Source organism: Salmo salar, chromosome 18, assembly GCF_965601325.2.
Source record: "Salmo salar chromosome 18, fSalSal1, whole genome shotgun sequence".
NCBI classification, from domain to species: Eukaryota; Metazoa; Chordata; class Actinopteri; order Salmoniformes; family Salmonidae; genus Salmo; species Salmo salar.
The window spans coordinates 11,760,458-11,868,842 of record NC_138308.1 but is presented as its reverse complement, the minus strand read 5'-3'; the positions used below and the strand labels follow the sequence as shown (position 1 = coordinate 11,868,842).

At 41.5% G+C, this 108,385-nt stretch overlaps 3 protein-coding genes, 1 long non-coding RNA gene, 1 other non-coding gene and 1 pseudogene across 7 annotated transcripts; 1 reads left to right on the top strand and 5 right to left on the bottom strand.

Moving 5' to 3' along the window:
* Positions 1 to 32,921: 32,921 nt before the first annotated feature.
* Positions 32,922 to 52,069, bottom strand: LOC106576768 (rho-related GTP-binding protein RhoQ). The gene is made up of 5 exons (XM_014154146.3): positions 51,639 to 52,069; positions 51,168 to 51,226; positions 39,681 to 39,845; positions 33,565 to 33,660; positions 32,922 to 33,299 (listed from the first exon to the last, which is right to left on the bottom strand). Exons 1-5 carry the CDS (start codon positions 51,778 to 51,780, stop codon positions 33,138 to 33,140), a joined length of 624 nt encoding a protein of 207 aa, XP_014009621.1. The 5' UTR covers positions 51,781 to 52,069; the 3' UTR covers positions 32,922 to 33,137.
* A 4,034-nt stretch (positions 52,070 to 56,103) lies between these two features.
* Positions 56,104 to 80,602, bottom strand: LOC106576767 (uncharacterized). Its single transcript, XM_082964715.1, has 4 exons — positions 74,986 to 80,602; positions 71,483 to 71,608; positions 58,968 to 59,152; positions 56,104 to 58,394 (listed from the first exon to the last, which is right to left on the bottom strand). The coding sequence occupies exon 4, from the start codon at positions 58,362 to 58,364 to the stop codon at positions 57,627 to 57,629; it is 738 nt and encodes a 245-aa protein (XP_082820841.1). The 5' UTR covers positions 58,365 to 58,394; positions 58,968 to 59,152; positions 71,483 to 71,608; positions 74,986 to 80,602; the 3' UTR covers positions 56,104 to 57,626.
* LOC106576902 (transmembrane protein 254-like) lies at positions 62,714 to 71,486 on the top strand (annotated as a pseudogene). Its single transcript, XR_014381532.1, has 3 exons — positions 62,714 to 62,878; positions 63,823 to 63,961; positions 69,947 to 71,486. The product of XR_014381532.1 is annotated as a transmembrane protein 254-like (transcript).
* A 3,218-nt stretch (positions 80,603 to 83,820) lies between the features above and the next one.
* LOC123728696 (uncharacterized) lies at positions 83,821 to 91,086 on the bottom strand. 2 transcript variants are annotated; one of them, XR_014381355.1, is made up of 2 exons: positions 90,859 to 91,086; positions 83,821 to 83,905 (listed from the first exon to the last, which is right to left on the bottom strand). It is a non-coding gene; the product is annotated as an uncharacterized LOC123728696 (long non-coding RNA). The 2 variants fall into 2 exon arrangements; XR_006760317.2 differs by lacking the exon at positions 90,859 to 91,086 and adding an exon at positions 89,649 to 90,846.
* On the bottom strand, positions 90,682 to 90,755 carry trnastop-uca (transfer RNA opal suppressor (anticodon UCA)). The gene has a single exon. It is a non-coding gene; the product is annotated as a tRNA-Sec (tRNA).
* A 103-nt stretch (positions 91,087 to 91,189) lies between the features above and the next one.
* Positions 91,190 to 105,863, bottom strand: LOC106576769 (L-threonine ammonia-lyase-like). Its single transcript, XM_014154147.3, has 11 exons — positions 105,603 to 105,863; positions 103,374 to 103,731; positions 102,965 to 103,081; positions 102,375 to 102,616; positions 102,025 to 102,190; positions 101,798 to 101,900; positions 101,580 to 101,655; positions 100,180 to 100,305; positions 99,800 to 99,967; positions 99,234 to 99,291; positions 91,190 to 93,332 (listed from the first exon to the last, which is right to left on the bottom strand). The coding sequence occupies exons 1-11, from the start codon at positions 105,701 to 105,703 to the stop codon at positions 93,234 to 93,236; spliced, it is 1,614 nt and encodes a 537-aa protein (XP_014009622.1). The 5' UTR covers positions 105,704 to 105,863; the 3' UTR covers positions 91,190 to 93,233.
* Positions 105,864 to 108,385: the final 2,522 nt, after the last annotated feature.

Sequence of the window (108,385 nt, the reverse complement as noted above, 5' to 3'; positions counted from 1 at the left end):
AAATTCTATATTCTTACATCCTATATTACTGGTGACTTTAGTTGACTGATTCAGGGCTCCAGTCTGCGACCATAGCCTAGTCGCATTTTCCGACCCTTTTCACTTGGCTGTGCAATTGTGCGATCTGTACATTATACCTACTCACCTCAATCAAATCCTATTTTGGCGGCAGATAAAACCATGATTTGTTCAAACAGTAAAGTGCATTATCCTCATGATTCCTGTAATGAGTGTCTGCCCAGCCGCTGTGCATGTTTTACAATCAATATAATTTTGGTCATGTAGTGTATGTGGACACCTGCTCATCAAACATCTCTTTCCAAAATCATGGGCATTAATATGGAGTTGGACCCCCCCTTTGCTGCTATAACAGCCTCTACTCTTCTGGAATGGCTTTCCACTAGATGTTGGAACATTGTTGCAGGGACTTGATTCCATTCAGCCACGAGCATTTGGGAGGTCAGGCACTGATGTTGGCCGATTAGGCCTGGCTTGCAGTCGGTGTTCCAATTCGTTCTAAAGGTGTTTGATGGAGTTGAGGTCAGGGCTCTGTGCAGGCCATCAAGTTCTTACACACCGATCTCGAGAAACCATTTCTGTATGGACCTTGCTTTGTGCACAGGGAACATTGTCATGCTGAAACAGGAAAGGGCCTTCCCCAAACAGTTGCCATAAAGTTGGAAGCACAGAATCGTCTAGAATGTCATTGTATGTTGTAGCATTAAGATTTCCCTTCACTGGAACTAAGGGGCCTAGCCCGAACCATGAAAAACAGCCCCAGACCTAATTCCTCCTCCACCAAACTTTATAGTTGGCACTATACATTGGGGCAGGTAGCGTTCTCCTGGCATCCGCCAAACCCAGATTCGTCTGTCGTACTGCCAGATGGTGAAGCATGATTCATCACTCCAGACAGCGCGTTTTCACTGCTCCAGAGTACAATGGCAGCGAGCTTTACACCACTCCAAACGACGCTTGGCATTGCGCATGGTGATCTTAGGCGTGTGTGGCTGCTCGGCCATGGAAACCCATTTCATGAAGCTTCCGATGATAGCCGAATCCACTAATACTTTTGTATATACTGTATAGTGTATCTGATATGGCTTTGAAGCTGCACATCGGCTACTGCGAGTGTGCTAGGCCTCATTGGGTAGTAGTAGCCTATTAAACTTCATAGGAAATCAATTAAATGTATTGAACTCATTAGAAAATGTATTCATTTGCCCAAATTCATAATAAGACATGAACAGAATGCGTCAGTGATTCGTATTTCCTGCAAGTTTCTGAAGAGGCAATGACACTGCAATGCCCGTTTTGTGTGTGTGTGTGTCACTGTAGCCATTAGCGATGCTAATGATAACGGTCTTCTGGTAAATGGAGAAAGGCTTTCCCAAAAACCTTCTCATTAATTAGAAAGTAGCGTATACCTTATGGAGGACCAAATCTGCCGTAATTAGAAATAAATGAATAAATAAATCCACATAAATAGATGAATACATGAATAAATAAATGCATGTACATATAGATAAATAAATGCACACATAAATAGATAAATAATTAGTCCCACCTTCTTTCATTTTATTCATTTATATATTTACATATGTATTTCTTCCTCCAACATGATAATGAAGGGGTGTCAAGCAAACGTATGCGAGGTATATAACGCAACATTGGATGACTGTTGCCCCGGCACGATGCTCGATTGCATTTGCCTGGGCTGCGTTCAGGATGACACAATGGTGTTTAAGGCCATGTTTCACATTAGCACTCCCCCAAAACAATAGTGATTAGCGCATATAGCTATGTATCAATATGATATGTAACCTTTTTGGGGGGGGGGGGGGGGGGGGGGGGTGGAGATAAAATCTATTTATATGCTGCTGTGCCACACACACACAATTAAACAGACAAAAATAACAAATGGAACATTGTCCTTGCTTGACGTAGAAACGGGTGAACAGTTTTGGAACACAAACATTAACTGCCTGGCTCTGTTATGAGTGGGTTCCTTTTGACAATATGACACCAGACTACAGCCATATATAGTAGATTTGAATTTATAAATCGACCTGGATTGCCCAGAAAATCACGGTATGCTAAAGTTATTGACTGAGTATCAAGCAGGCTAGCTTGGCTACAACTGATAAAGTCAAGTTGGCTAGCTACAGTAGCTAGCTAGCTAGCCACGTTTTACAGCCAGACCTTGACCCTTACAAAAATGAATTTGTTATCACAAATTTCCCACAAGTTTATGGCAAAATAGCTGCAAACTAAATAGTGTGCCACAAAATGTTTCCAGAACTTTGCAAATGTTAGCCACTAGTAGTGAATCTGTGGCAACAATATTTATTGCCACTAGTGGCAAACAGTTTACCAGAAGCCGTTTCTGGTGAATACATGAGTTCCAAGACCAGCAACCGTTGACGACCAATCAGGGGGATTAGAAAAATCTGTTGGAAAATGGAAACCAAGCTATCTAGCTTGCTACCTACCAAAGTTGTCAGGTGTCTAATTTATAAATTACATGTCCTAATAAACTAAAAAATGGTGTTTGCTAATTGATGCCTAGTTAGCAATGTCACGTTTTATGGGATAGAGTGAAAGATATTTTGTTGATACCAGTTTCAAATCGGTCAATTCCACTAACTGGCTAGCGCTATCATATATTTGCACAATTAATGTGATAGCTATCTATCTAGCTAATGATTTGCCTAAACACTTTCTATTTTTTAGGTGAATACGTTGATGTCTTTTAATATGCTAGTGTCACTGTTCAGTAGCATGTTAGCTAGCACAACCACTAAGGTAGAAAATATACTGCTCAAAAAAATAAAGGGAACACTTAAACAACACAATGTAACTCCAAGTCAATCACACTTCTGTGAAATCAAACTGTTCACTTAGGAAGCAACACTGATTGACAATACATTTCACATGCTGTTGTGCAAATGGAATAGACAACAGGTGGACATTATAGGCAATAAGCAAGACACTCCCAATAAAGGAGTGGTTCTGCAGGTGGAGACCACAGACCACTTCTCAGTTGTTATGCTTCCTGGCTGATGTTTTGGTCACTTTTGAATGCTGGCGGTGCTTTCACTCTAGTGGTAGCATGAGACGGAGTCTACAACCCACACAAGTGGCTCAGGTAGTGCAGCTCATCCAGCATGGCACATCAATGCGAGCTGTGGCAAGAAGGTTTGCTGTGTCTGTCAGCGTAGTGTCCAGAGCATGGAGGCGCTACCAGGAGACAGGCCAGTACATCAGGAGACGTGGAGGAGGCCGTAGGAGGGCAACAACCCAGCAGCAGGACCGCTACCTCCGCCTTTGTGCAAGGAGGAGCAGGAGGAGCACTGCCAGAGCCCTGCAAAATGACCTCCAGCAGGCCACAAATGTGCATGTGTCTGCTCAAACGGTCAGAAACAGACTCCATGAGGGTGGTATGAGGGCCCGACGTCCACAGGTGGGGGTTGTGCTTACAGCCCAACACTGTGCAGGATGTTTGGCATTTGCCAGAGAACACCAAGATTGGCAAATTCGCCACTGGCGCCCTGTGCTCTTCACAGATGAAAGCAGGTTCACACTGAGTACATGTGACAGACGTGACAGAGTCTGGAGACGCCATGGAGAACGTTCTGCTGCCTGCAACATCCTCCAGCATGACCGGTTTGGCGGTGGGTCAGTCATGGTGTGGGGTGGCATTTCTTTGGGGGGCCGCACAGCCCTCCATGTGCTCGCCAGAGGTAGCCTGACTGCCATTAGGTACCGAGATGAGATCCTCAGACCCCTTGTGTGACCATATGCTGGTGCGGTTGGCCCTGGGTTCCTCCTAATGCAAGACAATGTTAAACCTCATGTGGCTGGAGTGTGTCAGCAGTTCCTGCAAGAGGAAGGCATTGATGCTATGGACTGGCCCGCCCGTTCCCCAGACCTGAATCCAATTGAGCACATCTGGGACATCATGTCTCGCTCCATCCACCAACGCCACGTTGCACCACAGACTGTCCAGGAGTTGGCGGATGCTTTAGTCCAGGTCTGGGAGGAGATCCCTCAGGAGACCATCCGCCACCTCATCAGGAGCATGCCCAGGCGTTGTAAGGAGGTCATACAGGCACGTGGAGGCCACACACACTACTGAGCCTCATTTTGACTTGTTTTAAGGACATTACATCAAAGTTGGATCAGCCTGTAGTGTGGTTTTCCACTTTAATTTTGAGTGTGACTCCAAATCCAGACCTCCATGGGTTGATAAATTGGATTTCCATTGATTATTTTTGTGTGATTTTGTTGTCAGCACATTCAACTATGTAAAGAAAAAAGTATTTAATAAGATTATTTCTTTCATTCAGATCTAGGATGTGTTGTTTAAGTGTTCCCTTTATTTTTTTGAGCAGTGTATATGAGCTGACTTGACATCAAAGCCAAGCTTCACTTTTGCAGTTGGATACCCTTACCCTACCCGTGGCGTTGGAAGAGGCTGTATTGGGGGAGGATGCAAAAACACCATAGAAAGATGTTTGTGGTGCAATCAGTCATCATTTTTTTTGAGTGATAAATGAGTGTATCATCTTCAAGCTTGATAAGGTAAGCAAATACATGTGTTATTCTCATATATGTAGCCCATACATTCATTGTTTATAAAAAATGACACTAAACAAAAATATAAGCGCAAGGAGTTCTTAATGTTTTGTACACTGTATATTATGGCATCACGTCTCATCTCACTAACAATTGCTAAGGTGACAAGCAAATTCCGCTATTGTGGCTGGCTTCACATATTTACATTATTTAACGTAAAGTGTTAGTTTCATGAGCTGAAATAAAAGATCCCAGAAATGTTCTATACACACAAAAAGCTTATTTCTCTGCAATTTTGTGCACACATTTGTTTACATTTCTCCTTTGCCAAGATAATCCATCCACCTCACAGGTGTGGCATATCAAGAAGCTGATTTAACAGCATGACCATTACACAGGTGCACCTTGTGCTGGGGACAATAAAAGGCCACTCTAAAGCGTGCAATTGGCATGTTGATTGGAGGGATGTCTACCAGAGCTGTTGCCAGAGAATTTAATGTTAATTTCTCTACCATAAGCCGTCATTTCAGAGATAGCTTCCGTCCTCCTCTTGGTACATTGACTTCAATACAGAACCTATGAGGCTCATGGTTCTCACCCCCGTCATAGACTTACACAGTAATTATGACAACTTCCAGAGGACGTCCTCCAGCCTATCAGAGCTCTTGCAGCATGAACTGACATTTTGTCTACCCAATCAAAGGATCAGATAATGAATCTAGTACTGAAAGCATAAACTACAGCTAGCTAGCACGGCAGTGTATACAATGTGGTGAGTAGTTGACTTCGAGAAAGAGACAATATTTGAACAGTTTCAAACAAATTCATTTCTTCCAAAATGAAGGAGAAGCAAGAGAGAAATAGAGAGTGTCATTTTTTTCAGTTTCACTGTAATGCAGCTTTCTAGTTTAGCCTACTGAAACACCCGGCTCAGAGGGATGTTATGTTAGCTAGCTGGCTATGACTTTCCAGCACAACATGGAAGTCTTCCAAGTCAAGGAAAGCTTTAAGTAATACTAATTTATTGCCACCGGGACACACTGGTGTAACTGCTACTGACTTTACACTAACATTACTGCATGATTGTAGCGGGTTTACTAACGCGTTAGTTATATTAGCTATGCTGACTGACGTTACTTTAGCTAATATCGTGACAATGATGTAGGCGGATTGTAGCGGCACCTGCACACAGCCATTGAAGAGGAGTGGGACAACATTCCACAGGCCACAATCAACAGCCTGATCATCTCTACGTGAAGGAGATGTGTTGCGCTGCATGAGGCAAATGGTGGTCACATGGCTTTGAGATGTAAGTTAAAACCTGTCTGGACAAGGTGGGACGTTTGCGTCCCACCCTGGTCAACAGCCAGTGGAATCGCGTCGCGCGAAATACAAATACCTCATAAATGCTATAACTTCAATTTCTCAAACATATGACTATTTTACACCATTTTATAGATACACCTCTCCTGAATCAAACCACGTTGTCCAATTTCAAAAAGGCTTTACAGCAAAAGCAAAACATTCGATTATGTTAGGAGAGTACCCTGCCAAAAAAAATCACACTGCCATTTTCAAAGCAACTAGATGCATCACAAATACCCAAAACACAGCTAAATGCAGCACTAACCTTTGACAATCTTCATCAGATGACACTCCTAGGACATCATGTTACACAATACATGCATTTTTTGTTCGATAAAGTTCATATTTATATATAAAAACAGCATTTTACATCGGCGCGTGACGTTCAGAAAATATTTTCCCTCAAATGCTTCCGGTGAATCAGCGCTACAAATTTACAAAATTACTATTCGAAAACATTGTTCAAATGTAATATTGTCATTCAAAGAATTATAGATTAACATCTCGTGAATGCAACCGCATTGCCAGATTTAAAAATAACTTTACTGGGAAATCACACTTTGCAATAAACGACGTGGTATGCTCAGAAAAATAGGCTAGGCGATACATGTTAGCGCCATCTTGGAACCATCTAAAATCAAAAATACTATTGTAAATATTCCCTTACCTTTGATTATCTTCATCAGAAGGCACTTCCAGGGATCCCAAGGCCACAACAAATGTAGTTTTGTTCGAAAAAGTTAATTAATTTATGTCCCAATAGTTCCTTCTTGTTAGCGCGTTCCGAAGGCTACTCATAATGTACTGAAGCACGCGGGAGTTGTCGTCACGAATGTGCAAAAAAAATATATTTACGTTCGTTCAAACATGTCAAACGTTGTATAACATAAATCTTTAGGGCCTTTTTCAACCAGAGCTTCAATAATATTCAAGGCGGACGATTGCATTGTCTTACTAAATGTTTCGGAACAAAAGGTTTCCCATGGGCGCCCGCGTCATAGTAGTAATAGCCCTCCCCCTGTGACCAACTTCCCAAGCCTCTCTTTGGGTCAGTTTCTACCATAGAAGACTCAAACCACTTTGTAAAGACTGTCGACATCTAGTGGAAGCCTTAGGAAGTGCTAAATGATTAATAAGTCCCTGTGTGTTTCAATGGCAAAGGTTTGAAGTGATTCCACACATCAGATTTCCATTTCCTGTTAGGACTTGTCTCAGGGTTTTGACTGCCATATGAGTTCTGTTATACTCACAGACACCATTCAAACAGTTTTAGAAACTTTAGAGTGTTTTCTATCCAAATCTACTAATTATATGCATATTCTAGTTTCTGGGCAGGAGTAGTAACCAGATTAAATCGGGTACGTTTTTTATCCGGCCGTGCAAATACTGCCCCCTATCCCCAACAGGTTAACAATAATTAATTTTGGAAAAATTCATTGCCATATTAGGCATAACTCAATATTATTGTAATGAAACAGGCAGGGAGTAGGTCTCGAACCCACGACCTTCTAGCCCGAAGTCTAGCACGCTATCGACTGAGCCACAAAATGATTCTCGTGCGGCAGAGTTGATAACCGCGCTTATAAACCCAGAGTCGTTACATTATGTTGTTTTTCTTCCACCCACGCTGTATACACCTGAGTTAGGAAGAAGAGACAACTAGTATACAACTGTCTCTTAATGATAATGATGAAGTCCCAAGTCTAGATTGAATGTCATAATTAGTTTGAGTCAATTGTGTTGAGGCTAGGCTGTGGCTCGCAAGGAACGGTTGGCCACACATTTAAAAGTAGATTTAGTAGGCCTAAGTCCCAGTTTATGCTAGCTACATCATTTGTTTATATTGCATTAATTCAAGGCATAAACATTGTCTTCTTGCTGAATAATATATAAAATGGTAGTTTCAGTGAGAAGCATAGCAACATTAAGGAAACTCAAACAGCTGATCCAATTTTTCCAAAGCCAAACCCGTTAGCCACTGAGTTTACCGTTTTAAAATGGCAAAATATAAAATATTTTCAGTATCCAAATTTTGTTTTTGTTTTGTGTTTTCTGATTGTTTCAGTGCATGCATTCTACAAGCTTTGGACGAAGAACTTCCACTGGGCCGCCATCTCCAAAGTTCACTCAAAAATACAATAGTTCTGAACTTTGTTTGCTTTTGTTTTAATTATTTACATATAGTTAATTATCTTAAACTTCCATTGGTTGAAATCTATTGCTCAGTTATCACTTGGCTCATGTAAACTATGTTTTTGCCCCATTAAACATCCAAAGGCCAACATTCCCATAGTGTTCACATTTCTCTCATGTAAATGTTGTATATACATACATTTTTTTATAAACAATTTGGGAAATATCCAGTCCTTGCTCTTTTCTTCATTAGCATGCCGATGATTTTTAAGTTGAATTGGATTTATTTGTATCTGTTAAGACATTGAATAATTTTCACTGTGAGAAGAAAGTTCATTTAAAGTTATGTGATTTGGTTTATATAGATATATTTCAATGTTGTTAAAACACAGTAACCAAAAACCAGATCTAATTTTCAGCAAAAAGTAGAATGTTCGCTTCAAGTTCCCAGAATTGTTTGCCAGAAGTTCACACGTTGCCGCAACAGTTTGCCACATAACTAATTTGCATGTGAAAATATGAGCTTGCAGCAAATTGGCCAAAGGTTTGTCACAACTGTTTGCCAGAAGCCTGTTTTTGCGGAAAGGGCAGTTTTACACGTACAGTAGCTAGCAAGATAATTAACCATTATCTAGCTTGCTACAGTAGCTAAATATCTGTCAGATGTAAAACAAGAAGAACCGTGTCATGTGTCAGAAGAAATGCATGTTAGCTATCTTATGTTAGCTGGATAACTTATTAAGCAATAGAGTGGATACTTAATGAATAGGATTGACAATAAACTAATTCTGAACATCATCCATCTTTGAAGCAGTTTGTTGAGACCTTATTTTGCAACCAATCACAGGCATCTAAGCTAGCAGCTAGCTAACGACAGTCAAAAAGGAGGAGCATGATGTCATGATTGAATAAATCACCTATGTGAAGCTAGCCACAATACAGATTAGCCACAATAGTGGAATTTTCTTTTCACCTTAACAATTGTTAGTGAGATGAGACGCGGTGCCATAATATACAGTGTACAAAACATTAACACCTTGCTAATATTAAGTTGTGCACCCCTTTGGGGATGGCCAAATGCAATAAAGTTTTGTATAAACTCATTTTCATTTAGTTAATTACAAAAAAATTACTTTCATAGCATGTTTCACATGGGTCTTCACACTAAATTTTACAGTAACTAAAATATATCCTAGACAAAATTGAAGAATGGGACAAGTAGACAAATTTAATATAAGTCAGTGATTGTAGCAGTTTGTATGAATTTGAATGGTTACATACAAGACATGTTGACAGAATTGCTGCGAGAGAGAGAGAGAGACTTGCTCTATTCCCAGGTAAGGCCCTTGCTTCCAGTACCACTGAAAGCCACAGTATTCAGTCAGGAAACTTGAAGATGAGATGACAATGTATTATGTACCACTAAAGCCATGATAACATTTACTGCACATGTTGCTGAACAATTCAACTCTTTTTTTTTGTTAGTGTCATCGATATATGGAAATTCATAAACAATATCCAGTTCATAAGCATTGACTAATACCTCTAGGGCAGGGGTAGGCAACCCTGGTCTCTGAGTGCCCAGGCACTACATGTTTTTGATTTAACCGACCTGGAAGACCAGGTGTGTTAAATTTAGGCATTGGTCAGGGCTGTGTTCAGTACATAAAAATGTGATAGAACGTTAAATTGAACGGAAGTGGTGCTGTACTAAACAACCAGTTGAAAAACAGGTAAGGGTTAGGTCGTGGGTTTAAAATGCACCTCTGCCCTTTAAATACGCCACTTGTTGCTTCAAGCCACACCCCGGCACACCCACTGAATGGAGCAAACACATCTGTCTGTTCAAAAACGTTTTGGGAAAACATGTCGTTCAGTACAAACCCGTTCTGCAACGTAGCAAACGTTCAAGCGAACTGAAAACACCCCCTGGGTTTAGAGCCTAGTTGGAACAAAATCCTGCGGGACTCCAGGAACAGGGTGGTCAGGACCTTAGAACTGGGGTAAAGCGACTGCTGTGCGATGTATGGGGCAACAGTTTTCTTCCAGGGCCCATATTTACAAAGCGTCTCAGAGTAAGGATAGTGATCTAGGATAACCTCCCCCTTGTCAATGCAATTGTACTCCGTGTGAAAGACACAGTATTACTTGTTACTTTTATTTCTTATTTGTACTGCACTGTCGGTTAGGGGCTCGTAAGTAAGCATTTCACTAAGGTCTACACCTGTTGTATTCTGCGCAGTGACTAATACAATTTGATTTGATTTTGAAGGCATAACTTATCCTTAAATCAGTACTCCTCTGAGATTCTTTGTGAATATGAGCCCTGGCCTGTCAGCATTCTGGCTTGTCAATAATGCCACTCCACCTGAAATGCAATAAAAACATGAAGAATTAGCTAACATGTCAGTCATGTTAGCTAACTAGCTAATGGAACATGTAAATGTGCACAAGCCTAATTAATGAGCCAAATTATATGAAAACAGCCTATTTGCAGTGAAATTAGGAGGGACATTTTTCTTGCCAACTTTCAGTCACCAATACATCAAACAGGCAGGTGAACAAAGTAGTTTGACAAAAACTGTTGAAAGGTCAGTAACTAGCTAATATTTTTTTTAAATATAGCTAGTTCTTTTCTACAGTCCATTTAGCCAGCTAAAGTGAACTCTGATGGTGGGAGCTTTACCCCAACATTTTCAAGATAGCTGGCAAGTCAATGGCATTTTCTTTATCAATCAGATGAATAGCTAGCAAATATATTAATTCACCTATATATGTGCCCCTTGTAGCAGCAAGCTAACCCAAGTTTTCGATGCATGCCTCCACACGGGAAACCGGGTAATCTGGAGAGCCGTTGTTCCCAGCCGCGGCCAGCAATGCCAGAGTAACCTATGTGAAAGCTAGCCACAATAACGTTGAGCCACAATAGTGGAATTTGCGGTTCGACTTCAAAATAAAAGTTCTTCATTAAAACTGATGCAAACGGATACAAATAGTGTAATCATGGTCTATTTCGATTAGATAATGCTTAACCTGTTTGGAATGTTTTTATATAAATTCAACAAAAGACAATAATTTGTTAATTTGTCAAAAAATTACAAATCAGTTGAAATCGCACTGTGGATGTATTTGGTATATTATTTGGATTCCCATTAGCTGTTGCAAAAGCAGCAGCTACTCTTCCTGGGGTCCACACAAAACATGAAACATGATAAAATACAGAACATCAATAGACAAGAACAGCTCAAGGACAGAACTACATTAAAAAAAATTAAAGGCACACATAGCCTACATATCAATGCATACACACAAAATATCTAGGTCAAATAGGGGAGAGGCGTTGTGCCGCGAGGTGTTGCTTTATCTGTTTTTTGAAACCAGGTTAGCTGTTTGTTTGAGCAATATGAGATGGAAGGAAGTTCCATGCAATTAGGGCTCTATATAATACTGTACACTTTCTTGAATTTGTTCTGGATTTGGTGACTGTGAAAAGACCCCTGGTGGCATGCCTGGTGGGGTAAGTCTGTGTGTCAGAGCTGTGTGTAAGTTGACTATGCAAACAATTTGGGATTTCCAACACAATGTTTCTTATAAAAAGAAGAAGTGATGCAGTCAGTCTCTCCTCAACTTGTAGCCAAGAGAGACTGGCATGCATAGTATTTATCAGCCCTCTGATTACAATGAGGAGCAAAACATGCCACTCTGTTCTGGGCCAGCTGCATCTTAACTAGGTATTTCCTTGCAGCACTGGACCACATGACTGGACACTAATCACGATTAGACAAAACTAGAGCCTGCAGAACTTGCTTTTTGGAGTGTGGTGTCAAAAAGCAGAGCATATTACGGACAGACCTCTCCCCATCTTTACAACCATTGAATCTATATGTTTTGACCATGACAGTTTACAAGGTAAGGTAACGGCAAGTAATTTAGTTTTATCAACTTGTTCAAAAGCCACACCATTCATTACCAGATTCAGCTGAGGTCTAGAACTTAAGGAATGATTTGTACCAAATACAATGCTCTTAGTTTTAGAGATGTTCAGGACCAGTTTATTACTGGCCACCCATTCCAAAACAGACTGCTACTCTTTGTTAAGGGTTTCAGTGACTTCATTAGCTGTGGTTGCTGATGCGTATATGGTTGAATCATCAGCATACATGGACACACATGCTTTGTTTAATGCCAGTGGCAGGTCATTGGTAAAAACAGAAAAGAGTAGAGGGCCTAGAGAGCTGCCCTGCGGTACACAACACTTTACATGTTTGAAATTAGAGAAGCTTCCATTAAAGAAAACCCTTTGAGTTATATTAGATAGATAGCTCTGAATCCACGATATGGTAGAGGTTGACAAGCCATAGTACATTCATTTTTTTCAACAACAGGTTATGGTCAATAATGTCAAAGGCTGCACTGAAATCTAACAGTACCGCTCCCACAACCAATCATCAGTCATTTGTGTCCGTGCAGTACATGTTGAGTGCCCTTCTCTATAAGCATGCTGAAAGTCTGTTGTTCATTTGTTTACACAGAAATAGGATTGTATTTGGTAAAACACAATATTTTTCCAACAGTTTGCTAAGAGCTGGCAGCAAGCTTATAGCTCTGCTGTTAGAACCAGTAAAAGCCGCTTTACCACTCTTGGGTAGCGGAATTACTTTTGCTTCCCTTCAGGCTTGAGGACAAAGACTTTCCTCTTAGCTCAGATTCAAAATATGACAGATAGGAGTGGCTATAGAGTCAGCTACCATCCTCAGTAGCTTTCCATCTAAGTTGTCAATGCCAATGTCATTATTGATCAATAACAATAATTTCCCACCTCTCCCAAAATAACTTTACAAAATTCAAACTTGCAATGTTTTTCTTTCATTATTAGTTTTTTTTTATGCATGAATACAATTGCTCACTGTTTGTTGGCATTGCCTGCCATAGTTTGCCCACTTTGCCAATGAAGTAATCATTAAAATAATTGGCAACATCAAATGGTTTTGTGATGTATAAGTCATCTGATTTGATGAAAGATGGAGTTGAATTTGTCTTTCTGCACATAATTTAATTTAAAGTAGTACAACGTTTTTTTCCATCCTTGATCTTTGCTTCATAATACAGTTTCTTATTTTTGTTGAGTTTAGTAATATAATTTCTCAATTTGCAGTAAGTAAGCCAGTCAGATGTGCAGCCAGACTTATTAGCCACTCCGTTTGCCCCATCTCTTTCAACCATACAGTTTTTCAATTCCTCATCAATCCATGAAGCCTTAACAATCTTAACAGGTGCATGTTTATCAATAATTTGAAGAAGCAATTTCATAAATTCATCAAGTGCAGCATCTGGATGCTCCTCATTAATCACATCAGACCAACAAATATTTTTTTACATCAGCCACATAAGAGTCACAGCAAAATCTTTTGTTTGATCTCCAATACAATATTTTAGCCCCAGCTGTTGGAACTTTGGCTTTCCTGGATATAGCCACTATATTGTGATCACTGCATCCAATGGGTACCGATACATCCAATGGGTACATTTATGCAGCATTGAAGGTCCAGAAATCCAAGATGGTAGCCAATCAGTCTGTCCGTTTGAATGTGTGATCCTTGAGATCAGAGTTTTAATTGTTTTAATGACCCTGATCCTGTTTACAGAAGCACATATTTTATGTGAAGGTGGATGCTGTATATAACAACTATTATTTTTAGATCTCAGTCTCTATTTTACTTGTACAAAGATTTCGGATTGAGAAGGCCTTTATTTTTTTCTACGCCTTTCTCGAGTTGGAGCTCTCCGAGGTAGGAGCGTCTGTCTGCGCGCAAGGCCTGCTACGCGAGCGCAGATACGCACTGAAGGCTAGGAGCGGAGAAGCGGTTATCGGATTGGAAAACCTGATGGGCCGTGGGAAAATCTACGTTCTACACAACGTTTACTGGTCGTTGCACACATGTGCTGAAATACCTCTAAAAACCGTCCTTATGTATCTGTTACTGTGCCTGCTCTTTACTCATTGTCATCCTGTATTAAATAGGCTGAATGATCAATGGGTGAGTGAATTATCTTCGCCTTATGCCATACAGTTTGCAAACACTCCGAGACCATCATGTCAACACCACCAGGAACTTGGTCTCTCTCTCTGCAATTACATTTGTACCATTCTCAAACGCAACTGGACCTACACTTGATAGCATACTTCCAAAATCTCAAACTATTGAATATCTTTTTTTCTGTGTCGAAAGACTCAAATCGTTTTATTGACAATGGTGCTGGCTCCACCAAGTCCTCGCGCATTGGGCAACTGGGATATATTGTTATGCTTTTATTGTTGATCTCTGGTAATGTGCGACCAAACTCTGGGCCGGTAGATACCATGCAATCTCTACCGACTCCCTATTATTTTAGAAACAGAGCATCTCCTCTTGCATGTTAATGTCAGAAGTCTATTTCCAAAAATAGATATGTTAGAATATGGGCCAAACGACAAAATGCAGACGTAATGGTTTTATTAGAAACTTGGCTAAAGAAATCTGTGTCAAATAACTCGATTTCTATTGATGAGTACACGGTTTTTAGAACGGATCGGAGGAGGGGTTGCAATTCATGTGAAATCCGAGTTTAACACCTCTGAAATTCTCTCGATTACCAAAGCCAAACATTTTGAATTGCTTGCGGTTAAAGTGATCGTAATATAAGGACTTCCACGTCACTGTAGTCGGCTGCTACATACAGACCGGCTTCGGGTGACGCAATTACCTCTCTTTCTGATGTCCTGCACAAGCTAAATGACTCTGAATTCATTATTTTAGGACATTTGAACAGGGACATGCTTACATCCTGTATCGGACTCTTTTAAAGAACTGTGTGAATCTCGCTCAATTAATTCATGCGCCTACAAGACCGAATCCCAGAGCACCTGACAAATCAACACTATTGGACATTATTCTAACCAATACCCCTCACAAATACACACAGACTGGGATATTGTGGAATGATGTCAGTGATCACTGTGCAATTGCTTGTGTTAGAAATACAAAAATGACCAAAGCCAAACCCAATTATATTTTTTGAAATACATTTTAGACAGTTACATGATCTGTACCATAATATTGACAGAGTAAGTCTGATTCCCAATGTTGACACTGCCTGGGACTATTTTTATATGACATTTGTGTCGATTTGTGTTGAGCATGCACTTTGAATAAATTTAGAATCGGTGGAAGGGACAATCCCTGGTTTTCAGAATACTCTGCAGAATTAATTGTAAAGATAAATATATCTTGGCCTCAAGCTAGAGCGCTAAGAAACAAATGCACAGGATTGATCAGGAAGTCCAAATCAGATGACTATTTAAATGCAGTCACAAAGAACCTAAACAACCCAATCAAGTTCTGGAAGCTAATCATATCAGTATCAGGTTCTAATCTATCCTCTGGCCTTCCTGACCATTTAATGATGGATTCTAATGAGTCAGTTAAGAACAAATTCTTATTTACAATGACAGCCTAGGAACAGACGGTTAACTGCCTTGTTCATGGGGCAGAAAGACAGATTTTTACCTTGTCAGTTTGGGGATTCAATCTAGCAACCTTTCTATTACTGGCCCAATGCTCTAACCACTAGGCTACCTGCTGCCCTAACAAGCACTTTTTTTTAACAAGCACTTCATATCTGCTGGTTCAGTTTTTGATAATGGTGGGGCCCATGTCTCTAATGTAAGCTCTGTTACAGTCAACTATTGTATAGGCTCTCATGTGAACCATTTTAACTTTGAGCCTGTTTCTTATACTGAGGTCTATAAAGCACTAAAGGCTATAGACACTAAAAGGTCTGCAGGTCCAGACAACCTGAACCACCTACCTCTTAAAGATAGCAGCTGGTATTATTACGAACCTGCGGCTCACATTTTCAACTTGAGTCTCTTGACCAATTCCATACCCAGCATTTGGAAATCAGCTTATGTCCTCCCACTGCTAAAGGGTGGAGATGCATCAATCTATTGGGTATTTGTTTTGCAAACTCTACCATCACATGTGCGCTACAAAACAACAGCGTCTTGGTATGCACAGATCCTATTAATCTAATTCTATGGGTGTGCACTTGAATTCAAATTGATTCGACTTTTCGCAGACCTCAAATTTTCTCCTGATGTGGTTTAAGCATTGTTGTGGATGTAGAACATCCAATGTTGTTGTTTTTCTACCAAAAAAGTGTGAGGGGAAAAAAACAAAATAGAATTTATAAGGCCCTAGAGTTCCCATTTCTCAGGTGGTGAGTTAGTGCACAAAATGATTAAGTTAAATTCATCTCTATAGAACCCCCAAAAATCTGGAAGCCTTTTTTGATGGTAAAATATAGCAATAGTAGCCTAATTGTCAACCCAAAATTCATGACAGTCACATGATTAGGTTGCATATCACAATATCTTGCAATCCTGCTTGGACATGTTGGATGTAACTTATTTATTGAATACCATCTCAATATTCTAAATTACACTTCTTCTTAAGCATTGGGAATTACTTTATATGTATAATATTTTGGGGTGTGACCAAATCGTGGGCTGGTGCCACCAACTGAAACAGTTGGTGGCATCAGTGCCAACAGGGGAACTGGTTAGTCTGGGGGCCTGCTGATTTGAATAGACTACTAATATGAAATCACATTGTCCACTCAATCAATTCGTTTTTTTTTCAGTTTAACTGTTGGCATTGAGATGTAGTAAAGCTGTAATGAGACGTAATAAGACCTATGTTGAGAATTCCCACTGCTGATGCTGTGTCCTGGTGGGCCCACGCACTCCATCACACATGTCCACTTGGAGAGAGACTAAGAAGGCGCTGACCTGAGCAAGAAAAAGGACTGCCAACCTGACCTATAGCAACCAACCAGTGGCCTGGAGAGGTCATGCTAGTTTGAGGAGCAAGTTTATGGCCCGCTAGTCTCTCATTACCATCTCACTCCACCCATCCCCTGAAGGTGCCAGAGAGACTACAGACAAGCGGGTCACAGGTGTAAGTGAATCCCAGACCAGCTCAACTGGAGAACCGCTACTTGTGGAACCTTCAATAATATATTAATTTCAAAACCATAGACTATTTTTTTCTCTCTGTGTGCAATGTTGACAACCACTTAAAATGACATTCTGTGAGAAAGGGGAGAAATGTAGGGTGTGATGAAAACATGAAGTAAGAGTGAACAGCCCCAGCTATCCCCATATGGGCATATAGTATCATTAAATCTAGCCTACACAGTACACACTAATACATCTTATCACAATGGTCTCAGATGAGCATTCATACCCAGCCACCTACAGGGGATGTCATCTGTTGAAGTCAGAGTATTAATGACCACGTGATGGGACACAATTGGCATGTTCGACATTGCATCCGACTTTAAAGGCGAGCCAAGACTGACTGATCTGCAAATCCCCTTGCATCATAAATAACTAGTCAATATTACTTGTAAGTCAGTCACAATTTACTCATGATGCATCAGGGTTTTGATGCTCTTGAACACGGTCACTGTGAGCAACAGGAAGTGCTGTGAGCAATGTGGTAGGAATTGCGGTCATACCTTGTCCGTAGACTGCTTACAGGGTAAGGAAACCAATATGTAATTGTATAATTTGGGTGAAGCTTTGCACACTCTTGCCAACCACTTTTTTGGTTACTACATGATTTCATATGTGTTATTTTGTAGTCTTGATGTCTTCACTATTATTCTACAATGTAGAAAATAGTAAAAATAAAAACCCTTGAATGAGGTGTGTCCAAACTATTGACTGGTACTGTAAGAGGAAGAACAGTCAGTGATTTGCAGGCATTCTGAGGCCTTATGCATTCTTAGTAGGCCTAATGTAAACAATCAGATAACTGCACTAGATTGACGCATTGTGCAATAAGGTACAGAAGACAATGTGATGGTGTAATAGGTGTGCGAATGAGATACTCTATTTAGAAGACCATACATTACATTATTTGAACCTCTCCAAAGCAGGCCGATGCAGAACTTATCTTTCAAAGGTTTTCATGGCATGTTTGACAGAAATTGCAGTTCAACTTTGAGGTCCTAGTTACCTTTTTTCATAAACAAGAAGGTTCTTAGATCTGTTTTACACCATTTATTTATGATTCATTTTGTGTAATTGCCAGATTTGCTTTAAAGTTTGTTGGCTAATATACATGTCAGACCTTATTACATTTTAATTTAGATGTGCATCAAGTGCTTACAATCAAGGACCGGCACTCCTAATTGAATTGAAATGGGCACGCCGATTCTGAAAGTCCCCTCCAGTAAACCAGAATAGTTAAGACTGGATTGGAAGTCAAGGGCTGCCACGTTAGTGATCATTCCTTTTTAGATGGGGTATGTTAGTAGCCTGACAACTCACATTAAGTTATTCTGCTGCTCTGTCGTTCGCTACATACTTTAGTCTAAGACTGCCATCATTGGAGTCATTTTTGGTGACCAGGGGCATTGTACAAAACAAAGTCTAACCAATCGGAGTACCAATGCCAATTACTCATTTTCAAACCACTGCTTTAGCAATGTGTGTTCTGGTTCTGGCCCAACCCATCGGTTTCTGGACCAATCAGATGACCCCGAATGTGTTCACATTTTGTGACAGGTCCGGGAGGTACTCAGATCCAGAATCATTGCGGAGGAGAAACTAACGTTCATGGGTGTGGCATAGCGTTTGGCCGTAAGGAGTCTGGGTAACCAGACAAGTATGTTAGCCTGGTCCCAGCTCTGCATGTGTTATAGCCAACTCCTCTGACTATCAGTGTCATGCCACTGTACATGTAGGGACGAGTATCTTGAATGGCGTAAAGCATTGTTTGGCTACGATAAAGTTCTGTAAAGTTCTGGCTCAGCAGATTTAGTTAGATGGGAATTCAATCAAGAGTCATAACTCTCCAGCTCTGATTAGAAGGGAGTTGGAAGACTTTCAACCACAAAACTAGTCTATACACAATCATGGTATATTCTTTAAGTACTTGCATAGATAACTGTGGTTTTATATACTTGTGTTTTGGTCTGGGTTTGTGTTTGGCCATGAATATGTGAGATTGGTTTGCTTTATGTGCTCTTTTAGTCATAATGAAAAAAAGGAAATGTTGCCATCTAGAGGGGTTAGGACAAAGTGTATTAGCGATATTGCTACAGTATCACAGAGATAGCGAGAAGGGTCACTTAGGCAACAATCACCAGCAATGAGTCATTGGTGTAGATGTAAATGCACATCCATTACTGATAAAATATGTGGGCATGTTTACTGAACCAATGAAGCAGCAACAGTGAGATACAATGCCAGACCTGCATCATAATATGATGTGAATTCAAGCAATTAACCTTGTTTCATTAGAGCTCACCGGGTTAGCCGTCAGTCTCCTTTCTCCTTCCTGTGTATTGTCAGAGAGTTTTCTGTTCATCCCATCAACGATAGTTCATCCCCCACCACCAACCTTAATACTGTAGATTACCTTATTGGTCCCAATTATAACAAATGTATAAAGGCTTGCCTAATGTAAAATAAACCCCTATGTCAATCCCCCCCCCCAAAAGCTGTGCTTTATAAAGTGTGAAAGAGTTCTGGCCTGGCGCAGGGCAGGTGTATCTGTCAAAATCCAATCAAATCAACGTTTATTGGTCACCTACACAGATTTGCTGATGTTATCACAGGTGCAGCGAAATGCTTATGTTTCTAGCGCCAACAGTGCAATAATATCTAGCAGTACAATAACAATACACACATAATAAAAAATTAAGTAATTAAGAAATATCAGCGTGAGCAATATCAGAACGAGCAATATAAATATATACTGTATAAATGTATGGAGAGTATATGAATAGAAAAGGTGCTTACAGCAGTAGTTATATATGATGAGACTTGACTAGAATACAGTATATACATATAGTGGGTAAAACAGTATGTAAACATTATTAAAAGTGACCAGTGTTCAGTAAGTCTACAGTGCATTCGGAAAGTATTCAGAACCCTTGACTTTTCCCCCCCAAATTTTACGTTACAGCCTTATTCTAAAATTTATAAAAATAGTTTTTCCCCCCTCAATCTACACACAATACCCCATAACGACAAAGCAAAAGCTGTTTTGAATTTTTTGCCAATTTATAAAAAACACTGAAATATCACAATTGCATTTTTGAAGCACCCTTGGCAACGATTACAGCCTCCGGTCTTCATGGATATGACGCTACAAGCTTGGCACACCTGTATTTGGAGAGTTTCTCCATGCATGCTGAGGAACTTTAAGCTTTTGACCCTCTCCACTGCAGCCCAGACGATGTGGATGGGTGCGTGCTCTCTCTGCTGTCTCCTGTAGTCCACGATCATCTCCTTCGTTTTGTTGACGGTGAGGGAGAGGTTATTTTCCTGGCACCACTCCGCCAGGGCTCTCGCCTCCTCTTTAGGCTGTCTCACCGTTGTTGGTAATCAGGCCTACCACTGTTGTGTCATCAGCAAACTTGATGATTGAGTTGGAGACGCGAATAGCCACGCAGTCATGGGTGAACAGGGAGTACAGGAGGGGGCTGAGGAACCAATAGATATAATTCAATATGGTATTGATATTGTTTGATCAAAATGAGCAAGGTATATCCCAATATCGTGACCTACTGTACCTCTAACCTTCCTCTTAGCATACACAATTATATTTTATATATATTTTTAAAAGGAGATCAGAGTTCCGATCCGATTACATATTTGATTGTTTTTGACAGGACACATGTAAGTACAGATAGGGAGAAACTGGTTAAATTAGATTTAAAAATCTACTTCATATTCATCACGTCCAGCACCACCCCAACATCAACATACCCTCCCTTAAGTATTTATTTGTACAGTGAAGCTAAAACTTTTAATTTGTCTCTATACTCCAGCATTTTGGATTTAAGATGTAAAAAATATGAGGGGACAGTACAGAATGTCACCTTTTATTTGGGGGTATTTTCATACATACCTGTTTTACTGTTTAGAAATGAAAGCACTGCCTCCCGAGTGGCGCAGGGGTCTAAGGCACTGCATCGCAGTGCTAGCTATGCCACTAGAGATCCTGGTTTGAGTCCAGGCTCTGTCGCAGTCGGCTGTGACCGGGAGACCCATGTGGCGGCGCACAATTGGCTCAGCGTCGTCCGGGTTAGGCCGGCAGGGATGTTCTTGTCCCATCGCACTCTAGCAACTCCTGTGGCAGGCCGGGCGCAGTGCACGCTGACACGGTCGCCAGGTGTACGGTGTTTCCTCCGACACATTGGTGTGGCTGGCTTCCGGGTTAAGCGGGCATTGTGTCAAGAAGCAGTGCGGCTTGGTTGGGTTGTGTTTCGGAGGACGCACGGCTCTCGACCTTCGCCTCTCCCGAGTCCATACGGGAGTTGCAGCGATGAGACAAGACTGTAACTACCAATTGGATACCACGAAAAAGGGGTAAAAGTACAAAAAAAAGAAAGGAATGAAAGCACTTCATGTATCTAGTCCCCTCATTTTAAGGTGTCATAAGTATTTGGACAAATTCACTTACAGTGCATTCGGAAAGTAATCAGACCCCTTGACCTTTTCCACATTTTGTTACGTTACAGCCTTATTCTAAAATGGACAACAACAAAAAAAAACTCATTATTCTTTACTCCGTTCATCTTTCCCTTGATCCTGACTAGTCTCCCATAATGACAAAGCAAAAACTGCTGCACAGGTCTCTCCAGAAATGTTAGATTGGGTTTAGGTCCAGACTCTGGCTTGACCACTCAAGGACATTGAGACTTGTCCCGAAGCCACTTCTGCGTTGTCTTGGCTGTGTGCTTAGGGTTGTTGATCTCGTGAAAGGAAGACCTTCGCACCAGTCTGAGGTCCTGAGCACTCTGGAGCAGGTTTTCATCAAGGATTTCTCTGTACTTTGCTCCGTTCATCTTTCCCTTGATCCTGACTATTCTCTAATTCTCTGCCGCTGAAAAACATTCCCACAGCATGATGCTGCCACCACCATGCTTCATCATAGGGATGGTGCCAGGTTTCCTCCAGATGTGACGCTTGGCATTCAGGCCAAAGAGTTCAATCTTGGTTTCATCAGACCAGTTTCTCATGGTTTCTCATGGTCTGAGAGTCCTTTAGGTGCCTTTTGGCAAACTCCAAGCAGGCTGTCATGTGTCTTTTACTGAGGAGTGGCTTCCGTCTGGCCACTGAACCATAAAGGCCTGTCTGGTGGAGTGCTGCAGAGATGGTTTTTGTTCTGGAAGGTTCTCCCATCTCCAGAGGAACTATTGAGCTCTGTCAGAGTGACCATCGGGTTCTTGGTCACCTCCCTGACCATGGCCCTTCTCCCCCGATTGATCAGTTTGGCCGGACGGCCTGCTCTAAGAATAGTCTTGGTGGTTCCAAACTTCTTCCATTTAGGAATGATGGAGGCCACTGTGTTATTGGGGACCTTCAATGCTGGAGAAATGTTTTGGTACCCTTTCCCAGATCTGTGCCTCGACACGATCCTGTCTTGGTGCTCTATGGACATTTCCTTCAACCTCATGGCTTGGTTTTTGCTCTGACATGCACTGTCAACTGTGGGACCTTATATAGACAGGTGTGTGTCTTTCCAAATCAAGTCCCTTCAATTGAATTTACCACAGGTGGACTCAAATCAAGTTGTAGAAAAATCAAGGACGATCAATGGAAACAGGATGTACCTGAGCTCAATTTAGTCTCATAAAAGGGTCTGAAAACCAGTTTTTGCTTTGTCTTTATGGGGTATTGTGGTTAGATTGATGAGGAAAATGTTTTATTTAATCCATTTTAGAATGAGGCTGTAATGTAACAAAATGTGGAAAAAAGGGAAGGGGTCTGAATACTTTTTTGAATGAATAGTGTATTACATTTTGTCAAAAGTTTATTTGGTCCAATCAAACTTGTGACATCAAGCTTGTGACTGGATGCATTTGCAGTTTGTTTTGTTTGTGTTTCGGATTATGTTGTGCCCAATAGAATTTAATGGTAAAGAATGTATTGTGTAATTTGGTATAATTTTTTCAAAATAAGAAAATATGATTCTCAACACTTCTACATTAATGTGGATGCTACCATGATCACAGCTAACCATGAATGAGTCATGAATAGTGATGAGTGAGAAAGTTACAGAAGCATAAATATCATACCCCCAAAACATTTACAATAAAAGTGACTCCAAAATGACACAATGCATTATTTTTCATTCATTTCTATTGGGCACAACATAATCCTTAACACAACCAAAACAAAGTGCAAATACATTCAACAAATGTGTAGAGTCACAAGCTTTCTGTAGTCATTGCCTGTAGGGATATGGGAGCAAATACTAGACTATTGACTAAATGTAATACATATTTGTTAGGACAGTGAAGCTAAAACGTTTAATTTGTCTCTATACTCCAGCATTTTGGATTTGAGATCAAATGTTTTATATGAGGCGACAGTACAGCATGTCACCTTTTTATTTGAGGTTATTTTCATACATATCTGTTTTACCGTTTAGAAATGTTATCACTTTACGTATCTAATCCCCCCATTTTTGAAGGTGTCATAAGTATTCGGACCAATTCACTTATAGTGTAAGAGAGTGTATGTGAAAATGGCGAGTTTGTATGTTTTGTAGTCAAAAAGATAGCGGAAGATAAGCATTTACAATGACATCATCTGGTATGTATCATGTGATTTTAACCAATTATGAGTAGGCATGCCTGATTATAGTTGGTTAAAATCACGATACACACCAGATGACCTCATCGGAAACACTTGTCTTCCTCTATCTTTTAAATTGAAATGTTTAACCACCATTAATACAGTATGACTTAAGCTTATAGATGATTTGTGAAGCATATATGTTGTGCTTATGAAGACAAAGTATACCATATAAAGCTTTTATAAGTTGTAATTCATTTTAAAGTGGAACCAAATTATTTCCTTTTGCCACTGGATGGCAGGCACACCAAGTACATGTGATCATGCAGAGTCAGTTTTGGAACTCACTGATGCAAAATTAGTCGTGCATGTGGAGATTAGTCGTGCATGTGGAGATTAGTCGTGCATGTGGAGATTAGTCGTGCATGTGGAGATTAGTCGTGCGTGTGGAGATTAGTTCTGCATGTGCAACACGCTGGCAATCGGGCCAGGCATGTGACATTAACGATCCTCCGGCAAGTCATTCACATAGTCACACATTATGAAAAAAGTTAAAGGTTGACAAGACTGTTCTGTGGATTTCATCTCTAATATGACTTATTTCACTCTGTGATATCCACTTGGGTTTTACAGATAATGTGACTGCTTGCCAGTCAAATAGACTACAGCAACCTGATTTTAAACTGGTCGTAGGTCTGAGAACCAATGTCAATACAGCAAATATGTACTGCCCATCCTTGAATAGTTAATGTATGGGATGTTCATCAAATGGCATAACACAGTTGTTCTGCACGGATCATGAGTTGCGAATCATAGATTTTTTTAAATGATCTAATCTATCTTAAAGTAACATGTTATGCTCACTAAGGCTGTTAAGTTAACTCTAAGTTTCATGTATTTGTCCACTACATCACATCACTATGAGCTATTGTTCACTTCACAATATTCTCTCTTTTTGTGTGGGTCTGGTCTTACATTGCATCCAGAGGACACAACTTTGCAGAATGCTCACCGACTTTGATCTGACTTAACCTAGGCTTTACATGAAGTACGTCACACTTCATGTTTCAAGTAACTGTACATGTCCGAGATTCCTAGGAGCAGGAGCTGAATTCTGATTGGACCATTCCATGCATATCCGTGTACCAAACATATGGCTGGATCTTCAGTAACAGTTTGAGTTTAAGCTGGGGATGGAACTATTTACTCCCGTAGGAGGGGAGACAGGCAGCAGACAGTGGTATCTGATTAACAGTAACAGACTTGACCTGAAATAATATTTTATAAGAAGAACAGGAGCTCAAGCAGTAGAGAATTTGAGGTGCTGGTACTCAGCTCCGATGAGCTCCTGCCCAAGTCAAGCACTGGTAGTAGATGACCATGGAAAGTCATCATATTTGGAGTTTCTCCATTTACTGTAGCTACATCATCTCTAACTGGTCACAATTGACAATAACTATTTGTTTTTACTTCCCCTCCAACTGCTACGAATGTCACGCCCTGGCCATAGAGAGGTTTTTGTTCTCTATTTTGGTTAGGCCAGGGTGTGACTAGGGTGGGCATTCTATGTTCCGTTTTCTATGTTTTGTGTATTTCTTTGTTTTGGCCGGGTATGGCTCTCAATCAGGGACAGCTGTCTATCGTTGTCTCTGATTGGGAGCCATACTTAGGTAGCCTATTTTCCTTTGGGTTTTGTGGGTGGTTAATTTCCTTTTAGTGTTGCTTACCTGACAGAACTGTTTGGCTGTCGTTTTGTTCCACTTTGTTTTTGATTCAGTGTTCAGATAAAATAAATACATGATGAGCACTTACCACGCTGCTCCTTGGTCTACTCCTTGCAACAGCCATTACAACGAATGCAGTACTAATACAATTAACGATAACCATAATAATGACAGTGATTTTTGGTATAAAAATAATACAAATAGACACAATGGCATTTTCCCTCAAATCCCTTCACATTGTAACCTCGACAAAGCACAGCCATAATTTGTGCCACAAAATTCACCACACATCGGCTATCACAATGAAGCAGTGAGAAAAAGAGCTTTAAGAACCTTAGAAATTAATCAAACTAAGAATGTGTTTTCTAGCTGTTACAAATGGGCAAAAACATTAAGAAGTAAATCAAGAAAGTAAGTGAGCATGACATGTAAAAGTGTCCCTGTAACTGTATGACTTTGATGAAGACTTCAAAGACTTCATCTTTAGTAAATAATAATATTTTGAATACTGCGAAAGATGCAGAAGCATAGCGTGCAATTTGGCCTGGCTGGCACAGTGTGCATGTTCCTCTGTATTGGACACTGGTGAGACATGTGAGACTCACCTGGCATAGATAAAGATTTTCACTTGCCGCCCCCCACCACCACCCTTTGCCCCAACAAGCAGAGAGGAGACTCTTCGTCAAAGAGGAATTGATTGACGTACCCGCACGTCACACGTGACGTCATTTCGAACATCTCCCTGTGTGTTTATGCTAGAGACTTACCGTTTCTTGCAGTGGCTTTAGCTCCATCCCCTCTTTCTGCCCAATATAAAGCTTGCATCTATTCCGTAACATGGGGCTCGTTTTTCTACACATGAGAATCCAGGCAAGAAATTGTCACAAAATCGTATGTAAAACCCAAAACGTTTGAGCTAGCAACTCATATGACCCCACCAGTGTCGTTTGTTTTGCTCTACGACATCCACAAGCTTTACGACAGTCGTCTGAAGTTTGACGCCCACGTCCTAATTTCGAAGATGTCTTCACACAAAACCGTCTGTCCAGACTGAACCGTTTGAGCTACATACTAATAAGTCAGTCACCAACATCGACAGATGAGACTCTCACGAACATTTAGCATTCTTGTTTTGCTTTACGATGCACACAAGCTTCTGAGGAGTCGCTGGAAGGTAACCCAGTACCAGGACATAAAAATTGCACAACGTGAATAGGGTGAGGAGGAGGAGGAGGAGTCTACCATGTCCGTAAGATACTTCATCAATTTTCCAGATTCAGATTCACTCAAACATGTTTTACTAATGACAGCTACAGCTGATTTCAGGATTGTATATTGATTTGCTCTCCTTAAATATTTGTAATCTGATGTATTTGTTTCAGTCGCTGAATTGTTTAAGTATTCACACCCATGAGTCAATACTGTGCAGAAGCACTTTTGGCAGGGATTACAGGTGTGTCTTTCACACCTGGATTGTGCAACATTTGGCCATTATTCTTTTCAAAATTCTTCAAGCTGTGTCAAATTGGTTGTTGATCATTGCTAGGAAACCATTTTCAGGACTTGCCATAGATTTTCAAGTAGATTTAAGTCGAATCCAATACAACACGTTACTGAGTACAACTCTCCATTTTTTTCAAGAATAATGTTGACTGCATCATGTTACGGGTGGTATTGTAATCGGAAATGACTGGGGAGTTTCAGGATAAAAAAATGAAAAGAATGGAGCTAAACACAGGCAAAATCCTAGAGGAAAACCTGGTTCAGTCTGCTTTCCACCAGACATTGGGATATGAATTCACCTTTCAGCAGGACAATAACGTAAAACACAAGGCCAAATCTACACTGGAGTTGCTTAACAAGAAAATAGTGAATGTTCCTGAGTGGCCGAGTTACTGTTTTGACTTAAATCTACTTGAAAATCTATGGCAAGACCTGAAAATGGTTGTCTAGCAATGATGAACAACCAATTTGACAGAGCTTGAAGAATTCTGAAAAGAATAATGGGTAAATGTTGCACAATCCAGGTGTGGAAAGCTCTTAGAGACTTACCCAGAAAGACTCAGCTGTAATTGCTGCCAAATGTTCTTCTACAAAGTATTAACTCAGGGGTGTGAATACTTACGTAAATGAGATATTTCGGTATTTCATTTTCAATACATTTGCAAAAATGTCTAAAAACATGTTTTCACTTTGTCATTATGGGTATTGTGTGTAGATGGGTGAGAAAAAAAATATTGAATCCACTTTGTATTCAGTCTCTAACACAACAAAATGTGGAATAAGTCAAAGAGCCTTCGGCAAGTATTTAGACCCCTTGACTTTTCCACATTTTGTTACAGCCTTATTTTAAAATGGATTAAATCAATTTTAAAAACCTCAGAAATTTACACACACTACCCCATAATGACAGAGCGAAAAACAGGTTCAGAATTTTCTGCAAATGTATCAAAAATATAAAAAACATACCTTATTTACATAAGTATTCAGACCCTTTGCTATGAGACTCGAAATTGAGCTCAGGTGCATCCTGTTTCCATTGATCATCCTTGAGATGTTTCTACAACTTGACTGGAGTCCACCTGTGGTAAATTCAATTGATTGGACATGATTTAGAAAGGCACTCACCTGTCTATATAAGGTCCCACAGTTGACCGTGCATATCAGAGCAAAAACCAAGCCATGCGGTCAAAGGAATTGTCCATAGATCTCTGAGACAGGATTGTGTCGAGGCACAGATCTGGGGAAGGGTACCAAAACATTTCTGCAGCATTAAATACCCAAGTGGCCTCCGTCATTCTTAAATGGAAGAAGTTTGGAACCACCAAGACTCTTCCTAGACCAAGAACCCGATGGTCACTCTGACAGAGCTCAATAGTTCCTTTGTGGAAATGGGAGAACCTTCCAGAAGGACAACCATCTCTGCAGCACTAGTGGTCCTGGGGGGGGGGGGGGGGGGGGGCAGTGCCCCTGTGACAACAATTTTGGACCCCCTTGTGGCCCCCCTAAATGTGGAGTATGAAATAATTTTTACATAACAAATTTTTGCTATCGTTCTTTTTTTTTACATCCGTTAGACAGAAAATACAAATAAATTGTTGAATGATTATGAACATGGTATTTTGCCTGCTAATGCCTGCAATGCAGTGAAGAAAACGATATGACAAGAATAACGTCTAATGTAACTGGCCCCTCTAACAGTACAACTGCCCCAGCTGGCCCCCCCAGTTGAAATGGTCTAGAACCGCCACTGCTCTGCAGCACTTCACCAATCAGGCCTTTATGGTAGAGTGGCCAGACAGAAGCCACTCCTCAGTAAAAGGCACATGACAGCCCGCTTGGAGTTTGCCAAAAGGCACCTAAAGGACTCTGATCATGAGAAACAAGATATTCTGGTCTGATGAAACCAAAAGACTGAACTGATTTTTATTTGGAATACATTTGCAAACATTTCTAAAAACCTGTTTTCACTTTGTCATTATGGTGTATTGTGTGTAGATTGAGGAAAATGTTTTATTTAATCCATTTTAGAATAAGACTGAAACGTAACAAAATGTGGAAAAAGTAAAGTGGTCTGAATACTTTCCGAATGCACTTTACACCACACACATCTTTAAAATATATACCCCTCCCCTAATTGGAGTAAACTAATGAACAACACTTAGGATTCTACTTCCAGATTATACATACTATATAAATGATGTAAACAATCTATTTTACAATAGTTATCTTTCATTTGTTTTTACTTCTATCCTTCAGCTACCCTCAACCCCTCCCATCTATTTCTGAAGACCATCCAGTTTGATTTCTATTTGCCATACATTCTTAACTGTGCTGTCTCACAAAACGTTCTGAGCCTATATACATTTCACAGACCCAGTATATTTTACATGAGTTATCTTATCAGGCCCACCCTTCAGCTCCACTCAACCGCTCCCATCCCACTCTTAACACCATCCATACTGGATTTCTATTTGACATGTATTTTTTTTTCAACTGTGCTGTGATGTTTAACTGCTCTGTGATGTTTAACTGCTTTGTGATATACCCCCCAGGAATTTGTCTGGTCTATTAGTGTTTAAGATATTTTTACTCTACTGATATAACTGATGTTGCGCAAGAGAAGAGTTACTTTTTGATGGAAGGTTAAATGCATCTTTGAACCGTCACACAGTAGTTCCTCTGTCTGAGATGGAGTCTTGAATTGATCTTGGGGTCTTGGGTCTTGAGACCACACAAATACCCATTTGAGGTTGGGTCTTACGGCCTTACCTAATGTCTTTATCTGGATTTTGTGGACTGTTCTTGAATCTATTCCCTCAGCTTCAAAATGTGGATTTTTCTGTAGTCTCTCATGATCGAGCAGCTGGCCAGTGTGTGTGCGTAAATCTAGTCCTGGGTTCCGAGATGAACATTTCTGCAAATCAACACGACGAGAGCTTGGTACTGTAAGGTTCTATCTGCGTTTTTGTCAACATTTTATTATTGACATAGCCTTGTTTTGTTCAATGTTCTCTACCTATATAATACTCTAAATACCCCTCAATTAATGTGAAGTTCAAAGGAATACAAGATAAAACAAACCAATGAGGGTTCAGAATTATAAAGCCAATTATCTCAGAATAATCTTTTTGCAGATTGAGACAAGGTTCTATGATTGATTTAGCTTTGAAGCTGCCCTTAAAGAAAGAATGGATCTGGTTCAGCTTTCTGTGATCTTTTCTGGTCATTCTGTATATTCATACTTTGAAGCAGTTAATGACACATATAGGGCCAGGAGTTTTTCCCTAAGCATGTGACCTGACCTAAACCATATAATGTATGATTCTGGTCATCGAGATCTGTGTCCGGAATAATTTTTTTCCTCAAGCATCAAAGATGGTCATTTCGGAACCATTTACTAATCCATAGAATAGTCCTATGGAGGAAGAATTGTTGACAATTTTCATCTAAAAGCATAAGTAAGGGATAAACGCCGACGTTATGTACATTACCTTGGAAGTAATGGATGGCACAGCGGGATGAGGCGGAGCCCAGTCCCTTTGCGGAGTTAATTTTTCCAAGGTAATGTGCATTTGTCCCACTTACACCACAGTTGCCAAAGAAAAACATGAAAGCACACATTTAATCGGTAGAAATACTTTTCCCCCGTTATTTTCAGTTATATAATCAAATTCATACTTTCATCTTTTAGTTGCTAGAGATGCGATCCAGTCGTTCGATTACATTACCTTGGAAAATGTAGATGCTACAGAGCAAACATTTGGGTCATTTGAAGCTTCACCGCTTGCTCTGTAATGAGTATTTTTATTTCAATAAAAAAATTATAATAATTACATTCATTTATGAATATTGAAAAATAAACATGAATATAGAATATTTTTGATTAGGCACACTTTTATAAATATTGTTGAACATAATATACTCTACGTGCATATCAAAGTTCCAGGTGGGATCTCTGCTAGTTTAAAAGTTATGGCCCAATTGTCTCCAGAGAAATTGGCATAGTAGGCAATGTAACCAATAACAGCCCTCCTTTTACAATACTTGTATCATTGCACATCCTGCAAATTACCAGCAGAGGGTGACCATTTTCACATTCACTCTTGGTAATGTTTACAAGTGGATCTTAACTTTAAAAGTAGCAGAGATGCTGTTAGAAAATATTAAACAATTAGCCAAATAAAACATTTGTACAAAATACTACTCATATTACAGAGCAAGCTGTAAAGATTCACATGACTCCAATAATTGCTTTGTAGCGCCTACATATTAAACACTATGGAGTCTTAAACTTTGATCAATTATTTCTCAATTATGCTTTTAGATACAAATGTCATTTCAACAATCCTTCCTCAAATTACTGTTCTATGGATTACATTGTGTGAATCATGGTCTTTGTTGTTCTGGGTTTCGGGAGGAAGCACATGTGTGACACACTTCGAAGACACTCCTTCCTGTATGAAGTCACCACGGCCTAGCTAGCAACTGATCCAAATCAATTGTGCCCAATACTGCACTAATAAAAACAACATCTATACATAACCAAACATCATAATATGTCCTGTAACACATCCTCTTAGTAGTTCATCCTCAAGGAAGACCCCAAAGAAAGGCTTTAGATAGTAAAACACATTTATTGAGTAGAGAAAAGGATTAACCGGAAGCTGCACTTGTTTCTGCACCGCTATAGATCCATTCAATTTACCTCTGTAGCAGCATGTGCAACAACTTCCTGGTAAATAGAGAATGTTAACACTCAATAATCCATTCTGCTCTTCTAGGAAAAACAGTACACAGCACAGCAGGCTGGGACAGAGAACGAGAAAGAGAGGAGCACCATATACATTAAAGCTTTTAAAAATCAACAAGTCCAACTCTGACCTAAAAAAAACCCAACTAAGATCAGGCACCTTCCCAAATGGATAGAAAAATGCAACAAAAAAAAGAAAAGATATCTTCCGGCAGGGGAAGGCATGTGTGTCTGAAGAGGGGGTTGGAATATGGAGAAATCGGGAGGTTGGAATATGGCGGGGGTTGGAATATGGTTGGAGGAGGCTTATTGTGCTCATGCGTGCACCCCCTTGGCCATTGGGGGTGGATGTTGTAACCATGGTATGTTCTGTGCTTCAATGACAGAATTGAGAGGTACCCTTTTCACACTACTGAGCCAAGCCGAACTGAGCTGAATTGGGATGGACTGGTTCTGCATCCGCCATTAGTACACAGTATGTTCAGGTCAGCACGACAATGCTAAGGGTAGGGGTTTGCGGGTCGACTTTTAACTGTGCTTTATTGGACAAGGATAGGAATGTGGACTGTGCTTCATGTTGTGTGCCTCTCTCCCCACATCCCTGTATCCCATGCAGCTGTATGCATTCAATTATTTGGCCACCATTGGGTTACTGACTAATTCAAGTCCAAGTTTAGTAATAATACTGCAAGCACCGCAAACTGAGCAAGAAGAGCAGATAATGTTATAAAATATGGGGATTGGTAGAAAAAAAAGACAACTCCCCATAGTTGAGGGGAATAGCCTGTTCTTTTAAACAAAGTATTTCATTGGTTGTGGCTGAGGTGAGTTACTCAAACACACAATGTAAAGCACTTGGAGGCTTGATGGGAAGCGCCTTCAATAAATGCAATCAACCCATTCATTAATTGCTACAGCATATATTACTAAAAATACATGTCATATCGGGAGTTAAATGGACACGTGATACCTATGTGTTTTCTGACAGCTTACAGCATGTTTTTGTACAGGGAAAATATGTTTTGTTTTAAAGTTAAGAAAAAAAGTAATTATAAAAGGCAAATAAAGTCTTACTGAAGGGCGTTGTTGACATGGGTATTGTGCTCCTTTGGTAGTAAAGCTGCCCCCTAACTCCATTGGTCGACAGCAGGAGAGACAAAACCTCTCAAGAGCCCCGAACTAAAAATAGGGTCCTTGTCCATTTCGGTCCTTCAGTTTCTCTCCCCCCTTTTATGTCCTCTCCGCGGTCTCTGTCATTCATTCTGGTTTGTATTCATTAGGCACCAAATGGAAGAAAACAGTCTGAAACAGGGTGGGGCTTCCTGATCTTGTCCAATAAGAAATGCTTGTTTTTGTTTTCCGTTTTCACATGTTTTAAAACGTTTTTCATTGCATGCCCTAATAAATATGACCCAGGTGTTTTTGGATGTTTGCATCTCTCTCACGTGATGAGGCAGCAGTTGATATAGCGTGGCCCCAGTCTTCTCTTCAAGACTCCCTTTTTCCTCTTGGGGTTCAGGATAGCGATAATGGCCTCATCAAACACAGTTTTCAGTCCTTTCTGGGTGAGAGCCGAGCATTCCACGTAGACACACGCACCAATCTGGAGAGGAACAGGCTGTCACTCAAAACTATCAACATAGGGTTAACCTCATCACCAAGCTAGCTTGGGGAGGAAGTCTTGTTTGTGAGAGACTCAATCAACAAATGCCCAAAACTGAATATATAGAAGCTTTATCATAATTTTAATACAGAATTGGTTTGACGAGGGACAGACCATTGGGTAAAGTAAGGTAGACCACTTGTCTCTCCTACACAATAAAAAAATCCTTCTGTAACCTCCCTCCTGGCCCCACAGTGGTACGTACCTCCTTGGCTAGCTTCTGGCCCTGCTCTGTGGTGATGGGTTTTTCCTTCATGTCGTTCAGCTTGGCAATGGTCTTGGGGTCATCACGCAGGTCAATCTGAAACGGGGAGAGACAAGATTTCCAATCAGCACAGCCAATCGGAAAGGCAGCAGATAGGTTGCTTAAGAAGCAACTTCTTCACTTGAGTGAACAACTTGTTCATTCAACTACCCACTGGGCACACCACATCATTTCAACGCGAATAATTTGGTAATATTTAGTTAATACGTTGATTAATGAGATTAAACTATTTTCACCCACTCAAAAAGACAGCCAAAAGTTTGGGAATTTAACAAATGTGTTATGACCATCCTTTCAACCATCAAAAACCACAAGCAAATTCTCAATGTCAGATTTTTGGTTAAATTCTCACAAATTGTTATTGCTGCACTTTCAACCATTTAAAAACCAAAAGTTCAAAAGGGAATACAATGTCACCTCGACTGCAATTGAGTTCATTCAAGTACGTCGCGCAACTGATCAATGCCATTCGAGATTCTGCACAGATTATTAAATCGCAATTGCGAAGATCTCCACAGACCTGCTACTTTTGCATGCTATCTTGAACATGCATGATTTCTATGATTACATAAGAATATCTTTGTTGCAGTAACCTCAATGTGTCCATAGTGTTTTACTCATTTAAAAAGTTTTAAAAAAAATACTGTTACATTAGTTTGTAAAATAGCCTTAAATTGAAGGCTATTTACTGGATTACAAAAATGTTACATTTTGTTTGGATAACAACACAAGCAAACATTTAATGGAGATGCATTTACTGCTTAGATAGTTCCATTTGTGCCACTGAGTCTGGCTTTAATTCCAGTTTGTCTACAAATGAATAATTGATGTGCTGAATTCACATCTCCATTTCAACCAAAAATGTATGTAAAAAAAAAAAAAAAAAAAAATCAGAACAAACTTAAAATGCAGTTTGATTGGATTTTTATTAACTTTTATATTCCATTTGAAATTAACCAAAGCTCGTCTAATTTTCAGTTGAATTTAAACCTACCCTTTGGAATGAATTTGATAGCAACAATGAATCTATTAAGTGGAGATTTCTCAATCACTCTCATGATTGGTAACAGTCAGTGTCAAATATCAAACCTAAGCAGAGCTGGACTTGATGGGAGACCAAATTAATCTTCTTCCCCATTTTCAAAGAGCACCCCACATTTGACTTCAATTACCAGAGGTGCTCTTCCTCTGTTTCACAATTCTTCTATGGAGTTTCACTGTAGTATTCAAACAGACAATGTTCATCTTGAGAAATGTGCCATATTAGTCCTTTGCACTATTTCCAAACACAATCCAGACCTTGTTTTCATTTTATCTTTATTTAACTAGGCAAGTCAGTTAAGAACAAATTCTTATTTTCAATGACTGTCTAGGAACAGTGGGTTAACTGCCTTGTTCAGGGACAGAACGACAGATTTTTACCTTGTCAACTCGGGGATTCGATCTTGCAACCTTTCGGTTACTAGTCCAACGCTCTAACCACTAGGCTACCTGCTGTTTCTCTATTATATTATTCCTTCATATGTTTTTGTGATTGAATTCAACCATGAGGCATTCGCCCCTTTATTTTCTATTGAGTGCAGAAAACACACACACAAAATGCACGCTCAGTCACGCTGTTCCTCTCTTACCAACACCCAATATGAGGCCAGGCACCACAGGCCTGTGGTCTTTAAAAATGTTTTGATTTGTTGGTATTTTGGTCCATTAATATTAGTATTTTAAAAAGTAAACATATACATTTATCAAGTTTTTAAATGTGTATTTCTTTAGTTTGTCATACCACCGTCCACTACATTTTAACCACTTTAAAATGGACATACATCAACAATTTCAAAGCTCACTATATTAAAATTACAGAATTTAAAAAGCCCATTTCATAGAGAATGTTACAAACTGGACTATATTTGGTAACTTACTTTCAAGAGATGGTGTTTGGTAGTCTGAATTCAGTGTACTTGTCCTGAACTCCCATTTACCGAAAGTCTGACTTTTCCGACACGCCAACTAATTTCTCAGCCTCAGAAGCATCTGCATTCAGCAACTTGTGTGGTTATCTTTAGATATATTCTCCAGACTTGCCAAGAGAGAATTTTTTATATGTTGTAAATAATATACTACCGTTCAAAAGTTTGTGATCACTTAGAAATGTCCTTGCTTGGGAAAGAAAAGCAATTTTTTTGCCCATTTTAAAATATCAAAATTGGTCAGAAATACAATGTAGACATTGTTAATGTTGTAAATGACTATCGTAGCTGGAAACAGCTGATTTTTAATGGTATATCTACATAGGCGTACAGAGACCCATTATCAGCAACCATCACTCCGGTGTCCCAAAGGCACATTGTTAGCTAATCCAAGTGTATTATTTTAAAAGGCTAATTGATCATTAGAAAACCCTTTTGCAATTATGTTAAACACAGCTGAAAACTGTTGTCCTAATTTAAAGAAGCAATAAAACTGGCCTTCTTTAGACTAGTTGAGTATCTGGAGCATCAGTATTTGTGGGTTCGATTACAGGCTCAAAATGGCCAGAAACAAATAACTTTCTTCTGAAACCTGTCAGTCTATTCTTGTTCTGAGAAATGAAGGCTATTTCCATGCGAGAAATTGCCAAGAAACTTAAGATCTCATACAACGCTGTGTACTACTCCCTTCACAGAACATCGCAAACTGGCTCTAACCAGAATAGAAAGATACCATAAAGGCCTGATTGGTGGAGTGTTGCAGAGATGGTTGTACTTCTGAAAGGTTCTCCCATCTCCACAGAGGAACTCTGGAGCTCTGTCAGAGTGACCATCGAGTTTTTGATCACCTCCCTGACCAAGGCCCTTCTCCCCCGATTGCTCAGTTTGGCCAGGCGGCCAGCTCTAGGAAGATTCTTGGGGTTCCAAACTTCTTCCATTTAAGAATAATGGAGGCCACTGTGTTCTTGGCGACCTTCAATGCTGCAGGAAGTTTTTGGCACCCTTCCCCAGATCCGTGCCTTGACACAATCCTGTCTCGGAGCTCTACGGACAATTCCTTCGACTTCATGGCTTTATTTTTGGACATGCACTGTCAACTGTGGGACCTTATATAGACAGGTGTGTGCCTTTCCAAATCAAGTCCAATCTGAATTTACCACAGGTGGACTCCAATCAAGTTGTAGAAACATCAAGGATGATCAATAGAAACAGGATGTACCTGAGCTCAATTACGAGTCTCATAGCAAAGGGTCTGAATTTTTATGTAAATAAGGCATCTGTTTCTTTTTTTTTTAATGAATTTGAAAAACATTTAAACTAAAAATCAGATTTACCTAGCTCAGTGGAGACCCTACAAACCTTAAGGGTTAACCAATCCTGTGAACAGGTTGGGCAGCTCAGGTGTCTATACTTAGTTAGCCGAGTTAGATTTACTTAGCACACCTACTTAGCACAGTTAGATAAGATGGAAGTTTATGAAGTAGGGCCTACTGTAGAGATGTAATATAGAGATCTATGGGTTTTTAGCGAAGTCCAGCCAACCTTTTGATACAGGATTCAGTGATGTGTATCAAAACTGTCGCCTGTAACAAAACAAAGGGCACTATGGTAGATGGCATCCAAACTTTTAAGAGTAGCAGCAGCTGCACTTTGATAAACAATCAAGAATATATGAAAAGGTTGACTGAATAATCTGCTTCCTACTGCTTAGAGAAAGGCACGATCTGTTTCTGTAGAAAAAGCCAACTTTAAATCTTAGCTTCTTAACCAGCTCATCAACCGTAATTTCTGGACTATTAAGCGCACCTGAATATAAGCCGCACCCACTGAATTTAAAAATAAATATTATTTTGAACATAAATAAGCCGCACATGTCTATAAGCCGCAGGTGCCTACCGGTACATTGAAACAAATGAACTTTACACAGGCTTTAACGAAACACGGCTTGTAACAAAAAATAAAAAATTAGCAGTAAGCTTTAGTTGTCTTTTTGCACTGAGTCTATTCCTCACGCTGCTGTTTCCAACGTCTTATCATCGACTCATTAAGACCAAGCTCCCGTGCAGCAGCTCTATTTCCTTTTCCAACAGCCAGATCAATCGCCTTCAACTTGAAAGCTGCATCATATGCATTTCTCCGTGTCTTTGCCATGATGAGGGTGACAAAATGACTACCGTAATCAGAATGATGGGAAGTTTGAGAGCGCTCGATTTAATCTAAACAGTAAACAAAAAAGTTGTTTGACCTTAACCCATTAGGCAATTTCATTGGTCTAATGAAAGCTTCATGCCGCCAAAAAACTGAGCACGTCACAGAAAGCGGGAAAAATCCATATATTAGCCGCGTCATTGTTTAAGCCGCGGGGTTCAAAGCGTGGGAAAAAAAGTTTGCTTATAGTCCGTAATTTACGGTATATATATATTTTTTTATTATAAATTATTATTATTTTTATTTTTTATTTATTTTTATTTTTAAAATCGGCAAATCCACATCAATCCAAACGCCTAGGTAGTTATATGCGGGACGCGTTCGATTAGAGAACCATCTAATGAGTGAACATGTAGTTCATCTGAAACATTCTTACGAGAGTTTAAAAACATGTATTTTGTTTTGCTCATATTAAGCACAAGTTTAAAAACAAATCTGAGTTCTGTCACTAAGATAATCGTGAAACCAAGAACAGGCGTCATAGCTCAGGCCTATCGAGGACAACTTATTCAAGAAAATAGCATGATCAACAGTATCGAAAGCCTTTAATATGAAAATGTGCTGCTTTGTTTGTCAGTGTCTAAAGCATTGACAAGATCATCAACAACTAAAGTGGTTGCTGTAATATCACTATGCCCAGGCCTAAACCCTGATTGATTTACATTCAAAACACATTTCTCAAATAAAAAGAGCAAAGTTGCACATTTACCAAGGATTCAAGAAGCTTAGCTCGACACGAAAGCCTTAAATGGGGCGTTAATTGTTAAGATCTCTACTTTCTCCTTCCTTATGGAGTGGCAGCACAAGAGTGGATTTCCATACTTTTGGAATATTTCCTGATAACAATGTTAAATAAAAATAAAACATATCTTGGTTATTGAGCCAACAACAATGGGCGCTGCACACTTAAGCAGACCAGGATCCAATTGGCCGGCCCCTGTGGATTTCTTATCTATTGCTAGCAAAGCATCCAGGACTTATTTTTCTGTAATTAGCCTAAAATGAAAGCTTCAACTCAAAGTGTCCCCTATCAGCACCCAGCCCAATATCATTGTGAATAGTCTTAGAAGTGCTTTCAAAGAGAGAGCCCGCTGAAATAAAATGCTGATTTAAACGCATTTAATGAGATATTGCCTCATTTGCACATTTTAATAAAAAAATAATTTGTCTACATTCAACTGGTAAAAGTGAATTGTTATACGATTAAGGGAGAAGAAAAATGACCCTACTTTACCCTGCACATGCCCAACTGATACGTGTAACAAACTCTTTATTGAGACAAACATTCATTAACACATCTGTGGTAGTGTTTGATTTGTGGCTCTGGTCATCTGTGAATTGATTGGGTCCACATCAGTATGCAGTGTGAGAATGTGAGTTACGGTGGGACTGATAAGAGAAGTAAATATCAGCTGACAGAACGATAAATCACAGGCCCACTACACTAAACTCACTACCACCACCAATATGGACATTTTCTATTTCTGGTGGCCAGGGAACTGCTGGCGGAGGAACACCCATAAGTGTGGTTTGATCTTTCGGGAAAGTATTTGAGCGTTACTAAATGAAGAAGTTCAATTCAGTCTTACTATTAAGTTCCATCTACTTTTTAATGATTCAGAACTATACACCTATATTTCTTTATGCATGTTCGTGAATGGTCTTAAGAATGAAATAAACCAGAGAGTACAGTACATTTAAGTGGAAGCTCAGTTTTAGAATCTTCCTCCCCTGTCAATGTGAAGTAGGGTGTGAGAATGAGTAGGGTGGATGTGGATAGCACATACCAGGTGAATACAGTACACTCTGTGGAAACTCAGCATGTGAAATGGCCAGGACAAAGTATAGAGACAGGCTATGGGTGGGGTGGCTGTGGCTCACCTGAGTGCCTATGAGGAGGTAGGGGACACTTGGGGCATACTCCTGCAGCTCAGTGACCCACTCCTCCCTCACATTCTGGAAACTAGCCGGGTTGACCACAGAAAAGCAGATGAGGAAGACGTCGGTCATGGGGTACGACAAAGGCCTCAAGCGGTCATAGTCCTCCTGGAGAAATGTAAGGGTGGGTAATAGGAGAGAGAGAGAGAGAGAGAGAGAGAGAGAGAGAGAGAGAGAGAGAGAAGTTAGGGGAGGGGAACAAAGACACTGGGGAGAAAGAGAGCAACAGCCTTCCTTACATAATATCCACCAAAAGACTACCACATCCTCAGAATTAATATTGATAAATTATTAAACCGTATGAAAAATGAGCTCCAAATGCAGCGATCTTTTTACTCCTCCTCACTGAGGCAGAGAGGAGAGCAAACTTATTCTGTGCTTATCTACTGGACTTCACCATGCACAACACAACACAGCACACTGCCAAGCTACCAGGCTGTTTTATGAGAACAATCAACACTTTTATATGAAGGGAGTGATAAACATTCAGCCGTTAGAATTTAGTTTTGAAATGGGAGGGATGTGCCGATTTCTACAGATGACCTTCATCAGACAGCATATTTTCTCTCTGTCTCTGACTGTGGCTATTGGGCATTATTTCACATTAGCAGTACTTTACAGGAAGCAGTGCGGAAGGCATCAGACAAACTGCCATCTCCGATAGGCCTCAGTTTATTGTGTGGCGCCAATAGCTAATTCACATATCCAACATGGTCCGGTCTGTGTAAATGAGATCAAGCATTTCCCCATTGCTCCCTGATACCCAATTCTGAGAGGATGTCTTTCTACATCACCGGCACACTCTGAATGACCCGAGTTTATACATGCAGAGTGCACACATTAAGACTAGTTACGGTGATGGACAAGGTGGCGAGCTTGAAGGAAGTAAATCAATAGGTCTTAAAATCGTTAATATGACTGTCTGATTAGCTCAACGAACTAACTTAACATTGCTCAGGTAAAAAACAGAAAAATCTAAGTGAATTAAATTCTGTGCACTGGATAATTAAGAAGTCTTGGACGACCTTGTGGCGATGCCACTATAGTATCTGTTATTACCACTTGGGGGCGGCAGGTAACTTAGTGGTTAGAGCGTTGGGCCAGTAACCGAAAGTTTGCTGGATCGAATCCCCGAGCTGACAAGGTAAAAATCTGTCGTTCTGCCCCTGAACAAGGCAGTTAACCCACTGTTCCCCGGTAGGCCGTCATTGTAAATAAGAATTTGTTCTTAACTGACTTGCCTAGTTAAATAAATAAAAGGTTATTGTGAGCGCAGTGGTTTCAAGAACTGATGGAAATAGAAAGCCTTCATGAAGCGTAACTGATGTCTTACAGAAAATATGCTGATTCTGCTTTCTAGTCCATTTCAAACTGTTTGAGAATGCATGTCAAAATAAAATTGCATTAGTCACATGCTTCGTAAACAACAGGTGTAGACTAACAGTGAAATGCTTACTTAGAGGCCCCTTGCAACAATGCCCGAGAGAAAGAAGAGAAATAGAAAAGTATTAACATGTAATAATAAATACACAATGAGAAACGAGAACTCAAAGTATTCAGACCCCTTGACTTTTTCCACAGGTTTACAATTTTTTACACATTTTGAAAAAAAACTTGAACTGATATTTACATAAGTATTCAAACCCTTTACTCAGTATTTTGTTGAAGCACCTTTGGCAGCGATTACAGCCTCGAGTCTACTTGGGTATGACGCTACAAGCTTGGAACACCTGTATTTGGGGAGTTTCTCCCATTCTTCTCTGCAGATCCTTTCAAGCTCTGTCAGGTTGGATGGGGAGCATCGCTGCACAGCTATTTTCAGGTTTCTCCAGAGATGTTCGATCTGGTTCAAGTCCGGGTTCTGGTTGGGCCACTCAAGGACATTCAGAGACTTGTCCCGAAGCCACTCCTGCGTTGTCTTGGCTGTGTGCTTAGGGTTGTTGTCCTGTTGGAAGGTGAACCTTCGCCCCAATCAGAGGTCCGGGGGGCTCTGGAGCAGGTTTTCATCAAGGAGCTCTGTACTTGCCCCGTTCATCTTTCCCTCAAATCCTGTATGATGCTGCCACCACCGTGCTTCACCGTAGGGATGGTGCCAGGTTTCCTCCAGACGTGACGCTTGGCATTCAGGCCAAAGTGTTCAATCTTGGTTTCATCAGACCAGAGAATCTTGTTTGCTTCTCATGGTCTGAGTGCATTTTGGCAAACACCAAGCAGGCTGTCATGTGCCTTACTGAGGAGTGGCTTCCGTCTGTCCACTCTACCATAAAGGCCTGATTACTGGAGTGCTGCAGAGATGGTTGTCCTTCTGGAAGGTTCTCCCATCTCCACAGAGGAACTCTGGAGCTCAGTCAGAGTGACCATAGGGTTCTTGGTCACCTCCCTGACCAAGGCCTTTCTCCCCCGATTGCTCAGTTTGGCTGGGCGGCCTGCTCTAGGAAGGGTCTTGGTGGTTCTAAACTTCTTCCATTTCAGAATGATGGAGGCCACTGTGTTCTTGGGGACCTTACATTTACATTTAAGTCATTTAGCAGACGCTCTTATCCAGAGCGACTTACAAATTGGTGCATTCACCTTATGATATCCAGTGGAACAACCACTTTACAATAGTGCATCTAAATATTTTAGGGGGGGGGGGGGGGTTAGAAGGATTACTTTATCCTATCCTAGGTATTCCTTAAAGAGGTGGGGTTTCAGGTGTCTCCGGAAGGTGGTGATTGACTCCGCTGTCCTGGCGTCGTGAGGGAGCTTGTTCCACCATTGGGGTGCCAGAGCAGCGAACAGTTTTGACTGGGCTGAGCGGGAACTGTGCTTCCTCAGAGGTAGGGGGGCCAGCAGGCCAGAGGTGGATGAACGCAGTGCCCTTGTTTGGGTGTAGGGCCTGATCAGAGCCTGAAGGTATGGAGGTGCCGTTCCCTTCACAGTTCCGTAGGCAATCACCATGGTCTTGTAGCGGATGCGAGCTTCAACTGGAAGCCAGTGGAGAGAGCGGGGTGACGTGAGAGAACTTGGGAAGGTTGAACACCAGACGGGCTGCGGCGTTCTGGATGAGTTGTAGGGGTTTAATGGCACAGGCAGGGAGCCCAGCCAACAGCGAGTTGCAGTAATCCAGACGGGAGATGACAAGTGCCTGGATTAGGACCTGCGCCGCTTCCTGTGTGAGGCAGGGTCGTACTCTGCGAATGTTGTAGAGCATGAACCTACAGGATCGGGTCACCGCCTTGATGTTAGTGGAGAACGACAGGGTGTTGTCCAGGATCACGCCAAGGTTCTTAGCACTCTGGGAGGAGGACACAAGGGAGTTGTCAACCGTGATGGCGAGATCATGGAACGGGCAGTCCTTCCCCGGGAGGAAGAGCAGTTCCGTCTTGCCGAGGTTCAGCTTGAGGTGGTGATCCGTCATCCACACTGATATGTCTGACAGACATGCAGAGATGCGATTCGCCGCCTGGTTACCTTCAATGCTGCAGAAAGTTTTTGGTACCCTTCCCCAGATCTGTGCCTTGACACAATCCTGTCTGATCTCTATGGACAATTCCTTCGACCTCATGGCTTGGTTTTTGCTCTGACATGCACTGTCAACTGTGGGACCTTATATAGACAGGTGTGTGCCTTTCCAAATCATGTCCAATCAATTGTATTTACCACAGGTGGACTCCAATCAAGTTGTAGAAACATCAAGGATGATCAATGGATACAGGATGCACCTGAGCTCAATTTCGAGTCTCATAGTAAAGGGTCTGAATACTTTTTTTTTTTTTAAATATACATTTGCAGAAGTGTTTACCAACCTGTTTTTGCTTTGTCATAACGGGGTATTGTGTGTAGATTGAGGAAACGTGTATTTAATCATTTTTAGAATAAGGCTGTAACGTAGCAAAATGTGGAAAAAGGGAAGGGGTCTGAATACTTTCTGAATGCACTGTATGTGCATTCAGTCAATGTGCAGGTGTAATTGAGGTAGATATGAACATATAACTAGGAATAAAGTGACTAGGCAACTGGATAGATAAAACAGTAGCAGCGGTGTGTGTGAATCAAAAAAAGGTTTGTGCAAAAAAGGTTCAATGCAGATAGCTACCCAGACTATTTGGTCAACTACTGTATTTAACTAACAGTTTAGCAGTCTTATGGCTTGGGGGGGGTAGAAGGTGTCCAGAGTCCTGTTGGTTCCAGACTTGGTAGCAGAGAGTCTATGACTTGAGTAGCTGGAATCTGACCATATTTAAGGACTTTCTGACAACGCCTGGTATAGTGGTCCTGGATGGCAGGGAGCTCAGCCCCAGTGATGTACTGGGTCATACGCAGTACCCTATGGATCGATCACCTTGCGGTCGGATGCTAAGCAGTTGCCATACCAAGATATGATGCAGCCAGTAAAGTTGCTCGTAATGGTGGAGCTGTAGAACTTTGAGGATCCGAGGGCCAGTGCCAAATCGTTTCAGACTCCTGAGGGCGAAAAGCTTTGTTGTGCCCTCTTCACAACTGTGTTGGTCTGTGTGGACCATGATTGCCCCTCCATTATTTGAGCTGAAGCAAGAGAAAATATTACTCCGACTTCAGAATGAAATGCTGCCCATTCATATCTCATATGTTGCCTGACTACAATATTGTATCTTGAAAACGTTAATTACATTCTGTGTACATTTTGGTATGTTTACCTGCCTCAATATCCACTGTGTGTAGATTGCAAGCCCTTAGTAAGGCAATAGAGTGAACTGGCTAACTACTACTGTTGGTTAGCTAGCCAGCCAGCCAGCCAGACAGCAACGAAGAAGTGGTAGCTAGGTACCCATGAAGAATTGACCATACATAGCAGTAGTTTTAGGTCATTTTTGCCTGTTAAACAGTCTGGTTAGCTAGATTATTATGATTCACATATAGCTAGCTGATAGCTATGAAGTGAAGCGTTTGCTTTGTGTAAATCTTGTTTTGTCTCTATTGCCAGTGTCCTGGCTGAAAGAAGGTTCAGTCCATATTAAGTCAATAGGGCTAACGGGCTAATTGGCTAACCACTAAGAATTGGTAGCTAGCTACCCACGAAGAATTTACATCTAGCTTGCATAACATTAGTTTAAGGTCATGTGGCTGTTTAAATAGCTAGCTAGCCATTGTCCTGGCTGGAAGAAGGTTCAGTGAATGAGGTGCAGCGTGAGGTAATACAGTAGTAGGAGTGCTTCTCAAATGTAATGTTTTATGCGTTCTCCACACTCTTGTCCTCACAAGAACGTACTCAGGAGAACGTCCTCGGAGAATGCACTTGGAGCATGACCGTGTGGAGTACTGTAGTATGCATATTGAGAAACACCTTGTGTGTTTCCTTGGTTCCCTTTATGGAGCAGGTGAACCCCATCCCAGTGTACTGTACTAGAACACAGTAATACACTCAGCAGTTTAGAGTAAAGGTATAAAATGAGGTATAAAAAGTGTAAACAAATTGTTGGATGAAACACTGAATTTGGCATTACTGCTATTAGCCAATATAAACGCATTGAACAACAGATTCACTACATGGAACAACAGAGAAATCATAATGAAGTTTGTTTGAAGTGTCTGTCCTATATCTGAGAGACATAAGAAAGATCATGTACTAAACTATCTCCATTTATACTTCCATTTGATTTTTTAAACTGGTACCAGGGACCTTCAGATGTGTCTTGTGAGTGTCCTAGAGAAAAATGGAGAGCATCATGTTCGTGAGGGTCTCGTCTTTCAATTGAGTGGTCATAATACTTTGTAGGCCAAAATGTTTGGATGCTACAGACATTTTCTTGAGAAGACTGATTCTTCGGGATGTCTCATGATCTGACAAACACAGCTCCAGCTCTGCCACCTTTCACTGCATATGAGGAAGGATGCGGTGGATTGAGACGCAGTCAGGGTTGCAATGGGTCGGACACTTTCCGGTAAATTTATGGAATTTTTCCAGAAATTGGGGAATTTTGCTTAAATTCATCACATAAAGTTAGCTTATAACAGTGAACCTTTTTTGTGGGATACACATGAAGCAATTCTAGGTCTTGTGGCATTTTTTGGTTAAACTATCCCCAATTCAATGAAATTGCAACCCTCTGTATGCATAGTGCATTCTTTCGTCACATGTGCAGTGCACTCTTCCATCACATGTACAGCTGAGTCTCAAGATCTTGCACACTAATGAGATGCTATTGAGCCCACACTACTACATTGTCTGAGCTTTCTGGTAAGTTTTGATTACAATACTGGGTGGGGTGAATATATTTTATACGACATACTGTTCATGATTTTTGTTAACTAGTAAATAGTAGCCTAGAGCAAAGTGTGTTTAAATCATTTCTAACTTGTTAACAATTTCTGCTAGTTAGTTTTTGCTACCATGTGGGTTTTAGATATGCTTGAGCCTGCTAACCGAGGAGTGTCAATTCAACTGTTTCCATACATGTTTAATTTTAAAACATTTATCTTACAAAGGAGTTGTTTAATCTAACTGCTTAACTATTTATCTGCACATGGAATTGTATTTGTTGTTTTTTTAACTAATTTTTATTCTAATCTTTACAGGAAATGCCAAGGGCACTATCTGATATGTGGAGACATTTCACTGCAGCTAATGTAGAAGGAAAAGCTGTGTAAAATTGCAAATACTGTGCCAAATCATATGTGAAGAATGCAACAAAGATGCAGAATCATCTGGCCAAGTGCATAAAGTTCCCTCAGCGCTCACAACAAGCAACCTCTGACAAATGTGAATCAGACACCTTATTGATAGCAACAGCTCACGGTCCTCCTGGAATTAGAAGGTTTTTTTTTACTCTGGAGGAACATAGTCAGAGAAATGCTGATGAATGTCTTGCTCGAGCTGTGTATGCAACTGGTTCACCTCTGATGCTCACAGGCAATGTGTATTGGAAGAGATTTCTGAATGTTCTTCGCCCAGCATACACCCCTCCAACCAGACATGCTTTATCTAGTCATTTGCTGGGTGCAGAGTTCAACAGAGTTCAAGTGAAGGTCAAGCAAATCATAGAGAAAGCAGACTGTATTGCAATCATCTCTGATGGGTGGTCGATTGTTCGTGGGCAAGGAATAATTAACTACATCATCTCCACGCCTCAACCAGTATTCTATAAGAGCACAGACACAAGGGACAACAGACACACCGGTCTCTACATTGCAGATGAGCTGAAGGCAGTCATCAATGACCTTAGACCACAGAAGGTATTTGCACTGGTGACAGACAATGCTGCGAACATGAAGGCTGCTTGGTCTAAAGTGGAAGAGTCCAACCCTCACATCACACCCATTGGCTGTGCTGCTCATGCATTGAATCTGCTCCTCAAGGACATCATGGCACTAACAACAATGGATACACTCTACAAGAGAGCCAAGGAAATTGTTAGGTATGTGAAGGGTCATCAAGTCATAGCAGCAATCTACCTCTACAAGCACAGTGAGAAGAATAAGAGCACCACATTCAAGCTGCCCAGCAACACCCGTTGGGGTGGTGTTATCATGTTTCTCCAAGAAATGGCCTTATTACAGTCTGCCGATATGGAGAGCCCTATCAAGAGGATCCACCTGGATGACGTATTTTGGGAGAGAGTGGTAAGGAGCCTGAAACCTATAGCAGTAGCCATTGCACAGATTGAGTGAGACAATGCCATCCTGTCTGATGTTCAGACTCTGCTTGCAGATGTAAGAGAAGAAATCCGTACTGCCCTGCCCTGTTCATTGTTGCTCCAAGCAGATGAAACTGCAGTTCTGAAACACATCAAAAAGCGTGAAGAGTTCTGTCTGAAGCCCATACATGCCCCAGCGTACATGTTGGACCCCAAGTATGCTGGCAAGAGCATCCTGTCTGGAGCAGAGATCAACAAGGCCTATGGTGTCATCACTACCGTGTCTCATCACCTTGGCCTGGATGAGGGCAAGGTTCTTGGCAGTCTGGTGAAGTACTCTTCCAAGCAAGGGCTTTGGGACGGAGATGAGATATGTTGGCACGACTGCCATATTGCATCAGCCACCTGGTGGAAGGGACTTTGTGGATCTGAGGCTCTTTCCCTTGTTGCCTCCATCATCCTCCAAATCCCACCAACATCAGCCGCCTCAGAACACAACTGGTCCTTGTTTGGGAACACACACACCAAAGCATGCAACAGGCTGACCAATACAAGGGTGGAAAAATTGGTGGCCACCTGGGAAATTTGAGGCTTTTTGAGCCTGACAACAAGCCATCCTCAACGAGGTTGGAAAGTGACAGTGAAGATGAGGCCTCAGAGTCTGATGTTCAAGAGGTGGACATTGAGGAGGTCCAGGGAGAAGACATGGAAACCTGAGAGGAAGACAACCCAAGCTTTAGTTTCTAGATTATCATTTTACAGATGTATGTTGAAAACGTTTTTGGGAGACACGATGGATCATTGGGGATCATTCAATATTCCCATTTGTTCAGTGAAATCATCCCATGTGAAGAGTCAATTAATTTAATTAAAGTTCAATTCGTAACAAATGGGGTTTTTTTTCTATTGGAAGGATGTTATCATTTGCAATTATGTCTACTTAAAATAAGGTAAAAGGTTTGTTTGTCTCCATATGATATGGTAAATATCCAATGCAAAAAATATTACATTTAAATGGTATTAATATTAATTTGCATATATTTCCATTAATTCCCATATATTCCTGTTATTTCCCACCTCTGAATATTCCCCAAAATGTGCAACCCTAGACGCAGTCCATGCAACAAAAAAAACTGATCTCTAGTTTAAACCGACAGATTTTGCTGGGGATTTTTTTATTATGTTAATTAGATTTCCACAGGGGAGCAGAAATTGTAGGCTAAGGGTTAAGAAGCTAATAAAAAGGTACTCACGGCAGGGCATATTCCAACCCCTCTCCCCATACGTGTTCTTACATTTCGATCAGGGCGAGGCTTTCTATGACATTTCTACTTGGCTGGGTATGTGATCTCAGCTGTGAGTGTGTCGAGTCACTGACATGACAGTCTATGTTATCAGCGAGTCCCTCCTCCTCGTGCCTGGCGGCTGTGTCAGGGACGCCTGTTCCAACATAGCCACAAGGAGAATAACAAGCACAGGCACTACGCTTCATGGCCCATCCTCAAAACTGTCTGTAAAAGGGGCGCTGTGAATTGTACAGTAACTTACTGGTAGTTAGATGCCAGCTAGTAATTGCATTTCATATTACAATACTTCACGGTTCATCCCCAAAACTGTCTGAGCATTTCCCAACACGGGGACTAAAGTGATAGTTCAGACTGAGGTATCCCATTCAAGGTGATTACATCACATGCCAAATAATGGAGCTTTAGACCTATGGTGGTCAATGGTGAAACAGTTTAAAACATCCATCAGCAACCTCTATCTGGCTGTAGTGTTCAAATGTGAATGACATGTCTAGTGCTCCCATTGGTGTTCAGCTGAGTGGAGAGGAACAAGGCCCTGTGGCAGCAGCAGAGCAGAGCCCACTTTATTCTACCCCCTGCTGGGATGTCTAGGGGTCACATCTCAGGGAGGGCACAAAACCTAATGAGGCACTATACAAAACAAAAGGGGGGGGGGCATCACAGAACAGTGACGGAGGCATGTGCAACTGAGTGTGAGGAGTGCGAGTGCAGGAGGGAGTGAGCAAATGAGAAACTGAGCAGCAAAAAAAGGGAAAGAGTGAAGAGTGAAGAGTGAGAGCCCAGTGTTGCCATGGGTACAACAGCACTTAACATCCACTTCCTGCTTCCTCCTCCTATCCACAGCAGCAATGCTAGCTTTCTATGATTAGTGCATCAGCCAGGGAGGGGATGAATGAACAAATCAATAAAGTATATTCCATTCTGTTCTTGGCCCACATGTTCAAGAGCTAAGAGATGTGACTGAACGTGTTACGTATAGATGTATGAAATACACGGGTGGTGGAATAAGTGATACACAGCACAAAATGAGAGGCTAATTTCTCTTCTCTTTGAGCAAATGGTTAATCGTCTTCCTCTATGAAACAGCTGACGATTCTGGGAGCTTCAGCTCTGCCAGGGACATAAGTATTAAAAAGGTCTTTGGAGCCAATAAAACATGTCTGATGCAGAGCAGAAGGTGGGGACTGTAGCAGGAGAGTGTGAATTAGCGGGTGGGCGGCTGGGTTGGATGAGGTTCCTCAACAGAGAGGGGTGTAGTATTTAGCATTGCATTCTTCCACACCCCTGGCCCGAGCCTCCTATAGGGCTGTATTACAGGATTCCAGAGCAGATTTGCAATTTTTCGCTCACTCTGTTTTTTCCCCCCTCTGTCTCAGCCAGCCCCTCGGTCTCTCTCTATTCCTCTTCCGGTTTCCCCTCCCTCTAGCACTCCCTTCTTTGATCAGATGCTGAAGCTATAAACATTACCAGCTGGCCTTTTGCTCAAGCATAAAGAGATCAGCCGAGGTGGAGGAGTGGAGGGGCTGCGATTGAAGAGAAGTAACTACTCTCGGTGGCCTCTGAGCCCACAGTCGACATCTGGGAAACTTCTCAATTTCCCAGACGGTCTGAATCAGAAAACAAAAAAGGCTCCAGGCATGGAATTGCAATCAAACCCCAAAGAGTAACAAAAACTACTGAAATGTAGTTTTAAGATCATATAGTTTCTCCAAAGAATTAGTTATGGTAGCCACAGATTCGAGTGGGAATAATTATTTGGATTTGGTGGAGACAATAGCTAAACTATTCATGTACTTATACTTTATTAATGAACAAAGAAATGGGCCTTATAGTATTATTTCTCAACCTCAAAACCTATTCACCTTTTCACCAAGTGAATAATGTTTCAGTTCAGGACCTATTTGGACTTTATACAGTAAAAAAAAAAAAAAAAGAGAAGAGTGTTAGCAATTCGTCGCTGCATGTGACATGCCTTAACTTCAGACCCAGCTTGGAAAAACAGAGCTAAAGGTCTCAGAGGAGAAAGTGAGTGTGTGTTTACGTGAGAGCTTGCTGACGGTGAGTGAAAATGTTATGGCTGTGCACATTTGACTGTGTGCTGCTGTGTACAGTGGGAGTTGAGTGATACTCTTGCAGATGTGAATGCTACATTGTAAAGAACCAACCCATAAACAAGACAGTGACCTCCCTACTGGACATAGGACCCCTGTTCTCTACACAATAGACCTATTGAAATGCTTAACTAGGCCTACAACCACGGTCTATCACACGCCAGACTGACTGGAAACTAGAACAATGTGGAGAAAACTGTTACCTGTTGCAGTTTAGAGTGATCAGACTTTCAAGCTTGTGGGTGTGTCTAGAGCACCATTGGTTAACAGTGGGGGGGAGCACATTGGGAGAGGGGGGAGCACATTGGGAGAGGGGGGGAGCACATCGGGAGAGGGGGGGAGCACATCGGGAGAGGTTGTGTCCTTGGACGTGGCATGCTTGGCAACCAGCCAGAGTAAAAAATAAACTCACTGTACCTGACCAGCTGTGTCATACAGTCCCAATAAGTACTGCTTTCCGCCAACGTTGACACTCACTGCAAAGCAATGAAAAGGGCTCGTTTAGAGAGAGACAGCGAGAGCTCTTATGCCAAGTGGTTTTGATTATAGAAACAGATGTATTCCTATGCAATCTGAGACAAAGAGAGTAGAAAAGGTAAGCATTGCACTACATTCAAACACACACACTTCACCTTCCCCTGAATATTGGAATGTAGGGTCTATTCAAACAAATTGACATAGAGATTAAACTCATGCAACAGTAACTAGATTACCAGTGTCAGATTTTATTAGGAAGGATCAGGTAACTGGAAATGATTCAATTCGAGATCTCTCTCTCTCTCTCTCTCTCTCTCACACACACACACACACACACACACACACACACACACACACACACACAGCCTAAATGTTCATGTAAGATCATGACATGTTCCAAAATCATCTTACCTGCATAATGGTCAAACACAGTGGGCACATACTCCTCTGGAAAGGCGTCGTTGGCATAGCTCATCAACAGACACGTTTTGCCCACAGCACCGTCTCCAACCACAACGCATTTCAACATAAGAGTACCAGTTCCGTTTGCCATGATGATCCTATCATTACCACCATCCTCCGACGCCCTGTTTTCCTGAGCTGCACGGAGATCCCCACACCACTGGCATTACCAGAGACGGAGACCAAATGCGCGACTCACCGAGACCAATGGAAACTCCATTTCTCCTTCCTCCTTGCTGCCGTCCAGTTTGCAAATGTGGCCTTAAAGGGGTTTTATTTCCACACTGCATACACAAAAAGCACAGGCACTGTGCAGAGTGGCTATTTACCCGTTCAGCAAAGTCTAGAAAGTCCCAGCAGTCGAAACGGGTTCGCCCTAGTCCCCAGTCCCCCGCCCTATCGTTGATGTATTTGCGAGACGCGCGCTTAGAAGCCCGCTGTTTAGCCTGTTCCCCAGTTCGCCCCTTGACTCTCGGTCCCTCGCCTAGTTTGCATTGGCACTATGGAAAAGGTGAGTTCGCTTGTTGTAGAGGCGGGGCTATATATCTGATACCGATGGATTTTGGAAAAAATCCATAGATTGTGGATGGTTTATTGATATTAGGCTTCAGGCAACTACTTTGCTATATTGTTGAAGCCTTTGTTTCATCGTTATTACACTTGATTTGCATCTTCAGACACAACATTTTAGTCATAGCCTATACCCTACGCATAATGGTGTTAAATCCAGAGACTGTCTCTAAGGTTTTAGTCCTAATTAATCCCAAATGATGGCATAATTGCCCGAAATCATTAGCCTAAGCAAAAGTATAACAATGTCATGATGACCCGAAGAGGAAGTGGAGAGAGTAGTGTGAGGATCTTGCAGATGGAAACACCACAGGGAGTGGATGCTGTGCAAATACAGTATACAGGAAGAGAAGACTTGGACAGGTGTGGGCTGTCTCCTTGAATTAGCGCACCCAGACCCATGATCTTCAAGGAGGAGGAAGAACAAGCAAACAAACACACTTGCACGCAAGCGCGCACACACAGACATCTGTCTGATAGTGGTGGGAACAGCTGTATTGTTACACATGTTTGTCCCAGAAAACATATGATGTCCTGGACTTCTCTCTCCTACCCTATTTCCATTTGATATCATATGCCACATGTGCACGAATGCATGCATTCTCCCACACAACATCCCTATACTTCATATCCACTTTGTTGATAGTCCCTAGCCAGATTGTACAACTGTACAACCAGCATCAAGGGGCGTGGCTACCCTGAGCTGCGAAGCTGTAGCTTTCAACCTCCGGTGTAGCGCTATCATAACGGTCGACGAGGGGCCTGTTTCGTTTTGGATGGCCCGGTGCCCCGGGTGAGTGGAGAATTTTGTTAAAACCAATGGAATGGTCTAAAATGTGTAAACTCCGTCCACCCGGGGCACCAGCCCATGCAAAAGGAATCCACCCAGTTGCGCAGCTTTCACGTGACCAAACAATTACCTCATACTTGCTGTTCAAAACATGTAGCATAGTAAGTGTTATGAACCAATCAGAGAAGATAAGTAACAGCATTTAGTCAAATTCCAAATGAGACTATCTGCGTTGTTTTTATGTAATCTAATGAATACCCATATAATGCATATATTAATTTGCTGTATATGTACTGTATATAAAACCTTGCATAATTTTACAGAGCATGACTAGTAGGCCTAAACTAGGCTACTGGTGTAAGTGTGATGTTGGTAAGCTACATGAGTTCATTAGTGAGCTGCTGACCTTATTTCCCAGTGGATGACTTTAATATCAACTGTCTATTTGTAACCGGACAAGGTTTAAAGGTCAAGGTATCTATAAAAGACAGGGCTGCTGTCCCAGTAGCTCCTCTTTGACAGTCAAAAGTTTGACTGTTTAGATTGACCACTCTTGTTGAGAAAACTGAAATGAAATGTAAAGTCCATGATAATAAATCTAAACCCAGTGTCTCAGTATCTTCGGTAACAGATAAGTCTGCGGCACTTTCTTTGAGGATTTATCATTGGATTGGTTTGCTCTTCATATTTCTAGATAAGACCTTTTTCATGTGACATGTGCACACAAATGCATCCACAGACACACATATGCTAGCACGCACGTACATACGTAGGTACACACACTTGCACACACACAAACATACAGTGCATTCGGAAAAATATTCAGACCCTTTGACTTTTTCAGCATTTTGCTACATTACAGCCTTATTCTAAAATGTATTAAATACTTTTTTTTCCACTCATCGATCTACAAACAATACCCCATAATGACAAAGCAAAAACAGGTTTCAGACATTTATTTAAAAAATGTAACTGAAATATCAAATATTACGTAAGTATTCAGACCCTTTACTCAGTACTTTGTTGAAGCTGCGATTACAGCCTCGAGTCTTCTTGTGTATGATGCTACAAGCTTGGAACACCTGTATTCTTCTCTGCAGATCCTCTCAAGCTCTGTCAGGTTTGATGGAGAGTGTTGCTGCAGAGCTATTTTCAGATCTGTCCAGAGATGTTCGAACGGGTTCAAGTCCGGGCTCTGGCTGGGCCACTCAAAGACATTCAGAGACTTGTCCCGAAGCCACTCCTGCATTGTCTTGGCTGTGTGCTTAGGGTTGTTGTCTCACCATGCTTCACCGTAGGGATGGTGCCAGGTTTCCTCCAGACATGACGCTTGGCATTCCGGCCAAAGAGTTTAATCTTGGTTTCATCCTACCAGAGAATCTTGTTTCTCATGGTCTGAGAGTTTTTAGGTGACTTTTGGCAAACTCCAAGCGGGCTGTCATGTGCCTTCTACTGAGGAGTGGCTTCCGTCGGGCCACTCTACCATAAAGGCCTGGTTGATGGAGTTCTGCAGAGATGGTTGTCCTTCTAGAAGGTTCTCCCATCTCCACAGAGTAACTCTAGAGCTCTGTCAGAGTGACCATCGGGTTCTTGGTCACCTCCCTGACCAAGGCCCTTCTCCCCCGATTGATCAGTTTTGCTGGGTGGCCAGCTCTAAGAAGAGTCTTGTTGGTTCCAAACATCTTCCATTTAAGAATGATGGAGGCCACTGTGTTCTTGGGGACCTTCAATGCTGCAGACATTTTTTGGTACCCTTCCCCAGATCTGTGCCTCGACATAATCCTGTCTCGGAACTCTACGGACAATTCCTTCAATCTCATAGCTTGGTTTTTGTAGAAACATCTCAAGGATGATCAGGATGCATCTGAGCTCAATTTCGAGTCTCATTGCAAAGGGTCTGAATACTTATGTAAATGTGATATTTCAGTTTACAAACATTTCTGAGAACTTGTTTTTCGCTTTGTCATTATGGGGTATTGTTTGTAGATTGATGAGGGAATAAAACAATTGAATACATTTTAGAATAAGGCTGTAAAGTAACAAAATGTGGAAAAAGTCAAGGGGTTTGAATACTTCCTGAATGCACTGTATGCAAGGATGTACACACACACACACACACACACACACACACACACACACACACACACACACACACACACACACACACACACACACACACACACACACACACACACACACACAGAGAGCGTCTGTTTTACAATGTGTAACAAGCTTTGGGGAGACAGGCATATGAGTTCCAGAGTATGAGCCCAGGCTTCACTAAAGAATATGGCTTGTAATTTCACCAAACCCTCAGTGTGGTCCTGTACTACATGTTATTATTTACATAAGATCTCATCTCACGGCTTTGGTATTTCTCTCCTGTCTTTTTGCACATCTTCACTTCCATTGATTGATGCAGATCGTAAGGGGATAGGAAAACAGTGTGTGTGTGTGTGTGTGTGCACGTGTGCGTGCATGTGTCCATACGTACATGCATTTCTGTCTCCTCTTTAGGTCTCTGAGGTATCAAGGCTCATTACCTACACTACTACAAAAGATCACTATACGTGAGTAATCCTTTTGTTATGTTCACCTTTGCATTCAAACATTTTCCTTCATTGTTCCTCCATGACCTGTGTAATGAGGGACGTTACTGTGAATGAATGGTGTTGCTGTGTGAGAGAGCGTCTCTCTTTCGATTGTGTCTCACAGCTCATTTTCCCTTGTGGGGTTTAGGTGTGACTACAGAGTTAGCAGCCACAGGAAAATGTTGGGTCCTAGCAACAGAAATTTGCACCTCCCTACTCAGCTGATCTGGTTGATGCCACTGTATTACGAGAGGTGTAGTGAGGTCATGGGTTGAACGGAGGGATCTTCAATGGTGTCTATAGAAATCTTACAGTATCTTAAGACATATCCAGGAGCGACAGAAACATGGATGGCATAGACTGTCCTATTTATACTCTAAAATGTTTGTGATTTTAGCAAAATAATTTCTAATATACATTCTTTCCAAAGTATTTATATTTTATTTTAGTAGGAAGAAAGTCTCTTGAGGGTTGAATTTTTGAGAGCAAGCGACCTGAGAAAATTTCAGCACAGGAAAGCATTTCAAGTGTACATGCTCCAAGAAATAAAACAAATACAAAACAAAATAGAGAAAATACATAATATTGAATCAGAATCAAGTTTCTAAAATCTATCAAATGTACCCTATGATATATCATAATTTCAATTTGGTTATTTATGGTCATCTAGCATGTCCTTGAGCTCATACAGTGATACTTTCCCTCTGTCTCAAGTTGCTAGTTGTAAAATGTACCAAGACCTTAACGTAGTAAACCTGTAGATAAAGTAGATCTCTGAATACATCTGGATGAGTTGAGAGGTAACCATGAAATTCAAAATGAACAGTTCTCTAATGACCTCAAGTGGCATAATTGCATAACTGCTGTAAAAATACGGTACGATCAGTATCACTGACCACCAGTGACTCTTTTTAAAAATGTAACTAGGCAAGTCAGTGAAAAACAACTTCTTATTTCAACAACGGCCAAACCCGGACGACGCTGGGCCAATTGTGCGTTGCCGTATGGGACTCCCAATCATGGCCGGATGTGGATGCAGCCTGGATTCGAACGAGGTACTGCAGTGACACCTCTTGCACTGAGATGCAGTGACTTAGACCACTGTGCCACTCGGGACTCTTGACATAAGAACAATGTGGCACAAAGCAGCTTGTATGGACAACTTAAGAGTTATGGTCAGAAACAGCATTATAACTGATACAGTAGGCCTACAATGACCAGCTATGAATCTGTGACTCACAACCACCATCTTAGTGGATGTGTTTCTTTACGCTGTGCATGAGTGACAACTGATCACATGCGTGACGAATGCAAATGAGTGTAAAGGAATGTAAATTCAAGGCTTACTTACAAACATCTTGATCTGTTTGAAATACCCTTCATTATGGCATAATACTTTATAAATGAACAATATATTATATTACTTCCTCTGAAATCAAAGGTGTCAGCTCAGTTCTCCACTGATCAAAGCTGTTGTAACGCAATGAGTTCTTCAGAAAACGTTCTTCAGAATAAAACAAACAAATGTAAACTCTGTTTTAATAAAATGTATTTAGAATTTAAGTACAGAGAACAAAAGATTAATAAATAGATATATTTGTTTACCTTTATTTAACTAGGCAAGTCAGTTAAGAACAAATTCTTATTTTCAATGACGGCCTAGGAACAGTGGGTTAAACTGCCTTGTTCAGGGGCAGAAAGACAGATTTTTACCTTGTCAGCTCGGGGATTCAAACTTGCAACCTTTCGGTTACTAGCCCAACGCTCAAACCACTAGGCTACCCTGCCGGCACATTTACATAGATAACATAAAATGAAGTGGGATGAAGTTCATGGGAGAATGAATACGATTGTTGTAGAATTCCTAAAGATGATCCCCTCTCTCTCTCTCTGAGAACATTTCTGTCAACATGTAGTCCATAGTTGACATTCCAGCAGCACAGGCTATACAGTAAAACCCTCTTGTGTTTCCACAAAAAAAAGTTTTCAACAGTTAACCAGATTATCATCATTGGGGTAGCTGTTCAGGCCATCTCCCTCCCAGCACTCTTCATCCAGCTCCCTCAGGATATCCTGCAGGGACAGGACAGGGAGCTCTGGGTATTCTGGGGTAGACATATCCGTGCTCCAGGAGCCATACAACTGGGAACCTTGTCCAACCTCCCAGCAGCCGGAATCCGGGGTGACTGGGGCCTGGGTCTGGGTAATGGAGCCTCCATAGGCTTCATGGGGGTTGCTGTAGAAAGGCTGCTGCTCAGCTAAGCTATGGTAAAGGAAGGCCTGGCTGGAGCCTGCGCTGCATTTCCTTACCTCCAGAGGAGAGGGGCTCCACATGGACTGCACTGGGGACATCTGATCACCCGCCTGGGGCCAGGCTCCTGGAATCATCTGGTGCCTGGGGCTATTCAGTGGTGGGCTGGCGCTGTATCCCAGCACCCTGGCTTCCTTCAGTTCGAACAGGGAGTTGTAGTGGCCAGTCTCCTCCACTCCAGTGTAGGGTGGAGGGCAGCGTCCATAGAAAAAGTCCTCTAACTCCTCCTTCAACTGGATGGGGTAGGCAGGGGGCAGGCAGGGGGAGCTGGACAGAGGGGCCAGGCCAGGCTGGGTAGCCCCTGTCCCCATGGTGCGGTGCTGGGAAACTGTGTCCTGGACAGGGGTGAACCCACCAGGGGAGTGGAAGCCAGAGTCGGACTGCCACACGGCCTTAGCTCCCTTATACTTCATAGTCCGAGCCCTCCTGTTCTGGAACCACACCTGGAGGGAGATGACAAGACAATTGTGTTATTACATAGCAGTTAGAATGTACATCCGATGCAAACAGATACTGTGTTGCAGTTAGTTGACTCCAATGACTATTATTATTATTATTATTATCCGCTTTGTGCCCATGTTAATAATTTCCCAAGCCCACCCACAAATACACCTGTAGAATATTGTGAGAGTGTTGCGGCTTATCTGGCTGTTTACAGCTCTGTTTATTATAAGTGTAGTACAGTCTATCAGTCAGACCAAACAATACCACAGATAAAAACCGCTTACATCATCTTAGTGATTTAAAAGATAAACAGAAACCCTGATACTAGTATCAGCAGCACCAATGCACCTACCATTTGAACACAGAGCCCCTGTAATGTAAACGACCTCCATTACACTTGTGTGTGTGTGTGTGTACATGCTTTCATTCAAGAAGTTTGCATTCAGGAAGCTCCACATTTTGTTACGTTACAGCCTTATTCTACAGCCTTGTGTGTGTGTGTGTGTGTGTGTGTGTGTGTGTGTGTGTGTGTGTGTGTGTGTGTGTGTGTGTGTGTGTGTTTAGCTGCTTACCTGGATGCGAGATTCAGGTAGGCCTGTCTTCTGAGACAGGCTCTCTCTCAGGCTGATGCCAGGGTAAGGGTCTGTCTCAAATGTGACACGGAGAAGTGCCACATGCTCTTTGGTGAAGCTGGTCCTCTTTCTGCGGTTGGTACTCCGGGACAAGGCTCCGGTCACTGCCACCTGTCTAGGGTCATCTGAGGAGAAAACAGGTCAGATAGTATAGTAGGGAGACAGGAGCCATGGCAGGACAGAGATGTGTGTGGGGGGGGGGGGTCTTATCATGTAGTGAGGCTGTCTCCAGCATAGGCAATAATGTGTACAGTATGTGGCTCTCTATCACTTTGCAGCATTACAAGTGGCAAACAAACCCCATACACTCTTAGGAAAAAAAAGTTCTAAAAGGGTTCTTCGGCTGTCCCCATAGGAGAACCCTTTTTGGTTCCATGTAGAACGGGTTCTATGTGGAACCAAAACCATTCTACCTGGAGGGTTCTTCAAAGGGTTTTCCTACGGGACAGCCGCAGAACCCTTTTAGGTTCTAGATACACTTAGAAAAAAAGGTGTTAAGACAAAAATCTGTAAAGTTCCTTTGATTTTTCACCCACAAAAATCCAATGTTTTACAAAAGCAAATGTTCAGCTTTAAAGAATACAAATTAAGCAACTTGGTTCCATTTCCCCCCCCAAAATGACAATAATTATCATCTATGATTCACCTGGCTTGCTAAAAAAAACACAGATTTGATATCCAACCTATATTCTGTACCATCCAGTGACCTCTCCTTACCAGTGCTGATGTTTTTCCACATAGTGGTGTTTGGCTGACACTAAGACCTGTAAGAATCTGTAGGTGTCTGTAAGAGCTCTGTCTCCCAAATGTATTGACTGCCCCTTTTATATAGATCACAAGACTCTGGACCCAACTAGTACCCTCCGCCTCAAATAAAGTGCTGACAATGTAGTGTGATTTTTTTGGGTGACAGTTTGAGGTGGTGTAAATTTGTGTTGGGGCGGGGTCGTCTTTGATTTGCTGAGGTTAAGATAATCTGAATGGTCTTTGGACTAACAGCCCTCTCCCATTCACCTCCAGCGACATCATGCGCATCTTATTAAGGTCATTGGCACACAAGAATCAGACATAAAATACATTACTGAATGAAACCGGACATTTATGACGAGTTGAACATTTTGTTTCAAGGTGCCGTATAACTAACAAATGCTTACCTGTGTGTAGCAAACGTGTAGTTGATTTACTGCATTTTCAAGGTGCCTTATGAACATTAGTGTTTGGCATTGGGTAAACAAACTATTATAAATGCTTTGTTTTTTGCAGTGCAAATTCATGGTTTGTTTGCATTCATTAACATTTGTTTTTCCAGCAATTCAATAACTTGTGTTTTGGTATGTGTTTATCAACCAGTGGTTTGTGTGCAGTGAGAAGGGAATTTGTATGAGTTTAGTGCATTTTTTTTTTTTTGCACTACCACAAATCAATATGTGAACAGGAATAGATAGATGTGCAAGTATATCCATTATTAAGCTTCATAAATTACAGAAGGGCTTATAAAAACAAGACAACAATTTGGATTATTTCAATAATTTACATTTCAACAGCACATTTTTAAAATGATTACGAGTCGCTGAAAGTCCTTTGCTAATGGCTATGTCAACAACCACAATGGAGCATTTTAATTAACCAAACATTTACAAAATTAGCACGAAGAAATATTAACTCACATGACTTATTTGTGAAATGCACAATGCCATTCATGAATGGCACCCTTTTCGCAACTGCTGTTTTCTTTTCAAATACAACACAGATATAAGCTATCAAAATAAGAAAAACATGGATGTTTAATTGTTTGGTAATTAATAGGACCATTATCAACATGCTGCCTCATCTATCATTGATGTATAGGCCCATTACAGTGAAAGGTCAGGGGCTGTACCCACTAATAGTAGGTAACAAGCTCATCACTGAGTTTGACTTGTCCAGACTTGCTGGTTTCTTCATAGCTTATGGGAAAGACTGAGCCAGAGGACAGTTTCACCTCAATGGCACTCATTGCCCCTGAAAGAAATTTAGGGACACCCCACACAGGTAGTTAAAAAAAACAATAATATTCAGTAAATAGTATTACAATATACTGTAATATATTTTGGCATTTTATCTCTTACCGGTAATACTATTATATATTAATAATAATAAATAATCAGATGCAATAAACAACAATTATCTCACTTTTCATATTGGTCGGTGAGATTCAGTGTCTTTTCATTCCTTATCTGGACAATGAGGATTAGCGTCTCCATGTTTTGGGACGGCTCACAAGAGTTCCATTCTTTCGGCCAATGTACAGTACCTGACAGCAATTCATTCTGGGGGTTATCCTAATCCTATCACACATTATGCATGTCTTTTTGTCTTTCAAGCCCCTTGCAAAATCAGCATTGTCCACCTCAATACATACATAGTCTATATATAACATTTGCACATAACAGAATATAATAATAAATCATATGATGTTAAACGCATAGCACATACATATACATAGTTTCTGTTGCATAACGGCCTCATGTAGGCTATTCTTTGAGTCCATTAACAGTTTTTGTTGTTGTCAGGATTTAAATACTTCTGACACATACCATGCAATGATCAGAGAGTAAATGAGTAATGATAAACAGTTTGACCAATGGGCCATTTGACTAATGGTGAAATGGCCTCATTGTTTCATTATTTTCATTCAGATGGTGAGACATTAACAAGATTGTAAACAGCTAATGGTCCCATGACCGGCTTACTGTAGAACCATTAGTTTAGATCTTGGCTACGTCAATGAACAAGTTGGATAATCTCCCACTTTGACTAAACTTTAATCTTATAACTTTGAATAGAATAGAAAAAAAAACCACAAGGCATCAGCAAAATAGATAAATATATTGCCTATGTATTATAAATGTTCAAATGTTTTTGTTTTTATGCATGCACACATTCAAAGCAATTCCTATCATTCCTTGGATGATATCATATGACTGAAAGAATGATTTACCCCACAATAGCCTAACCCTATTCAGACAGGGTCCGTGCTATACCCCATTGAAGATAACATTTTAAATGGTTAAGTTAAGGTTAGGTAAAGGGTTATGGTTAGGGTTTAGAATCCCAAATAGCACTGCACATCAAACAGACAGCAGTCTACAAAGTTTTTGTTATTATTATTATTGTTGGTTTTTTTAATACATTTTTATTAATGACAAATCGATACAAAAAGTACATGGGGAACACAAGTATATATAAAGAATATACAAAGGACATTTGGGCTAGGGGGTACAATATCACATTACACAAGGACCTAAAGAGGCATACACACAGTTATAATTCGAACAGCTTTTTTGTTGGCAGAGTATTTGTCTTAAAATATGTTTGTAAATGTACATTTGTGAATATGACATTTGGCCAAAAGAATAATGAAATGAATTACATAGAAATAACTTGAAACCATTTTATTATAAGTAAAGAATCCAAGCAGTACATCTCTCCATAATAGTGTAAAATCTTCATAAATGTGTTCAATTATAAATCTACTGATATCTTGCCACAGATTCCTTACATGAAAACAATGCCAAAAAAGATGCAACACTGTGGTCATTACAAAAGGTACAATTTGAATTTGGTTTTTAAAAACTTATTCATATAGTGGTTGGCAGGATAATATTTATGAATAATTTTATATGAAACTTCCTTAATAAGTAGGTATGTGTGTGGCCAGTCTACTACGTTACACAAGCATTTCCACTGTTATTGTCGCACGTACTGATTTGACAGAGGGACCAGTTGAAAGCCACCACGGCCGTGATTATTTCAGAAGAAGCAGTCTTTTTTGGATAACTACAGTGACGCTTTCGATGGGACTCTTCACAGTAAGTGAGTGCCACAAAACGTGAATGGTTTTAAAGAAATACCACAGCATTTATAAAGCAAACTGTTAAGTTCACTCTGTGCCACTGCCACCGTTTCGTAAACATAGCCAAGGTGTCACCACGAATGGACTCCGGATGGATCTCTATTTATCTCAGACAATTTTCTGACATTTATTCAGACATTTGTTTTTGTTGTTTATTATTAAATTCCCGTGAAGTCCATGGCGTAGTAGCACGCTATTTAGCTTTTGAAGTTTGCCTAGATGTTGCGCTTTCAATGAACTTTTAGCCAGGTCATGAACCTTGCGAGTTAAATATTAATTATCTGCAAATGTACCTTAATTTGAATATTTTTTTAAAAGTTAAAACATTTCATATTGTATAAATGCCATTGTAATTACCGACTAATCATTTATCTATTATTGCATTCACTAGCTAGGTTTCCATCCAATTGGAATGCGAATATTGTATAATCATAAATTAATATGTATCCTAATAAACGGCATGTTTTCCAGACTCGTAGGACCACACAACACATCATCGCGTGACACCAAGTTTACTTCGATATGATGTTTATTCTAGAAATATTTGGGCCTAATACCATTACCACCGGCATTTCTCGCGTAATTGATTTTACCGACACAAAAATATCCCACCTTGATTAGAGTATTTGGTTTTGTTGACATTTGGACAGTTTACCGACAAATGTGCCGTTTCCATCATGCCGGGCGTGACATTTTTTTTTAACCGACATGTACTTTACTTGCATAAAATGGTTGGACAACTGGAAAACTGGTTAGGCCTACTGAGTGTGGAGTGTATCGAGCTGGTCTCAGAGCATTTCGTATTATTCTATACTTAAATCCGATACACTCCATTTAGTATGGTATGTTACGTTTCATATGGGATGTATTAATTTGTGGATCTCCCATTTTCTATTTTAGGCAGCAGCTTACCACCCTGTATCCCACTGCTGGCTTGCCTCTGCAGCTAAGCAGAGTTGGTCCCTGGATGGGAGACCAGATGCTGCGGGAAGTGGTGTTGGAGGGTCAGCAGTATGTACTCTTTACTCTGGTCTAAAAATATAGATACAGTGCATTCGAAAAGTATTCAGATCCCTTGACTTTTTCCACATTTTGTTATGTTACAGCCTTATTCTAAAATGGATTTAATTAATTGTATTCCTCATCAATCTACACACAATACCCCATAATGACAAAGAAACAGGTTTTTAGAAATGTTTGCAAATGTAAAAAAAGAAACCTTATTTACATAAGTATTCAGACCCTTTGCTATGAGAGTCGAAATTGAGCTCCGGTGCATCCTGTTTCCATTGATCATCCTTGATGTTTCTACAACTTGATTGGAGTACACCTGTGGTAAATTCAATTGATTGGACATGATTTGGAAAGGCGCACACCTGTCTATATAAAGTCCCATAGTTGACACTGCACGTTAGAGCAAAAACCAAGCCATGATGTCGATGGAATTGTCCATAGAGCTCCGAGACAGGATTGTGTCGAGGCACAGATCTGGGAAAGGGCCAGTGGCCTCCATCATTCTTAAATGGAAGAATTTGGAACCATCAAGACTCTTCCTAGAGCTGGCCGCCCAGCCAAACGGAGCAATTGGGGGAGAAGGGTCTTGGTCAGGGAGGTGACTAAGAACCCGATGGTCACTCTGACAGAGCTCAATAGTTCCTCTGTGGAAATGGGAGAACCTTCCAGAAGCACAACCATCTCTGCAGCACTCCACCAATAAGGAATTTATGGTAGAGTAGCCAGACAGAAGCCACTCCTAAGTAAGGCACATCACAGCCCGCTTGGAGTTTGCAAAAAGGCACCTAAAGGACTCTCAGACCATGAGAAATAAAATTCTCTGGTCTGATGAAACCAAGATTGAACTCTTTGGCCTGAATGCCAAGCATCACGTCTGGAGGAAACCTGGCACCATCCCTACGGTGAAGCATGGTGGTGGCAGCATCATGCTGTGGGATGTCTTTCAGCGGCAGGGAATGAGAGATTAGTCAGGATTGAGGGAAAGATGAACGGAGCAGAGTACAGAGAGATCCTTGGTAAAAACCTGCTCCAGAGAGCTCAGGGCCTGACTGGGACTAAGGTTCACCTTCCAACAGGACAACGACCCTAAGCACACAGACAAGACAGTGCATGAGTGGCTTCAGGACAAGTCTCTGAATGTCCTTGAGTGGCTCAGCCAGAGCCAGGTCTTGAACCCGATCAAACATCTCTGGAGAGACCTGAAAATAGCTGTGCAGCGACGCTCCCCATCCAACCTGACAGAGATGGAGAGGATCTGCAGAGAAGAATGGGAGAAACTCCCCAAATACAGGTGTTCCAAGCTTGTAGCGTCATACCCAAGAAGATTGGAGGCTGTAATCGCTGCCAACAAAGTACTGAGTAAAGGGTCTGAATACTTATGTAAAGGTGATATTTGCTTTGTCATGATTGGGTATTGTGCGTAGATTGATGAGGGAAAAAAACTATTTAATACATTTTGGAATAAGGCTGTAACTTAACAAAACGTGGAAAAAGTCAAGGGGTCTGAATTCACTGTATATCCAATGCCCCAGGGGAGTCATTGGGGACATTGCCCAGTGTAGGGTGCCGTCTTTTGGATGGGACATTAAACGCGTGTCCTGACTCTCTGTGGTCACTAAAGATCCTATGGCACTTATCGTAAGAGTAGGGGTGTCAACCTCGGTGTCCTGGCTAAATTCATAATCTGGTCCTCATACCATTATGGCCACCTAATCATCCCCAGCTTCCAATTGGCTCATTCATCCCCCCTCTCCCCTGTAACTATTACCCAGGTTGTTGCTGTAAATGAGTGTGTTCTCAGTCAACATGTCTGGTAAAATAAGGGTAAAATAAATTCATAAAATAAACATTTTGTATGATATATTACAATTCGTATAATATGGTACGAATTTCCAAATGTACAATATGTTATGAATTTGCAAAATGTATAATACCTTACAAGTTATCAAAATGTATTATATGTTATGAATTTTTGCTAGATGGCTAATGTTAGCTAGCTCGCTAACGTTAGCTAGGCTAGGGGTTAAGGTTAGGAGTTAGGTTTAAAAGGGTTAGGGGAATGGTTAACTAAAAAGGTTAGGGGAAGGTTTAGCTAACATGCAAAGTAGCTAAAAAGTAGTAAGTAGTTGAAAAGTTGCTAATTAGCTAAAATTGTCTGTGATGAGATTTGAACTCGCAACCTTTGGGTTGCATTATACGCTTACCCATCCACCCCGACCAACCATCCTACTTTCGTTTTTGCCTTAAGTAACCATCTGTCTTATGTAACCATACCAAATGTAACATACTAAATGGAGGGTCTCGGATTTACGTACAGAATAATACAAAATGCTCGGAGTCCAGGTTGAGTGTGTAACTAGAGTTCTGCTGCATAGTGGAAAGGTAATGATATTCTTGTAGCCATTGACATTTCTCTTACTATGCCTATTTATCAGCCAAAGATAGCCCTATAGATAATGCAGTATCTTGTTCAAAGTCCATTTAAAAAAAAATCTGTGGAACGGGTGATAAGGGTGCAATATGGCTGTTGGTAGCCTGTTTATCTAGTGTAGGTTTTATCTTTTCATTTCCACATCTACACTGAACAAAAATATAAATGCAACAATTTCAAAGATTTGACTGAGTTAAAGTTCATAAGGAAATCAGTCAATAAAAAAAATCATTAGGCCCTAATTATGGATTTCACATGACTGGGAATACAGATATGCATCTGTTGGTCACAGATAGCTTTTTTTTAATGTAGAGGGTTGAATGGCAGGAACCCGGTTACCAAGATTTACCACCCAAAACCACTCCCTTTTCCCAGGATAAATAACTGCGAGAAACTGGTACATTATAATAAATTATTTATATGAACAGCATGATGTGAAATTGAACTGTTAAATTATATGCGATGTCTAAATCTGGATTCTCTACGGCCATCTTTCTGGTCACTGCATGATGAAGCATCAACGCCCAGGGTGGGGACCGACAGCCCATCTCAGTATGTAGACCTATCATCTCATCATGGTAACTTTTTTTATTTTTTATTGTGACAGGTAGACCTACATTTGCTGCAACATAGCCTATGCTACAGTATTATAGAGATTGAATGCCTGTCTAATATACACATCTACATCAGGCTTTCGGGGATCACCTTATTTTTTAATTGTAAAGATTTTTTTTATTTTTAATTACAGCTGCAGAGTTTCAAAACACTATATCGTTGCTTTAAATCAGTGCACAAGTGACCACTCTGTTTTTCTCTCCATCAATTCCATTCAAATTGCATCCAAAATAGATCATCCTGTTCAAGATTGATATATAGGCCTACAGTGCCTTTGAAAAGTATTCAGACCCATTGACTTTTCACATTTTGTAACATTAGCCTTATTCTAAAATGGATAAAAAAAAAAAAAGAATCCTCATCAGTCTACACACAATACCCCATAATGACAAAGCAAAAACAGGTTTTTAGAAATGTTTGCAAATGTATACAACATTTTTAAAACTATTACATTTACATAAGTATTCAGACCCTTTACTCAGTACTTTGTTGAAGCACTTTTGGCAGCGATTACAGCCTCAAGTCTTCTTGGGTATGACACTACAAGCTTTGCACAACAGTATTTGGGGAGTTTCTCCCATTCTTTTCTGCAGATCCTCTCAAGCTCTGTCAGCTTGGATGGGGAGCGTCACTGAACAGCTATTTTCAGGTCACTCCAAAAATGATCAATGGAAACAGAGACTTGCCCCGAAGCCACTCCTGCATTGTCTTAACAGTGTGTGTTTAGGGTCATTGTCCTGTTGGAAGGTGAACCTTCACCCCAGTCTGAGGTCCTGAGCTCTCTGGAGCAGGTTTTCATCAAGGATCTCTCTGTACTTTGCTCCTTTCATCTTTCCCTCAATTCTGACTAGTCTTCCAGTCCCTGCCTCTGAAAAACATCCCCACAGCATGATGCTGCCACCACCATGCTTCACCGTTGGGCCACTCAAGGACATTCAGAGACTTGTCTCGAAGCCACTCCTGCGTTGTCCTGTTGGAAGGTGAACCTTCTCCCCAATCTGAGGTCCGGAGAGCTCTGGAGCAGGTTTTCATCAAGGAGCGCTCTGTACTTGCCCTGTTCATCTTTCCCTCGAATCCTGTATGATGCTGCCACCACCACCGTGCTTCACCGTAGGGGTGGTGGCAGATTTCCTGCAGACGTGACGCTTGGCATTCAGGCCAAAGAGTTCAATCTTGGTTTCATCAGACCAGAGAATCTTGTTTCTGATGGTCTGAGAGTCCTTTGGGTGCCTTTTGGCAAACTCCAATCGGGCTGTCATGTGCCTAAGGAGTGGCTACCGTCTAGCCACTATCATAAAGGCCTGGTTGGTGGAGTGCTCCAGAGATTGTCCTAGAAGGTTCTCCCATCTCCATAGGGGAACTATGGAGCTGTGTCAGAGTGACCATTGGGTTCTTGGTCACCTCCCTGACCAAGGCCTTTTTCCCCCGAGTCTTGGTGGTTCCAAACTTCTTCCATTTAAGAATGATGGAGGCCGGCCTCCAGAGTGGCACAGTGGTCTAAGGCAGTGCATCGCAGTGCTTGAGGCATCACCACAGACCATGGTTCGATCCCAGGCTGTGTCACAACCAGCAGTGACCAGGAGTCATATAGGGCGGCGCAAAATTGGCCCAGCGTCATTCGGGTTAGAGGAGGGTTTGGCCGGGGGGGGGGCGCTCTAGCGACTCCTTGTGGCAGTCTGGTTCCCTGCAGGCTGACTTCGCCATCAGTTTATCGGTGTTTCCTCCGGCACATTGGTGCGGCTGGCTTCCCGGTTAAGCAGGCGGTGTTAAGAAGACCGGTTTGGCTGGTCATGTTTCGGAGGACGCATGACTCGACCTTCGCCTCTCCCGAGCCCGTTGGGGAGTTGCAGCAATGAAACAAGATTGTAATTGGATCGCAATTGATGTCATGAAATTGGGGAGAAAAGGGGGGAAAAATATATATAATGAAAAGAATGATGGAGGCCACTGTGTTATTGGGGACCTTCAATGCTAGAGAAATGTTTTGGTACCCTTCCCCAGATCTGTGCCTCGACACAATACAGGTGTGTGCCTTTCCAAATCATGTCAAATCAATTGAATTTACCTCAGGTGGACTCAAATCAAGTTGTAGAAACATCTCAAGGATGATCAATGGAAACAGGATGCACCTGAGCTCAATTTTGAGTCTGAATGGTCAAATGGTCTGAATACTTATGTTTTCTACTTTGAATAAATTTGCTAACATTTTCTAAAAAGCTGTTTTCGCTTTGTCATTATGGGGTATTGTGGTTAGATTGATGAGGAAAAGTTTTATTTAATCAATTTTAGTATAAGGCTGTAAGCTAACAAAATGTGGAAAAAGAGAAGGGTTATGGAATAATTTCTGAACGCATTGTATAATTTAGCAATTACATTTACTTATGATGCTTAAGTATATTTAATATCAAACTTTTAGACTTACTCAAATAGTATTTTACTGGGTGACTTTCACTTTGAGTCATTTTCTATTAAGGTATCATTTATTTTACACAAGTATGACAATTGGGTACTTTACCACCATTGGTGTCTTGACTGTGATCGGGTAGGTGTGTCTTGATTTCATTTCGATGGTTCAAATGTGGTAAAAATGGGTCTGTTTGTAAGGGGTAATATAAACATTGCCCCCCAAAAAATTTACAGGCTAAATACCGTAAATCCTATGAAAAGGAATGCAGTAATAGAGGTACTGTTGACTTTACCGAATGCAATAGTGTTGTGATTCTTCTAGTGCACCATCCCTCATCATGTTTTGTCCAGAAGGGGGCACTGTATAACTGCAAGTCAAGTTACATTTAAGATCTTACAGGCTTCTGTCACCTCTCTTTATATTTGCCAATTTGGACTCTACCCAATACCTTAAAGGCCATTATGCTGTAGTCATTGACACTGAAGACTGAACTGCCTTGTGTGTGTGTGTGTGTGTGTCTTCACAGTGACAAAGGGGGTGGACGGCACAAGGACTAGTTTGCCTCTATTTTGTTCAGACAGTGCTGTTTGGCTTTGCCTCTCGGCCTGCTTCTCAAATACAAACCTGACCACAGGCCCAAACAACACTGACTCCACCAAGAAGACCCTGCTGCAGAACAGAGTCTATAGTCTTTATAGACTACACCACCACTTCCTCAGCAAATAATGAGTGGCCATGGCATGCTGTGAACTTTTATCTGCTAACTGTTTTATATGTTTGGGATCAAGATGGTTATTTGTGATTCCAGCATGCTTTCAGCGCTCAGAGAGGACCATAGACAAAAAAAAACATTCAAGCCGTCAAAACTCTTCATCTTCTAAAACATAACTATTGTGAAGCTTCCCACCACACACCTAACATTCCTCAGAAAATAAATAATCTTATTTGACCCAGAACATATTTTAGGACAAAATGCATATCATGATGGAAAAGTATGAAGTTTTCCTACAAAATGTTTTCTAATCATAACGCTAGAGAATTTTCCAATTTTAAGTTCAGATCACCCATTTTAATCACTGTTTATATTTCTCTCTTGTTTTATGAAAAAGGACTAGATGTTTCATACAGGTGTTTCTTAACTTGCCTTATATTACATTAGATTAATCGATTTGCCTTTAAGCATGGACAAGCTTGGGATTTATCCACAAATCGAGTCTATTAATATAGATATGGGATAAGATGAGAGTTGAAGAGTGAAGTTCTCATTTATAACACGTGACAAATAAAAGAGTGATTGATGAATAAACTTGGCTCTTTACAGCTACTTAGTTTTTTCCCACCTCTGTCTGTTATACTGTCTTCTCGTGTGCTTGGACAGCTCTGATGAGGACATATCATCATGGTCCATGATTGGTGACTCTGCATTGGCATTATGACTATGTTCAGAATTGTATGTGTTGATCAGACATGTATTTGATCATTTAAAAATAGGCCAGCATAGCCAAAATATTGAGAAATAACAGTGAAACATTTGACATAAAAAATATATATTAGAGCAGTAAGCCTAATATAGGCACTTGGCCCGGCCTACAGTGTGCAGGACTCCATTGATTCGTACAATTTGTCAAACTAATTTCCCATCCAAATGAAAAAATATATATACAAAGTAACAAAAATGTGATATATCACGTGAATTACTTAAGCTTTAGGAAATGCAACCAACTACAGAGATTGATGGGGAGGGGAGTGGGAGAGGAGGGGGACCCATGTACCCCGCTTCAATCAAGCAGGCTTCAGTCACCCACTTTTGCTTCAGTCATCCCCATTGCCTGTAATGTTTTTGAAAAGGGAAATGTTTGTTAAATGGGTAGTGAATATAATTTCCTTTTATTTACTGTTCTGAGTTATGTTATCAATTTGTTGATGTAGTGATCTACTCATTCTACGCAAAGTTTTCTGGTGTTTTTGAAGTACTCAATTTGAAATATGCAATATTTGGTTGTGCACTTTTTTGTGAAAATTGTCATTGTTTGTATTTGGAAGTTGTGTGCCTGAAATGCTTAACTGATTTGAAATGAACAACTACGACTTACAGTATGTTGTGTCTGTCTTCACAGCATATCCCCCTTTGGTCTGTCTTCACAGGCTTCACAGCATATCCCCCAGGGAAAGCTGATTTTGAATCACAGCATTTCTGCTGCCGGTGGTTGCCTGGGAAGCTGTGCAGACAGAGTAGATGTTACATTTTCTAAATTGTCTATCGAAACAGCTTGATGATAGTGGGAAGACAAAATGAATCATCATGATTAGCCCCAATGACACAAGCTACATCAACTATAAGACAACAACCCACACAATGGCAGAATATGATTGTCAGGGGTAAATTACAAATACAATACACACCGCAACTCCTTTTGCGGACGACATTACTTCTTGTCAGCTGTGTGCTGGCAGTTCGACCTATGATGCTTAAAGCCAATTTATGCTTGATTCTAAAATGTGGTGGAAGATCTTGTATGGAGGGTGTGACGCAATTGCAGATCCTCCAGAAGCATGCAAAGGCAGAATTTTGCTCTGGACCGCATCGCTGTGCACCTCCCAAATGTTGTAACAATACGGAGGGCTCCGTATAGCTCTGCATTGACATGATTGGTTGACTATAGGTGGGGGTGGGAGGTCCTGTACAAACTTACTCACTTCCTTGACAACAGCTCTGCACTGCTCCACGAAGCATAAAAACTATGAATGCCCTGACTTCTGCAGAGTCCGTATCAATGTAAATACTGCATGGCCTATGCAGACGTCAGGTTGACCATGCAGTCCTTTAGGGATGGATGAACAAAAAAATAACTATCAGGTGTGTTACAGAAAATATAGAGTTCAGAAGTCAAAACAGCCAGTGTCAGACTCATCAAACTGATACTTACATTTTAGTCATTTAGCAGACGCTCTTATCCAGAGCGACTTACAGTAGTGAATGCATACATTTCATTTCATGCATTTACTTATTATGATCAGCGCCTGCAAGATCCACTTTTTTTGTTTAGTTTATTAATTCGACCATTTAAAAAAAACAAGCACACATAAAACTTGAAAAAGCCATACATGCACATGAATAAAATCGAGGATAACACACAATAAAGTCTGGGACTTATTTCCATTGTGGTCCTCTTGAGACAAGATGGCTAGACAAGATCCAACACAGTATGGCAGTGAAATAATAAAACAAAAACAGAGAAGAAGAACATCTCATCATTCCAGTTACATCATAGGGGTTATTCATATGGGCACAGAAGACATCTAACATATTTTTACTTTATTTTTAAAGCTGCCCAGAGGACGTTGTTTTTATGGGCAGAGGCAACTCATTCCATTCTGAGGCTCCAGTAAACAAGAAAGTACCTTTCCCAGCATTACTCCTGAACCTGTATAAGCACACATCAGCAACACCTGATCTGGTGCTGTGATTGTGTGTATCCCTAACACGAGGAAAGTAATCACTTAGATATCTGGGCGCAGGACCATGAATACTGCTGTAAACCAAACCTAGTCTAATCTGGGACATCCTAGCCTCAACAGGCAGCCAGTTCAGTTCCTGGAAGCAGCTCCTGCCTATGTGAGTACGTGGACTCACCTTCAATACTACCCTGATCAGCTTATTCTGGGCTATCTGGAGCTTCCCCTTCATACATTTAGATAAGCCCCCAAACAAGGAAGTACTAGCATAGTCAAAATGGCATTGAATGAGGGCAGTAGCTAGCACTTTCATGGAGTCCTTATCAAGCAGCTTGGACTTTCTAGCCAAAAACTTAGTCCTGGCATTAACCTTCCCTAGCACCTTATTGGCAATGCTCACACCTCCCAAGCTTCCATCAAGGATACATCCCAAGTAGTTAACAGAGGTTTTAGTAGTCAGCACCTCACCCCCTAACTCCTCTGATTTCAGACAAACTACACAATTTAGGTCTGGATCCAAAAATAATTGCTTCAGTTTTCTCTAAGTGCAGAGATAGCTTATTATCTCCAAGCCATTTGCTAATGATAGTAAGCTCTGTGCTATGTATGCTCTCCAACATAGTTTTACTTTTGTGAGACACCAGAAGTTTTGGGTCATCCGCATAAAGAAAAAGACGGCAAGAACAAGCATCTTTCATATCATTAGTATACAATAAAAACAGCAGAGGCCCAAGCACGCTCCCCTGTGGAACACCACAACTCATTGGTTTTGCCTGAGACAGTGAACCATTAACCTCTACTACTTGCTCCCTTCCTGATAAATAGGACTTTACCCAGCCTAGAGGGATACTGCTTAACCCCAGTGCCTCCAGTTTGGAGATTAGGAGACAGTGGTTAACTGTATCAAAGGCCTTCTGTAGGTCAAGCAGTACCATTCCACACAGATTTCCCTCATCAATCTCTTTCCTGATGAAGTCAGTCAAGTAAAGTAGACATGAATCAGTGAAGTATGTTTTTCTAATTCCTGACTGAAAATCATACATTATACCCTGTTTGTTAACATATTCATTAATTTCCTCATGTACAATTCTCTCCAGGATCTTTGATGTTACTCAGAGGATAGATACAGGCCTATAATTCCCAGGGTCAGACTTACACAGAGGTATAACTTTAGCTTGTTTCATGTCCTTGGGAAATGTGCCTTGTTCAAGAGAGAGATTAACGATATGCGTAATACGAGGGCCAATTTGCTCAGCAGAATCTATAAGAAACCTTGCAGGAATATTATCCAGGCCTGTGGCTTTGGAGCATTTAAGCTCTAGCTCTGCCAGCATACTGACTATTTTGGCTGTTGCTACCTTTGCAACAACAAAAAAAGAGTTTGGCTGAACCCCTAACTCTACATAATACTTCTTGACTTGGTTGCTTCCATACAAACCAGAACTGGTGAGCAGCTTGCTAACCAGCTTGCTGGCAACAGAAGTAAAGAAAAAAAGAGTTGAATTCATTGGCATCCTCTGCTTTTTCATATACCATCTCCCCCCTGATGTTCAGTCCAATACTGTTTAGTTTGTTTTTGGTAGTACTACTACAGCCTAGTTCCTTAAATGATTTCCAAAGCTTTTTAGGGTCATTTTTGTTCTCAATTATTTTCTCAGCAAAGAAACCCCGTTAGCTTCATCCATCCTGCTCTGTGCTTCATTTCTGTGACGTTTATACAGGACAAAATCATGCTGCTCTTGAGAGTTATTTAATTTTTTAAAGGCCTTATTCCTTGCTTGGATATATTTTAGAATCTCATGATTAAACCAAGGGCTAGATCTCTGCTTTATCCTGACCCGTCTAATGGGAGCCATCACATTCACCACATCAAGGAATCTACATTTAAAGACTTCTCAGGCACTGTCTACCGCTACACTATCTAGCACAGGTGACCATTCAATTTTACCCACTTCCTCCCTAAACATTTCAACACAGTATTTGTTGAGTCCTCTGATTCTAACGGTTTTGTGACACTTACATATATCTTTAAAAATCCTCCTTGTGCAAAATGTAATAAAATTATCACTGATTCCATATACTATTACTCCACTCTGCGATATTTTAGATTTATCAGACACCAATATTAAGTCAATCGTACTTTGCAATGTTTCACATATCCTGGCGGGAAGTGTCAATGATGGTACTGCATCCGTCTTCAAGGTTAGCTTCCTGGCAAGACTCATCGGATGTTCTCCCCAATTGATGACGGAACTTCGCTCGAAATGCGCACAGCACCCACATACACAATCCTAATTTTCGGTGTAGCCTGTCCACCCGAAGTGAAAAAACAGCCACTGATGTCGGATGTGTTCATTCTTCTAAAATAGTTTACCGTTAAATTAACACTATGGCATCCAGTCAAAACACAGTGTGCTTTTTCCGGCATGCTGGTAAGTAAATTAAGTAAATTAGCTTGCTAGCTAAAAGTCACAACACGAATGAAAAGGCGTTAGCTCAAGCAGAAAGATGCTGGTAACTATCTTTTAAAAAAAAAAGTTAAAATTAAGTAAAAAAGTTTAAAAAAAATTTCGTGGTATACAATTGGTAGTTACAGTCCTGTCTTATCGATGCAACTCCCGTATGGACTCGGGAGAGGCGATGGTCGAGAGCCGTGCGTCCTCCAAAACAACCGCGCTGCTTCTTCTTGACACGATGCCCACTTAACCCGGAAGCCAGCCGGAGGAGGAAACGCCGTACACCTGGCGAACGTATCAGCGTGCACTGCGCCCGGCCCGCCACAGGAGTCGCTAGTGCGCGATGGGACAAGGATATCCCTGCCGGCCAAGCCCTCCACTAACCCGGACAAAGCTGTGCCAATTGTGCGCCGCCGAGTGGCGGCCGGCTGCGTCAGTTAGGACTCGAACCCAGAATCTCCAGTGTCACAGCAATGCAGTGCCTTAGACCACTGCGCCACTCGGGAGGCTTGTGCTAGTTTATGGGTTGTAAATAAAACCGTATGATGCACACATGTGATGACGGTTTTAATGCGTTCCATAGTTATATTAGTTACGATTATATGATGCTACCATTGGTTTATAACATTTCCGGCTTTTACGTGACGTTGAAAAGCCGGACGTAATACCTGCCTCCTGAATCCAGGCGTTTGACATGGGAGAGGGGACCAGTAACTTTATGATCAACTTTCTCAATTTACCAGCTGCAGTCATTTTTCATACTTGAATCAACCTAGTATTCTATAGTGAGTGGCGCAACGGTATAATGCACTGCATCTCGGTGCTAGAGGCGTCACTACAGACTATGGCAAAATTCCAGTCTGTATCACAACCGGCCGTGATTGGGAGTCCCATAGGCCGCGCACAATTGGCCCAGCGTCGTCCGGGTTAGGGTTTGGCCGGGGTAGGCCGTCATTGCAAATAAGAATTTGTTCTTAACTGACTTGCCTAGTTAAATACATAAATATTATGAACTGGTTTCATCTAAATATTATCCAATTTGATGAAAAACATTAGTTTTACTGTAAGCAAAGATCAATGCATTTAAATTGCATGCCCTATAACGGGTGTCAAACTCAATCAGCGCAAGGGCCAGACATAGCTTATGTTTGTTTAAAACAAAAACATGCATACAACTGTAACACAAACTGGCCATTGTTTTATTAGAAAAAAATATGGTACCTTATAATGTCCACTTATATACATAGGATGCTGTATATAGCATTTTTTACATATTAAAACAAAAGAGAAATTATCTTTGTCCAGCCTTTGCTGCTGTGCTTGCAGATGTGCATAATAAGCTGTGACCCAAATCAATCAGTATTTAATCAGTAAATCAGTATTTAATAACTCCAAATAACAAAAATTAAGCTAGGCTGTTGTAACATTTAGCCTAAACTTAAAACATGTTTTTTACATTGCATGGGTAACCTGTGCGGTTGAATGCAGCTTCGCTGTATGGTGCACATAAAATATCTTGTAGGCCTAGTTGAGAAGCCAGCCTAGGCTACTGCTCAAATGTTGCTGTAATAGACCTACATGTTTCTCCTTTGCGTGGTGTTTTGCTGCAGGTTTAGTTTTATGGTTATTCATTGTCAAGCTTTAAAAACCGAACCCACACTGCAACATTTTAGTAGCCCAGCTAGAACTGTGGCGTGCGTCTGTACACTTTCCCTCTGGCACAGTGGACGCGTCATTATATCCATAAAACCTAGCGGTCAAACACAGAAATGGTTCCAGTCGTTTTTCACCATTCATTTTTCACATCATGAATTTTATAAACACATCAAATTAAGTATTTGTTTGGTGTTGGTTTACCTTGGCCTGACGTTTTTGATAACCGTGTAATTCTCTCTGACAAGGTGAGTTTTATCAATATATTTACTAAAATGTACTCCAAAAATGTTGAAATGCTAATTAGCAACAGAGAAGACCTCAGCAAGACTACAAATTCCTGCAGGAAGCTCCTGCACATCATCTCTATCCGACACTTTCAGCTACTGTTCACCAGCGTGATCAGAGACCTGTGCCCAATCCAAGATGAATCCATATGCTGTATTGAAATTAATTGAATAGTGTTGAACTTCTTCCGTCCCATTTCTCTGTCTTAGCTAGCCACTGACTACACTTTAGCTATCTAGTTAGAAATAGTTAGTCAAAAAATCATTAATCTAGATAATTGTTTGTACAATATGTCAACTTTGGTGTCTATTTCAGACCTTATGTCATTTTTCAAGGATGAGCATTAAAAGGGGGAGACGATCACTATAAGTCTGGCCATGTGGGAAAGTGCAGCTATAGTGAGGGCCAATTTACTGGTTTGGTCAGGGTCAGTATAAGGGATAAAGTTTATACTGTGTCGTGAGTGTAGCTATTAAGTTAAGTTTGAGCATCTTAGCAATACAATATGTTCTATAATGCTGTCAACATTCTACAAGGAAAGAGCCACTTAATCAATTATATAATCATTAACCAGATTACCCGGGATACCAGATTTAGATGAGTGATAACTCAGTTCTAGAACGTTGTCATTGATGAGAATGAATCTAAAATCTATTGACATTCAGAGTTGACTTTGTTTAGACATCCAGCCTGTACTGTAGTTTCATGACCAGAGGTGGATCTTCAGAGGCACAGTATTTATTCGGAGTGGTACATGCATTCACACAGTTCTGATTTGTAGTATCCTTATCACTATATGATTGATATGTCAAGTGATAAAATCCCAAGTTATCCATTCAAAGTTTATGGAAAAACTGCACTTGTCCTCATGTGGAAATTACAGATTATTACATTTTAATCCCAGGCCCCAGTCCCCACAGAAGGCCTTTTGTCTTTTGGTAGGCCCACATTGCAAATAAGAATTTGTTCTTAACTGACTTGACTAGTTAAATAAAGGTTAAATAAATAAAATAAAAGGGATACCAGGACGCTTGCGCTCAGATCACACTGGCACAGGATGTCCATGCACAAAATACCACCCACTCCCCATTCCCGTCCAACCTCTCTGACCCTATCAAACAACCTCTCCCTTTCTACATCATACATTTCCGGTCACAACTTGCAGACTTGTTTACGCTGCTGTGCGTTTTATTGCCGATCTTACTTTGCTACCTGACGGTTTTTTACTTTTTCATTACCGTATATTTTTACTTTTTCCCTCACTCAACTTTTTTCATTCAACTTTTTCACCCCGGAGGTTTTATCTGGACATGGTTCGTCAGGACTTCAAACAGCCGAAGCTAAGTAACATTAACATGATGCCTTCTAATTGCAGTCGTTGTACTTATAATATACAGGAGAACGATCGCCTTACGGCAAGGATAGCTGGGCTGCAAGCCCAGCTTCAGACGCAATCGTTAGGCAAGGGTAATTTCAGTGTAGGAAAGGATGAAACAGCGTCTGTGCCACCAGTAAGTACAGATAGTAACGTTAGTATAAACCCCCTCGCACGGTCCCCGCAGCCGGACAACTTTCTCATGGCTTCTGGAGGGAAACGCTGTAGGAATGCTCAACCGGTGTCGCTTATTCAGCCGACAGAAACTTTCAACCGGTTCTCCCCATTAAGCGAGTCGGAGTCGGAGGCCGAGACTTCTCTGGTCTCTACTCCTCCCGTTGTGGGGTCTGAGACGCCGACGGCTCCCACCATTAGCTCTGACAAATTGAAAACCCTAGTCATTGGCGACTCCATTACCCGCAGTATTAGACTTAAAACTAATCATCCAGCGATCATACACTGTTTACCAGGGGGCAGGGCTACCGACGTTAAGGCTAATCTAAAGACGGTGCTGGCTAAAGCTAAAACTGGCGAGTGTAGAGAGTATAGAGATATTGTTATCCACGTCGGCACCAACGATGTTAGGATGAAACAGTCAGAGGTCACCAAGCGCAACATCGCTTCAGCGTGTAAATCAGCTAGAAAGATGTGTCGGCATCGATTCATTGTCTCTGGCCCCCTCCCAGTTAGGGGGAGTGATGAGCTCTACAGCAGAGTCTCACAACTCAATCGCTGGTTGAAAACTGTTTTCTCTCCCTCCCAAAAGATAGAATTTGTAGATAATTGGCCCTCTTTCTGGGACTCACCCACAAACAGGACCAAGCCTGGCCTGTTGAGGAGTGACGGACTCCATCCTAGCTGGAGGGGTGGTCTCATCTTATCTACGAACATAGACAGGGCTCTAACTCCTCTAGCTCCACAATGAAATAGGGTGCAGGCCAGGCAGCAGGCTGTTAGCCAGCCTGCCAGCTTAGTGGAGTCTGCCACTAGCACAGTCAGCGTAGTCAGCTCAGCTTTCCCCATTGAGACCGTGTCTGTGCCTCGATCTAGGTTGGGCAAAATTAAAAATGGCGGTGTTCGCTTTAGCAATCTCACTAGTATAAAGACCTCCTCCATTCCTGCCATTATTGAAAGAGATTGTGATACCTCACATCTCAAAATTGGGTTAATTAATGTTAGATCCCTCACTTCCAAGGCAGTTATAGTCAATGAACTAATCACTGATAATAATCTTGATGTGATTGGCCTGACTGAAACATGGCTTAAGCCTGATGAATTTACTGTGTTAAATGAGGCCTCACCCCCTGGTTACACTAGTGACCATACCCCCCGTGCATCCGGCAAAGGCGGAGGTGTTGCTAACATTTACGATAGCAAATTTCAATTTACAAAAAAAAAAACCAATGACGTTTTCGTCTTTTGAGCTTCTAGTCATGAAATCTATGCAGCCTACTCACTCACTTTTTATAGCTACTGTTTACAGGCCTCCTGGGCCATATGCAGTGTTCCTCACTGAGTTCCCTGAATTCCTATCGGATCTTGTAGTCATAGCAGATAATATTCAAATTTTTGGTGACTTTAACATTCACATGGAAAAGTCCACAGACCCACTCCAAAAGGCTTTCGGAGCCATCATCGACTCAGTGGGTTTTGTCCAACATGTCTCTGGACCTACTCACTGCCACAGTCATACTCTGGACCTAGTTTTGTCCCATGGAATAAATGTTGTGGATCTTAATGTTTTTCCTCATAATCCTGGACTATCGGACCACCATTTTATTACGTTTGCAATTGCAACAAATAATCTGCTCAGACCCCAACCAAGGAGCATTAAAAGTCGTGCTATAAATTCTCAGACAACCCAAAGATTCCTTGATGCCCTTCCAGACTGCCTCTGCCTACCCAAGGACGTCAGAGGACAAAAATCAGTTAACCACCTAACCGAGGAACTCAATTTAACCTTGCGCAATACCCTAGATGCAGTTGCACCCCTAAAAACTAAAAACATCTGTCATAAGAAACTAGCTCCCTGGTATACAGAAAATACACGAGCTCTGAAGCAAGCTTCCAGAAAATTGGAACGGAAATGGCGCCACACCAAACTGGAAGTCTTCCGACTAGCTTGGAAAGACAGTACCGTGCAGTATCGAAGAGCCCTCACTGCTGCTCGATCATCCTATTTTTCCAACTTAATTGAGGAAAATAAGAACAATCCGAAATTTCTTTTTGATACTGTCGCAAAGCTAACTAAAAAGCAGCCTTCGCAAATGGAGGATGGCTTTCACTTCAGCAGTAATACATTTATGAACTTCTTTGAGGAAAAGATCATGATCATTAGAAAGCAAATTACAGACTCCTCTTTAAATCTGGGTATTCCTCCAAAGCTCCATTGTCCTGAGTCTACACAACTCTGCCAGGACCTAGGATCAAGGGAGATACTAAAGTGTTTTAGTACTATATCTCTTGACACAATGATGAAAATAATCATGGCCTCCAAACCCTCAAGCTGCATACTGGACCCTATTCCAACTAAACTACTGAGAGCTGCTTCCTGTGCTTGGCCCTCCTATGTTGAACATAATAAACGGCTCTCTATCCACCGGATGTGTACCAAGCTCACTAAAAGTGGCAGTAATAAAGCCTCTCTTGAAAAAGCCGAATCTTGACCCAGAAATTATAAAAAACTATCGGCCTATATCGAATCTTCCATTCCTCTCAAACATTTTAGAAAAAGCTGTTGCACAGCAACTCACTGCCTTCCTGAAGACAAACAATGTATACGAAACGCTTCAGTCTGGTTTTAGACCCCATCATAGCACTGAGACTGCACTTGTGAAGGTGGTAAATGACCTTTTAATGACGTCAGACCGAGGCTCTGCATCTGTCCTCGTGCTCCTAGATCTTAGTGCCGCTTTTGATACCATCGATCACCACATTCTTTTGGAGAGATTGGAAACCCAAATTGGTCTACATGGACAAGTTCTGGCCTGGTTTAGATCTTATCTGTCGGAAAGATATCAGTTTGTCTCTGTGAATGGTTTGTCCTCTGACAAATCAATTGTAAATTTCGGTGTTCCTCAAGGTTCCGTTTTAGGACCACTATTGTTTTCACTATATATTTTACCTCTTGGGGATGTCATTCGAAAACATAATGTTAAATTTCACTGCTATGCGGACGACACACAGCTGTACATTTCAATGAAACATGGTGAAGCCCCAAAATTGCCCTCGCTAGAAGCCTGTTTTTCAGACATAAAGAAGTGGATGGCTGCAAACTTTCTACTTTTAAACTCGGACAAAACAGAGATGCTTGTTCTAGGTCCCAAGAAACAAAGAGATCTTCTGTTGAATCTGACAATTAATCTGGATGGTTGTACAGTCGTCTCAAATAAAACTGTGAAGGACCTCGGCGTTACTCTGGACCCTGATCTCTCTTTTGAAGAACATATCAAGACTGTTTCAAGGACAGCTTTTTTCCATCTACGTAACATTGCAAAAATCTGAAACTTTCTGTCCAAAAATGACGCAGAAAAATTTATCCATGCTTTTGTTACTTCTAGGCTGGACTACTGCAATGCTCTACTTTCCGGCTACCCGGATAAAGCACTAAATAAACTTCAGTTAGTGCTAAATACGGCTGCTAGAATCCTGACTAGAACCAAAAAATTTGATCATATTACTCCAGTGCTAGCCTCCCTACACTGGCTTCCTGTTAAGGCAAGGGCTGATTTCAAGGTTTTACTGCTAACCTACAAAGCATTACATGGGCTTGCTCCTACCTATCTTTCCGATTTGGTCCTGCCGTACATACCTACACGTACGCTACGGTCACAAGACGCAGGCCTCCTAATTGTCCCTAGAATTTCTAAGCAAACGGCTGGAGGTAGGGCTTTCTCCTATAGAGCTCCATTTTTATGGAATGGTCTGCCTACCAATGTGAGAGACGCAGACTCAGTCTCAACCTTTAAGTCTTTACTGAAGACTTATCTCTTCAGTAGGTCCTATGATTAAGTATAGTCTGGCCCAGGAGTGTGAAGGTGAATGGAAAGGCTGGAGCAACGAACTGCCCTTGCTGTCTCTGCCTTGCCGGTTCCCCTCTTTCCACTGGGATTCTCTGCCTCTAACCCTTTTACAGGGGCTGAGTCACTGGCTTACTGGTGTTCTTCCATGCCGTCCATGGGAGGGGTGCGTCACTTGAGTGGGTTGAGTCACTGACGTGGTCTTCCTGTCTGGGTTGGCGCCCCCCCTTGGGTTGTGCCATGGCGGAGATCGTTGTGGGCTATACTCGGCCTTGTCTTAGGACGGTAAGTTGGTGGTTGGAGACATCCCTCTAGTGGTGTGGGGGCTGTGCTTTGGCAAAGTGGGTGGGGTTATATCCTGCCTGTTTGGCCCTGTCCGGGGGTATCATCGGATGGGGCCACAGTGTCTTCTGATCCCTCCTGTCTCAGCCTCCAGTATTTATGCTGCAGTAGTTTATGTGTCGGGGGGCTAGGGTCAGTCTGTTACATCTGGAGTATTTCTCTTGTCTTATCCGGTGTCCTGTGTGAATTTAAATATGCTCTCTCTAATTCTCTCTTTCTCTCGGAGGACCTGAGCCCTAGGACCATGCCTCAGGACTACCTGGTATGATGACTCCTTGCTGTCCCCAGTCCACCTGGCCGTGCTGCTGCTCCAGTTTCAACTGTTCTGCCTGCGGCTATGGAACCCTGACCTGTTCACAGGACGTGCTTGTTGCACCCTCGACAACTACTATGATTATTATTATTTGACCATGCTGGTCATTTATGAACATTTTAACATCTTGACCATGTTCTGTTATAATATCCACCCTGCACAGCCAGAAGAGGACTGGCCACCCCTCATAGCCTGGTTCCTCTCTAGGTTTCTTCCTAGGTTTTTGGCCTTTCTAGGGAGTTTTTCCTAGGGAGTTTTTCCTAGCCACCGTGCTTCTTTCACATGCTTTGCTTGCTGTTTGGGGTTTTAGGCTGGGTTTCTGTACAGCACTTTGAGATATCAGCTGATGTACGAAGGGCTATATAAAAATAAATTTGATTGATTTGATGTTCATGTCCATCCACCTTGGACAATGTGACATGTGGTCCCTCAACACCCAATCCTCATGTCTCATTATTTGTTCTTGTTTCCCAATCAACAGTCTGGATCTTCCTCTTCTGCCATGGTGGATGAGATATTTACAAGAAAATGTATCTACAGGTCAATTTCTCTTTCCCACCGGAAAATGGTAGCTGTAGAGCCGAAAGATGTCACTGGTTTTCCAGTCCACCCATCTGAAAGACAAAAAATAAAATGTTACTAGCTAGTTAAATTGATTACTAAAATGGTAAAATGTATATTAAAATACCATAACCCATAGTTAAATAAAGGTTAAATATTAATAAAAAGGCTTGACTGTATTAATGGTAAAATAGACTGGGCTTTGGTCTATCTGCACATCTAAAATCCTACTATGTGGATGGGACATTTCGGCTGGGATGGAGGAATTATCTGGAATGCTCAACTAGATTATTAGGACAGTCTAGGATATTATTTGCAAGAAGAGGTGATGTATTGCGATTAGCTATACTACTGGACTTCTGATTTTAATTCTCAAGAGGAAAGTTAAAACCCTCAGCCGTGAGTTCACTGAGAAGGTCCGACAGTTATAAGGGGGATCGTCTGAAAAATTTTAACAAACCTGTTTTTGCTTTGCCATTATGGGGTATTATGTGTAGATTGATGAGGGGGAAAAAACAATTTAAATCAATTTTAGAATAAGGTTGTAATGTAACAAAATGGAAAAAGTCTGAATACTTTCCGAATGCACTGTTTAACTGACTTCACAGGTCATCTGATTAGTCATGTACAGATGCACTTGTGGAATAAAACCATTCGTTTTTTCTATGGGAAAACATTGAGCCCACAAGTCCTGAGCTAGCTAGCCAGCAAATTAATGTTAGTTCACTGTTTGTGTAGTCACTTTTCCATGTGGTGACATGCTAGCTAATGTTAGCCCACCAGGGCATGGATATTTAGCTAACGCTTAGTTAGCTAGGTACGTTAGCTCATCGTTCGTGTAGTCTGACTTTTACCCAGACCCCACGGGATGTGACATGCTAGCTAGGGGATATTTAACGTTAGCTAGTTAATCGCTAACAACAGGCACATTCGCACATTAGGCCTTTCGGGAAAGTCAGACTACACACCACGGTGAGATACTATGCAACGTTAGCTAGCTAATGTAACCAACTAGCCAATCAAGGTGCCTAACTAGATAGCCCACCAGGCAATATTTAACTAGCTAAATCCCTGCCCTGGTGGGCTAACGTTAGTTAGCATGTCACCACGTGAGAAAGTATGACTACACAAACCGTGAGCTAACGTTAGCTAGATGGCTTGTTCACAAAGGGCTTGTCAAAATTAGAAGGTCACAGCAGTCATAATGATAGCCTATGCAGGTTATTTTTACTGCTCCGTCAGGCTAGTTTGTCACATTGTCTACTAGCCCAGTCTGAAAATTAGTCTCGGGCTAGCTTCATTTCCATCCCTGCTGACATGTATAACTGACTTCACAAGTAATTTGATTAGTCATGTACAACAGATGTGTTGTGTGGGGAAAACGTTGAGCCCATAAGTCCTTTGAGAGATGGCTAGCCAACTTTAGCTAATGTAGCTAACTAGCTAGCCTACCAGGCAGTATTTAACTAGTTAGCTAGTTAACATTAGCTCACAATTCGTGTTGTCAGAATTTGTGTGTGGTGACATGCTATCTAACAGCTATCCTTGCCATGGTGCCGGCCTAACGTTAGCTAGCAAGTCTGTCTACACAAAAGGTGAGTTAACGTTAACTAGCTAACATTTGCAAAATATCCCTTCCCTGGTGGGCCAACACCAGCTAGCTTGTCACCACGTGAAAAAGTATGACTACACTAATCGGGAGCTAATGTTAACTAGCTGGCTACCTCACTAAAGACTTGTCAATAAAAAGGTCACAACAGTCATTATGCTAGCCTATGCTGCTCTTCTTTTTACTTGTAAGGAAGGTAACGTGTTGTACACGTAACTACAGTCAGGTTTTTAAATTTTAATTATTTTTTATTAACAGTAACATGCAAAACAAACATAACAGCCAGAGGGATTCCAAAGAAATTAGAAAAAAAATTAAACTATTCCATATTATATCAAATCAAATACAGACATATAGCGAATACATTTTTTTTGACATTTTGTTTTGTATACGTTTTAAAGACTAAATAGTTTTACACATCAGATAAAAAAAATTAAGAAAATTGGCTTTTTCTTCATAATTTTTGATTTGTGTATGAAACATTTTCCTAATAAAATAAAGAGATTTATGACATACTCACGTTCAATTGTGGAATCAGTGTAGTAAAATAATATATCAAACTTAGAAATTTCAATGGTTGTATGCAATTTGAGGCCAAGATATAGTTTTACATCAGTCCAGAACACTTCACTATATAAACAATTACAGAATAAGTGTTCAATAGATTCAGTTTCTAGTTCACAAAAACTGCATTCACTGGTAACATCAAGTATGTATTTAGAAATCAAACTATTACACGGATAGAATCTATGGATTATCTTAAAGGAGATCTCCTTTACTTTATTGGTCACCATAAATGTGTGGAGTGAGCCAAGCACGGCACCAGTTTACATCAAACGATGAAGCCCAACAAAATATCGCAGAGGGAATAGACTTCCTGTAGAAAATATCCCTTAATAAACGATTGTTGAATTTCGTATCTAGTAGACCAATGCCATTCACCTGAATATTGCTTACAATCGGAGATATTCCAAAATATGTATTATTCTGAAGTAAAGTTTTTATCCCACTAGGTGTAGCTTTAATAACAGTGTCATATTCCTTGCTTGAAACCTCAAAGTTGTATATTTCCATAAATTCTCTCCGTGTAAATAGATTCCCACTATTATCAACTAATTGGCTGACAAGAACAATGTTTTTCGAGAACCATTTATGGTTAAATAACATCTTTACATTTACATCATTTAGCAGACGCTCTTATCCAGAGCGACTTACAAATTGGTGTTTCTATGTAATATCGACCCATTGTTCCATATAAAACATTTATGAGGTGAAAAGTTGTGTTTATACAACAAAGCCCAGCACATTAAAGCCTGCTTGTGAAAATCCACCAGTTTCACAGGAAGTTTACCCACAATATATGGGCATTGTAGTAAAAAATTAAGCCCTCCGAACTTCTGAAAAACAAAATGAGGTATAATATTCCAGAAACTGAGGATTTTTTATGTACCTTTTAATCCAGTTAACCTTTGATATCTGATTAAAGAGAGTGAAATCGAAGACATTTAGACCGCCATCACAAACCCTGTTGGTGATAACATCTCTTTTTATCTTATGTGGCTTGTTTTTCCATATGAAGTTGTACAAAAGCCTATCTAAGGTACAGCAAGTGGATTTGGGAATGTCAATAGATGAAAAAAGATAGGATGCATGAGATAGCCCCTCAGCTTTGGATAAAAGCGCCCTTCCTTGAAGACTTAAATCCCTCCCTAACCATGAGGATAATTTTTTTTTGGACAGATTCAGTTACCGGGTTCAAATTAAGATCATTCACAGCCTTAAGATTTTTGGTGATCTTTACACCGAGGTAGGTTACAGTATCTTTTTCAGAGATGTTACAATCTGTTGGATTGACAGCTCCTTTCAAAACAAACATCTCACATTTGGAAAGATTTAATGCCAAACCTGAGATTTTGGAGAACTGCTTCACGATATCCAATGCTAATCTAGCTTGAGACACATTTTTCAAAAAAAGTGAGGTGTTGGGATATCTTGATCTCTCTGGCCTGGAATGTAATGCCTTCAAATGGACTTTTATGAACTAATGAGCATAACATTTGAGATACTAACAAAAATAAAAAAGGTGAAATTGGACAACCTTGTCGTATTCCTTTGTAAATGTTAAACCTTGAGGATGTTCCATGACAGAGTTTGATACAGCTATTGCCACCATTATACAGAGTTCTAATAGCATCAACAAAAAAACAACCAAATTTCAAATGCTTAAGACAATCAAAGATAAAATTGTGACTTACTGTATCAAATGCTTTCTGAAAATCCAAAAATAGGATAACAGGGAAGTCATCTAATAGATCACAATACTCAACCAAGTCTAACACCAGCCCCAGATTAATAGATATATGGCGCCCTTTCATAAACCCTGATTGACATTCATCAATCAGATCATTTAAGCAAGACTTTAACCTTTTTGCAAAGATTAAGGCTATAATTTTGTAGTCGTTATTTAGGAGTGTGATTGGACGCCAATTATCAATATTTAAGAGATCCTTGTGTGGTTTAGATATAAGAGTAATAACCCCTTGCTTCAGAGAGGCAGGTAGTTCTCCCTTCTTTATAGCCTCCCTAAAGGTTTCAAGTAAAAAAGGTGCTATTTCTTCAGAGAAGGTTTTGTAAAATTCAGAGGTTAATCCATCACAACCTGGAGATTTGTTCTTTTTTAACTGAACAACCCCGTACTGGATGTCCATAATGGATAAATCTTGGCAACAAGACTGATTGAATTCGTCACTAACCGAATTAACATTCTCTATAGAATCAAGGAGATCCTTAGAGTCACTGAAATTGTTATCTAAGGAGTAAAGATTCTCATAATACTTAGTGGTAAAGTCTGATAACAACTCTCTATCCTCAGTGGTAACCCCATTAATCTTAAGTTTCCGAAGTGTGTTGAGTTCCCCTCTCCTCTTTTCCAAATTAAAAAAGTATCTACTGTTCTTTTCGCCTTTTTCAAGTCATTGTTTTCTGGATCTTATGAAAGCTCCTCTAGCCTTTTCCTCATACAATGTATCTAGTTGATTCTGTAAATCATTAAATTTAGCTTTCTCATTAAGATCAAGATGCTCAGTCTCTGTGATATCGGCAATTGTCTTAGAGAGTTCAGCTGCCTCACATCTCCTTCTTAAAGCAAGCCGTTTTCCATAAGTAATACAGGCTGAGCGGATTTTACATTTCAGCAGTTCCCAATATTTCCCATATTCTACATTAGATGTAGCTAAACTCCAGTAAACAGAGATTAGATTCGTAATCACATTTTTTAAATCATCATGCAATAACAATGAGTTATTTAATTTCCAATAACCACCAGAGTATTTCTTACCATCATTACTGCACATCCTTACAGTCAACCATATGACTTTATGATCCATCAGGACTGCAGGCAGTATTTTTACTTCTACAGTGTTGGGCTCAAGACTAGAAGTTATCACCCACAAATCAATTCTTGATTGTAAAGAACGATCTCTATTACTCCATGTGTATTGTATCTCTCCAGGGTTTTTTACTCTCCATATGTCAATTATGTCAATGCTTTGGCAGAAATTCACCAACTTGTTCACACCAATGTTAGGCCTATGGGGCAATCTATCAGTCACATTAGAATAAACCATATTAAAATCTCCACCAACTATAATCTGACTGGATGGATAGTTTTTCAGAAGACTTTTAAGAATTTCATCAATTTCCTCTAGAAGTAAGTTATTTGGAGGACTAGAACAGTATCCATATACATTACACAACACAAATAATTTGTCCATGTGGTTGATGACAGCTACTAGCCAATGTCCACTGGAGTCCATTTGAGTAAACAAAAATTTCCCTTTGAAATTGTGTGCTAAAATTACAACCCCAGCTGAATGATTAGTCCCGTGGGCCAAAAATAAATGACATTGCCCCACTCATTTTTCCAATAATTATAGTCCTCTTTGCATGAATGTGTTTCTTGAACGAATACAAGATCTGCGTTGCAGTCCTTACAAAACAAAAAAAAGCTTTTCTCTTCAACTGGTTTCGTATCCCCCTGGCATTGATTGACATAAACTTCAAGTCCATATCTATAAAATAGAAAGAAAAATCCTATGTTATCTCAACTTTACCCTCTCTATAAAAAGTTGCTTCATATATGTTTTAACAGAAGTCTTAATCTGTAAAACAGTAAGGGAAGGAGCTACCTTGTAAACCTACCGACCGAACAAATCACCCCGGTCGTATTTCTTTTCCGTTGGCGAAATAGGCTCTGATTCCCCTGTAGTATCCACCCTTTCCTTGATTTCGGGCCTGTTGTACAAGAGGCCACAATTTTGCCTTTGCTGCCTTGTCTGCTGCAGTCAAGTCCTCACCGAATCTAAGTTCTCTCTCTTTCAGAAAGGCGCTTTCCTTTGCTTTCTTCCAAACTGCATCTCTCGCTGTGCGAAAAGCAAACTGGATGATGATCGAGCGGCTGACGAAGGCATCTTGTTTCTTCCCAATACGATGAGCGACATCCACAGCCATATCCATATATCCATCGGGGAAGTCCGGTGCCACACGGTTACAGATGTCTCTTACTAAGCGCTTCACATTCTCATCCTGGTCCTCGGGGACACCGTAAAGCCGTAGCCCCCACCTACTCCGGTATCACTCTGCTTCCGATATGCGCTCTTGCATGTCTGCGATGGTCTTCTCCTGAGCAGTGCATTTCTCTGATGTAGCACTGTTTGCAAGTTTAAGCTCTTCGATACTTTTGTATGCATGATTCAGAGAGGTCTCGAGGTCAACTATTTTTGATGTGTTTTCGCGTATCATTTTCTCCAGACCATCGGCTCTTTCGTTTATCTTTGCAGAGACAGCGTCGATTATGATGACCTGTAGTTCGCTCAAAGACAATTCTTTCGTGTCTTTTTGGGTGCAGGGCTATTGACTGCATTTTCAGAATCAACCGAATGTCCAGCATCCTCCATTTCTCCTCCCGAGGAGTCAGGTGGTGGTTTTTCTCCAATGTATGAGTGCTCAGTTAACAACTGCCTTCTCCTCCCTTTGCTCTTTCGCACATTTTTTTCTTCCATTTCTCCAAGTTTCAGATCAAATTAACGGTCAACTAAGCGTTGTTCTCTATTGCGTTTACTATAAGCCAAGTTCCGTTACATTTAAGTAAGTTTGAGAGGGATAAATTTAAGGTTACTCGGAGCAAGCTGAAATCTCGTCTGCACTCGCCGCCATCTTCAGCGCCTCCCTAATTGAACCACTCTGCCGCTAAGCAGCTACAGGTTTGAAGCCTGCACCTCGGACCACCGAGGCTCATCCAGTCGGGGGTTATCTAGCTAATTTTCATAAGTACCTAGTTACCCACAGTTCTTTGACCTAACCATAATAGCTTGTTAGCAGCTAGCAAACAGGGCTTACCTTATCACACAGCTCCAGCGACACCTCTCGATTACAGAGGTCGGAAAACAATAAAATGCACGTGTGCTTATCGGAGTGGTGGTTACAATCCAGTACATAGCACAGAACCATCCTTGCTTCTGATCGACGGAGATACCTAAGGTTAGCTAGTTCGCTGCAAAGGCCAGAGGGTAATTAAAACAATTATAGTAATAAAAAAATGCCAAGGTAGCTAGCTAGGTCATTTGAAAAATGCTAAACATGAATACACATGAGAAAAACTATATAAATTATTTACACGAGAAACTAAAAAGGCTATAATATCTACTCGCTAGGTTACTTGCTACTTGCCAATAAGAGTTTGCATGGAGAAATGTACCTTGAGGGATGACATTAGAGCTTGCAACAGGATGTGCATTTCTGTATGATAGCCACATTAGTAGCTAATTGGCATTTCATTTTGGGGGGGATAATTACAGGCGAATATATTGATAAAAGTTACCTTGTCCAAGAGAGATTTGCGCGGTCACGCCAGGGTAAGCCTACACGAAACACACACCTTATCTGAAGTAGTTCTAAAATCCCTGACGGCTTCTTCTTGTTTTTCGCTGATAGGAGTGGAACCCGGTGTGTTCTCGCTGCAATAGCCCATCTGTGACAAGGACTGACGAGTTCTGCATTCCGAGATGTTGTTCTGCACACCACTGTTGTAATGCGCCGTTATTTGCCTATTTGTGGCCCGCCTGTTAGCTAGCACGATTCTTGCAATTCTGCTTCGACCTCTCATCAACGAGCTGTTTTCGCCCACAGGACTACTGCTGACTGGATGTTTTTTTGTTTGTTGCACCTTTCTAGGTAAACCCTAGACACTGTTGTGTGTGAAAAACAGTTTCTTAGTACTGACCAGGCCAAAGTAGCACAGCGGGGTTAGAATGTCCTCTGCTAACGAATTTAGGAATTAGCCTGTCTTAATCAACCCATCTCTCCTCTGGCGCTGTCTCCAATCATTAAATCAACGAGATGTCATCTTCTGAACTATGAGGTAACTTTAATTTCAAGATCTCTCTCTCTCATCCTCTCTCAACAGGGAGTGGGAGTAAGAGGATCAGGTCTGATTCTATACAAGGAACCTTTGGCCCACTTTCTTTAGTTCCCACAATCTAATTCATTGATGAGTAGATGGTAAGCAGATGCTCTAACACAGCTATGAATAACGTGTTGTGCAGTTGATCCTATTGGCTGACCTTACCTGATTCTATCTCATCTGAACTGGATATAAAAATTACGAAGACAAATGGTTGAATACATCATTATTATCATCTTTTATTTCCAGAACATATTTGTGATGATTGACACTACCCCTGTTGTTATAAATATAGATATGTACAACAATTCAAAAACAATGTGTATTGAAAATACTTTATACTTAATGTGTTATTATTTCTCTCAATGGAACAGTAGTGTTTTTTAAGGAGAAACCACATCAAAACGCTAGCTCCTAACTAGGGGCTAACCATGAGTAGACTATGTCGGACAGTAGCTTATGCACTGGCGTGACTCACTGGAATGTTAATGTTAATCATTATCACACTCAACGGGCCTGTTTCTGAGGCACAGATTAAGCCTAGTTCTAGACTAAAAAGTATGCTCAATGGAGAACCTCCATTGAAATAGATTTTTAGTCCAGGACTAGCTGAGCTTAATCTGTGTCCGTGATACTTGCCTAAAAGTACCCCATGAGCTCCCTAATTACAGAAGTGTTTCGGTGAAAGTATTGTTTTCTCATCAGTGCAAAATATGCAGTAAATGCCATGTATTCCCGTATTTAATTTTATCTCCTCTCAGCAGCAAAGATTTCAATGCATGTATTATGTGTTAGTTTGGATACATATTCATACATATTCAATGTTTCTGTTTCAGTGTGGGTGTGATGTGTATGTGCGTACATACAGTACAAGTCAAAAGTTTGGACACACCTACTCATTCAAGGGTTTTCTTTATTTTTACTATTTTCTACATTGTAGAATAATAGTGAAGACATCAAAACTATGAAATAACACATATGGAATCATGTAGTAACCAAAAAAGTGTTAAACAAATCAAAATACATTTTAGATTTTAGATTCTTCAAAGTAAACACCCTTTGCCTTGATGACAGCTTTGCACACTCTTGGCATTCAACACTCAACACTTTTTTGATTACTACATGATTCCATGTGTTATTTCATAGTTTTTATGTCTTCGCTATTATTCTACAATGTAGAAAATAGTACAAATAGATAAAAACCCTTGAAAGAGTAGGTGTGTCCAAATTTTCAACTAGTACTGCACATGCGTGTACATGCTTTGTCCATGTGTGTGTGGATGGTCAGATTGCGAGTCATGACAAGTGTTGATCACCGGTCCAGCCAGTGTAGTGTGGGGTAGCGCTCAGACAGTATCCTGCGGATCTGAGTGCTCTGTGTCTTATCCCTGGTCTCCACTACACACTCCACCTGTGGGCACACAACACAGATTTAATCCTAATAATCTCTCACTGATAGTGCTACATACAGACTGTCAACTGTATACAAACATTGGAGTGTCTCAACTAATTATACATTGACCCACTCATACACGTTTAGAACGTACCATTGCTATGTGGTTGTAGCATCTGTCCTGCCAACAGCAGATTGACATAAAGTGTAGTCAATTTCATTCAAAGGGCAGAAATAATCTGATTGGTTTAGGGCAGAACAAATCCGATTAGTTTCTAAAAGGTCAATGGGCAGAGTGAAGAGATGCACAATTTTTGAAAGCATTGCTTAGTGTCACACCCTGATCTGGTTCACCTGTCCTTGTGATTGTCTCCACCCCCTCCAGGTGTCGCTTATTATATATCTCTGTGTTTCCTGAACTCTCGTGAGTTCATTTTGTTTGCCAAGTCAACCAGTGTTTTTCCTTGCTCCTATTTTTCCCCAGTCTCTGTTTGTTTCTCATCCTCCTGGTTTCGACCTTTGCCTGTCCTGACTCCGAACCCACCTGCCTGACTACTCTCTCTGTTCTGACTACCAGCCTGCCTCTCCCGTACTGTTTTTGTACTCATATCTGGTTTCTTACCCCTGCCTGGCCCGACCTCGAGACTGCCTATCGTCTGGTACTGTTTGGACTCTGACCTGGTTTATGAACTCTCGCCTGTCCCCAACCTGCCTTTGCCTACTCCCTTTGTTATAATAAATATCGAAGCTCTACCATCTGCCTCCTGTGTCTGCATTTGGGTCTTGCCTTATGCCCTTATAGCGTAGATTAGAACTCCAGAATCTTGTAAATTAAACTTTCATTTACATATTGTAACATTTTGAAATCCTTATTGTCTTACAGTAGTCAGACAAATGTGACAATATCTCTAAAATGCAACTGGTCTCCTGACTTGAGGCAAATAGTAAAATGTAGCAAGCTAGCAGCAACATGCTAAACTAATCAGAGCACGCTTGCTAGCTAAGCATTTAGCAACCTCTTAGCTACTCATGTTGATTAAATAGATAGCGCTAGCTAGCTAATATATAGTAAGTCAGCTAACATTCACTTTATTGAGTAAGCTATATAAACTTTAAAAAACGGGGATGGACAGTTATGCTGCCGAGTGAAAATCTAAGCTAAACAGAGCTAGTTGGCTAGCAGAAAGCTATCTCTTACTAATGTTGAGTCAGAATAGAACTAGCTAGCTAGCTAGGTCTCAAATATACTAGTTAATCACATCGCACTTTATCAAAATATTTAATTGAATAAGCCATTTAAACTGAAACATTTGAATGGACTGTTATGCTTCCCTGGGGGCAGAAACATAAAATGCTAAGCTATCTCCTACTAATGTTGAATCAGAAAATAGAAATAGCTAGCAAGTTACAGTTTATGCTGCCATTGGGGCAGAAATATTAGTTTGGGTCAAACTACTTATGGCTTGAGGCCATAAGGACAGACTTAAAGCACAAAAGGTCATTTTAAAAAGTCTTAACTGCCCTCGGGGCAGCCATTTGAATGCACTGTTTAAATGCTTTCCCAGGGGCAGTAATGTTAGTTAGGGCTAAGATCACTTTGGTGTCCTAAGGGGAGACTTCAAGCTCAAAAAGTAATATTTACTGCCCTAGAGGCAGCCATGACTTATCTAAGTTATATCCTATGGTTATCTTCACCCAAACTAATATTACTTCCCCTGGAGCAGCATTTAAACAGGGTATTAAAATTTCTAATTTATTAGGCTTAATCTTACCAATTATTTTTGCTCCATATAATTTTCTAATTTACTGGCATATTTGAGACCTAGCTAGCTAGCTCTAACTTATGATTTAACATTTGCTTAGCCCGTTAGTTCAGTTTAGCGTAGCATTTTAAATTTCTTCCTCCAGATAAGCATAACAGTTCATTCCAATTTTGAAGTTTATATAATTAGCTTACTCAAGTAAATATTTTAAGTAGGAGTTGACTTACTGGTATATTTGAGACCTAGCTATCTAGCTCTATTCTATGACTCAACGTTAGTAAGAGATAGCTATCTGCTAGCCAACCACCTCTGTTTAGCTTAGCATTTTACGTTGCTGCCTCTTGGGCAGCTTAACTGTCCATCCACATTTTTGTTCATCTAGTTGCTTCAATGTAAAGATGTCCGATGCAGAAATCGCTCCGCCATTTCCTGGTTGCAAAAATGTAATTAGTTCACCTATTTCACGCCCTGACCTTAGAGATCCCTTTTATTCTCTATTTGGTTAGGTCAGGGTGTGACTACGGTGGGAAATCTATGTTTCTATTTCTTTGTTGGCCTAGTATGGTTCCCAATCAGAGGCAGCTGTTTGTCGTTGTCTCTGATTGGGGATCATACTTAGGCAGCCCTTTTTCCCACCTTAGATTGTGGGATCTTGTTTTTGGTACTGTGCTGTATGCCCTACTGAATGTTACATTTTGGTTTTGTATTTATTTTGGTTTTGTTTCGGTATTCATCTAATAAAGAATGATGTACGCTTACCACGCTGCACCTTGGTCCGATCCTTCGATCAGCGAACGTAACAGAAGATCCCACCACAAACGGACCAAGCAGCATGGCCAGGAGGAGCAGACATCCTGGACATGGGAGGATATCTTGGACGGAAAGGGATCCTGGATGTGGGAGGAGATCTAGGCAGGAATGGATCGCCTTCCATGGGAGCAGACGGAGGCAGCGAGGGAAGATCAACGGCGACTCTGAAGTTCACGACCACGACGGCACTCCGAGAGGCAGCCCCAACATTGTTTTGGGGGGGGGCACACGGGGTGGTCGGCGGAGCCGAGGTGTGAACCAGAGCCAGTCAGGGAGTCGAGTGAGGAACTCGTCAAAAGATTCCGGAGAGAGGTGTTGGCATTGAGAGCGCTGCAGAGCGGGCGTGCTGAGGAGCGTGACACTAGTCCAGTGTCATATGCACCAGTTTCACACATCTGGCCTCCATTGCACCTCCCCAGTCCGGTACGTCCTGTGTCTCCTCCATGCACTCGCTCTAAGGAGCATGTGACCGTTCAGGCACCATGTTATGCGGTGATTCGTACTGTGTTGCCAGTGCGCCTTCACAGCCCGGTGCGTTCTGTGCCAGCTCCTCGCACTTGCCGTGCGAAAGTGAGCATCCAGCCAGGACGGGTTGTGCCGGCTCAGCGCTCCTCGTCTCCAGTAAGCCTCCTCGATCCAGGATATCCTGCACCAGCTCTATGCACTGTGTCGCCAGTGCGCCTTCACAGCCCAGTGCGTCCTGTGCCAGCGCCCCACACTTGCCGGGCTAAAGTGAGTATCCAGCCAGGACGGGTTGTGCCAACTCTACGCTCCAGACCTCCAGTGTGCCTCCATGGTCCAGTATATCCTGCACCGGTTCTTCGCCCCAGGTCTCCAGTGCGCCTCCACAGCCCAGTACGTCCTGTGCCTGCTCCTCGTGCACTTCCTGAAGTGCGTGTCACCAGTCTGGTGCCACCTGTCCTGGCTCCACGCACCAGGCCTCCAGTGCGCCTTCCCAGTCCAGAGCTTCCGGCGACAGTTCCCAGGCCGGAGCTTCCGGCGACAGTTCCCAGGCCGGAGCTTCCGGCGGTCCAGCTTTTCGGCGGTCCAGAGCCTCCGGCGACGGTCGGCGGTCCAGAGCCTCCGGCGACGGTCGGCGGTCCAGAGCCTCCGGCGGGCATTCCCAATCCGGAACCTTCTGCGACGATCTACGGTCCGGAGTCTCCGACGACGACCCACGATCCGGTTCCTCTGGCGACGATCCACGGTCCGGAGCTCCCGGCGACAATCCCCGCACCAGAGTCGCCACCGAAGATGGCGGATCCGCGAGCAGAGCGGGGTCTATGTCCCGCACTGGAGCCGCCACCGAGGCTAGATGCCCACCCGGACCCTCCCCTATAGAGTCAGGTTTTGCGGCCGGAGTCTGCACCTTGGGGGGGTGGGGGTGTACTGTCACGCCCTGACCTTAGATCCCTTTTATTCTCTATTTGGTTAGGTCAGGGTGTGACTAGGGTGGGAAATCTATGTTTCTATTTCTTTGTTGGCCTAGTATGGTTCCCAATCAGAGGCAGCTGTTTGTCGTTGTCTCTGATTGGGGATCATACTTCGGCAGCCCTTTTTCCCACCTTAGATTGTGGGATCTTATTTTTGGTACTGTGCTGTATGCCCTACTGAACGTTACGTTTTTGTTTTGTATTCATTTTGGTTTTGTTTCGGTGTTCATCTAATAAAGAAGGATGTACGCTTACCACGCTGCACCATGGTCCGATCCTTCAATCAACGAATGTAACAGCCTACTTTTAGTTTGTGGCAAAACAAGCAAGTATAGTGTAGAGAATCATTGTAAACCGCTGTGAAATATCTTTTCCATAACCAAAAATAGTATTTTCCGCTGTTTGAAGCTAGTGTACAAAACCAAAAGTAAAAGATGCAAAAACTAAACTTAAGAACTGGAAGCATAGAAATAGTGCACATAGAACAGAGCTACCGCTTCTTGGACTTGCTTTCAATGAGAATGACAGATCTATAACTCACATTTCTATCTGAATTTGGTTGCATTGCCAAAAAAGTTACATATTGCACCTTTAACATTTCAATGAAGCAAATGCTAGCTGACTTTGTTGTATATTTGACACCTAGCTAGCTCTATTTATTAATTCAACATGAATAGCTAAGAGGTTTCTAAATGCTTAGCTAGGCAGCTTGCTCTGATTAGCTTAGCATTTTGTTGCTAGTTTGCTACATTTTATTGTTTGCTTCAAGTCAGGAGACCAGTTGTACTGTAGAGATATTGTCACATTTGTCTGACTACTGTAGCACAATAATGATTTCAAAACGTTACAACATGTAAATGAACGTTTTATTTACAAGATTCTGAGTTCTAACCTGTGCCATGTTTTCAAAAGTTGTGTGTCTGTTAAACTCCACCCAGAGCCGTATCCTTAGAGTTAGGTCAACCTTTAGAATTTTGAATATTGTTTTACTTCTAAACATTAGGTTACATAGCATTGTTTAAATATTCCCCATCAAATGTTAATAGAGCCCGCCAGCTTGTAGTCCTAAAAAACAGAAATGAGTTACTTCTGGTTCTTTCAACCATTCCTATGGGGAAAATAAATGGGGAAAGAATAGGGTTTTGGGATAAATGCCAAAAACAAGGTCTGAGGTAACAGGCTTAGGAGATCTTATAAGTTCTATGAGATAATATCGGCCAGTTAACATGACCTTTATAAATTATGAAGGTTATGCTTTTTTTGATGACATAAATCAAATCAAATTCTATTTGTCACATGCTCCGAATAAAACAGGTGAAGACGTGCTTATTTACAAGCCCTTAACCAACAATGTAGTTCAAGAAATAGATTTGTTCTGCCCTAAGTCTATCAGATTCTTTCTGCCCTTAGAACAAAGTTGACTGGACTTTATGTCAACCTGCGACCCAACACTCTCCCAACACACTCAACGCACCTGAAGTCCCAATTGACTCCAGTCTGTCTCAATTCTATGACTATCCTTAATCTGCTACATTGTGGTAACATAATATTCTACCTTTACATAAATTATTTTACAGCTACCAACTTTACAGTCAGTTGACATCACACATCTAGAACTTTAAATCATGTATGACATTAGTAGGTAACGACTTAATCAGAAATGTTGAGTCATAAACCACTTCCAAATCAATCACATATTGACACATTGTCTAGCAGCACTGTACCCGGAATCTACCACTTATCTCACACCACCCTGCACTGCCAACACAGCGGCAACGAGCCAGGGTTTCAATTGCAACGGCAGTGTGAGAAGCGCTTCATATATACAGTCATTGGAGAAGCAGTTGAGTGGATTTCGGGGGGGGGGGGGGGAGGGGGCGAGGGAGGTGGGAAGAAGGCAAAGGCTGTCGTACCTGGGCCTTGAAGAGATCACCTTTGTCACTGTGTCTCCGGTGGCAAATATTCAACAACCTGAGAGAGATAGTGAGAAAAAGAGAGATAGTGAGATGGAGGATGAAAAGAACAAGAGAAAGAAACAGTGGATGAGAAGGAAGAGAGGAGCAGACTAAATTCACATTGTTCTTTGTGTTAGAGGATTTGTATGATCATCCTGCCAGTTAAAGCCTCCTCCTGTCCTGTGGCTTATTCTGACATGATTGGATGTGGGAGAACAGGGTCACAGGGACAGATTGGTCACAGTAGCATTACTGTCACTAAGAGAGAGTTGTCTAAATATGCGCACCGTAATCTAACTATACACACTCATCTCCATCCATATGTAGCACAGATATCAGGAATTTGTTGATTAATAAACACTGGGTTATTGTCAGTCTGTATGACCACACACTGATATGTGTGTGTGACGTGTGTGTGTTTCAGATAAATAGAGAGTAATCAACCTCTTATACACTGGGGTATTTATATTCAAATGTACAGTATAGGTCATAACTATCTGTTCTTCTGTTAGTGTTTAGCTCACTTGATGTCCTCTCTTGCCAGCATGTCCAGTAGCTTGGCCATGTCCCCCGGAAAGTCCCCCAGCTGCACTGTAAACGTGCTGACGCGGTCATCCAGAACCAGGGCGCGGTCAACACACTGTCTGATCAGGTCCAACTCCATGTTAGCACTGCTAACCACCACAGCTACCCTGCAGCGGGCAGACAAGGAGATAGATGCAGAATCAGTTCATCGGAATATCAACAGGTTACATTTAGGACACTATGGTGTGAATCCTAGTTTCCACTTAAGTCCAATTTTCATTTAGTCATGCATTTACAATATGTCAATGGGAGGCAAAGTCTTAGGATTCACTCCTATGTTTTGGTACAGTAAAAACACCCTGACAGTGTGTAAACCCACCTTTTGCCCTTTAGCTCTGGTAGTTGCCCAGCCAAGATGGCCGCTAGTCCCATGGCTCCCTCTGTGTCCACTGTGGAACGTTCAAACTCCTGGAACCTCAGCATGGCTACCAGAGAGTCCTCCTCTCTGAGGAGAAGAGATAGAGGTCAGGGAGTCTCAGAGAGAGAGAGAAAAATATGATATAATATAATAATATTATCAAAACACTCTACTGCACTCTGGGCTCAAATTAGAGACCATCTTCCTCTCATATGCTCCTAAATATTTAGCTGTACGAGCTGGAAGTGGGTCTGGAAACATATTCACCCAGATAATACATTGAATGGCAAAATGGTATTTGTGTCATTAGGCTCAACAAGCTAAGTTAGGCCGTCATTGTAAATAAGAATTTGTTCTTAACAGACTTGCCTAGTTAAATAAATGTTAAATATATATATATATATTTTTTTTTAAGTTGTTACATTTCTGTTTCTTGTCCGCTGCGCTCTGGCTGTTGTTACATTTGTATCATATTGCAGCGAGCAAAGTCAATAGATTGTATAATTTCACCTCATGAGTGAGAGGAAATTCAGCTACTCTTAAGTGCTTGTATATTACTAGAAGTTTAACCAACTTCGGCCCTTAGATTTTATCTAGGTCTTACAGACAAAAATAAAGGAGACTTTTAAATATTTAAAAATGACCGGCTATTGGTTGGATTATTGCAACTAATCACATGTTTTGTGTTGTATTCCCGTTGGGATTAGTCCCTGAACCCATAAGAGACCGTGTAGAAATATACAAATGCTTCCTTCTTTTCTATCTGTGAAAGGCTAAGGCAGAGACATATTTTTGCTTTTAACACTCTGTTTGCTCCTCAGTTCATGCACCTTGATTGGAGAGCGAGGTAGCGGCAGTGTTCACTTCCCTTTGCACCCCACCTGTGAGAACCATGGTTGCACCTTTGCAACGCATAGAACTGCTAGTCTCTAGCCCAAACCATTCAAAATGTATAACTCATATGACAGGAGCTACATTTTTTTCCTGTCTACTGCAGATTTTCAGGTCACATTTGATAATTTCATAAACCCTGTCAAGCGGGCTGCTAACTCATGTTACCTAGCTGGCTAACAACCTGGTAACTTGCCCAGTAAGATGGCCCTGAAAGAAAAGAAAGGGGATCTTGGATAGCTCCTCCGAGATAGGATTCATATGGGCCTAATCACTTTTCTGGTGCTCCTAAATACTTTGGTGCTTCTAACCTTTTTAAAGTTGGGAGCATTAGTGCTACCAATTTAGAGTCCTGGAAACACTCAGGGCACTGGGGAACTGAGGGACGTATATGTCCATATATGTAGAAAACTATGACTATGGCAAATGTGTGGTGAGAGATACCAGCCCCTTCCATAGAGATGTAGTACCTGACAGTAATGACTTTGTCCACAAATGTCTTAGCCAGCTGGAAGGTGTGGGTCCCCAGTGAGTGCTCAAATAGATCTGGGGATAGAGAGTGGGATATATGCATTAGGTTCAGTGAGTAGTGCCATGACAATTGATATCTATTTAAGAAAAAGAAAGACCATATCACAGGGAGTAGATTTGGGTTCAGATAGCCTACAGGGCTACAAGGGCACAGTACCTCCATAAAGCTTCCTGTTGGGGATGCTGTAAAGGTCACTAGTAACTGGTCTGCCTGTTTTGAGGGACTGTAGTAGCAGCGGGAATCCTTCTGGTTCAACTCCCTGTCAAAGAGAACATGGTACATGAATCCCAATATTATTTTGGAGATTTTGGAGAGCATGGTTACAACTTACTCACGGTGACAATAGTACGCTAAACAAATATTGAGAGTGAGGAAGCACTTACTATGACAGTGATGCGTGAGTTGAGGTGTTTGATGGCTGCTGCTGTGCTGACCAGTAGACTACACTGCCCACCTGTGGGCACAATGACTGCATCTAGTTTGGGCACCTGCTCATAGATCTCCATGCCTACAGTGCCCAGCCCTGCTAAGTACACAGCACTATCATCCCTGAGAGAGACAGAAGAGGAAGAGAGAAAATAGAAAGAGAGATACAATATAACCATGTGTCCATGTACCAGGGTCACATTGTCCCCACTGTACAGTACATGTTTTGAGACAAAGGAGAGCTATGGGACTGGCACCCATCTATGTGGGGTAACCACCAAAGCAGTCTATCTCCAAGGTGACTTACTCTTCCAGGCAGAGGTATCCGTTCTCCTTGGCCAGGTGGCGTGCGTGGTTCAGGGAGTCCCTGGCGGTACTACCGTAGGAGATGACCATTGCACCGTAGTCTCGGTATATCCTGAGGTGGGGCTGGGCACAGCTGGCTGGCATGATGACAAATACTGGGATCCTCAACTCCACCGCATGGTGAGCCACGGCCATGGAGAAGCTACAGTCTTTAGCTACGATCACCCCCTTCTTCTGCTGCTCCTGTGGAGAGGGATAGGCGTTAGCTAACTGATAAAGGGATTATTATTTATTTTGCTTGTTAGCTTCTTGTTAACTTCTTGTTAGCAGGGTTGCAAAATTCCTGGAACCTTCAATAAATTCCCTGGTTTTTCAGAAATTGGAAGTTGGAAGATTCCGGATTTCCTGCTTATTCCCTTCCGATTCCGGGACTCCTCCAACTGGGATTTTGGGAAAAACAGGTAATTTATTGAAAGTTCCAGGAATTTTGCAACCTATGTGTTAGCTACTTGTTAGCTTGTTGGTTACTTGTTTTGATAAATTAGCTGTTCCCCAGCTGGGATGATTTGGGAAATGCATTGGGATTCATACCTGGTTGAGGGAGCTGAGTAGGTATAAAACACCTCTCTCCTTTACGGAGCCTGTGTAGTGGAGGTGCTCCTTCTTTAGGAAGATCTCCATGCCATACTGTTTGGACAGTCTGGAGTACTGGGAACACAAAGAAGCAGAATGCCAATAAGCTTCTGCATGAAGCAGGAGTCATCGTCTAAAGTATTTACTTTTAGAAAACAAACTACTACCTAGAATAAAAAGGTTATTTGACCGTCCCTCCACAAAATAACAATTTTTAAAGAACCCTTTGGTAAAAAGGTTTTACCTGGATACAAAATGGTTCTCCTAGACTCCTACAGGCTGGGGACTTCCAAATAACCCTTTATGGTTATAGGTAGTACCTTTTTTCCAAGGGTGTACAGAAGGCTCTGAACTGGAGCTGGCATACCGTACAAGGGGTCTTCTGCATCACTGACTGGATTTTGAAGGCTGCAGCACTGATGTCCTCGAAGCGGAGGTACTCAGGCTTGGGTGGTGGGACTGCTTTGCGCTCGCTGCCTCTCTTCTTGTTAGTCTTGGGTGGGTCCATTAGCTGGATCTCAGGGGCGCCCACCACCTTGGTCTCAAACGTTTTGACTTCCCCATTGAGGCACTCCTCCTCAATACCAAAGTCCTTCAGGCGCTCTGGGTGGATGAGGGTGGGCCGCCAGCCCGCAACCCCGTTACAGATGGGGGCGTCCTTGTTGCAGGTACTCTTGGAGGAGGTGGAGCAGCCCTGTTTAGTTGGCCCAAGACGCTGCTCCTCGCTGGTGGAGAGAGGGAGAGAAACAGGGCTTGAAGAGTAGTGGTTGGGTTTCTGTAGTGTTGGATAAAGCTCTTACCATTATATACATGCATTTCAGGTCAACAGTCTCAGCAATGGGCTGCACTCTCTCAGAAAAAAGGGTTCCAAAAGGGTTCTTCAGCTGTCACCATAGGAGAACCCTTTTTGGTTCCAGGTAGGATCATTTTTTGGTTCCATCTAGAACCCTCGGTGGAAAAGGCTCCACATGGAAGCCAAAAGGGTTCCACCTGGAACCAAAAGTGTTCTACCTGGAACCAAAATGGGTTCAGCCAAAGAACCCTTTTAGGTTCTAGATAGCACCGTTTTTTCTAATAGTGTAGAGTGACGAGAGTGAGCAGGAGGAGAGCATTTCTAAATTCCAAATTGACCCCTAACCCTTATCATTTCTGTTTCCGAAAGAATTTAATAGGAAATAATATGGTAATCAGTTCACCTTGCCTTCTAAAAGACTGGGTGGAGGTTTTGGGAGTAAGATTTGTACGTGTGTGTGAACACGTGGGAATAAGCCACTGCTTTACATTATCCGGGAGTGATGGCAGTGACCTTGTTCTTTGTACAATATAAGATAATCTACACAGATCTTTCCATGTCCAGGTACACCAGGGTGTCCCTTATGATTACCAGAGTTTTGGCCTATTAACCACACACATATTCAAGCATGCACGCACACCTGCTCACACACACACACACAAACACACATGGCTCTAAGGTTAGGGAATGGTTGGAAGGAATTGATTCACCTTTCTTGTTCTCAGAGTTTCACTTCTGCTTGCATTAGGGTAGGTGCATGTCTGACATTAACGTGTGCACAATTAAAATGTTCATTTAATATGATCAATAAAAAATATTTAAAAAAAATATATATAGATAACAAACATACTGTTGACATGTACTTTAAGCTATGGTGTTTTGGAATGTTTTGCCTTGTGTGGTAGATTTCGTTTTTTTTTACACTCTTATGTAGGTGTCATAACCAGCCATAAAATAACTATGGTGGTAGATTTTGTGGGTTTTTACACTCTTGTGTAGGTGTCATAACAGCCTTAAAATAACGCAATAGATGTCACAACAGGTGTAAATATATGACAGTGTTATCACCATATTATGACAACTAATGTCAGCTGTTGTGACATAATATGTCATGGTTATGACCGTGTTGTAATGGGTTTTTCACACTAATAAGTTTCCTGTGTGTATCAAGATTGGTCCACCACCCAAAGGACATCCAGCCAACTTGACAGAACTCTGGGAATCATTTCTAACACCTAATGCATGCAATCATATAACATTGACACTATAATTGATTTTCTAATGTTGATGAGAGACTGACAATAACAATTAAGCAGTAGACTATTTTGTATCCCTCAACAGGCTCCTACATTTTGCTCACAATATTCACTGCTGAAATGGATAGACTTCACAGTATAATTCAAACCAGCTGGTAGACTTTAACTTCACTTTAAGTTTCCATTGTGGTGCCAGCTACTGTGGACCAGGGGAGAGCAGGAGCAGGGGAGGCTCGATGGGGTGGAGGGGCTGGTTCAGGTGGAGGAGGGTGGGGATCAGAGAGGGCTTTAGAGGCTTAAGATTTGGGGACAGGAGATGCTGGATGATGAGACAGTGGCGGTGGTGTAGGGCTCGGCCGGGGGGGGGTGGGGAGGGTGGGGCGGCGGGCTGGGACGGAGGAGGGCGGTGCGGGGGTGGGGGGGGGCTCGGGTCCGCGGTCACCGGGTCACGCGGGGCTGGGGGCTCCTCGGGGGGGGGGGGGGGGGGGGCGCGAGGTAGGGTCCCCGGCAGGGGCTCTGGGTGGGGGATGAATCTGTAGTGTCCCACCTCTGCCAGAAGGGGTCATTCTCACTGTCGTTGAATCCCACTCTGCTGGGCGATCCATCACCGGCGTAGTTGGCGTAGATGAACTGGGCGGCAAAGTTCATCCTGGACCAAAAACTTTTCAGCTATAGTCCAAGGATCCTCTCTAGATAAGTTCCGAAAAGTCCTCTCCCTGCTCCTCCTGTGTGTGTAGCACATCCAGGAGTGTGTTGGACAGTGTGCCAGCTCAGAGCGCTCCCATGGTGTTAACTGCGCTGCCCTAGATCCCTTCCTGGGGCTATTTAAGGTGGGATTAGCCTGGGGTACATGCCTGGTGGCACTCAGTCTTCAAATCCAACCTGCCTCCAGCCCTGGCCCCTCCCTCCCCTTGGCTCTATTCTAGTCCAAGATCTGGATTAAACCTCCAGGTCTGTGACGTGTTGCTAATCAGACGCTCTAAGGGGATAGATTTGGACTTACAGTTTATCTAGGGAACAATGATCTGGGGGCTTGGGCAGTCAGTCAATAAAGACACTAGGAGGATCAGAGATGAGACTGGCCGGTCAGGCTTGGATAGAGATGGGAAAGAGTGTGTGTGTGTGTGTGTGTGTGTGTGTGTGTGTGTGTTCAGAGTGAGAGAGCACTGGCTTTCTAAACAGGCAGATCCTAGTTGGTCGCGATAAGAAGGTAGAAGGTTCCTCCACCACTGATTTCTAAACTAGTATGAAGATGACCCCTACAACTTCCCCCACAGTCAATGGAGGATCAACACATCCTTTGACTTACTTCAGATAGTATAGCTGTATTGCTCAATAGCTCACTCATTTGCATATTTCTGTACTATTGTCATAAAAACCTGACTACACCACCTGGTGGAGGTTTGGAGCACCAGGACGCTTAACAGTAAAAGGGTTGAGTTCTTGTGACAAGTTTGGAACCACAGTAGCCATGAAACACCATGAGTCAAGATTTCTTTAGTAGGTAGATTGGAATTGTATCAAAAATGATGTAGGCCACCCACTAAAGGGGTTAGGGTGGAATCGATTCCACAAAAGGAAAGAAAATGTTTTAGGGGATGGGGGAACTCTGGTAGCCTGCCTGCTCCTCTCATCGCCGCTCCTCGTTTTACTCATGTTCTGTCCGCTCATCTGAATGAGCCTCTTAACAGTAATAGTCCAGTCTTCAAATCAATAGATACAGTAATGTTTAAATCTTCAACTTCAATTGTCAGTACTTTAAAAGCAGTGAGCCCTTAATAGCAGGTACAGTTGAAGTCGGAAGTTTACATACACTTAGGTTAGAGTCATTAAAACTCATTTTTCAACTACTCCACAAATGTCTTCCTTGTCTTCCGTCCCGAACCATTCTGGCACACGTTGCTTCCATGGCCTTTTAATACACACCTCAATCTGGTCAAATGCCAATGGAAATGTCATTGAGTTATTGATACTTGCATTCTCATGAGGGGTTGAGAATTCCGGGAAGTGGTGTGCTCCCGTATTCCCTCCATCGTAACACTCCAATGTTGACAGCGATGCTCCTATGAGTAAACTGTGAAACTCCAAACAAGGGTAAGTGAAATGCTTAAAAATACACGATACACAGGTGCAAAAAAAGGTGTGAGGAAGCCATCTCATGGTGGAATGTACAACAATAAGACCTTGTTATCACTTTATCTTTGTCATTTCATGACACTATTACATTCAGTGTGATTAAGTCAGCAACATACTATCTAGTAAATACTGTAATATTTGATGTCCTCAATATGTGAATCTGGGAATCAGTGGGAAAGGGGGAGGAACACTGAGAGAAGAGATAAAACATGAGCACAGTAGATCTCTGTATCTCTCAGACAGTATATCCACTCCCATCTACACAAATAAACACACACAAGTCTGTTTTACTATCCTTGTGGGGACCTAACAATTGATTCCCATTCAAAATCTTATTTTCCTTAAGCTAGCCCTAACCTTAACCTCTAACCCTAACCTTAATAAACCTAACTCTTAACCTAACCTTAACCATAACTTTAACCCCTAACCTTAATTGTAACCCTAAATATAACCCCTAAGCCTAAAATAGCTAAATGTCCCCACTTGTCAGAATTGTCCTTATTTTAATCTCCTTGTGAGTACTTCTTGTCCCCACAAGGACAGAAAACCAAACACACACACCAGATTTAACCCCTAATCCCTTTGTTAGTGAAAAGGAGGCATGTCTCTGCCAAATAGTTAACCGGTATCCAAAGCTGGCCTAAGCTCTTGGCAGGACAATGGGGTTTTCTAGGATCTGCAGAGTGCTTTTAACAAGGAGACTGGGCATGAACTAAGACACTGAGCATGGGCAAGCTGTCCCTCTTCCCCCACTAAATTGTCCTTGATGATGGTCTGTGTACCACACAGCCAACCACCACCCTGGAGCTTTGGGGTTTAGATGGCTGGGAGACTCTGTTCCATTCAGTACAGCTCCCTGTCTATCTGATGATGGCGCTTGGCAGGCCAACCACTGTTGTTCCTGGAAAGGCTATTGGGGAACCTGGTTGTGCTTCCCATGCAACACTCCTTCCGAGAGAAAGGGAGAGAAACAAAGAGAGAAAGAGAGAGAGAAATGATCCCTGCATCCACCCTCCCCCTCTCTTTCTCTCTGTCGATTTTCCCTTCATTTTCCCCCACGTTGGCCAGCCCCCTAGCAATTCGTGTTCAGCCAATGAGCTTCAGTCCCTCACCATACGAGTGACAGCTAGCAAGATGCAACCACAGCAGAGAGAGAGAGAGGGAGAGAGCGAGAGCGAGAGAGAGAAATTATGT

Coding starts and splice junctions, on each gene's coding strand:
- LOC106576768 (XM_014154146.3), bottom strand. CDS start 51,780: ATGGCAAACGGAACTGGTACTCTTATGTTGAAATGCGTTGTGGTTGGA. Junction 51,227..51,638: donor TGTGTTTGACCATTATGCAG/GTAAGATGATTT, acceptor ATTGCTTTGCAG/TGAGTGTCAACGTTGGCGGA. Junction 39,846..51,167: donor TGTATGACACAGCTGGTCAG/GTACAGTGAGTT, acceptor ACATTTCTCCAG/GAGGACTATGACCGCTTGAG.
- LOC106576767 (XM_082964715.1), bottom strand. CDS start 58,364: ATGAAGTATAAGGGAGCTAAGGCCGTGTGGCAGTCCGACTCTGGCTTC.
- LOC106576769 (XM_014154147.3), bottom strand. CDS start 105,703: ATGAACTTTGCCGCCCAGTTCATCTACGCCAACTACGCCGGTGATGGA. Junction 103,082..103,373: donor TGCAGAAGACCCCTTGTACG/GTATGCCAGCTC, acceptor TTGTGTTCCCAG/TACTCCAGACTGTCCAAACA. Junction 99,968..100,179: donor CCAGAGCTAAAGGGCAAAAG/GTGGGTTTACAC, acceptor TGCCCGCTGCAG/GGTAGCTGTGGTGGTTAGCA.